The sequence below is a fragment of the Heterodontus francisci genome, chromosome 26 (genome assembly GCF_036365525.1).
Source record: "Heterodontus francisci isolate sHetFra1 chromosome 26, sHetFra1.hap1, whole genome shotgun sequence".
Lineage (NCBI taxonomy): Eukaryota > Metazoa > Chordata > Chondrichthyes > Heterodontiformes > Heterodontidae > Heterodontus > Heterodontus francisci.
Genome location: NC_090396.1, coordinates 59,377,784 through 59,503,098, shown reverse-complemented (window position 1 = coordinate 59,503,098; position 125,315 = coordinate 59,377,784). Strand labels below are relative to the sequence as shown.

At 42.2% G+C, this 125,315-nt stretch overlaps 1 protein-coding gene across 1 annotated transcript; it reads right to left on the bottom strand.

The window, feature by feature from the left end:
• Positions 1–10,084: 10,084 nt before the first annotated feature.
• On the bottom strand, positions 10,085–77,154 carry timp2a (TIMP metallopeptidase inhibitor 2a). Its single transcript, XM_068058346.1, has 5 exons — positions 76,800–77,154; positions 30,990–31,090; positions 25,916–26,024; positions 19,001–19,125; positions 10,085–13,635 (listed from the first exon to the last, which is right to left on the bottom strand). Exons 1-5 carry the CDS (start codon positions 76,927–76,929, stop codon positions 13,438–13,440), a joined length of 663 nt encoding a protein of 220 aa, XP_067914447.1. The 5' UTR covers positions 76,930–77,154; the 3' UTR covers positions 10,085–13,437.
• Positions 77,155–125,315: the final 48,161 nt, after the last annotated feature.

The following is a 125,315-nucleotide window of genomic DNA, read 5'->3' as shown; positions in this document are numbered from 1 at the left end:
CCTGGCACCAGGGAAGCAAAACACCATCCTGGAGTCACGTTTACTGCCACAGAAATGCCTGTCTGATCCCCTGACTATTGAATCCCCTATCACTATTGCTCTTCCACTCTTCTTCCTCCTCTCCTGTGCAGCTGAGCCACATGTGGTGCCATGGACTTTGCTCTGGCTGCACTCCCCTGACGAACCATCACTCTCACCAGTATCCAAAATGGAAAACTGATTAGCAAGCAAGATAGACTCGGGGGACTCCTGCATTGCCTGCCTCTCTGGTTCTCTTAGACTGCCTGGCAGTCACCCAATCCCTCTCTGCCTGCATGCTCCTAACCTGCGGTGTGACCACCTCCCTAAACATGCTATCCATGTAGTCCTCCACCTCGTGGATGCACAATAGTGACTCCAGCCGCCGCTCAAGTTCCGAAACCCGGAGCTCAAGCTTCTGCAGCCAGCAACAACACTTCCTGCAGGTGTGCTCATCTCGGACACTATGAGTTCTATGACTTCCCACATACCACGGGAGGAACATTCCACTTGACCGAGCTGCCCTGCCATACTATCACTTTAAAAACAATGTATTACAATTCAAATAAGTAGAATAACTTACCAGTTGCTCACCAATCATCTACATCTCCTGTACCAAACAAACAGCCAGCTCCTGGAGGCAGAAAAAAGGTAGAAAAATAAAGAAAGGAGCCCCTCCCTCACCAACCTCCCTCAACTCACCAAATTCCCACTTTACACTCTCTCCCTTTTTATCTGTCTCAGTGTCTGTCTGTCTCCTGTTTTGTGTTCTTTGAATCTCTGTGTTTGTATAGACTGTACACAAAGACTGATCACTCAAGATGGCAGCAGTGATGCAATATTGTGGGTTCTTTATTGATTACTGGGAGAGCAGCAATTACATTGAGATGGTAACTACACAGGTGTATCTTCAAGACTGAGTAATACTTAGAATCACATTGTGTGTTGCATCATAGCTCTTACATGACTAACATGATCTTGCAGCCACACCTTTTAAAGGTGTATACACACACATCTCCCTCGCTCAGGCACTCCCCCTTCTCCCTCTGTCTCAGTATTTAGAAGCTTGAAATAGTTTTTAAAAGCTTATCAGTTTTACAAAGTGTTTAAAGTGTTCAAAATCATAATAAAATACTCACCTACCATTGAGCTGACCTCTTCAGCTTGTGGTATCATTCGGGGGCGAGGCTTCACCGACAATGTGCCTCGCTGCTCGGTTTTGCAGATCATTTCTGTAGTGGACCATGCTGCAGCAAGAAGTGGAAGTTCTCACTGCAGCCAACAAACCACGTAAGTTCCTATTTCTCTGTGTAGTCAGCAGAGAACACTGCCACTTTGCCGCTGACTGCAGAATCCAGGCCAATGTGACAACGTATGTTAAAATTCTCAAATTGTTTTCAAATCCCTCAATGGCCTTGCTCCTCCCTAGTTCTGTAACCTCCTCCAGCCCTACAACTCATCGAGATCTCTGCGCTCCTCCAATTCAGGCATCTTGCGCTCCCCCAATTTCCATCGCCCAACTGTTGGCTTGGTGTCAAATGCTGTTTGGCAACATTTCTGTGAAGCACCATGGGACATTTAACTATATTATAGTCACTATATAAATGCAAGTTGTTGTTGTTATGTTGCATTTTCAGTCATTACTGCCTCTGTCTGCAATAGGCTTCCAGAATTGCTAGGCCAACATGTTTTAATTTTTGGAAACTATCTGGCCCATTAAGCTGTTGCTGATATCTAATTCCTGCAGCTGCAGCCATTTCCTGCCCTACCCCCAACATGGCCTGCCAAAAATATCCAGTGCCAGGTTGGATGGCATTAGTCCCATCCCATATTGCCCCACCAGCAATTATGCCAGAGAGGAAAATCTCTCTGCATAGTGTATTGGTGTGAGAAACTGAGACTGTTGGTCAGATGATGTTCAACATTCCAGGTTAGGTTGCTTAAGTTTCCTCACTGAACTGAGTTCAACAAACATCACCTGAGATAAACCCATGTCAAGATGATCTGATCATCTCATTCCCAATACTCAAAGATTTCAATGGGTTACACAATTTAAGATTAAGAATTGGCACTATAATTTTAATTTTCTAAATCCACTGAAACAAGAACAGTAGGACACATTTAAGACAACATATAAAAGCCTCATAAAGTAATATTTGTATTGACAACTAAAAAGTTTTTGACCTGGAGGTGGCGCAAGGTATTCTTGGTCTTGTTTGCCATCATTGATCCAGGACAAGAACAGTTTTCAGAAATGCTTTGAAACTATCCTTCACTACCTCCACATGTAAACCTGCATTTCAGGGGCCTGGTTACATTGATTTGTTCTCTTTGCAGGTACAAGCTTACAGTAGAAGAGCATCACAACATTTCAGATAACTTTGTGCCCAGGACAAGGGATGTAAGCATCTAGATGCAGTGATATACCAAAACAGAAATGATAAATTGCTAACTGTTCTAGATATACATGGTATGAGTAGATTTGGCTTTGGTGGAAGCTTTACTTTTCTCTCTTTCTTGTCAATTTTCTCACCTCCCATCCTCTTCCAAAGAGATTGACTCTTTACAGGGACTCTGTTCTACTGTGCCACGTCCTCTCAGTACTGTACCCATGTCACCAATAACAACTTATATTTAGACAGCGTTAAAAGTAGATATACTTGGATATAAGTGGTTTGACAGGATCAGGCTTGGATGCAATGGCTTTGTAGTCAATTATCCCTCTTATACAATGTCAAGGCTTGAACATTCAGAATGACCACTTAGACAAGGTATTGAAATGCTACTACCACGTGTCGAACTGTGCCACAGGACAAGTCCTGTGGCCGGCACTGTGGCGCAGTGGTTAGCACCGCAGCCTCATAGCTCCAGGGACCCGGGTTCAATTCTGGGTACTGCCAGTGTGGAGTTTGCAAGTTCTCCCTGTGACCACGTGGGTTTTCGCCGGGTGCTCCAGTTTCCTCCCACTGCCAAAGTCTTGCAGGTGATAGGTAAATTGGCCATTGTAAATTGCCCCTAGTGTAGGTAGGTGGTAGGGAATATGGGATTACTGTCATCTCATCTTTGGCCTCCTTATCTCGAGAGACAATGGGTAAGCGCCTGGAGGTGGTCAGTGGTGTGTGGAGCAGCGCCTGGAGTGGCTATAAAGGCCAATTCTAGAGTGACAGGCTCTTCCACAGGTGCTGCAGAAAAATTTGATTGTCGGGGCTGTTACACAGTTGGCTCTTCCCTTGCGACTCTGTCTTTTTTCCTGCCAACTGCTAAGTCTCTTCGACTCGCCACACTTTAGCCTCGCCTTTATGGCTGTCCGCCAGCTCTGGCGAACGCTGGCAACTGACTCCCACAACTTGTGATCAATGTCACAGGATTTCATGTCGCGTTTGCAGACGTCTTTAAAGCGGAGACGTGGACGGCCGATGGGTCTGATACCAGTGGCGAGCTCGCTGTACAATGTGTCTTTGGGGATCCTGCCATCTTCCATGCGGCTCACATGGCCAAGCCATCTCAAGCGCCGCTGACTCAGTAGTGTGTATAAGCTGGGGATGTTGGCCGCCTCGAAGACTTCTGTGTTGGAGATACGGTCCTGCCACCTGATGCCAAGTATTCTCCGGAGGCAGCAAAGATGGAATGAATTGAGACGTCGCTCTTGGCTGACATACGTTGTCCAGGCCTCGCTGCCATAGAGCAAGGTACTGAGGACACAGGCCTGATACACTCGGACTTTTGTGTTCCGTGTCAGTGCGCCATTTTCCCACACTCTCTTGGCCAGTCTGGACATAGCAGTGGAAGCCTTACCCATGCGCTTGTTGATTTCTGCATCTAGAGACAGGTTACTGGTGATAGTTGAGCCTAGGTAGGTGAACTCTTGAACCACTTCCAGAGCGTGGTCGCCAATATTGATGGATGGAGCATTTCTGACGTCCTGCCCCATGATGTTCATTTTCTTGAGACTGATGGTTAGGCCAAATTCATTGAAGGCAGCCGCAAACCTGTCGATGAGACTCTGCAGGCACTCTTCAGTGTGAGATGTTAAAGCAGCATCGTCAGCAAAGAGGAGTTCCCTGATGAGGACTTCCCGTACTTTGGACTTCGCTCTTAGACGGGCAAGATTGAACAACCTGCCCCCTGATCTTGTGTGGAGGAAAATTCCTTCTTCCGAGGACTTGAACGCATGTGAAAGCAGTAGCGAGAAGAAAATCCCAAAAAGTGTGGGTGCGAGAACACAGCCCTGTTTCACGCCACTCAGGATAGGAAAGGGGTCTGATGAGGAGCCACCATGTTGAATTGTGCCATTCATATTGTCATGGAATGAGGTGATGATACTTAGTAGCTTTGGTGGACATCCAATCTTTTCTAGTAGTCTGAAGAGACCACGTCTGCTGACGAGGTCAAAGGCTTTGGTGAGATCAATGAAAGCAATGTAGAGGGGTTAGTATAAATGGGTGGTTCTTGGTTGGCACAGACTCGGTGGGCCGAAGGGCCTGTTTCAGTGCTGTATCTCTAAATAAAATAAATAAAATAAAAAAGTCACCAACGGCAAGGGAAGAAAACTGGAGAAATACATTTTTTAAAATGGGAAAATAAATGTGATAATTTTCTAAGTTTATTTTAATGCGTATAGTTCAAATAGCTGCAGGAACATTACTTTTCTGCTGGTGGCACTGCTGAGCTATTCTATGTAAGATTTACCATATCATTAACATGAAATTTGTACTGCAGGGGTCAGCTGATGCTGCTTCAGGAAATATTTGGGTTTTTTTCACAAAGATTTGTACTAACTCAAAATTTTCCTTTTCAGGAATTCATATTTCCTGTGCAGTATATTGGACCAAAACTTGTTAGAAAGGATTAATGCAACAGAAGAAGAACCTTTGAAAACTAAGAAAACTTACTGCTTTGTATTAAAAAGACATTTATTCTCTTGATATTGTTTATAGATTATATTTTATAATTAGACATTATATTGTATTTATGAAGTGGTGTTTACTTTTTAGCGTGAGCACATTAAAATGGGTTATATTCTGACAACAAAATGAGTGAGGCATGACAGATCGCCATTAGATGAGTCAGCTTTTTTTTTAAAGGTTCCTTTAAATTATATTGAAGCTAATATTGTTTTGTCGCTTACTTTACTTCCAACCAAAGGCACAGTGGATTATCAACAGCATGAGCCAGTCTGATGAATTCCTTTTCATCTATTATTCAATTCTATTTACATTAGCTTTAAGTATACAAGTATTTTACAACTGAAAAAGGTTGAGCTTTCTTTGTTTTTGTGCAGATTAGTGACATACACATGCTTCTTTCTGAAAACTGGTCATTATCAGTCAACTGAGCATTTTTGCTGTTTTAGTCACCTAATTTGAAATCTCAACAAGGTTAAATACTGTCGTAAAATACTAAAATGGGATTTGGTGTTTAGTACAGTTGGAAGTTCCATTTTTAAGCAAAAAGTGAGAGTACAGAAGTGAGGTTTATTGTGAATGTTGCAGTTCAACTTTCTATTTGATGGCTGCAGTTGTGCTCTGATTCTTTCCGAAGAAGGATGATAAATTGGGTAGTTCAATCAAGAGGTTGAATGCATTGTTGAAAATCAGGTCATAAAGAATTACACTAGATAGCCATCAAAGGAATATTTGTAGTGTATACCTCACAATCAACCATAACAGACTGAGATAATTATTAAAATAGTAGACGTCTGTGCAGTTGGCCAGGGGAATGTAATGGTACAACATTGTGGATGCTTGAAACCACTGGATAGGCACATAATCTAATGCAACTTGAAGTGAATTATTTTGAACTACATGAAGGGGTCAAAACGGAAGTCCTTGATTTCTCATTTGTTGAACATGAAGCTCCAGCATGCATGATAGACAATATCATGAAGGTTGTGACAAATACAATGGATAAGGTGGAGCCAAGAACACAAATCATATGATTGAAGGGGTAGACCACTTAACAAAAAACACCCATTCCACAACTTAGGAAACAAACTGTAGGAGCAGGACAGACGATTGGTGTTGGCTTGCTTCACAGATTGTTGATATGCAGTGCAGGCTGCCAATAAATGTGTAAGTAATCCAATAAAAAATATAGTCACCTTATGTACATACACTGCAAGGTAAAGGACTTTTGCAATTTTCTGAAAGATGAGACTATAACACTGATAACACTAGCTGGCTGCTATGGACGCTTGCCTTGTAATTAATATTGTATCTTTTCAAAGCCTTGCAATAATTCTGGCCAAAAAAACAAAATATCCCATAACCCTTGAGAATTCACTGCAACAATTTTGGGTGTGGAAAAACAAATGACAGAATGGTCAGGAAGGGCGAAATTACTGAAGTAGCAACAATTTTGTACATCATAAAAACTGTAACTTTGATTTTTACATTATAACGTCTTCTCAGACTAATCGCAAATGAAGATGAAATAGCGCGGTAGAGCTTTCGCTGGTTTATGTTAGTAATATCAGCACAATCTGGGCAGAATCAGCCAAAGCAGTGCAAAAGAGCAGGGAATTTCAAACATCGGTGAGTTATACTTAAAACCATGAGCGTTCGTGTATTTTGTGATCTTTTATGCTGCTTCAAAATTCATTTCACTGGGACCCACATAACTGGTCAAAATTGTGGGATTCAGCCAATTGCGCTCGTTAGGCATTCATTTTCTTAGGTGCACAGGCACTGGCAGGCATGTTTTAAAAAGATTTTCAACAAAAAATATTTAACTTACTAAGAACCTGACTTGTCTACACTAACGAACCTATTAAAAAAACTGCACAGAACCATTTAAGACATTCTCAATGATTTTAAATGATATTTCTCATAGGTAGAGGACTGGACACCCTCATTAAAATGCTTACTTTTGCTGATAAACCAATTTATAATAGTACTACATCAGGTTAACAATCTTTAAGGAATGCTTTTTAATGGAAATAAAAAGAATCAATTTTGCTCTATTGTGCTGATTCTTGGAAGAGTTTGTGATTAAGCAAATGAATTTTAACAAAAACTTGAGCTGTAACCTAACAGCGCAATTTCCTGATATTGCCCAAAGCAGAAATTATACCTCAGTGGCTTTTACATTTAGGAAAACAAACCAACTCCTTTCTTGATAAAAACAAAAAATGCTGGAAATACTCAGCAGGTCTGGCAGCATCTGTGGAGAGAGAAGCAGATTTAACCTTTCAGGTCAGTGACCTTTCATCAGAAGCTTTCTGCTTCTCTCTCCACAGGTACTGCCAGACCTGCTGAGTATTTCCAGCATTTTTTGTTTTTATTTCAGATTTCCAGCATCTGCTGTATTTTGCTTTTATTTTCCTTTCTTGATATAGTTACTAAGTATTTTGGCATGTGGATGGAATTTCATGACATTCTCTCTAAAGAGTTTTGGTTTTTACGAGAAACATAGGCTGGAATTTTATTGATGCAGTGGGGTCCCTGATGATGGGCGCAAAAGCTGGGGGCAACACTGCCTTAGCCATTTATGGGACCCGTAGCTGCATTTTTCCAGCCGCCTGGCAACTAATTAGTTGTTGTCGGGGCTCCTGTCCATTTAAAAGATGGGCACCCACCCCCAGGAGCTGTCAGCCAATCGGAAGGCTGGCTGCTCAGCAGTTTCAGCAGCACCACCAGGAGTGGTGACTACTGCTGGGACTGTGCCTAGCAGAGGGAACGCCATGGGAGCAGGTCATCCTCCCAACCAGGTAAATGAAGTCTGGGGGCACTGGACCAGTCAGGCACCGCCCATTGATGGGGTGGGGGGGGGGTGGGGTTGGGGTTGAGAGTTGGTGAGGGCAGGAGGTGTTGCCCTGGTGGCAGCCATTGCCGCCAGGGGACTCCGCACTGGGCCACAGTGCCCAAATAGGAGACCCCCCCCCCCACCCACTGAGCCTGCAGGGAGGTTGCCAGGGTTTACCAGGCAGTCTCCCCATACAGCGGTGGGCCCACCTGGTAAAATGCCAGTGGTGGTGGGAAGAGGCCCTTAAATGGCGACTTAAGTGGTTCAATTGACCACTAATAAAATGGCATGGCAGCAGGAAGACAACCAGCAAGTCACCCCCTCCCCACAACCCCCAGCCTTCCCTCGCCATTTTAAGACCCCACCCCACTGCCCCGTCTCCCAGGCCATCCCCAGAGGGCTGGTAAAATACAGTCTCTAATTTTCATAAACTGACAATTGTAGGAAAACCATATGCGTAAAGCCAGCTACCTCTCATTGCAAAAATATCATATGTGACCAGCTAAATAACAAGAGAAGGTAAAAGGATTTCAGAACATTTTCATTGATTCAAGAATGTTGAAGCTAAATTTAGTTCTGCTAAATAATTGGGCACTGATACAAAGCTCCAGGAATTGAGTAGGTGCCAGCACAAAAAGCCAATAGAAATTTTCCCCAGTTCTAGAATATTCTAAGGCAATGAGCTGAAATATAGTACTTCTTTCAGAGGTTGGCATTTGCTTTCCTAGTTACAATGGAGTACTTCAAAGACTGTTTCAAATGTCAAGTGGTATCTAACAAAGGACAAATGCAAAATGTCAACAGTTACTCAAAAGAGGTTAACGGTGGCGGAGGAAAATATGGAGAACTGTTCTGAATTTTCAGACTTGCTGATAAACAAGGAAATGCTGTCACAAGTTTCACAATTAGAAAGGCACAGGTTTAATAATTGTAAAGACTGATTATAAATTATTTTTGGAATAGGACTGTGCATTTGTTTTGAACGTTACTGTTGAATAATGTTCAAGTGCTTTCACATTGAGTGCGATTGCATATTCATATTTTTATTGTCAATCATAGAATCCTGTTAACTTGGCTTGACCTTTGGAATGACATTGTGCATTGATATTGCCTAGGTCATCTGATAAACTAAATGAATTGTAGAATGTGTGTTAGGTTTAAGGTCTAACAAATTCTGATACATTTGTTTGTTACCAGGCTATAGTATAAAACACATACCTCTCATTGCAAAAATATCATCACAGCATCACACCAAGAGTTCTACTCCAGACTGGACCTTTGATAAAGTGGACAGGCACCAACAAGTAAATCTAATGGCCTTGAAATTCACGAGTGTCTGCTGGTGGAGTAGAGTGAAACCTCCACCCACCCTGGTTCCAAACTAGAGACTCTGTTCAAGATCCCAGGGACAGGGCCATTCGCATTGCAGGGGCAGGCACATCTGTTCATCAGCACTTTTTTTAGAATCTATGACCAATAGCAATTGAGATCCATCTAGGTGACTATGTTAAACTGTAATTTAAAATATATATCTATGACATTGTTGGCTTTTGGAGTCTGGTCTTACATGTCTATTGGTAGCTCAACACCCAGAGATATTTACTAATTGATTTAAATATACTTAGCATATGGGCTCCTATTGAATTTTATCCAACTGGTTTGGTCCGGTAATGCACATAGGGCCAATATTGCACTACTGATGTGGACCTTCTTCCATTGGAAGCACAGATCAGGAAGCAGTGAGTGCATAACCCATGATTTTCTGTCCACATTCAACAAAAACCAAACAGTAAGAATGGTTACCTCAAACTCCCCAGCAACAGAGCTTCTGATGTTAGAAAATGGTAACTGCAGGGAGACCTCTCCTGTTTGGCACCATTTGGGCAATTTTGATATCCATGGAGCGCTCTGAAGCCCAGACTGCCAATTCTTCTCGTTAGAACAGTTTAGAGGCCAGATGTCCACATTATTCAATTAATTCTGCTCTTTATCTTAAACAGCAAAGGCACCATAACCTGCTGCAGGAACACTAAACTCCCCATTTGAAGATCATCAAGCTAAAATGTTCACTTTAATCCTTTCTTGTCAAGGACACTTTACAGAATGTAAACAAAGAATCATAGTGGAATGTGCTGTGAGAATTTTACTAGGAATTCTAACTTATTTTATATCCTGTTTAACTAACATTTATTTTCATCATGAGATTCGCAACAGCAATTACAATTCTTGTACACATGTATATTCTAGGAATCCTTTAAGATTTGACTGATATTTGGTAGGAAAGAAAACCTGTATTTATAAAGAGGAAAGCATTTCACTAACATATAGGAATAAATTTTTATTTGATAATACTGTATTTTTCCATGAATTCAGTGCACATGGAATTTACTACATGAATTATACAGAGTAACAAACACATGCGCCAAATGTTTCTCATCATCCTTTTATATGCGTACAGATCAAACAAATTGCAAGTCTCCGACTTTTTTTCTAACAACCATTGCAAAACATCAAAGCCTTAAATTATGGAAGCATTTTCTGAACACTTATTCCTTAAAAAGCATAGCTTTAAAAGAATTATAAGTTAAACATTCTATTAATAAACCTTTTAAAAAAGAATTACAGAAGAAATAGATCAAATCCTAGCGTCTGGGCATTAAGTACAAAGATACTTCAAGAATGTAGAAAAATAACTTTTGGTATGTGACATTCTATCCATAGTGTTAATAAAGCTCACTTTTTTATACTGGTAATCCTAAAAGAATGTTAATTATGAAAGAAATATTCACGAGGTATTTACAAGGCAGCTGTACTAGCAGTGAACTATGAATATTTCAATGTTTTTAAATTGGATTTTTTTTAAACTCAGAACTATCTGAAAACTGTAATACATCAAATTTGTGATTCATTACCCCTCTGTATTGAACTTTCACCATCTTATTTCCAACACATAGAGTGAGATAACCAAATAATGCTGTGGACTGACTAAATTCTATGGTTAAAAAGGAAATAGTTAACTTGCAAAACAAAATGCATTCTTTCAATTTCCAATCTTTTAAATAATGCTATCTCACTTTTTATAGAAACAGAAAATGCTGGAAACACTCAGGAGGCCAGGCAGCATCTGTGGAACAGATTCCACGTTTTAGGTCAGGGGATGTGATGAAAGGTCATCGAACTGAAACAAGAAGCCTACCTTCCTCTACTCACAGATGCCACTGCCTGGCCTGCCTGTTGAGCATTTCTAACATTTTCTATTTTTATTTCAGATTTCCAGCATCTGCAATATTTTGCTATTTGCTATCTAACTTTAAAAAAAAAATTATACTGTGAAGGCCTAACAACACTCCATAATGTTGATGTTACCTTGCCTCTGACATTTAAAAATTATATATAGAGGAAATTCGACAAGTAACTTCAAATTTTTATTATGATGGTCAAAAATTCACACCAATAAAAATCTATTTACTTTTGATTATTGGTAATTCCACCAAATACATTAATGGTCTATTTCTAACATTTGCTGTAATGCCATTAACACTGTAATCATTTTGTGTAAAGCACTGGGCTATGCATAAAATAAACTTGGATTTTATAAAGTCAAAGTATATATTTAGAGAACTATTATAAACCATGATTATCACTCAAAAATTAACCTACTGCACCAAGCAATTCATTGCATTATGATGGATCATTTAGAAGGAGAGGAAGTTAAAGGATTAGGAAGAGTGGTAGGTAATTCAGCCCCTTGAGCCTATTCTGGCATTCAATACCTTGGCTGAACTGTGCATCTCCACAACCCCACTAATCCACTGTTATTCCCTGCCTAACAAAAAATAATCAATCTCTGTCTTCAAAGCTTCAATTGACCCAGCATCTACAGCCTGTTGGGAGAGAGTTCCAGTTTTCTACCACCTTCTCTGAAGAAATGCTTTCCGATTTTAATCCTGAATAGCTGAATAATAACTTTAAGATTATGCCTTATTCTTCTGGATCACCTCACCAGAAGAAATTGTTTCTCTTTGTTTAACCTATTGGATCCTTTTATCATTTTAAATGACTCGTTGAGTAATTTCTGAACTTTGATGAATATGCATTCTTTCTTTGCAGATTACATATTTGATTTTAACTGAATTACAACATTCAAAGAGTAAAATATTAAATTATAATTTGTCTGTCAGTTAACAATTCCAAGCGCAGAATTTCTTTGCAGTCACTATTAATCAATGATACACCAGACAAAGCAAATTTGCAGAATGATAATTTTTGACAACTCAGTCTTGTGGGAAACAAATTATGTAATAATTAGAAAGAAGAGGGCAAGTGGCCAATGTCGTGGATTAGACACTGGCTTTTTGCCTCTGGGACCTGAGGTCAAGGCTAACCTGGATTGATGGGATGAATATCTTCCTTCTCTATTCACCATCAGGAACCTAGTTTTTCCAGTTCCTAGAATCACAGCATGGTTACAGGCCAACTGGCCTGTCATGTCTGTGCCAGCTGTCTGCGAATGCTGTTCTTAGCAGTCATAGGCCTATGGAACAAAACTGTTTTAATAGAGTGCAAATTGGAAATCATGCTTGAAGAGGGAAATAAAACAAAAATGTCACACTGGTGCAGCCAGCACTGCTCTGGAATTCCCTCCCTAAACATCTCTGCCTCTCTCTCCTTTCTTTAAGATGCTCCTTAAAACCTCGTTTTTGGTCACCTGTCCTAATATCTCCTGTGGGGCTGTGTCAAATTTTGTCTGATAACACTCCTGTGAAGCCCCTTGTGACATTTTACTGTGTTAAATGTGCTATATAAATGCAAATTGTTTTTGTTATGGGCTGGGGAATGGCGCTGAGACAAATTAGAGAAAGCTTTACTCTGCATCTGGCAGCATTATACCTGCACTGAAAATGCTGGAAACAAATGCTAGGGGCCTAGAAATGATAAGAGCTCCATTCCCAGTACTAACATCTCTTGATGAGAACACAAAAATTTAAGAACAGATAAAAAGCTAAAGGTTATCACAATACATATTACAAATATGGCCTCAATGATAATCAATATCATGGCTCATAGCAGGCTAATATCTTACTATTGTATATTATTGTGACAACCATAATTGAAGAAAGAAGAGTTATTACATTGCAAAAGGAATAAATATTCAAAATCTTTCAGCTTGCAACATATATTTCTATCATGCAAAGTCTAAAACTGCAATATTATGGTAAGTGTTCATGGCAGACTTATTAAATTAGATCAAGAACAGAGTCCAAAATCCACAAAAACAATAGCACTTCCTAAAGAAAATGGGGGAAAAGTGTCATTTTTGGACGTAAATGCAAATGCACTACTCTAGGCCTTCAAGGGTTAAAAATACTTACAAATAAATCGAGGAGTCAATCCTCACTTTTAACACAGACTATACCAAATACTTTCAATGCTGCAGCTTTCTAAAACAAACAAAAGTGCATTTCCAATTTCTAGCCAGAGAAATGCACAGTCACTGTACAGCTGATGCCAAAATGCAAAATATAAGTATATGCATGTTACATACAGTTATCACCAGACAGTAAGCAAACAGACCTGCTATATTGGACAGAAGAAATTTGGGTTACATTTTTCAGATTATAGACAACACGGTTTTGCGTGAATTTTCTGTTGAATGGTGAGTTTGATGTAATAAAGTTATGGATCCTCTACATCCAGAAACTCTTTCTTGGGTTGAGTTACACCACGGTACCATGCACAGGAGTCATCGCTCCTCTTAACACAAGCATAGTGCTTGGCCTGTCGTCCGTAAATGCTTTTCTCGGTCACCCAGTCTGTCCACAGGCACTCACTTCGAGAGGTAATGTAGCAAGGAATGGATGGACATCTGACAATCTATTGAGGAAAAGAGCAAACAGATCAGTGTCGAAATTAAACAATTACCTTGGTAAAAGATTGGAAAGTTGCCAACAATAACCCATTCACCTATTTCTTTTATTGATGCATCTATAGATGTGTTATATTGTTAGCCAATGGCAATATTAAATTTAAGAAATTGGAGCAGAACATTTGGCCCGTTGAGTCAGTTCTGCCATTCAATAAGATCGTGGCTAATCTTCTACTTCAACTCCACTTTCCCCTCCTCCCGCCATCCCCATAGCCCTTAAACTTCTCCTGCACTGTTCACCCACTTTCTTCTTGTCCCTCCTGATGAAAGATCATCAACCCGAAATGTTAATTCTATTTCTCTCTCCACAGATGCAGCCTGACTTGCGGGAGTATTTCCAGCATTTTCTGTTTTTATGTTTTCTTTTCTCTGTTACCTTGGCATGGTCAATTATTCCACACCTTGACCTGTTGGGAATCTCACGTGTACAGCTAAATCAAGAATATTTTGGCCACCAAGAATATGTTGGATCCTCCGCACAACCCTCCCCCCAATTAGTTAAAACCCATTCCAATGGAAAAGGCTGAGCTGCTACTCTCCAGTGCGGAGACTCCAGTGTTGACAGGCAGCTTCTTGTTCTAATTGGATTGCAGGGGGTGGGGAGTGGGGGGGAGGGGGGGGGTGTCGGTGGTGAGAAGGCTGAGCTCCTTGGGTTATAATAGGTTGCCTATTGGACATGCTTGGCCTCCCCTTTCCCAAACACCACCTTCCTGGTAAGGGTCTCATATTCAGCTGAGGCCCCTATGCACAGGCCCCATAGACCCATGCATTAATGCCCCGTGTTGAATTTATGGCCACATTACTGTGTGTGGTCCTTCATAGATAACTTTTTGGTGCTGGTGCTGAGGCTGCAGGATTGCTAATTTTCAAGCTCTTAAGATTTGCACAAGTTAGAAGTAGCCAACCCCACAGGATCTTCAGGGATAAATATTAATAACTTACATTTATATATCATCTTTCATGTCCTCAGGATATCCAAAAGTACTTCATAGTCAATGAAATACTTCTGAACTTAGTAACTTATTATCTAGACAAACACAGCATAGTAAGGGGATAAATGGCCACATGATCCCTTTCTGATGGTGTTGGTGTTAAATGGTGGCTTGGAGACTAGGAAAACACCCCTGCTCTTTGAATAGATAGGGCCTCAGTTTAATATCTCATCAGGACCTTTGACAGTACAACACTGCTCTAAGTACTGAACCCAACTGTCAGCCTAGAATAGGTACATACTATTTGGCATGGGGTTTGAACCCACAACCTTCTGACTCTGAAAAGTGTGATACCACTGTGCCACTTAGAATGTTAGCAGTCCTAAAAGGCTATAACTGACATTTAAAGAGATGTGGGCATTTTAACTGCAGATGGTGAATAAAAGTGTTAAGAGCCTTTCCAAAGATTAGAATGGGGACTAATGGGCACGGAAAATGTTTAGTCAGCCTTCCCAAAGATTATACAGGACAAATAAAAAGCAGTTGGCAACAAAAAAAAACAACAGTAAATAACAAAATAAGTGAGGGGGAAATGAAATATTTGGGCAAGCTTACAATTGAAACCCTTGGCACACTTGACATCTTAACCAGGACCATACACAATAACACAGCCATAAATTCAACAACAGGGCTCATTAATGCACGGGTCTACGGAGCTTGTGCCTCAGGGAACCGGCCAAATATAGGCCCCCTGCTAGTATGGGGGAGGTGACGTTGGAGGGCAAGCCATGTCTAACTGGGATCCACACAATAATTCATTCTATCACAGCTTAGCTGCAGAGCGCATCGTCCATTCCTAACACACTGGATGGGAGCACGAACTGCAAGTTGAGCATATGTCTGTCTCTGCATTTGCTCCAAATTACATGGCAAGATGGCACATAATACAAGGTGTGACAGAAATGGAGTTTCAGTCTTTTTTTTAAGTAAGTCTGTGTATTTTAGTATCATTACAGTCTGGCAATTATGAAAGTTAGGTACTGCTAATTGCTCATCAACATATGTATCACATACATTGGAGTCTGCTATATGCTATACCCTGGGCCATTTCAGAAGCACTGCGATGTGGATGTTTGCTCGCTTGCTGTGTCCATTGCGTTAGAAACATTTCAAAATTGCTTCCATAGTTAAAATGATAGTTTCATATATTAGTGGCTGTTAAGTGTAGAGTCATTAGTGTTATTGTGTCCAGTGACACCTCTAATAGCAGGCTGGATAGTGAGAATGTCCTGCAATTACAACTCTTAGGTTTTAAATGGTGCTAGAGATTTTCTTGCAAAGATCCCATATATTTAATGTAATAGAAAATCCTGGAAATACTCAGCAGGGTAGGCAGCATCTGTGGAGAGAGAAACCAAAATTAACATTTCAGTACAGTGACAGCTGAACCTTTAAGAAGCTCTGATTAGGCCCCAACTAGAGTATTACGTTCAGTTCTGGTCACTACATTTTAGGATGTGAGGGTCCTTGAGAGGGTGCAGAGGAGATTTACCAGAATGGTTCCAGGGATGAGGAATTTTAGCTACAAGGTTATGTTGGAGAAGCTGGGGTTGTTCTCCTTGGCAAAGAAGATTGAGGAGAGATCTGATAGAGGTGTACAAGATTATGACAAGCCGAGCTAAGTTAGACAAGGAAAAACTGTTCACATTAACTGATGGAACAAGGACTAGGAGACACAGATTGAAGACTTTGGGCAAGAGATGCAGGGGGAATGTGTGAAGAAGAATGTTTTTACGCAGTGAGTGGTAATCACCTGGAACTTGCTGTCTACGAGGGTGGTGGAAGAGGAGACGATGAATGATTTCAAAAGAAATTGGAGGGGCACTTGAGGGAAATAAACTTACGGGGTGTGGGGAGGGGGGGTGTCGGGCTACAGGGATAGAGCCGGGGAATGGGACTGATTGGACTGCTCTAGAGAGAAGATATGGACTCGATGGGCCGAATGGCCTCTTTCTATGCCATGATGGACTCTACGTCCTTTTATCAGGACTGGAAGATGTTGGAGATTGACAATTTTTAAGCAAATACAGACTGCCCTTTCCCACCTCTGTCCTCAGTCTCCTCCACTATTCTAATGACTGTCACCTCAAAGCTCGAGGAACAGCGCCGCATCTTTCTATTAGGCATTTCTAGCGTTAACATAGAGTTTAATAATTTTAGTTCTAAACCACCACTACCATTTCCTTGGACAGCAGGTGGTGGTAATGGAGGATGGCTGTAGTAAAGCCATTGGGAGTATCCCCTATTGATACACAGCCAGTCGTGTGGCCTGTACCTCTGAGGTCTATCCGCCTTCTTTTGCCTCATTCCCTGGCCATGGAAGCCTTCACTTTGCCAACTATTCCATGTGTCCCTCCACCTGTCATTTACACATACTCTGGACCCATCTTTTGTTTCTTTACTTTTCTCATTACCATCTTCTTTTGCCTTGCACCATTATCCTCTTTGACATTTAATCACTCCTGCCCTTCACCTGATCACAAACCTTTCTCTTTGTTTTTCCCTCCCACCTGCCTTTTCTCTGCCACTGTACTTGCTTATAAATTAATCACCAACATTTTGCAGTTCTGATAAAAGATCAATCTGAAACATTTACTGTTTCTCACTCCACAGATGCTACCTGACCTGCTGAATGTTTTTGCAGCATTTTATGTTTTTATTACTTGCATTAATTATTTATTTTATTTAGAGATACAGCACTGAAACAGGCCCTTCAGCCCACCGAGTCTGTGCCGACCAACAGCCACCCATTTATACTAACCCTACAGTAATCCCATATGCCCTACCACCTACCTACACTAGGGGCAATTTTGTAACAGCCAATTTACCTATCACCTGCAAGTCTTTTGGCGGTGGGAGGAAACCGGAGCACCCAGAGGAAACCCACGCAGACACAGGGAGAACTTGCAAACTCCACACAGACAGAACCCAGAATTGAACCCGGGTCCCTGGAGCTGTGAGGCTGCGGTGCTAACCACTGCGCCACTGTGCCGCCCAATTCTGCTTGTTCCAGGATCATTTCAAAAGAGAGTTTGGAGTTACAAAAGCAAAATACTGCAGATGCTGGAAATCTGAAATAAAAATAGAAAATGATGGAAATACTCAGCAGGTCTCATCTGCTGGGAGAGAAACGGAGTTAACATTTCAGGTTGATGATCTTTCAGAACAGAAACATTAACTCTGTTTCTCTTTCCACAGATGCTGCAAAACTGGTTGCGTATTTCCAGCATTTTCTGTTTTTATTTCAGAATTTGGAGTTATACCTGCTCTTCACAAAGTCAGCACTTATTCCAAAACCAACTATGATATGGCAGATAAAGTTCCCCGTAGTAGTGAATAATACATAAAACACAACCAACCGGGTTTCAAGGGTCAGTGTTAGCATGAAACAACCATTTCTGCTGTTTTTGATATTCTATACTTACCATAAATGTACTAAATATAAAAGACCTAAACCGAGGATTGTTTGGACAGCAGTTGGCATTTACACTGAGTACATATGATTTTCCTGAAAAATTTCTCTTCTTTGTCCTACACTTCTGAAGGTGGCAACCCCTTCTGGGATATGCTGGTGGCAGCACTCGGGACACCTCATCTGACTGGCCATTCTAAATGGCCTCCACACAGGAAATTTCCTCAGGGGTTACTGAAAAATAATCATCAGTGGTAGCCCTCCATATTTTACCTTCCCTAAACGAGGGACACCAAGACCAATTGTAGCATTGCCACTTGTCCCAGTGCTGAGGTCAATTAATTCAATGCGGCCATGGGTCAAAGTTAAAAGCCACCAGATCTATTTGCTATTTTTGGAACAAAAATATTTCACTTAAAAAAAAAACTGTTGTGAAGAAAATGTTTGTGGTTGCCAAAGTTTTTGTTTCAATAAAAGCATATAGATCAGGAAGATCTTAGCTTTGATCCATGGTCTGTGTTCAATTAGTTGATCTCAGTATTGGAACTAATAGCAGTACTATAATCCACACCGCATTGTTCTGTTTATCCATGAAGTAACCAGGCATCTACAGAACGCTGTTTTCATTTTATTAAGTAGTCTTAAGTTGTGAACATGGTATATAATTATCTTTAGATTTTAAATTTTTAATAAAAATTGTACCGGGAGGACTCACTGCCCCAGCGAACCATTCCGGCCACTTACGTATTTTCCACTTTATAGCAGGGCAACTGAAGGCAATGAGGCACCAATCTAACTGCAGATGCACCAATTTTTTTCAGCTTGTGCATTCATGATTCAATTGCAACCCAAATAATATTCTCATCACAGACCATTTTCTTGGTTATTCTATCATTTCTTTTCTCTTACCTTACAATCACACCCCATTTGGTATCTCTGGTTCAAGCTTTTTTTCTGTGTGGGAGTTAGCATGTCCCATTGCACAATAAAATCACAAAGTGTGATTAACATCTTTCGATCTTTGCCCAGTTTGCCTGTGGATATATAAAAATTAACTCAAATTATTGTCAAAGATTTTGTCTATCGTTTCTTCATTGTTTACAATTTGTACAAATCATAATCAAGAAAAGATCAAGGGAGTTCAATGTGCCAAATTGACAAAAACATCTTGTTTTGTGCACATTTATTCATTTGAGGCCTTGATTGTTGATCTGTTTTAAATATTGGAGGCTGTGATTTCCTTCATTAGATTTTTTTTTTGCTCAACAAGGTCAGGGTCTCAACGCTGGAGATGAAACACTTTTTGTATCCGATGTCAACATCAAGCTTTCACAGGTACCACAATGATCAATTCTAGATTTAACGTCTCTCTACTCTGCTCCACCAATCTGTCTCAAACCCAACCTCAGAACTGTAACCCACACCCCCACTGTATACTTACAGCTACTCTGGATGTAAATGCTAAAATGGTAATTTATAGACCAGCACGGAACTGTAACTGAACTGAGACTGGGCTAAATCATTTCATTTTATTCCTTCTGCAAGAAATGGGACGCTTTCTTCTTGTTAGTCCAGGATGGATTCAAGTTAGAGTTTGAGAGGCGAAAGAATCCACTGGGCAGTCCACCTAGCAAAAAGTTAAAAACAAAAATCACCCTGCATAATTAGGCAGAGATTTGGAACTATGGAGTCAATCTTCATCGCCCAGTGGGCCCTATCCTGCTGCTTCCAGATGTCCATGGGAAACTGATGAATGTTGGCATCAAATATGGACGGCAGAATAACTGATGTTGAAGATACCCCTTGTTGAAGGAGCCAGAAGGAAATAAATTCAGGGCTGCAGTGACCTAGCCTGTAACAGGCAATTATATGCAAAGCTATTGCAATTGGTTGTTCATCTCCTTGAACTATGTAACACAACTCTTACCTCCTCGGAGAACTGAAGCCTCCGTCAGCAATGTTCTTTTGGGAGCCTCAAGTACATTGTTCTGGGCCTATAAACTCTGTCGGTAGGGTAATGATTCTTCTGTGCAAGTTTCTATCCATTTGTTTTCTCTCCAGCTGCAGCTGTTTACTCTTTTTTGTACTCCTACAAGGGTTCCCTTTAAGAAACAGTTGTAATGCCAGAAGCACTCTGACACTTCAGAACCTCATTTATAGCCTTGGTGCAAATATAGACACAAGAATTGTATTTCAGGTGAGGAGAGAGTGACTGCTCTTGACCAAGAATTCGACTGTGTGGCACCAAGAAACCCTAATAAAACTGAAGTCAATGGAGATCTGGGGGAAAACACTCCAATGGGTGAAGATATACATGGCACAGAGGAAGATGGTTGTTGGAGGTCGATCATCTCAGCCCCAGGACATCGCTGGAGGAGTTCCAAAGGGCAATGTCCGAGGTCCAACTATATTCAACTGTTTCAATGACCTTCCTTCCATCATAAGGACAAAAGTGGAGCTTTCTGCTGATGATTGCACAATATTAAACTTCATTCACAACTCCTTAGATAATGAAGCAGTCCATGCCCACATGCATCAATACCTGGACAACATCCAGACTTGGGCTGATAAGTGAAAGGTAACATTTGCGCCAAAAAGTATCAATAAAATACCATCTCCAGTAAGAGTGCATAAACACCTACCCATGACATTCAATGGCATTACCACTGCTGAATCCTCCACCATTAACATCCTGGGGGGCACCATTGAGCAGAAACTGAACAGGACCAGCTACCTAAATGCTACTAGAAGTCAGAGGCTGGGTATTCTGTGGCAAGTGGTTCATGTTTTGACTCCTTAAAGTCACTTCACTACCTACAAGGCACAAGTCAGAAGCATGATTCTCTACTTGCCTGGATATATGAGCTTCTTAAGTGCTGTCATAACTGCAAACACCATCCAGGACAAAGCAGTCCACTTGATCGACAGCCCATTCATTGGCTTAAACATTCACTCCCTTCCCCACTGACATAATGTGGCTGCAGTATGTACTTATCTACAGGATGCACTGCAGCAATTCACCAAGGCTTCCTTGGCAGCATCTCCCAAACCCACAATCTCTACCATCAAGGAGGACAAGGGCAGCAGGTGCATGGGAACATCACCACCTCCAAGTGATACACCATCCTGACTTGGTCATATATCACCATTGTGTCATGGTCACTGGGTCCCAATCCTGGAACTACCTATCTAACAGCATTGTGGGAACAGCTTTACCAAATGTACTGCAATGGTTCAAGAAGGTGGCCCACCACCATCTTCTAAAGGGCAATTAGGGATGTGAAGAAAATGTTGACCTTTCCAGCAATGCTCAGATCCCAATAACTAAAAGCCTACAATAGCAAATACAAGCACTTTCAAATACCTACAAATAAAATGAAGCTCTGCAAGAGAAATGTCTCCTAAAGCTTTACAGCTTTAGTTAAGTGTTTAAATGGCAAACTCGGGACTTGTTCTGGTGGTGGGTGGGAACAGGAAGGGATGTTGGATGGTATTTTCGGAAAATGGTATTGGCATTATAATGACATCAGGCTGAATTTTACCGGTCCCTCGACACCGCAGGTCGCGGCGCGGGGGCCAGTAAAATGCTACGGGGAGAGGGCCTCCTACGTCGAGAAGGGCCCACCGCATATTACCGGCGGCAGCGGGACCTCTGTGCACACCCCCGCCCCCTGGCGGCGGGTCCTTCATCAGCATATGTAAATGACGATGTAAAATATTTGAATAAACTTACCTGCAGGCGGTGGCTGTCCCACTCCGATATTATGGCTGCCGTTGGTGCTCCGCGCTAGAGGCCTGCTTAGGTTGGGTAAAAAGAACCGACCCAGACCCGACCGAACCACCGCAGACCCGAGCCTGACCCGGCCTGAGTCCCTCCGATTTTGCCCCGAGCCCGACCCGACCCGAACCCGCCCTGACTCGATCTGACCCGAGCCCGACCCAACCATCCTTTTACTTACCTTCAGACTTGGAATCTCCACGAAGCTGCAGTGCATACGTGATGATGTCATAGTGACGTTACTCGCCCACTGCACAGATTCCGTTTCATCCCAGACTCCTAGCTCAGGTAAGTTTTTTAAAATTTCAACACTTACCAGCAGAGCACTTACCGTGTGTGTCCGGTCCGACCTGACCCGACCCGAGCCCGAACGCCGTAGCCTGAAGATGGGTCTGACCCAACCCGAACCCGACACATGTTGTTGACTCCCGTCGGGTTCGGATCGGGTAGCAGGCCTCTACTCAGCGTGCCTTCGGAACTCCGTATGGAGCAGGGAAATCAACTTTTATTGGATGTGGGGATGGTGGGAAGGGGTTGAAGGGCAAAAGATTGGAACAAACAACTGATGGTCATTTCATTGCTTGAAATGACCATGGGGGGGGGGGGGGGGGGGGGGTTGGGGAAGGGCCTCCATCACTTATCTTTCAATGTATCTTTCTACCCTTTAAAAATGTAACTTATTTGTGTGGGCTTAAAAGGTCTTTAAAAATGGCGTTGGAGCTTGCGCAGTGGCGCCGGACGCTGTTGCCGGGGACGCCTCTATGTCATCGGGGCAGCCGCTCCGCCCCCTCTATTTAAATTAGCCGCCGCAAGTAATATTGTAGGGGCTCAGGGATGGCGCATCCGCACGGGATGCACACCGTTCTTAGAGTCCATCGCCGTGAACTAGATCGCACTCATAAAATTCTGCCCATCATGTGAATATATTCATGAGGTTCTTGCCTGTTTTAGACAGTAGCTCTGGTTACCAGGCATTATGACCGTAGGAAAATCAGACACATTGTAAAAAGCAACAGTAAGTGGGCAGGAGGAAAAAACATTTCATTTCCACCTGCCACTGCCTTATTTTTGAGCACAATAGGGGCAATAAAGAGACAAAAATATTTGTGAGCATTTAATTTGGTGGCATAATTTGTGGTGCAAAAATGTCATACATTGAATGAAAAAGTAACCAAATCATTTGGATTTATTGTCTTCAAGAAATACACACTCTTCCAAAAAGAGCTGAACTCAAGAGGGGAGGTGAGAATAATTGCCTTTTATATCAAGGCAGCATTTGACAGAGTGTGGCATCAAGGAGCCCTAGCCAAATTGAAGTCAATGGGAATCGGGGGGAAACTCTCTGCTATTTGGAGTCATACCTAGCACAAAGGAAGATGGTTGTTGGAGGTCAATCATCTCAGTCCCAGGACATTGTTGCAGGACTTCCTCAGGGTAGTGTCCGAGGCCCAACTATCTTCAGCTGCGTCATCAATAACCTTTCCTCCATCATAAGGTCAGAAGTAGGGATGTTCGCTGATGGTTGTATGATGTTCAGTCCAATTCGCAAGTCCTCAAATACTGAAGCAGTCCACGTCCATAAGCAACAACAGCTGGACAATATTCAAGCTTGGGCTGAGAAGTGGCAAGTTACATTCATTCCAGAGAAGTGCCAGGCAATGACCATCTCCAACAAGAGAGAATCTAACCATCTCCCCTTGACATTCAACGTCATTACCATTGCTGAATCCCCCACTATCAACATCCTGAGGATTACCATTGACCAGAAACTGAACTGGAGCAGCCACATAAATACTGTAGCTACAAGAGCAGGTCAGAGGCTAGGAATTCTGTGGTGAGTAACTCACCTCCCGACTCACCAATGCCTGTCCACCATCTACAAGGCACAAGTCAGGAGTGTGATGGAATACTCTCCACTTGACTGGATGAGTGTGGCTCCGACAACACTCAGGTAGCTCGACGCCATCCAGGACAAAGCGGCCCCCTTGATCAGCACCCCATCCACGATCTTAAACATTCACTCCCTCCACCAACGACACATCCACAACATGCACTGCAGCAACTCACCACATATCTTTTGACAGCACCTTCCAAACTCACAACCTCTTCCACCTAGAAGGGCAAGGGCAGCAGACATCATCTGCAAGTTCTTCTCCAAATCGCACGCCATCCTGACTTGGAAATACATTGCTGTCGCTGGATCAAAGTCCTGGAACTTCCTCCCCAACAGCACTGTGGGTGTACCCATACCAGATGGGTTGCAGCAGTTCAAGAAGGCAGCTCACCACCACCTTCTCAAGGGCAATTAGGGATGGGCTACAAATGCTGGCCTAACCAGTGACACCCACATCCCATGAAAGAATAAAAGAAAACAGACTAGGTTGAACTCTCTTCAAAATGCTGACGATTCTCTTGGAAAAGTCAGTTTCCTTTGCTTCTAGATTGATGCTGGGAAACTTAGACTAATCTATAAATAAATACCTTCAATGAAATGCAGAACTAGGGGTGCATAGAATGGTGGATCAAATAAGTGTAGTAATTTGTGTCTTGGAGTTGAAGCTGAATCTTAATTCCCAAAAACGGGTGAGTGGGTTCGTGTCAGAGGTTAAAATGCAAAAATAAAAAATCTAGAACGGGAAACAAATCCACTTACTTCCAGTTTTCTTGGAGATGGGACGAGAGGCAGGCAACCAACCCATTTGCGGGAAGTGGGTTAGTCATTTAAATGTTATAACGAGGATGTGTGCCTTCATTTTAAAAGTTGTTCTTTTTTAAACCACAAGCAGCCACGTTTCCCAGACCTTGAGAAACTCAGTTTAAAGAAGGCAAGAAAGGCAGAGTCCATGAGGTAAGTGCCTTTACAGTACTGCTTGTGGGCCGGGAGTAGCAGGAGTGCTTCCACTAGGCCCAACATTACCCAGTAACCCCTTGGTGATCTGTTTGCTCCCATTGAACCACCATCGGACATCCCCAAGTGATCTGGATGCCCCCACGATCTCTCACGCCCCCAATACATCTACCTGCTCATGTAGGCTTTTAGCCCTCTGAAGCAGGCATCCTGCCCAAAAAGCCTCCAGCTTGTCAATCAAGCTGCCTGTGAGCAGGAATTTCACCCCCCACCCTCCCAACCCCTTACAGGAGTGCTGCAGTTAAATTCTGCAGGACATTTAGGAAACCCTTTCTTCTAGGTTTCCTGACCTCACAGCAACTCTCCATGCCCCCACCCTGTACAGAACTTGCCTCCAGGCCAACAACTCTATAATTTAAAAAAAATGCAGTGTTTTACATTGCTTTAATTTGAATTAGGAAAAATTGCATTCATTACTGTTTCTGCTAAATATGGTAGAATCAATTTCCTAGCACAAATTAACTACTCTATAATTGTTGTGCCTCTTTCGCTTTCTCTACATCCCACACTTTTGAAAAGATTACATACACAATTAGTTCCTTTCACTACCATGTATGAAATGCTAATGGTATAAAAATGTCATTCTCCAGAAAATTTTAATTCTCTATATCGTTGTTTGATATGAAAGTTGTAGATTACAGTGATTTATGAAATATATATAATCAGCTAACTTGTAATGGGAACAAATGTAATCAATATTTCATTCCAAATAGTTCTGCTGTCCTGAAATATTATAATATAAGATGCTCTCATGCCGTCTTTTTGATGCCCTACTATTACTTTTACATTTTCAATTGGCTCCTCAACCACCATTGCTCAGCTAAGAGTCTGAGAAGGCAAGATCTCCCCCAGGCTTCTGTTAATGCATTTCTAAAAATGCTGATTAGGGAGAGCAGGGTGGAGTATGGCAATTTGCTAATTTGTTTTCCCTCCCTCCCAATGGGTGACTACTTGGTGTTTGCATCCACACCCCCTTCCTTGCACCATCATCAAGACCAGAAAATTGCCATTGGGAAAACTGCGAACTTGAACTCACATCCTACTTGCATGGAGTCGTTCTATAAATCTCTGATAAGAGCGGGTCATTTATTTGACACATCTTTACAGAATTTTCAAGATTAGGAGGCATGCATATTACCTGTAATTAGGTATTCTTTTTTCCCACTTGTTTCAAGCATGACTCCACACACTGCTGATGAAGTGGCAGTAAAAATATATTCAATATTGTGCTCTGGTCCTTTGAACATCTGCGAACAATGAAATTTGCCTGTTAAAATCAGTACAACTCGAGAAATTAGGAGGGTAAAATTTGTTAGAATGTAGGCAATAGCTTGTAAGTAGTGAGATCCAATGATCAGCTGATTTCCATTTAAAAGTCACCAATTTTGATACTCAACAGACCATGATTTCTAAATGGTTTCTTCTTTTACGGTCATAAAGCACAAAATGTTTTTGCTTATGATTTTTCTAGTCTTCTAAATATGCACACTTCAAAATGTTTACTGAAGATTAATTTATAATTCGCTATCCATTCCAGACAGACATCATAAAAGAAGTCTACTTGGTTAATTCATTTTGATGGGAAATGAACTACAGTGGAGATTTTCACTGTTAATGAATTGCTAATGGAATGTAGTTAATTCAGTGACATATCAAACGTCTGTGGAGCCATCAGCTGTGCTTATATGCACGAACACACATATGGCAGACCGGCAGAATTTAAACAATGGCCAAAAACTATTCAGGCAATTGCCAAGGATAACTTTCCCACTGTTATAGAACAATAGGAGAATTATCCATTTTTCCAGATAATCCATCACCTGTGAATAAAATTAGAGCTTCAAAATATGTAATTCTTTAAAATCCATTTTCTAATGTTAGTGAATATTGTGTAGCACCTTAAGTACTATTGTCCATCTTAATATTTTTGTCACAGCCCTGCATTTCCAGCATTATCAAGGCAGTTTCTGCTAATATATGAAGCTTCTATGTCATAGGCGCCAGAATACTCGAACTCTCAGTTATGCCATATGTAAATGATAGGTCTCTTGCTCATTCTCCAATGGAAATTGAAGTTTTCAGATGCAGTGATATTCCATATGCTTTCCATACATTGCATTGGAAGAATTTAAACTGAATTTTGTAGCTGGGCAAGTATTCTCCTTCCATTACTAGTCGATGTTATGACCTCCAAATTCTTTTGTTAAACTGTTTGCCTCCTTATTAATGAATTGCAACTGTGGCAAGTCAAATATTTATTAACTTTGGACGGTGTCCGACTGCAAGTTTTGTTCTTTTTTGCAACCTCTGTACAAGTTAAAATGATCACAAAAATTGCAGGTATTTTAAATGATTCAGTTCCAGGGAAGCAACACATATCCTACAGGAATATCCCAGCCCCATTAGGTCAAAAATATTTTAAACATGGTTTATACCTGCCTTCTCATGACTTGAGATGCACTGGTTCTATATCAATTGTTGCTTTTTCTACAACAATCCAGGATGAGTCAAATAAATTGCATATACTTCTTGTAATGTTTGAAACACTTTCCACAACACTGGTAGGACAAATATTTTCGCCATAAAGCATTTTGCACTGTCCTGGGTATGTGAAATGAGCTTCATTATTTATTTATTTATTCATTCATCAATTTATTTTTTAACTACAGGAATTGCTCCTGCACAGACATCGAGCCTAAGATGGTAGGGATTCCTAATTGTGATACAAGCATTCTTGTTTTTCTCAAGTTAGGGTCACTTTATGGATGTATTAAGGGGGCCATTTAATACTGAGACAGTTTAGTGGTGAATGGACGTTCCTTGCCTGTACAAAGTGGATGTACCAAAACTAAGCCATGCTTTCTTTTACCCCAATAAAGAGATATTAGAATCACGCTTGGGTGGCTCCTCTGTGCAGACTTAAATAAGTAAAATTGCTTGAGATACGGGAACCGCAAACTCATGGATTGCACAAACAATGTCATTCACATTAATGGAAACCATGATTTAAACTGGGGAATCCAATGTATATCAGGACACCACAACATCGACTGGCAATGAGCTCTGATGAAATAATGGTTCTGGACGAAGTTTCAGCTGGGGGTCGGCAAAACCTGTGTATTGTATGAATCCGTAGTATATTGCATCACACATTGACACACTGGCATTTTCTTAATCACTACTGTGCCCATGTTTGTGAAGTGGTACTCCAAGTTTCAGAGAATGCAGGGTGCCAATATGTATACAGCTAAAATAACGTATTTGGTGTGGCTGAGATCTCATGATTTAGTGCACCTCAATTATAACAGACGGGTTAACATAACAAGAGCAGTACATTCCACTGAACTGATCTTTGGGTATCTTACATTGGTAAAAAGATTGATCATGCCCAAATGTGATTAACTTTGGGAAAGAATGGAGACTGGGGAAATGTCACCATTCTCATTAAGGCATTCAGAAGTGTCCACATATTGTTTTTAAAAGTACAATAATAGTGGACAGTGCAGTTTATGGAATGGGAGGCTTGGCGGGCCCTTCCCGACCTGCTCCTGCCGCCATTTTACGTGGTGCCATGGCAGCAAAAAATAGCCCACCCACCCCAGGCCCTAAAGTGGCCAGTTATCGGCAACACTCCTCACACTGAGGACTACACAGCAAAGCCAGAAGACATTCAACAGCTTGACCACAGCAGGCAAGGGAAGGTCCAAAATAATGATGTCCCTTTCTTCCCTCATCCACCCTGAGCATCAGCACACTCTTGGACCCTCTTAAAACAATACTCACACTAACAACTCTTCACACCCCAAACTACTTAAGGGCATCAGCAACTCCTTATTCCATACATATGCCTTAGCACAATTGACTTGCACCATCTCAAAACACCTTCTCCCACTCATACTCAAACCCTTCTTCTCTAATCTCACCTCCTACAATACTCTTGCCAGACACTCCTTAACTGCAACCTTATTTACTTATTTTGCTGTAGAAATTGCCATATAATTCCTAGAAGCAGCTCAGCACCAGTAGGGGCAACCCCAACTAGAGACTCCTGACATCCCAAAAGCAGAAGGCCTTGGACATCCTGGACATCATGGCCTGATTGCTATAGATGCTGAGCCCAGCTGAGGATTGATGGTACCTAATGAGTACCTGAATACCCACAAACTTGCCCTTCTAGCTCATAGCAATACCATGCAATCTTCTGCCCCCTTTTCCTTTATCCTGATGGGGCAACATGTTCATTCCTTCTCATCTGGCATCAGCCATGGGGGCCTTCAATAGCAGATCAGAACTTGGAGGAAGTGAACCATTTTCCACCCTCAACAATATAGCAGGAAGTGGTAGGAGGAGGAGAGCAAATGGCAAGCCATGACACAGAGCCAGAAGACTGATTCAACGCCATCTACCTCATCTTCCAAACCTGCCCTGTTTATCACCCTTGGAAGTTGCTTCCTTTTTCCCAGGCACCAGCCCAGGGAACCTCAACCAAGGGAACGTACATCATTGGTTAAACATGTCCTGTGCAATCTGAATTGGAACTTGGCCAGGGATGATCCCTCCGAATGTTCATCCTTCTTAATTTCTGGGGTATGTACATCCCTTTCCTCAGGCATCACTGGCTTCTCATTATCAAAGCTGAATTGATGGCCTTAATTGCAAAGTTGTGCCACGTGCAATATGTGATGATGATCCTTGCGACCCTTGGGGGCAGGTACTGCAGCTCTCCACCGGATCTGTCCAGTTGCCAAAATATACTTTCCAAATGTCAGATGGTCTTCTCCACATCAAGTCTTGTTGCTGTGTGTGCCTGGTTGTGTGCCCTCCGCCTGAGCTCTCAGTTACCTCAGTCGAGCCTTGAGCATGGCTGTTTGCCTCATCCAGAGGAGCCATCCACAGATATAGTTGTTCTCAAAGATGCCAGTGAGTGTAGAACGGTTCAGAATTAAAGCATTGTGGCTGCTGTTGGTAGATCTTCTGGTTGGCATTGCAGACAGGCAATCTAAACATTCAGTGAATTGAATCCCTCTCTGTTCATGAATGTTAGGGGATCTTCTTTAGGCACCTTCAGTGCAATATGGATGCCATCAATGACACCCTGGGTAATCCAGTAATGTGGTAGAACTCCCTGGCTCTCTCTCTTTGCTGTGACGGCAAAGTGAATAATCTCTGTAGGCCTGCTGAAGAGCCTGGTCGTGACCTGCTGAATGGCTTTCATGGCTGTTCCCTGGCTGATGTTGCACAGGTTCGCTGTGAGACCTTGAAAAGATGCAGTGCCAAAAGATTCAGGTGATGGTCGCTTTCATTTGGACAGACAGATCCATTCTGCATGTGGAGTAAGGCTGAGGATCTTCGCAAAGAGAGCGTCACAGAAATGTGCAATGGCAGCCTTGGGATCTTCAGAGTTCTTCAAGAGGTCTTCGAAGGACCTCTGCTGCTTTTAGACACGTGATCAACGATAGTATCTGGTGTCTTCTGCCATATTGTCTTATTTCTTCTTAGCGCCACATCCTGCTGTTGTTAGTGATCCTCCATAATGATAGCATAGAGAAGTATGCCCAAGGGAAATCTCATATCTGCTTTAAAGTCATGTTGCCCATGTGGAAGGCTGAAGGCCAGAAAAATGTAAGGGCAGGTGAGAATGTAGTACTATGAGGATGTACTGGCAATGAGACTGAAGAAACTGTGTTGCAAATAAAACTGTTTGTGCTGCCAGAAATCAGCGAAGAAAGTCTGTGAACTCTAAAGCTAAGTCTAATTTACCCAGAGCGCAGTAATATGCACATTCACAGCACCACAAGGCAAAGTACCCCATAGAGTTTAGGAGAGTGGATTCGCTGTGCTGCCAGAAAGACAGAGGAAACTGATGTTTAGCACTATAACATTTGTCATTGTAAGAGCTAAAATGGCATAAATAGTGTTAGTCAAAGACTGTGAGGAATTTTCCCCCCATCCCCCCCCATTTTGTTCATTGGAAAAGTTTATTAATTTTGACTGCATGAACACTAGACTCATCTGGATCAAGAATAGCTCAATTGATTGGGGTTGAGTCGTCAGATACACATCACTACACAGCATCACTCACCAACAGAGTAGTCTTGAAAGAACAAATCCTAGTCTGAATTCTGTTCAGAGAATGATTGTTTCAGTTCTAATTTGCATCATCAACTACCATGCAAAGTTCCTGTTTTTGTTTTATTCTTTGCTGTCAGTACCTTTATCTGTTTGATCTCATACTGGATCTTCTGGATGGGATTTCCATAGATGTCATTCCCAGAATTCACTTCTTTACTTGCAACCACTTTCGCCCTTATCACTGGTAAAAAAAAAGAAATACATGAATTAATTTCCTTTAAAACCAAAAGTAGGATATAGTCTAAGCAATTGTGGAGTCAGAAGGGGCAATTTCTCTTTCAGATGATCAAGTAGGATTCTTGGAAGAGTTTGGGAAAGAAACTTCCAACTCAATGAATGAGTATTTGCATAAATAGGTAACAGCAGTTTTATAAAATATGAGTGGATCTCCTGTGGCAGTGCTCATAGTAGGTCTGTTTTTAAGGATATTTTTCTGTTAACAAAAAGCAATTGTGTGTAATTGTGTGTTGCTCTAGGACCACAGTTGTAATTGCAGTGCCAACCTCAGGTCAAACAGAGACAATTAAATTTAGCAGATTCTCATGTCAATTAGAGATCAGACGAGCTTCAATTTTTATATGTTCTCTTTACATAAATGTGACCCCTGTAATTGATCAGAAGGTATTTCTGTGCCTACATGAAATCAAATAAAGGTTGATTTCTCTCAGCAGATTTTCATGTGAAATAGAGGGAAGTTACTCTATTTTTTTAAATTTTATTTTATTTTTAAATCTCCCTTATATAATTTTTTTAAATTATGACTCTGAAGTCAATTAGAATTCCTGTTGGTGGACATGTCTCTGTTGCCTTTGTGACAGAAGTATCTCAAATAATATATAAATAGATGTCTGTAAACACTTTCTATATTTCTGTGTCTTTTGTTTATGTGTCTGAATGTGAAAGTACTTGTTCATGAATAATCCACACGGGTTTATGTCAAAGTAAGAGGGAACTTTTGAGGGCCTGCAAAATCTTCCAGGCTCTGAGGATAACACATTTTGTTGTATTGTTCCCTTCATGTTGGATTCAATCCCTCAGTTTTCCTAACGACATAGAGTAGCATTAGATAGCAATCCTAAACAGAATATTGGCACACGAATTCATGGGCTATTGGGAAAGAGCAGGACTTATTGGAAAGCTCTTGCAAAGAGATGACAAGCACACCAAGGGCTGCGTTTTACCAGCCCTCTGATGTCGGGGGTCGTGGCAGCGGGCCTGGAAAATTCTTCCGGGAGAGGCCCGCCATTACCCCCGACACCGGGAAGGCCCCGCCACATTTTACCGGTGCAAGGTCCTCGGTGCAGCCCTCCCGCCGCTCGGTGGTGGGGCCTTCATTTTAATATCCAAATGATATTAAAATTAAAGAATAATTACCTACCTGGTAGCGATGGCCGTCCCATGCTGATATTCCGGCCGCTGGCCGGAACTCCATTTGGAGTTCCGAGGCGTGACGCTGGTGAGAGAGAGGAGTGAAAATTTCAGGGCGGTAAGGGGAGCGGGGGAGCAGGGAAAAGTGCTCCGATTGGGTGTAGGGATGGTGTGGGGATTGAGGGTCAAAGGTGCTGAAGTTGGGGGTGGGGGGTGAAAGTTCGACATTTAAAAAACTGGTTTTCAGGGGGTATAGGTTACTTCATATATTGATAACTCAGTGGGGCGGTGAGGTGGTGGGAAAGGGGATTGAAAGTTTCAGCAGCATTATATTTTTCATTTCTGTGCGGCAGCACCACCTTTATAAATTTAAATCTTCCTGAAGGACTTGAAGCCCTTTAAAAATGGCACCGGTGCCTGCGCAGTGGCACCAGGGATGGAGCGGCCGAAATATCGTGGGGGCTCTGCTACGGCAGATCTGCGTGGGAAGACCGCCAAGATCAGAGTGCGCCACTGCGATTGGCGGTGCACTCATAAAATTGAGCCCCAAGAGTTCTAATGTAGTCCTTCTATGCTGTAAGATTCTATAAATTACACACTTTCACCTCCGAGATCTGAGAACAGGCAGTTTGCTGAATAATTCCTTGCATCATTGTAAATTCTTTGATTACTTTGACTATGTTAATTTAAAAAAATCATAACTCCAGACAGACCACCCAAAGAGAATGAAATTTTCTATTTCAATGTATACACAAATTGGATTGGTCATGAGTACCAACCAACAGGCAGGATTTCTCTCCCACAAGCAAATATCCTCTTGAACAAATTACAGCGAATGCTTTGGCTCAGAGTAGAAAAAGTAAAACAAAAAAATTATATCTGTGCAAGGGCTGCTTTTGTAAATATCTCATATTCCCACTATGTTGTCTGTTGGAGAACGATCTTGGAAGTGTTTATAAAATACCTTCAGTATCAGCGTAGACGAATAGTGTTTTTGAGAGTTACGTGGACAGAGTACAGGATCTCACTGTTCCACATGGTGGAGGATTTTGCTGATCCATGACCTTCAAAGTTGTAAGATGTACCCATGCATACAGCATTATGAATTGATGTGTACGCTGTTGTGTATTCTACGATGACAGTTGTGGCACTCGTGTGCACGTAGCACTACTTACGTGAAACCACTGCTTAGAGGTTCTCACTGTTACTGTTGCTTTCAAAATGGTGGAAGCACTGCAACCCTTACAGTATGTCTTCAGCATGGACACAATATAAACATAGCATAGTGCCAGTGGCAAAGATGCAATATCAAGGCAGTACAAATGTCTTGTTGCCGGCCACCTATTTTCAAATGAGTTTCAGTTTTATTTATGTAGCCAATGTCTGATAGAGATCTAAGGTGCCAGGAATTGTGCTCCTTTTTTTAAATAGTTATTTCAGAAAACAGGCATTTAGAAATATTGAAAATTAGGCTGCGTTTGCTGACAACGCAGCCACTAGGTGGCGCTGCACTGCCACATGCACAAATGCAGCCTGTTCAACTAAAGCATCAGTCAGCAATATTGAAAATATTTCTCCTAGCGAAACACACCCAAGTCTGAAAGAAAACAGTAGTCTAAATGCAGGAATTGCTATCTGTCTCACTTAAAATGATTTTCACAATTTATTTTATTTCACTGGGCACCTTTTTGATGATGCACCAAAACATTCTAATGCCATAAAATCCATTGCCGATTGAGACTCCGGGCTGAATTTTATGAGGCCTCCGGCGTCGGGGGTCAGGGCAGGGGTCCTGGAAAACTCTTCTGGGAGAGGCCCGCCACGACCCCAGACACCGAGGAGGCCCCGCCGCACTTTTCTGGTGGCGGCGAGTTGGCGGCGGGGCCTTCATTTGTCTACTAAAACTTAGGCTGCGTTTGCTGACAACACAGCCACTAGGTGGCGCTGCACTGCCACATGCACAAATGCAGCCTGTTCAACTAAAGCATCAGTCAGTGATGTTCAGGCAGCTGCCAGGACTAAAGATGGCGCTACTTAAATAATCACACAAAGGCAATGCAAACACATGGCCGGAGAGATCGGCTGGCTGGGGAATGGCCGGAGAGAGCGGGCAGGGGGGAGAGGGAGGGAATGGCCGGAGAGAGCGGGCGGGGGTGGAGGGGGAGGAAATGGCCGGAGAGATTGAGGGGAGGGGGGGGAATGGCCGGAGAGAGCAGGTGGGGGGGGTGCAGGAGGAGAGCGCACCCATCGTCACCAAGGTCTTCGGCCGCTCCCTCCCCCGCTCTCCCCACACACCACACCCTCTCCCCCCATACCCCGCTCTCTCCCCACTTCTCCGCTTGCTCTCTCCAGCGTTATGTGATGACGTCCTCTGGGCATGCGTGTACCAGTCCTGGCAATTTACGTGATGTCATCCGCGCATGCGCCGTCTGGTCCTGGCAATGTGGAACGCAGTGCACGCGCAGAGAGCAGGAGCCCATTTGCGCATGTGCGCAGGTTGGCGCAGTCGGATGACGTCCCTGCCAGTTGCGTTGTCAAGAATCACTTTGTAAAACTTATGCAAAAAAATGTTAATTAACTTACCTGGACGGGATGGCCATCCCACACCGATATTCCAGCTGGCGGCTGGAAGTCCCGTGCCTTCTGATCCCCGTTTGGGGATTCAAGGCAAGACACTGGTGGGGAAGGGGGAAGGAGTGAAATTATCAGGGCGGGGTGGCAGGGGAGCGGGAAAAACACTTTGAATTGGCTGTGGGGATGGTGGGAAGGGGTTGAAGGGCAAATGTGATGAGGCTGGGGGGAAAGTTCGGGTTGGGAATGAAAGTAAATAGGTAAGTAATAGTAAAGTAGTAGGCCAATAAAAAAAAAACAGTGAGGGGTTGGAAAAGGGCCTCCAGCTTTCAATTTTTTTTGATGAGAATGCACAGAAATCTAACTTTAAAAATTACATTTTTTCCTAAGGGCTTGAAGCTCTTTAAAAATGGCGCTGGCGCCTGCTGCCGGGGACAGAGTGACCCCGCCCCCCCCCCCCCCCACGTCATCAGGGGCAGCCATTCTGCCCCCTCCATTTAGATGAGCTCCCGCTTGAAATATCACGGGGGCTCAGTGGCACGCAAATTGCACGTGCACCGCGCCTTCTTGGCAGCGAATTATAAAATTCAGCCCTCAAAATTAATCTAGAAAATGCTCAACTGATTGACAATGAGGGCTGTCTCAATGAAACATGGCCAATTGCTTGTGGCTGTTAATATTCCTACCAGTGATAAAAGCTCATTTTCAGTTCTCCATATATTACCGACGTTAATATAATCACAATTCTGAAAGCATCAAAAGCATTCCCGACTGGCCGCACTCAAAAAGGTGAATGCAGCTAACTTCAGTTTCTAATTGAATCTGATGTATTATTTTGTTGAGAATATGTTTTTTTGATGCTCTCCGGATTGTAATTTAACTATTGCCTATGTTATTTGCTTACCGATTTTCAGTACATGTGAGATTGTAGATTGTAAAGACCTACATTTATTTAGCTCCTTATGGAGTCTCTCAAACATCTCAGAATTTTCAATTTGATTTATGAGTGGGTCTGGGGTTTCACTTTGGATTGACATTGTGTGCAATAAATGTGGATAATGATGCATCAGAAGCAGACAGGAACCAACTTGAATAAAGACAAAATCACATCACTGCCAGGTCTCAAGACCTCAGTCTAAGTGGCAGCAGTATGAAAGCTTGCTTAATGCAGCAAATTCACAACAACCACTGAATTTAATGGGGATGGGGCTAGAATAATTATTTGTTCAACTTTTTCAGTGAAGGTCTATGGAACAGCACCAAAGTCCCAGCAAATGATAGTGTGGCATAGATGACATGGCATACATGACAGTCACTTACACCATAATCTGCTGTAATTTCTGCACCATAATAATGGCATATGCCATAGATGTGCTGTTACTATGGCGCAGGTTTTCAACAAATGCAAGCCCAATCCATTGTTTTTAAATTAAACCAATATTGAGTAGGACCACAGAACATAAGAACATAAGACTAGCAGCCGGAGTAGACCATATGGCCCCTCGATACTGCTCCACTACTCAATACAATCATGGCTGATCTTCTGCCTCAATTCCACTTTCCCACCCCCTCCCCATATCCCTCAATTCCCTGAGACACCAAAAGTCTGTATCTCAGCCTTGAATATACTCAACGATGGAGCATCCACAACCCTCTGGGGTAGAGAATTCCAAAGATTCTCAACCCTTTGAATGAAGAAATTGCTCCTCATCTCAGTCCTAAATGTTCATCTCCTTATCCTGAGACTTCCCCCTGTGTTCTAGATTCCCCAGCCAGGGGGAAACAATCTCTCAGCGTCTTCCATGTCAAGCCCCTTCAGAATCTCAAATGTTTCAATGAGATCACCTCTCATTCTTCTAAACTCCAGAGAGTCTCTCATCATAGGACAACCTTCTCATCCCAGGAACCAGCCTAGTGAGCCTTCACTGTACTGCCTCCAAGGTGAGTATATCCTTCCTTAGATATGGAGACCAAGACAGAGTATAGTACTCCAGGTGTGGTCTCATCAAAGCCCTATAAAATTGTAGCAAGACTTCTTTGTTCTTGTATTCAAATCCCCTTGCAATAAAGGCCCAAATACCATTTGCCTTTTTAATTGCTTGCTGTACCTGCATGCTATCTTTCTGTGCTCCTTGTATAAGTAAACCCAAGTCTCTCTGAATATCAACATTTAGAAGTTTCACACCTTTTAAAAATACTCTGCTTTTTTATTCTTACTACCAAAGTGAATAACCTCACACTTACCCACATCATACTCCCTCTGCCACCTTGTTTCCCACTCACTTAACCAGTCTATACCTCTTTGCAGCCTCTTTGTGTCCTCCTCACAGCTTACATTCCCACCAGCTTTGTATTGTCAGCAAAATTGGACGTATTACTCTTGGTATATTTGTCTGTTATTAATATAGATAATAAATAGTTGAGGCCCCAGCACTGATCCTTGTGACGCTCCACTAGTTATACCCTGCCAACTTGAAAATGCCCCATTTATCCCTACTCTCTGCTTCCTGTCCATTAACCAAACCTCTATCCATGCTAATATATTACCCCCAAATCCATGTGCACTTATCTTGCTTACTAACCTTGGGTGTGGCACATTATCGAATGCCTTTTGAAAATCCAAGTATACTACATCTACTGGTTCCCCCTTATCTACCCTACCAGTTACATCCTCAAAAAAGTCAAACAGTCTAAAAGTCCCCTTATAAAACCATATTGAATGTCTGATCATATGATGATTTTCTAAGTGCATTGCTAAGACTTCTTTAATAGTAGATTCCAGCCTTTTCCTGATGACTGATGTCAGGCTAACTGGCCTGCAATTTCTGGTTCTCTCTCTCGCTCTTTTCTTGAATAGCGGTGTTACATTTGCTAACTTCCAATCACTGGGACCGTTCTAGTATCTAGGGAATTTTTAAAATCATAATCAGTGCATCCACTATCTCTGCAGCTACCTTTTTGGAACCTTTGGATGTAGGCCATCAGGTCCTGCAAATTTGTCAGCTTTTAGTCCCTTGAGTTTCTCCAATACTTTTCTCTGCTGATATTAAGTACTCTAAGTTCCTCTCTTTTATTAGCCACTTGGTTGTCTTCGATTCCTGGTATGTAATTTGTGTCTTCTACTGTGAAGACAGACACAAAGGGGTGAATTTTACAAGCCCGCTGCCGTGATTCCAAGCGTGGTGGCTCATTTAAATAGCCCGAGGCGGGCTGTCCCCCCGATCACGTGGAGGGGGCGAGCTGTCCGTCCCCGGCAATGGCGTCAGCTGCCTGTATGCAGACACTGATGTCATTTTTAAAGGGTTATTTAAATATTTAAAGTTAAATGGAATTTTTAAAAAAATCTCTTTTGACCCTCTCCCACCCCTCCAATATCAATTAAATTATTTGCCCTTTACCCCCCAAAACACTTAGTTTTACCTTCTGACCTTCCCCCCACCCCAACATTTCACCTAGAACCCTTCCCACCATCCCCTCCACCCTAATTTGACTCTAATCCCCCCTCCCGCACTGGTAAATCTACCCCACCCCCCAACCAAATGTTCCACCTCGTTTCCTCAGGCAGGGATCTGAAGGCACGGCAGGCCAGCCGCCGTGGTGAAGATTGCGCAGGACATCAGGAGGTGACATGAAATGAATTAATTCAGGTATTTTAATTGATTTAAATATTTAAATTGTGGTCCCGTCGCCAAGCAGCTGGGGGGGCGGGGCCACCACGAGGCCTTGCCGCCGGCAATAATATCGGGCCAAGCCCTGCCACCATGGAAATCCGGGGCCATCTTCAGGCCCCGCCCCCCCCCTCCCCGCAATGGATCCTGACATCGAGGGCTCCTTAAAATCCAGCCCAAAATATTTGTTCAATGTCTCTGCCATTTCTTCATTCCCCATGATAATTTCTCTTGTCTCTGCCTCTAAGGGACCAATATTTACTCTAGCTACTCTCCTTTTTATACACCTGTAAAAGCTCTTACAATCTGTTTTAATACTCCTGGCTAGTTTAGTCTCATCTTCTAATTTTTCCCTTTTTATCAACCTTTTGGTCGCCCTTGGCTCGTTTCTAAAACTCTCCTAATCCTCAGGCCTACAATTATTATTGCAATATTATAAGCTTCTTTTTTTAATGTAACACTATCCTTAACTTCTCTCATAAACCACGGATGGATCTTTCTTACTGAGTTTTTGTTTTTAATGCCATGTATTTTTGTTGAACATTTTGAATTGTTCTTTAAGTATTTTCCACTGTTTATTTACCGCCATGCCTTTCAGTCTAGTCACCCAATCAACGTATTGTTCCAGGAAACTGTTACGAAAGCATTCTACAAACTTATTAGTTGGAAAACTAAAAGGTCAAGGAAAATAATATAGTGAATGAAGCACTTTAAACGTTGAATATACCTTTCTGAAACGTTGGGCTGAATGAGCTTCCAGAACGGCGTGGCACATGCGCAAGATTGCGCGTCGGCTCATTAACATGAAGGGGCGGACTGCCCGTCCCCGATGATGTAGAGGGGGCGGGCACTCCATCCCAGACAACGGCGTGCAGCACCACTGCGCAGGCACTGGCGCCATTTTTAAAGGGCTCAAGCCCTTACTGGCAATTTGAATATTTAAACAGAAATAGAGGGAACATTTAAAATTATAACTAATAAAAGATCAAAGCCCCTCTCCCCCCACCTCCCCCCCCCCGTGACCATTTGTTGTCTTTTCCACACAAAATGTTTTTTTCCAATCCTCAACTTTCCCCCGACCTTTGTTACCTTTGACTTTCAACCCCTTCCCATTAACCCCTGAGCCAACAGAAGGAGGTTTCCCTGCTCTCCACCCCTCCTGCCCTGAAAATTTCACTCCTCCCTCCTCCCCACCAGTGTTATCCCTTGGATCTCCGAACAGAGATTCAAAGGCGAGGGATGTTCGGCAACTAGCTGGAATATCGGCGTGGGGCACACGTCATGAGAAAGGTAAGTAATTATGCAGTGATTGTAATTTATTTGAATATGTTAATGATTTTTTTTGCTGAGCGGCAGGGAGTCTGCCCCAAGGCCTCGCTGCCGCTGCTAAAATGGGGCAGGGCCTTGCTGGCAGTAAGGCCCATGGCAGGCCTGTCCCAGAAGGATTTTCTGGGCTCCCCCGCCATGATCCCAGATATCGGGGGTGGGGTGGGGGTGGGGAGGGGGTGGTGTCAGTAAAATTCAGCCCATTGAGTTTGTCAAGCCTCTCTCCTACCTCAATCAATTACTTTATTTTTTAAAGTTTTTTTATTCATTTATGGGATGTGGGCGTTACTGGCTAGGCCAGCATTTATTGCCCATCCCTAATTGCCCTTGAACTGAGTGGCTTGCTAGACCATTTCAGAAGGCAGTTAAGAGTCAATCACATTGCTATGGGTCTGGAATCACATGTAGGCCAGACCCAGGAAGAACAGCGGATTTCCTTCCCTAGTTACCATGGTGGACTTTGAACTTGTGTCCCTAGGGCATTAGCCTGGGCCTCTGTATTACGAGTTAGTGACATTGCCACTACACCACTGTCTCCCCACATAACACATGTTAAATAAATTAGCTATTGTTTCTTCAAAATACCTTTCTTAATTTGCATTAATTCTGAATATGTTTTGAATCTTGCCACTAGTCCCTTGTATTTCTTTGGGAAAAATTTGAAGAAGTTTAACTGAGCAATACGTAAGTGTCAATAATGACCTTCCTGTGGGCTATAATTGTATAGTTACTTTTTGTAGGATATCCTTATTTTTAAACAAAACATTATATGTGACTCCATACCCACAGCAATGTGGTTGACTCTTAACCGCTCTCTACTCAGTTCAAGGGCAATTAAGGATGGGCAACAAATACTGGCCTTGCCAGCGACGCCCACAACCCAGGAAAGAATTAAAAAATGCCTTATACCTCAAAAGATGACAGGTGCTTATATAAGTTATAATGATGAAACAGGGTAGGAGGAGGCTCATCTGGACCATAATTAGATCAGTTGGGTTGAATAGCCAGCTTCTGTGCTGTAAACTCTATGTCATACTTTTTAACAATAGCTTTGAAATTTTACCAGTGGTTTAAATGGAAGGAGCATTGAAGGCATTTGCCTGACATTGCCATCCAATGAGGCAATAATCCATTTATTTCAACTGGATACTGCCACCACTAAAGTAGCAGACTGAGGAATTTCAGACGTTAAGAGTTGCTCCCTATTATTCTAGTCTGGAATTTTCATGGCTACTGAAGTATTGCATTCTGGAGAAGGAATAAACAAACAGTAGTATAAACTATGTATTCACTATTGTTGAAAAATACACATTTTATTCAATGCTATTCTGGCAGTCAGTGGCACTCGGGATTTTTCAATCTTTTATCCCCTGACCTCTAAGGGACAAACTCTATGATTCATTTCTTCAGAATAACAGATTTGGTGAGTACGTGTTTCTGGGCAGCTCTCCATGTAGCAGGAGGGAGGGAACAAAGTCTTGCTGCTTATATAGTGTACACATACCCATGGGGTTTCCTTCAACCTTTCTCTAGGGCAGGACCTGAATTTTCCATTACAGTTTTTGGGAAAGATCCAGAAAACTGCTGATTTTGATAACTCTCTTTGTCCAACAACTAAAAGCCTGAAACAATCTAGTTTTTAATTCTGCCCAATATGAAAGAAAGCAGTGTGATGTTCTGGAAGTCCAAACAAGAGGAGTTGAATGTAATTCAGGAGGAATTTCAATGCCTCCTCACCATATGTTTTTCATCCCAACTAGTGTTGGTCTTCACTTAAATATCATAAGTCACAATTTGAAGAAGTTACAATCAGTTTTTAGGAACCAGAGTTTGAAGGCTTAACACATAAAAAAAAAATCTGGCTACATCAGGGACACATCAAACGAGTCAATGGAGTGTATGCTGTAGAAGAAATGATTCAGAGGCTGATGGATTGAATTAATGTATCACTTCATTCAAATTTTTCTGAGAAAGGTATCTCTTGAAACATTTTTAAATGAACTTAATTTAAATGATGTGATGCCTTCCATTTTCACATAACAATGCAAGGTAACTCACTGCGGATGGAAATTAATAATTCAAATACCTGGAGAGAAAATATAATTGTTGCACCCTGTAATACGGTAGAAGTAGAAGCTGCACTAAACAATGGGTTGGATTTTAACTTGAACCACCTGACATAAGGGGCTGGATTTTATGTCGGGCAGATGGGAGCTGGCCACCGACGTAAAAGTTGGTGGTGGACCCGCTTCCGCCCAACCCAGGGATCCATCCCGCATTTTATGGATCCCTGGGTTTAATTGTTCAGAGGCGGAACTTCCACTTGCTTGAGGGAGGAAGTCCCACCTCATTGAGCTGCCGGCCAATCATTGGGCCAGCAGCTCTTAGTCCCAGCAGCGCCGCCGGGAGTGGTGGCCACTGCTGGGTCTGCAGCCCAGCCGAGGACATGGAGCCGGGACTGAAGGTAAGTTGGGGTTTGCCTCGCTGGGCTAATCAGTCACAGGCCGGCAAGGCAAGGATAGTCATTTGGGGGGGGGGAAGGGGTTGTCAGGCACCCACCCACCTCCCCCCCGGTGCGCTGAGAGGCCGCCAGGTATCACTGGGCGGCCTTTCATGTTTACCGGACGCCTGCTTGCCACGGGTAAAATACCCGTGGAGGCGGGTGTAGGCCCTTAAGTGGCCACTAAAGGCCTTGATTGGGCTGGGGCGGGTGGCCTGTTTCTTGCCCCCACCCCCCACCCCCCCCGTGACCCACGTAAAGTGGGTCAGAGGTGGGAGCCGGCCGGGAAAGCCTCCGGAGTCTCCCGCTCAATTTTACGCCACCCACCCCAATCCCCACCGCCACCATCCGCTCACTGGGGTGGCGTAAAATTCCGGCTAAGGAGTGCGGTAGTGGCCCAAGAGAGGCTAAGAGGGTCCTTTATGCCAGCATCCTCTGTTGTTGCTACCTTCAAAGGGGCTACTACTGAATGGCCAAAATGTCCGCCTGATTCAAGTATTAGGTCCTTTATGTATGCAAAAATCAGGTTCCTTTGATGTATTTGGATCCTGGTGGGATTTTAGGACAGAACTGAGCCAAGCACATTCTGTCCAGTTTCAGCTGGCAGTTGGCCAAAGAGAAGGAGTGCTTGTCTGGGCTGCGCAAAAATAACCTGGGCCACTGTCACACTGGGTCTGCCCTCAAACTATCCTTTAGTAGGCAGGGCATGCTTCAGGGCCACCTGATACTGCACAGCCTTAGAGCTAGCGGGCTGGCCCCAGGAACCAGTCTTCTGCCCGCAGCCCACCTGGAGTATGGTAATGAGGCCTAGCCTCATAACTCAACATGAACGTAATTTCTGATTAATGTTTCATAATCTAAGAAGTCAAAACAATTTATTAGACTTGAGCCAATCAATATTTAATGATGCAGATATGGTATGGTAGTTTAGCAGTTACGTTATTTAACTAGTAAACCAAAGGATTGGACTAATAATCCAGAGAATGCAAATTCAAATCCCACCACGGCACTTTGGGAATTGGAATTCAGTTTTAAAAAAATACCTGCTAGCAGGAAAAATGACCATGAAGGTGTTGTGTTGTTGTAAAAACCCAACTGGTTTGCTAATGTCCTTTAGGGAAAGAAACCTACCATCCTGACCTACATGTGACTCGAGTCACACACCAATGTGGCTGACTTTTAACTGGCCTTGTATCAAACTTTTCAGAGCAATTAAGGATGGGCAATAAATGATGGCCTTGACAGTGACACCACATGCTGAGTGTGAATTTAAAATCCATGCTCACATCAGGTGAAATCTCCTCAGCTGTTCAGAGGTGGCATTGGATGCGAGAGGGAGAGTGGGTAAATTCTGAAAGTTGTGAGTCGGGTTGCCTACCCTATGTGTTCCCACCTCGGAGCGATCTTGTCGGAGGCAGTGTCTGACTGGCACTAGTTACTTGCCGGGCAGTGGCGGGTAGCTAATTAAGATTAATTAATTATCCTGGGATTGCTGCAGTGCTCCAGTGAACATCAACGCAAGCTTGAGGAACAACATCTCATTTACCGATTAGGCACACTACAGCCTGCCGGACTGAACATTGAGTTCAATAATTTCAGAGCATGACGGGCCCCCCATTTTACTTTTATTTTTAGTTATTTTTTATTTTTTTATCATTTTAAATTTTTTTTTGTGTTTATTTTATTTGATCTTAGATTGTTCAGTTTACCTACCCACTGTTTTTTTTCATGTTTGTGCTTGTGGCTGTTCAGTTTTTCAGTCCATTAACACCCTATCTGTACTAATGTTTTGTCTTTCAACACACCATTAACATATTGTTTGCCTTTGCTCCATGACCTTCTGGTCTGTTATTCTCTGTGACCTTGTCCTATCTACACCTTCTCCTTTGTTATCTCTTGCCCCACCCCCGCTTTACTTGCTTAAAACCTTTCACATTTCTCATATCTGCCAGTTCTGAAGAAGGGTCACTGACATGAAACGTTAACTCTGCTTCTCTCTCCACAGATGCTGCCAGACCTGCTGAGTATTTCCAGCATTTCTTGTTTTTATTTTATATTAATAAAGTACCCACTTGGGGGCAAGCCTGTGACGCCACCGGGATCTTTCCAGTGGCAGATGGGCCTCCCACGGAGACCGAAGCCAGGCAGATCTCTGGAGGCAGCCTCTCACTGACAAGCTGGGAGACCAGCAAGGCCTCCTTTAATTCCCCACCACCACAGGAGACGTGGGTAGCAGAGGGCCACAGGCCTTCCTGTGGAGGGGCTCCCCCTCCACAACGATGGCCCAGCAGTTATGGCCACACTTACTGTTGCCATTTTTGAAATCTTCAGAGGGAGCCTCCATCTTGAGGCATCCTCACAGTCTCCCACCTACTTCATCAGCACCCACTTCTCCCAGTAGGACTGCCAGCCACCCGCAGCTTCAGGCGTTCCAACTGGCCCTCCCACCTGCAGAGCCTGCCCGCTGTCCCTAATTGGACGGGGCCCCCGGAGGAGGCCAGTTAATTGGGCACCTCTGGGAAAAGAACACAGGCAGGTGGACTCGGGCACCATCGGGATCAGGACCTGCAAATGGTCCTGATGCTAGAGAGTCTTCTAAGTTGAGAAGATTCTTCCCAAGGTTTCCCATATATCTATTTCGAAATGGAATAGGGTCGAAGCAAAGTAATTCAGTTTGATGAAAATGAAATAATGAGTTAATTACTGAAGTGCAATTTAAAAGTTCAACGAAGCATTTTACGATCTTTTGATTATAACAAATAATAAAAATGTGCCTATAATTCAAAAGGAATCCTGCGACTTGTACAGGGAAGTCAGTTTTTGGAATCCAACATATTGAGCTGACACAGTCCCAGCATTCCTTTTTAGAATATTTACCAAGGGAACATTTTATAAATTCTAATTAAAATGTAACATGATTTTTTTGTGAAGATAAGTACCCACCACTTTTGAAAATGATTTTTCTTCCTTTATTGGGGTTTTCCTGGTAATTCTCCCTATGATTTCCCTGTCCCAATGGGAGAGGGAAGTGCCTGGATTGACTTGCTCCCTCCTCTGACCATAGTTCAGCAGGTCACTGATGCAGAACCATATCACTCTAGCCTTGATATGCTTCTCTACATTCTGCCCTAGATGAGTTCTTAAAAAGGTGACAATTTAGTGTTCATAGCACAAGGTTTTTTTTCAAACTCCTTCATGGGATCTGGGCAGCACTGGCAAGGTCAGCATTTTTTTAAATTTTAGTTAGAGATACAGCACTGAAACAGGCCCTTTGGCCCACCGAGTCTGTGCCGACCATCAACCACCCATTTATACTAATCCTACATTAATCCCATTACCCTCTCACATCCCCACCTTCCCTCAATTCCCCTACCACCTACCTATACTAGGGGCAATTTATAATGGCCAATTTACCTATCAACCTGTAAGTCTTTGGCTGTGGGAGGAAACCGGAGCACCCGGCGGAAACCCACACAGTCACAGGGAGAACTTGCAAACTCCGCACAGACAGCACCTAGAATTGAACCTAGGTCGCTGGAGCTGTGAGGCTGCGGTGCTAACCACTGCGCCACTGTGCTGCCCATTTGTCGCCCATCCCTAATTTCCCTTGACAACTGAGAGGCTTGCCAAGCTATTTCCGAGGGCAGTTAAGAGTCAACTGCATTGCTGTGGGTCTGGAGTCACATTTAGACCAGACCAGGTAAGGACAGCAGATCTCCTTCCCTAAAGGACATTTGTGAACCAGATGGGTTTTTATGACAATCGATGATAGTTTCATGGCACCATTACTGAGACTAGCTTTCACTTTCAGATTTTCATTAATTAACTGAATTTCAATTCCATCAGCTGCTGTGGTGGGATTTGAACCCATGTCCCTAGGGAATTAGCCTGGGCCTCTGGATTACTGGTTCAGTGACATTATCACTGTGCCACCATCTCCCCAATGGAGAAGGAAGCAAAATGGATACAAAGCTCCTTAAAAAAATCAATCCTACACAAAATTTACTTTCCAAAAGACAACAACAATTAGTTGTCTGTTTGTTGTTTTGTGTGACAGAAGTCTTACTTATGGAACTTGCTACTGGGTAAAGTTGCCATGGAGAGGCAGCCTGTCATTGTGCTCCATGCTCAGACATGGTGCCAGCTATTCTGTGTGGTCTGATCTTTGTAGTCTACAAAATAACTGCAGGTTACAGTGAACACTGAAATTGAGTCTATCCCTGTGCACCAATTTAAGTGTAATTTAATAGCAAGATGGAATCTCAAGAGTACCTCTTGTTGAGATGAGATTTTGAGTTAATGTTATCCTTGCTCTGAAGGATTAATTATGTAAACTTGGAACTTTAATATATAAAACCAGTCCTAGTCAATGATTCCTACTAAAATTTCACAGGAGATTACTCCTTAAAAGTATCTTACAGGATGTTATAGTGTCCATATATTTTCTGGAAGAAAATCCAATTGGGTCCTAGTAGATGAGTTGTAAACCCTGTAGAATACGAGATACATAGGATCTGCTGTAACATATCGGAAAATTAAATTGTAGCCTTTTTTGGTAACTATAAGAAAAAACAAACATGCAAATGGTATTTCATTTCTATTAACAAGATTTTAAAAATATTTTTAATTTTATATCCTTGAAGTCAACATAAACTTAAATCTATTCTTGCATGGGGAACAATCTAAAGCAGGGCATGATACTAATGGAATTATCAACCAGTGTTCCTGATTCATATCAAGTGCTATGAATATCATACCCGAACCAGCAACAGATCTGACCATTATCTGACCTAAGCACTATGGCAAAGTAGAATAGTAACTCAAATATTAACTTGTGGGTCCCATTAAAGGACAAGTACTGCAGTTTTAATCCAAATTAAACCAGTCGGATTTATTTTAGAAAAATTCTACTCTGCCATAATTTGTCCAGTTTTGATATAGATCTGATAACCTGTACATTACAATGTGGTAGCATGGATTGAGGGTTAATTGTGATTCAGCACTGGTTTTCTTTTCTAACAAGTGTTTCAATGGTTTTCCTTATGGTCTAAATGAAGATGGTGGTGCAGGGTGGGGGAGTCAAATTCCTCCTGGGCTATTAGTGAGGGGGCATCTGAATCTCTAGCAGCCGAATGGTCAGCATCTCATGTTCTAATGATGAGACACCCGAGTCCCCACTGATATCGTGATGATGAAGCATCTTAGTCACGAGTAGTCTGGCATTGATTACTTATCAGAGTTCCTGTTGGCCTAACTACAAATATGCCTCTATATCCCTGGGGCCCTCGTGGTGAGATAAGATCCAAGTCCCTAGTGGTAAATAAGCATTTGAAGCCCTGATGATGTAGAGGAAATTAGAGATCTGAATCTATCAGTATAGAGAAAAAGGGAATATTTGCGTTTCTGACATATCAATGAGTAAGCATCTTTACCCCTGACAGATGAATAATCAGCTGCATTGCTAATGATCTCATGGTGAGTGGTCATCCAAGTCCTTGGAAAGAAAAGCACTTCCAACTTTTAAACAGTCTAACAAACTTCAAACTTTAAAGCCTAAATAATGGAGCATGTCCATAGTAATAGTAGGTAGACATAACCCTGTACAGAATAAATTCCTTTAGAAGAAGAGTTGCTTGTTCTCCTTTGCAAGGCCTTTTCACCCAGTATTAAATGTAACATTAGGGTGTTGTTATTCATTAGATCCTTCACTGGCAGATAAGCCTTTGAAAGTAATTTCTTGAGTAGCATCTTCTGTTTAATTATGCGGTGAGAATACACAGAATGACTATAATTCCATCCAGATTACAACAATTTCACTAGTTGTGCCCTTAATTAGCTTTAGGCTTCAAGTAAGCAAAAAATCTTATGAAGTCTAAAGGCACAATTATATTAATTTTGTGACTGTGCAATGGAAGGTGCAATCATTTTTGTTCCAAATCCATTTGTATAATTCACAGCTGTCATTATATTGGCCACAAATCCGAAATGAATTGTTCTGTTCAGACTCAATTTAATTTGCTACATAGCAACTGGGTGGTATCTTGACTGGCATTTGAAAACTGGCACACATGCAAAATTAGAGCAATATGGCTTGCAATTGTCAGGATACCAGAGGCATAATTGGATGTTAATAAAACTATCTATCTAGCTGCACAGTAAGCGCGCGCACACACACACACACACACACACAGACACATGGTCATAGATCCAAGAAACAGATTATAACTGATGTTGTATTAAAATCCAAATGTGTTTACTGTAGTAGTTGCATCATAGTGTTTAAATCTGTGCCAGGCTCAAAGTTTCACAATCCTTTAATGGATAGGATTAATTCCAGAAATAGCTGTTAATTTATCAAATATAATCATAAATTCAAATATTTCAACCATTTTGAACAACTGACTAAATTACTGGACTTGCTGTATATCTACTGTGATCTTAAGCTGCTCATTGCCAGTGTTAAAATGAATCCTGTAGGAAATATCTCTCAGTAACTTGGAACCATCTGCACTCGAGGGAAAGGTAGGGTGACTTAGTCCCAGCCTTCATTAATGGTGCTTTAAGCATAGTCTAGAAGGTGCCCAAGTGCGGTTTTTGGTTATATTCTGTCCGATTTTCCTTCTGTCCCTGTGGAGATATGCCATGTCTCCATGCAACATATCCTAACAATTGACCTGAAGTTTGGAGCTCAAGGTATGAGGAATTGTGAATGAGAATCTGGCTACAGCCACTTTATGGTGCAGCAGGTTTGTGCTCTGACATGTAACACCACTGTGCCACCCAGAGACTGAAGTGAAATAAAAGCAAAATACTGCAGCTGCTAGAAATCTGAAATAAAAACAGAAAGTGCTGGAAATACTCAGCAATTCGGGCAGCATCTGTGGAGAGAGAAGCAGAGTCAATGTTTCAGGTCTGTGATCTTTCGTCAGAACTGGCAAAGGTTAGAAATGTAATAGGTTTTAAGCAAGTGAAGCGGAGGTGGGGGGGGGAGGGGAAAGAGAACGAAAGGGAAGGTGTATGATAGGACAGAGGGCAGGAAAGATTAACTGACAAGGAGGTTATGGGGCAAAGGCAAAGGGAGTGCTAATGGTGTGGTGAAAGACAAAGCATTAGTGCAGAGTGAGTGTTAACGACAGAATAATGAACAGCCCTGTCCAAAAGCACAAACATGAAAAATCAAGTTTAAGGCAGGCACATGGTAAAAAAAATGATAAAACAAAAGAAAAGAAAATAATAAAAAAGGGCCAGTCATGCTCTGAAATTAAAAGCAAAATACTGCGGATGCTGGAAATCTGAAATTATTGAACTCAAGGTTCAGTCTGGAGTGCCTAAATCGGAAAATGAGGTACTGTTCCTCGAGCTTGCATTATGTTCACTAGTACACTACAGCAGGCCAAGAACAGAAATGTGAGCATGGCAGCAGGGTTGTGAATTGAAATGGCAAGCAACCAGAAGCTCAGGGTCATGCTTTCAGACTGAGTGGAGGTATTCCACAAAGCAGTCACCCAATCTATGTTTGGTCTCCCGAATGTAGAGGCGACCGCATTGTGAGCAGTGAATACAGTATCCTAAATTGAAAGAAGTACAAGTAAATCACTGCTTCACCAGGAAGGAGTGTCTGAGACCTTGGATGGTGAGGAGAGAGGAGGTAAAAGTGCAGGTATTACACTTCTTGTGATTGCATGGGAAGGTACCGTGGGAAAGGGATGAGGTGTCAGGGGTAATGGAGGAATGGACCAGTGTGACACGGAGGGAATGATTCCTTCGGAATGCTGACAGGGGTGTGGAGGGGAAGATGCATTTGCTGGTGGCATCACGCAAGAGGTGGTGGAAATGGCAGAGGATGATCCTTTGGATGTGTAGGCTGGTGGGGTGGAAAGTGAGGACAAGGGGAACCCTGTCGTAGTTCTGGAGGGAGGGGAAAGGGTGAGGGTAGAAGTGCGGGAAATGGGTTAGACAAGATTGAGGGCCCTGGCAACCACAGTGGTGGGGGGGGGGGGGGGGGAGCGGAGTCCTTGGTTGAGGAAAAAGGAAGACGTTTCCCAAAAACTCCTTTCAGGTGAAGCAGCGATTTATTTGCACTTCTTTAAATTTAGTATACTGCATGCGCTGCTCACAATGCAGTCGCCTCTACACCTCCTTTTGTTCGCTTTCCTCCCACCTCCGCTCCACTTGCTTAAAACCTATTACATTTCTAACCTTTTCCATTTCTGATAAAAAGGTCACAGACCTGAAACGTTAACTCTGCTTCTCTCTCCACAGGTGCTGTCTAACCTGCTGAGTTGTTCCAGCACTATCTGTTTTTATTTCAGAGATTGAAGTGGCTTTTAACATTACACATAACATGTTCATCTTCATTCTCATTTCCAATTCCCTCCTCAGGTAGCATCTTATCTAAATTCATTCCACCATTTGTTGTCATAAAACAAAAAGGTATGCCACAGGCATTCTAGTGGGAAAAGGGAAGTTTCATCAGAAGAAGCAATTAAAAATGCTATGTTTAAAATCCTAAATCGTCCAAATATAGATTTTTACCAGATTTTTCCAGTTTTCGCATGATTATTTCAATTTACTACATATTCCACCGTACAGTCCAAGTCTGGAGACTGTAGAATAAAAAAAGGTTGACGCACAGTCTTTTAATGTTGGATTCAATCTTTGGTTTTGCAGGTGCTTCAATTTTAGGGCTTATCCCCTCTATCATCTACATGAATTTAGGACCGTTAGCTATCCATTTGGAAAATAATTCAGTAGCTATATTTATGAGGACAGGAGTCTCATGGCTGTATTACAGGATTACACTGGATTTGAGATAAATTGTCCAGGCAGGACAAATCAATCTCAACACTGCAGCTGATCCATAATGTGCTGATGCCAGTGAGTTCTTTGTAATCACCTTGGCTACAAATTCTCTTTTGTTCTCCACCAATACCATCTATTATTCTTGATAACCGTAGAATAGACACATTGCCTGTGATAATAATGATGTGGAACAAACAAGCTTAATTTTGCAATGTAAGGTTTATTTACCAGAATACATTTTCACTTAAGGGACAATTCTTATGTGGATCAATTCTTCTCTGTTTACAGTATTAGTGAAGGCCATCATGTGTAATTATCCTCCCCCCTCCAGGTTCAGAGCTCCATTACAAGTACCTATGCGATTTGTATTGGGCAATAAGACTATTAACCCACATATTTCAGTTAATGCTTATTAACAGTATAGTTAAGGTTGCTTTATAGGTATTTAGAAATGAAGCTCATTACTTTTATAAGACAAGGTTTAGCACAAGGCTCCAGTTGATGGACATTTATTCAACACACTGTTCTTGTGTCTATGGATTCTGCTTGAAAGTTTCACTTCAAAACACCACAATTACATGGAAAGGATGGTATTTTCACAGACCTGAAAGGTTAACTCTGCTTCTCTCTCCACAGATGCTGCCTGACATGCTGAGTATTTCCAGCACTTTCTGTTTTTATTTCAGATTTCCTGCATCTGCAGTATTTCGCTTTTATGTTAGTATTTGTTTTGTGCATGTTTACTGAGTAAAATGACTGAAAGTGAAAAGTTTGAATATATACTACTAAATATCTGTTCTGTAATCTGAAAAAAATTAACTGAATGAAGATTTAATTGAAATGAACTATACAAATATGAGTGCCCGTGGGGGATTTAAAAAAAACGTTTTCCTTCATTTAAAAAATCTAAAACAATTCTATGCTGGAATCAAAATATGGGCTTTGAGCAATTTCCAAAACAATGAACAAAGGATCATTGTTATTTTGGCAAAGGAAAGGATGTGGAGAAGTTGTACGTCATCATTATGTTACATGCAAGCAACAAAATAATCTTTTTTGCAATGCAAATAACATTCTACAATTCCTACAAATCAACATTAGCTGAAAATTTGTGAGCCAACTTTACACAAAAATACAATGCAAATAACTACAAGAACAGTGGGTTAGGAGTTCTCTTTTATTCATCAATATTCTTCCTAACAGTTAGCCTGTGAAAAAAATATAAAATTAATTTAACTACACAGTTAAGATTTTTGAGTGGCAGGCTCAGGGTTAATTACCCAGGGATCAAATTGGCTGTTACACCCCACTAGGAGCCAGGATCCAAGTTCGAATCCATTCTTTACTACTTCCCTTGGCAACAGCTTTACAAGAATGAAGTCATGACAAATAACACATGTTACTATGTCACTTTAGGTGCACCTATGCTATGCATGGAAATATCCTTTTTCTTCCCACTCCATAACTGACATCAGCTGTATGGTATTTTATGAGAATTAACATTTAATCTCAGTTGGTAGCTTAGAATTGTATACATTTATTATGATGATCTATTACTTTCTTAAATGTTTTTAGAAAGCTTTGCAAAGTGCAATATGATTAAATTACTCCTTCTGAACCTATACAAGAAATATAGAGCTTAGAGTTAATAAGATTTAGACAACAGAGTGAAGATGCTAATCTTTTCACATTTGCCATCTGGTTGCAGAACAGTCATTCCCACTCATACAGACTGCATAGTCTTTAGGCTTATATCCAAACACTACAAAATGTAAGTTAAAACAAACTATGAATCATTTGCTAAATAATGCAGGGGTGCAGCTAATGATATACTCCGTTGACTCCTAGGTTCTAACAAATTAGAAAGCATTCTTGTGCAAATTAGCAAATGTTTAGCCTTTGAGGAAGAATGCATTGGCAGAACACGAGTCCTAAAAGATATTTCCAAAATATTTTATACTACACCCATGCCTAAGACATTTGTATCTTTTCAAAAAAAAACCTGATTAGATAGTAGATTTCAGTTTCCTCTAGAGTTCAGAGCATACATTGGAAATATACCAGAATCCCAGTTCACAGAAAATTCCAAGCCAGTCCCTGTAAAACTACCAAGTATGGATTGATCATCAGACAATAGAATTGAAAAGGCTTTCTTTTTCTCTTTATCGGCCTGTCTCCCAGCTACACTGTCCTGCAGCTGACAGAGCAAGACAGATCATGCCACAGGTTTCTCCATGACTGCTGTCATTGCCGCTCCATCATTACACAATAAGAGGTGTAATTTAAAATAACGTGAGCCAGATTATGTCTGTCTTTCCTAACTTCAAGATGGGCTGCCTAGCTACCATGCAGTGTTAGTCTGGCAGTCCTGCTGAAAATTGAAAATTCATGTAACCATTTTGTTCTTAATCTAAACAACTAATTTGTCACTTCTTGATGCCCTAGCACTAGCTGGACCGTTTGCTAATTTTCAATAAAATTCTGGGCAAAATAAAACCAAAGCTCACTTAGAAGTTACAAAGAAGTGACACTTATAAACAAGATGTTCATTTCGATGAAATCTCACAATTCCCTTTGTCAAATTATTCAGTTTTCTGAATTGTCTGACATCTTCCAAACAAATGAAAAAAAGTTTTGGTTTATATAATTTGGATAAGCATCATCCACTTTTTCTTTAATAATTTAATCCCAGGATCAAAGTGAAATGTAAACCTTACTATTTTCCTAATATGGCAGCTACATGATTTTAAAGGGGTTGTACTATTAATGACTATTAAATTCAAGCTTCGCAATCTGTGAACCACAGTGGGGAATTTTCCTATCAATAACTATTGATAATGTTCCTGGCGTAATGCACTTTAATTGTGATATGAGATTTAAGAAGTTCAGTGCCTCAGAGTTCAGAAATATATATTTGTATTAATCAAATAATTAATGTAGACGAAGTAGTTTACCAGAGATTACCTTTACAGACATTGTATATTAATTTAATCTACCAGTTAACTGAAATATAATTAACTCAACAGAACTTCAACAGCTTGTGTCAATTCAGCTGTTTTCTGCATAAATCAGAAACAGTGGTTCTCACAACTGAAAGTAGCAGAACACTTCATGCTTGGAAGATCAAAATTGCTTGCTGAGCACATATTTCAAGAAGCTGTATGCCTCAGGGTGGCAGTGTTAGTGTTGGAACATTACGATTAATTAATGTGGAAAAATATATGCAGGCAAGAACTCAAGGAATTTTTTTTTAAGGAAGTAAACATATTAGTATACATGTTGATATTCTAGACAGTTCTTAACTGTAACTATACACATGCTGCCTTCCCTGCAAAATAGCAAAAATGGAATTTTCTGCTTCATGATTAATGATCTATTTGACCTAAAGCCTTTAAACCTGCTGATATTCCTTCTGCAACGTGGGTGTGATAAAAGCATCAAATAGATTGCTTCTGTAGTTTTCAATCAGCAATCCTCTGAAAACCACAGGTAAAAACCGGCTGTAGTTCAGCTGCTGCTGAGTCCCCTGCTGACATTGGATGCTTTTATGCTATGATAAAGCAAAAAGAAAGAGCGCTCTGCACAAAATAAGAAATGTTATGTGCTATGAATTAACTCATATGCTCAACTATACCTAGACCATGGGCCCCAAATCCTCTCAAGCACAGAGCCATTGCCAAACGGGTTCTACACCACACCATTCCAATAAATATTAACAGATTGATTAGATCAACATTTTCCAGATTGACCACAGGAAGTAGGGATAATGCTATATTCAGACATGTAACTTGCTTCAAACAGATTATACACACAATTCAAGAGGCAATGTGCATTGACCAGTGAAAAGCGAATGTAAAAGGACTTCACGCAAGCACTTGCTCCATCCATCTATCCCAATTTCTGCCATCTCATCCTGGGAATAGCTCCAGTTTTCTAGTGCACATATTAAAATAAAAAAACAAACAGGGTATACAGGCACAAGCCAATTGCCTGTGGCAATCAATAATCACCGCACACAAGATGAAAATTCAGGGTTCAGGTTTAATGAGAGCCTTTTCAAAAGGAATGTATTCTCCCATTTCTTCCCTTGCAATGGTTCACCATTCTGTATCCATCTCGACACAGAAAGAATCAGTCTGGCTACACACCTCTACATGTGGTGCATCAATGAAACTATTGAAACGAAGATGCGAGAGACAGCTTAGTTCCCTGGTAACTGTTCCGATACCTAATTTTCTTGGACTTAGTGCCCAAAATGCCCAGGTATGTGATGTGGTAGCATAAATTAGGTTTGCTAACATGTTTATGCTGCCTGAAAATGCACTGCTAGTTGACCCTCATAAGAATTGTCGGGATTGGAACGAACATACATTCAGCAAACATCAGTGTGAAGTAATGTTTTTGCCTTTATATTCAACAGATCATGACTGCATTTTTGGTTGGGGTTCCAAAATTCTTCAAGTCCGAAGTGGTTTAACACATTAATATTCAAAACCTTTGTTACCTTGTTAAGTACTAATTGAAGACAAACGTGAATATTTCTATGGGTTCGTCTTCTAACTGCATTGTGTTGCTGTGACAAGCAAAGTACATCCTGGTTCAAATTACAAAATTATGGTACTAGATTTCTTCCTTTTTTCTTTAATCACACTTTTATATAAGTGAATGATTTTCCTCAACTGACTTGCGGTAAAATGGAAATCTGGAAACTTGCAGTTAAAAATAAATCCTTGATCTCTGTGTACAAGCAGACCAGTTAGTAAATTGATAATTTGATCCACTAATGAGATATTTGAATGATAAAGGCAGGCACACATGAACATTTCCTAGCCAGGACAAGTGCTGGTTATTAAGATGGTATATTGTTGTGCCTTTGTTCTGATTTTGATTGACAGTTCTGAAGCCTGAAGTTGTGTGAACCTGGGAATAAATATCTGACACTTGCTGGCAATTACTTTATTTCATATAGTTCAAAAGTTTAGCTCTACATTCCAGTGGTGAACCAGAAGTCTATGGTACCTGGAAGCCATGTATAAATAATAGGGGATGATTTTACAACCAAAGTGCCTGACAAACTCTCAGTTAGGCAGGCACGAAGGAAAGACAGAACGGGATGGAAGGCCATGACCAAGGGCAGCCATGGAAATGAGGCTGGATGAGGTAATTCCAACCCACCTGTCTAATTTTCTTCCACGTTTGCAGAAGGGCACCCATTCTGTTGGGTGCCAGATGTTAGCAATAGGCCTTACATCTGGCCACTCCAATATTGGAGATCAGAAAGGGACATTTGGCAAGGGAAGCCCAAAACAGCAACTAAACCCTTTTTTAAAAAAAGTTACCGTTTCCTTATCTTGCATAATGGTTCTAGGAGTTTTCCAATAAGTGACATTAGATTAACAGGCCTATAGTTACCAAGTGCTTGAACAAAAGCATTACATCGGCTATTCACCACTTCATTGTCCCAGATACTTGCTATAATGGTGGCATTTGGCCACTAATAGACATCCAGCAAGGAGCAAAGAGGGAGAGGTTGTAAAGAGCAACTGAACAGAGCATGGATACAGCAACAAGTCTTATTTTGCTGGATGTATTGAAGGAGGATGAACAGCAGAAGAGAACATGTGTGTCTGAGCTTGTTGGAGGGTAACCACGATCCATTACTATCCCAAGTAACAACAGTGAAATTTACCGTCACCTCACTAAGAAGCAATGTGTGTAAAGGCTATACCTCAAAGAAGCCATAGTTTCCCATTCAATTTTGAATTAATAAGGTCACAAATGCATTTGATTGCATAAAAATGAGTCAGGCAGCAGGAACAATGCTTTTCAAAACATGTGTCATTTCCAAGGTACAAGGTACAACTGTGCCCATGTTGCTATGCAAACAATTGTCTAACAACCCATAGCACTTTTCAATAGAAAAGGTTACGATTCAAAGAAGGTCCATATGATTTACTTTTACTGACAAATGGCTCTACATATGAATGCATAGATTTCAGGGAGTGCCAGTGATACTTATCTCCACTTACTCCAAGGCCAATTGGAAGTAACAATTACATTTCAAAATTTGTCTCTTGACATGGCTATGCTACCCCATACGTCTGCAGCAAAAGGTATATAACCATGCACATTTGAGAGACAGAAATACCATGTTTGACATGGTTCTGCTGTTTAGATTACATCAGGAGTTCTTTATAATCTACCAGGTATAAGATTAGCAGAATGGTACAAGTATGTTGCATGCCATACAGCATTGCCATCATACGGAAGATAAGCAACAATAACATTAGGCGAAGAGGAAACAAAAACACAGATGAAGAGCTGCTAGAAGCAGGTGTTGCAAGGATCTGATTGAGCCCTCCTTTTCTTGACTCCTTTCTTTATATGATCCATTGGATTTTGCTTCATAAATAACCTTTCTTCAGTAGCGCTGTTAATGTGTACATTTTGAAAGTAAACAATGATTGTGAAGTTTAAGGTGATGTCCTTACTGAAGAACAATGAGAGTGTAATGTGTGTTTAATTTGCTGCTGAACTGGCTGTCTTGGTATTTTGTACTCCGGTCTTCCAATATTACGTACAACTGGAAGGAGCTTCCCGAGAGGCCAGCAGTGGACTTGCTGTAATTCAGCTGGCCATTTCGGATGTGTGGCTGACCAAAAGAATGACAGGATTATTCCCAACAAAATATGCATTCTTTAATAGTTGGAGTTATCCAAAATATGATGTAACTGGATCACTTAAACAAGTAGATAATTAATTACAAGCACACATTTATTATCCAACAATTTGCCTCAGAGTAATCTCGTCATGTTTTCACTGCAGTTCCTAGTTGTGCAGTTCCATTCAGGATAGGGATTTATTCTCATCCCTTTAAAAAGTTCACCTTTTATCGCTCCATTTACTTACCTTATCTAACCTCTCCTTTCTGCCTATGGTGCTTAGATGTGTTATTGTCAGCCAACTACATGTTCATCTCTCAACATCTCCTGTCCTAATCCAATTTACATCTATAGCACTCTGGTCAAAATTATCTATATGACTACTCCATGAATCCTCATTGAACATTCCATCAACTTTGATACCATTGACTACACCATTATCCTCCATCACTCTTTCTTAGTCCAAATCTCTAATACTACCCTCTGTGGTTCTACATCTCTATCTAAAAGTAGTCACTATGAGATGGATTTTCCCCTAGAGTGGAATCTGGGCAGCTGATACAAGGTCAGCCTCCACATGCGTGCCTATCACATCAACTCCCTGTTCACCACCAATATGGATTCCAATGTCATTACTATTTTATTACTCATTCGGCATCCAACTCAACATCAGCAAAATCTGAGCCATATTTTATGACTCTTGCTAGCACCTGTGTGTCTCTGGCTCAGATCCCCACCACTGCTCCTTCATCTAAGTTAACTTAAAATGCAGTCTCAATGCTCCGTTCAACCCAGAATTAAAAACTCTGGCCCAGATGTATGGTCTAACACGAGATCATATTCTTCATCCCTGGAACATTGTTCTGTAATATTCATACCTTGCTTACAATGCTGAAACCTTAATCCATCTTTGCTACCTCAAGGAAAGATTTATCAAATGTTTTCTTCACCAGCTTCCCTATCACTATACTTCACAAGAGCTTGCAGTCAAATCCTCTTCTTAAAGTCTGGCACATGTGACACTCCCAGACCCCTGCTTCAGCAAATTAATGTAAAGATTCATGTACTTGATTTCAAATTTCTCAATAGCCTTGTTTTACCCAATCTGACTGATCATCTCCAGTCTGTAGCCTGCACTCCTCTAAGCATTTCAAACAACAGAAAGCCCAACAATATCCCCAACCTTCAATACCAACACCATTGCAGAGTTGTCCACTATCAATATCAACTGGACCCACCTTAACGACATCAGGACGAAAAGAGCAGGGCAGAAGCTGGGCACTCTGCTATGAATGGCTGGCCTCCTTATCACTCAACGCCTCTCCATATCCACAAGGCTCAATTAGGAGTGTAATGGACTAATCTCACTTGCCTGGTTAAATGCCATCGTAACAATAATCAAGGAGCTAACACCATTCAGGACACAGCCTCACCACTGGGCTCAGGAATCCACCCCCTCCATCATCAGCACACTGTGGTTGCAGTATGTATGGTCTACAGAATGTACAGCAGCATTTTTGGGTGAAAAAGTAGGCACTGAAAGATCCAATATGGATTGTGGTACACATATACTGTCAATATTATATAATACATTGTGTATTGTCTGGTATAATGCTCCTATTGGAAGATAGCATGTCCTCCAGCTTACCTAAACAGTTACAGGTAGGAGAATAGTAACAGCATTAAGGCAATTCTGAGGTCCAAATAAGGTGACCTAAAACTTATACTATTCAATTGCATAACTACATACTCATTCACAGTTAAGTATCTTAATTAATACGTTCAGCTTTGAAATCCATCATGATGCTACAGCACACAAGAAAATGTATAATTTATGGCTTTGCCACAAATGCTTTCTGCAATATATCAGTTTATATTATACTAAAATAAAAGCAAAATACTGCAGATGCTGGAAATCTGAAATAAAAACAAGAAATGCTGGAACTACTCAGCAGGTCTGGCAGCACCTGTGGAGAGAAAAATAGAGTTAATGTTTCAGGTCAGTGACAATTCATCAGGATGAAATGTCACTGACCTGAAATGTTAACTCTGCTTCTCTCTGCACAGATGCTGCCAGACCTGCTGAATAGTTTAAGCATTTCTTGTTTTTATTTTATATTATACTAAACACGTACGACTTAAGTTTAATTTTGTTAACACATGCACTAGAAGGTGCTTCCAAGATTTCCTATGTTAAAACTGGGTATGGAAGATGTAACAACCATGGATAGTTTTTGTTTATTTCTAACATGACAACAACTGGAGACTCTGTAGAAAAGATTTTCTCCAATATATTGGCAGAAACTCTGTTTATGTCCCTGTTTAAATGGCTTTTAATGCTGATTTTAGACAATGCAGCTACCAGAACAAATACTGGAGTTTTGGGCTACATCTATTTTCAATGGTTTGTGAAATTCACTTCCATCAAAAATGCACCATATTCAAAAGGAGTTATGTGGTCAGAATACCATATAACTGATCATATGTATTTGCTTCATGATTTTAAAATCTACCCCCCCACCCCCCAAAAGGTTTGCAACAAAAAGGTAAAGGTATATTTTTACTTTCAGGATGAGGAGAGTTGTATAAATCAAAGTAATAAAAATACTGAAAATTCTCGAAGGACAAATATTGAAAAAAATCAGTCATCCTCCAACTGTTACGAAAGGATAAACACATTAGCTGATATTCCAAATAAATAAGTTTAAGAGGTGAAGCTAGAATTAAAAGATGGAGTGGTATCAAAAAAGCACTAGATAAAAAAGAATGACCATTATAAAACCGCATTTCCACCAACTGAGAATTTTTATTTATTTATTTAGAGATACAGCACTGAAACAGGCCCTTTGGCCCACCGAGTCTGTGCCGACCATCAACCACCCATTTATACTAATCCTACACTAATCCCATATTCCCCTACCACCTACCTATACTAGGGGCAATTTATAATGGCCAATTTACCTATCAACCTGCAAGTCTTTGGCTGTGGGAGGAAACCGGAGCAGCCGGCAAAAACCCACGCGGTCACAGGGAGAACTTGCAAACTCCACACAGGCAGTACCCAGAATTATAATGGCCCAAAATGAAAGGAAGAATTACAGATGAGCATTGCTGAAAATAGAGACATGTTGCTGAAGCTTAGCGAACAGGAGGACAGATCTCAGACCTGAAAGCTACACATGCTGAGGGTTTGTCAAAGACAATGTTTATGATGCCTTTGTACAGCAATCGGAACTTTTCACAATATAGTGCATGTCTTAACTACAATACACACAGTGTATTTCTGGCCCTGGATGTCTGTTGTATGTCCTACTGTTAATTTGTACATGTTTTCTCTAACTGAACTATTTATATGGCTACCATAGTTAAAAAAGTCAATATTTTAAATGAAAATGAGCTGTGTTAGACTAATAAATCCAATAGGGCAACAAAGACAAATTTCTTTACTCAGAGAATGGTTAGATATGGAACAGTCTACCACAGGAAGTGGATGAGGCAAATAGCGCAGCTGGTTTCAAAAAGAAACTAAATGAGTACTTGAGAGAAAAAGGAATAGAAAGATATACCAAAAGGTTGAGATGAGGCAGATGGACTGGAAGGAGACTCGTGGAGTATAAACACCAGCATGGACCAGCTGGGTTGAATGACCTGTTTCCTGTGCTGCATAATTTATTCAATCTAGCATGTCAAACAGGAACAGCAGCCACCAATGTTATCAAGGTTGGAAAACGTAGCTCAGTGGACGCACTGAATTAAATGATCATAGGTTCAAGCCCCACTCCAGAAACAAACACATAATCTAGGCTAACACTTCAGTCTAGTTCTGAGGGTGAGCATCACTACTAAGAGTATCTTTTCTTTTGAAGATGTGATGTTAAATCAAGGCCCTATCATTCCTCTAAGTTGGATGTAAAACATTCCGTGGCATTACTTGAAGAGTGGGTGTGGGGGTGGGGGGGTTGAGGGGAGGAAGTTCTCCTGATATCCTAGCCAATATATATCCCTCCACCAACCAAACATCACTATAACAATGATTTATCTCATTGCTATTTGTGGGATCTTGCTGTGCACAGACTATCTGTGCACTTTCCTACACTCCAACAGTTACTATACTTCAGAAGTACCTCATTGGCTGTGTAATGCTCTGGAACGTCCGGAGGTCATGAAAGGCAGGTTCTTTCTTTTCTTCCTTGGCCTCCTTGTCTCGGGAGACAATGGGTAAGCGCCTGGAGGTGGTCAGTGGTTTGTGAAGCAGCGCCTGGAGTGGCTATAAAGGCCAATTCTAGAGTGACAGACTCTTCCACAGGTGCTGCAGAAAAAATTGGTTGTCAGGGCTGTTACACAGTTGGCTCTCCCCTTGCGCTTTTGTCTTTTTTCCTGCCAACTGCTAAGTCTCTTTGACTTCTCTTCCTTTTAGAACACACAATAAGGCAATCTTTTTGTTCCTAAAGAATATTTTGGGCCATAATTTACAGTCAAAGTAATGGTAAAGTTAATGGCACTTGCTGTTATTTATGTGCAAATAGTACACTAACTTTAGACAAGATGCAGATTCGCGGTTAAATGCAAAAAATCCAAAAGTTGCTGCCCAGGTTGCACTGCACCAGCACTAGCTTTGCTAAAATGGCATCTTGCTGCTTGCCTCATCAATCAAAAGCAATGAATTCACTGGAGAAAGTTTAGTCTTGTCCACAGTATCCTATTAATGTGATCAGCGTTAATTAGTGCCAGTCAAACTTTTGCCACTGAAACATAGCTATTACAAGTGTGAAGTCTCATTCCTTCAGGTTTAAACTGTTTTTACACATTTTACAAATGCTAATTTTAACTTTTTTTATACCTTTCTTTTGTCTTTCTTCCCTCTCTGTTTTAATCCACTCTTTCTTTCTTTCTTTATCTTTCTGTACTTGATTTGATGTTGAATTCACCCACTCTAATTTACACTTCCTTCAGTCCTTGCGCTGTTAATTTTACCGTCTTTTAATATAATTGGTTAAGGAGATTCACAGTTGCTTGCCCTGTTCACTCAGGCCCCAGATGCCCAATTTCCCTCACTGACATTATCAGCTCGCACTTTCGGCAACTTGCCACACAAAACATTGAAAAACCGAAATGTGTAACGGCAAGTCTAACCAACAGCCGACATCATTAGATGCCCGACCACAGCAAATTATGGCCCATTGTTTTTGGCAAGGTAAACAATGTCAATACTTTTGCCTTTGCAAAGCAGGTGTGGAAAGAGATGCAGTAGTTTTTGTCAAGGTTCATCCCAAGCAGCTCTGTAACACAGGAGTCTGTGCTCTACGGGCTGTTCCCAGGGACGCACACCGAGACAAACATCAACTGCTGCTGGAGGACTATCAATTCGGTGAAAGACGCCCTTTGGTCTGCCCGAAACTTGCTGGTCTTCCAGCGCAAAGAGTTGTCCACCACCGAATGTTGCAGACTGGCACATTCCAAGGTCCAGGACTACGTGCTGAGGGACGCACTAAAGCTTGGGGCAGCCGCAGCAAAGGCTCAATGGGGAAAGACCACAGTGTAAGGTTCCCCCACCAAGCTAGACTGAGGGGCTGGATCCATGGGAAACCCCTCGAACTGTATCGTTAATATTCTGAATTGCTGTAAATGTAAAACTGTAATTGACATGACAATTGAGAAACGGAAGGGTTGGGAAGAAACTCATGACAGTATTGAAGGAAACTGATCTCCCTTGCAATGTTTGTATTTTTTGGTGCTGTTTGGAAACTGTTTGGCAATGTAATTTTTACAGATTTTTATGAATAAAGTATATTTTGGAAATAAAAAAAAACAAAAAAACAATGTCAATACTTTTCCAGTTTGGATGTCTAAACCAAGAATTTCTAATCGGAGTCCTTTTAACATCAGTAATAATCTGGTTACCACAAATTGTAAAATCTAGGCCCGAGTGTAATTTTTAATTTCCAAGTCAAATATAAAACAAAGCAGATGCAGAATAACGTTCCCTCTCCTTTAGCAAATGATGTGCTTTATCCCCAATGTCAGAGAGCATTTGTATCCTAGTAATGTTTCCATTTCTTGCACCTGCTATCCTCATGCTCGATTTGAGAGAGATTAATGAACCTAGTATAAATTTGTACCTAATTGTGGGTGTGTTTTTTTGCTCTGGAGCTGAATGCTGTAGGAAGAGGCTTGACACCAATCATAAATTATTTCACCTACTACTCTTAATGTTAGAAGGGAAAATAAAATTTGTCCCATTCGTGTGGGTTGGATTCAAACCCAAGTTCCAGAAGTGAAGGAACCATTTTCTGGCTCATCCTTCTACAATGTCACTATCATATTGCAACTGAGTCATAGAGTCATAGCGTTATACAGCACAGAAACATGCCCTTCAGCCCATCTTGTCTGTGCCGACCATCAACACCTATTTAATCTAATCCCATTTTCCAGCACTTGGCCCATAGCCTTTTATGCTATGGCGTTTCAAGTGCTCATCTAAATACTTTTTAAATGTTCTGATGGTTCCTGCCTCTACCACCCCCTCAAGTAATGCGTTCCAGATTCCAACCACCTTCTGGGTGAAAAACTTTTTTCTTAAATCCCCTCTAAACCTCCTGCCCCTTACCTTAAATCTATTCCCCCTGGTTATTGATCCCTCCGCTAAGGGAAAAAAATTCTTCCTATCTATCCTATCAATGCCCCTCATAATTTTGTATACCTCAATCAGGCCCCGCCCCCCCCCCCTCAGCCTTCTCTGCTCTAAGGAAAACAATGCTAGCCTATTCAGTCTCTCTTCATAGCTGAAATGCTCCAGCCCAGGCAACATCCTGGTGAATATCCTCTGCACCCTCTCCAGTGCAATCACATCCTTCCTATAATGTGGTGACCAGAACTGTACACAGTACTCCAGCTGTGGCCTAACTAGCGTTTTATACAGCTCCATCATAACCTCCCTGCTCTTATATTCTATGCCGTGGCTAATAAAGGCAAGTATCCCATATGCTTTCCTAACCACCTTATCTACCTGTGCTGCTGCCTTCAGTGATCTATGGACAAGTACACCAAGGTCCCTCTGACCCTCTGTACTTCCTAGAGTCCTACCATCAATGTATATTTCCTTGCCTTGTTAGACCTCCCAAAATGCATCACCTCACACTTCTCAGGATTAAATTCCATTTGCCACTGCTCCGCCCATCTACCAGCCCAACTAAAAGCAAAATACTGCGGATGCTGGAAATCTGAAACAAAAACAAGAAATGCTGGATTCACTCAGCAGGTCTGGCAGCATCTGTGGAAAGAGAAGCAGAGTTAACGTTTCAGGTCAGTGACCCTTCTTCGGAACTGACAAATATTAGAAAAGTCACAGATTATAAACAAGTGAGGTGGGGGTTGGGCAAGAGATAACAAAGGAGAAGGTGCAGATTGGACCAGGCCACATAGCTTTTGGTCAGCTATGTGGCCTGGTCCAATCTGCACCTTCTCCTTTGTTATCTCTTGCCCAACCCACACCTCACTTGTTTATAATCTGTGACTTTTCTAATATTTGTCAGTTCCGAAGAAGGGTCACTGACCCGAAACGTTAACTCTGCTTCTCTTTCCACAGATGCTGCCAGACCTGCTGAGTGAATCCAGCATTTCTTGTTTTTGTACCAGCCCAACTATATTGTCTTGTAATCTAAGGATTTCCTCCTCACTATTTATGACACCACCAATTTTCGTGTCATCTGCGAACTTACTGATCATACCACCTATATTCACGTCTAAATCATTAATGTACGCTACAAACAGTAAGGGTCCCAGCACCGATCCCTGCGGTACATCACTCGTCACAGGCTTCCACTCGCAAAAACAACCCTTGACCATCACCCTCTGCCTCCTTCCACTAAGCCAATTTTGGATCCAATTTGCCAAAGTGCCCTGGATCCCACAGGCTCTTACCTTCTTAACCAATCTCCCATGTGGGACCTTATCAAAAGCCTTACTAAAGTCCATGTAGACTACATCAACTGCCTTACCCTCATCTATACATCTAGTCACCTCCTCGAAAAATTCAATTAAATTTGTTAGACATGATCTCCTCCTGACAAAGCCATGCTGACTATCCCTGATTAATCTCTGTCTCTCCAAGTGGAGATTAATCTGGTCTCTCAGAATTTTTCTCAATAGTTTCCCTACCACTGATGTTAGACTTACTGACCTGTAATTACCTGGTTTATCCCTGCTATCCTTCTTGAATAATGGTACCACATTCGCTGTCCTCCAGTCCTCTGGTACCTCTCCTGTGGTGGAGGTTTTGTTTTGTCTTTTTTGTCTACAATCTACAGTATTACAGAAAAATATTTTTACATATATTAGGGCGGCACAGTGGCGCAGTGGTTAGCACCGCAGCCTCACAGCTCCAGGGACCCGGGTTCGATTCCGGGTACTGCCTGTGTGGAGTTTGCAAGTTCTCCCTGTGTCTGCGTGGGTTTTCTCCGGGTGCTCCGGTTTCCTCCCACAAGCCAAAAGACTTGCAGGTTGATAGGTAAATTGGCCATTATAAAATTGTCACTAGTATAGGTAGGTGGTAGGGAAATATAGGGACAGGTGGGGATGTTTGGGAATATGGGATTAGTGTAGGATTAGTATAAAAATGGGTGGTTGATGTTCGGCACAGACTCGGTGGGCCGAAGGGCCTGTTTCAGTGCTGTATCTCTAATCTAATCTAATATTGGGCTGAGTTTATTTCTGCAAGTGCGATAAATTGTTTTTGTTGTTTACTATCACCAGTGTCCATCGTGCCATCCCCCAGCAATAGGTCAACACCTTCAAAAGAGTCAAGGAGGAAAATGGCAAAGGAACCGGGGAAAACAAAACAAAAAAGGAAGAATTGGGGGTAAATACTCTATTATCAAAAATATATATAATTGTTATGCAGATTATATACAACTCCTGTGTTTCATAATGCATTTTTGTTACAGAATATGCAAACTTTTCTTAAACTGATGAGAGACACCCTCATCTTCTCATCTTCATGCTATTGCACTGTCAACATTATGCCAAATATTTGGCACTAACTTCCTAACCATTTCCATGTGGTTAGGCCACCAAAAGCTTGATATACGAACAAGAGAAAGTGCAGTTAAAAAAAGTGGCATTCAGAAGCTTTCCAAAGATTTTTTAAAAAAGCATACAGGGCAACATTTTACTACTACTGGAAAAGTAGAATTAGCAAAAGCACCAGCTCAGAAGTCTCTCCTCCCCCTTCAATTCAGGGTAGCACAGGAATGTCTTGAAGGGAATTAAAAATCTCATCCACAATTTTTTATGTAATCATAGTAATTCAAAATTGCCATTCGGTAAGATGGTAATTCAATTATCTATCAGGCATATTTCAATAGAAAATCCTATAATGGGGTTATTTAAGTTATCTTGTCTCAGGACATGCTATGTAATTCATTTTAGATAATTGACGGTGCCCAATACCACCTCATACACATTTCCCTATCAGTAATTCTCAACCCTGACTATTCCGAACATTTCTTCACACCATTTCTCATGTTTACCTTAGTGGCCTGTCTGGGCAAGATGATAAATTAATACTGTACTAAAATAAATTTAAGTCCACCTGCCAATGAATCTACACTGGTCCTACTCTGATACACTCGCGATGAGATTACAGATGAAAAGGTACTGTTCTATCACAGTTGGCTATTGTATCTCTTATAACACTTAAACAAAATACTGGTTCCAAAATGTGCATAGAGATACTCCTTGTTTTATTTTGGAAAAGGATGATTCAGCTAACTCTAAAAGTTTATTTACACTGGATTTCTCCCCAAGGCTATTAAGCAGAAATGATAGTACAACAGACATAACAGATGCAACACATATCACAATGGTCCAGTATGACATTTTTGATGCTTAGCTTTATGCTGCTGGCATTTCATAATATCACATCTTTGGTTTTACATTTCTGAAATTGGGTACAAACAACACGGTGCCAAAGACACATTATTGTCCTTTACTCAAAGGGCATTTTGTTAAGATTGGCTTTTATTTCATGACCTGCAGATATAGCAGCATAAATTAATTTTTGTGACTGAAACAATAATGGTGGGTATGGATGGGGAACATGTGCATCTTATGTCACCTCTACTTAGAAGCTACTTGAACTTATAAAAATAATTTATCCTTGGAGGGTCTGAAATTGCAGTCTAGCATCATCCTGCTCAATTGAGTTTGCAACATTTAGAAATTCTTTAAGTGATAAATTGTCAAATAGGGCACCTCATGATGATAGTTCTTGTGACAAGACAGTAAGAGACAACGCTATCCATTCACATCGCCAATCAGCTGCTAATGAAATGCTATTAGTTGAAAACACTGTTATTACATAACCAATATAGTAGAACTGCTAAGGTTGACTAACTTCAATTTTTTACCTTATTAATATATGATTTGTTATCTAATCTTAACATGGGCACATTTTGGTAATCTCTGAATAACACAGCATCAAATGTGCTGTAGAAGACAGAAATTCAAATGCCCAAACCAAGTAACAATAGTCTGATCCATTCCTGAAGCAATAGATGATGCTACCAGGTAATTCTGGACATACCCAGATTTTATATGCAATTATTCTACAGTTCTTTGTTCTTTATCCATGGATGTTAAGAGCTTCAAAATCGCGCAAAGTGTGAAAATTTGGATCAAATATATGGCAGCCAAATGTAATATTTTATTCAGGTGGTAGGTTGCATCATCACTGATGATTCAATGAAATTAATTAGTTATTCTGCAATAACTAATCTTAACGGTTCTCTTAAATGATGCCTTATTTATAGAGAACACTGTAATAACAAAATAATCTTCATTTCATTGCAGTTTTGAGGCTCATGAACAATTTAGATAAATGAGGCATCCTATAAGTCAGCAGCAGGTCATTCGTTCTGTTGGGGGCAGGAATATCATTATAGGTGCACTGGTGCCATTAGCATATTTTCCTGAGCAGACTGTGCTGCTGGCACTCAGAAAAAAAAACTTACTCAGGTCTTCTGCTGTCTCCTTTAAATGCAGCCTGTGTATTCCTGGCAGGATTTGCATCATATACTTGGGATCACATTGTCTAGAATTTCCAGGGTGGGAGCGGAATCAAGTAAATCAGCACCTATACTTCCTGTTGGAATCAAAGTTTGAAAATCTGTTCAGCTTTGTGCTGAGATGAAGCAGGAGAGGGCTAATGCCCAGGGGCTGGGAAGACAGCTTCTTAACTAAATGCTTTAGTGGGCTCTGGCAGTAAAGCTGAAATGAAATGGGAAGGAACAAATAACTTTCCAATCCAAAGAAATGAGCAACGTTGCAATGCCAAGAAACCATGAGGAAAAAGAAATGAGTTTGAATCTCAGCAAAAAGTCAGTCTGAATATTTCTCAACCATGGAATTTATTTTCAACTTGTTGAATTGGGTGTAAAGCTAACATTGTGGATTGGCCATTACAGAAACCCCCCCCATTTTCATTTCAATGAGGATCAGGCGGTTTCTAGAATAGCTGACCAAACACAAAAGTTTAATGCTCAAGTATCAACTTGATAATATCCCCCCATTTACGTTTGATGGACACCAACTTGAAAAGAAGGCTCTGGCCTTCTGACAATGAGGCTGTTATATAGTTATATTAACCAAAATGATTTAGGAACTATATTGTTCAAGCTGATATCACTGCCAAAGACTTGCAGGTTGATAGATAAATTGGCCATTGTAAATTGCCCCTAGTGTTGGTCGGTGATAGGAGAATGGTGGGGATGTGGTAGGGAATATGGGGTTAATGTAGGATTAGTATAAATGGGTGGTTGATGGTCGGCACAGACTCGGTGGGCCGAAGGGCCTGTTTCAGAGCTGTATCTCCAAGTAAATAAATAAATAATAAATAAATCTTTAGAATGCCACATCACTCACTACTGCACTACAATCTGTGTAACAAACACACATTATAGCATTCCACCTCAGATGGAGAGATGTGAAAAAATATGATGCAAGCTCCAGTATCTGTGTCTAAAGTGTGATTATTTAACAACCTCTGGGAACCACAAGACATAATATGGTGGCAGCAAGATGTTTTGAGAGTAAAATTCAAACCCAATGAGTGATGTAAATGCTGAATTTGGCTGTGAAAAACAACCCACATTGGAGCCAGAAAAAGAAACACTCTAAATTGCGCAAAAGAAAAGTGAGATGGCCGCCGCCGCAGAAATGATCGCACAGATCCAGCCCATGATGAATTGGAAGGCCGATGACATCATGAAGGCATTCAAAAAGTTTAAGCAAAAGTGCAAATTGACATTCAGTCGTTTTCTGAAAGGCACTAGTGAAGAGAAAATGGTCAGCTACATCCTTTCGGGAACAGGAGAGTAAGGATTAGATCTTTTCTATAGCTAGGAAATGCTGAAGGACAACCCAGACAAAACCTGTAGAAGATTTTTGAGAAATTCAGCAGACATCTTCAGTCAAACCATCAGATCCACTGTTATGAATTTCAGAGCCTGAGACAGGAACCAGGTGAGCCTATTGACAGCTTCTTAATGAGATTGAGAAATGTAGCCAGCAAGTGTAAATTCAAGGACATGTGAAAGCCTGGTGGATCAGCTCATTTCGGGCTCTGCACACCCTGAGGTATAAAAAGCTCTAATTGGAAGGGACAAGCTTACAATATCACAGGCTGTAGACATTGCCAGATCACATGAAGCCACGAGTAGACAGATGAAGATGATGATTACCTTCAGTGAAGTCAAGGGAAAGGAAACAGGGTTGATGCAGTGAAACAGCAACAAAGGAATATACAGAGAGAGGGAAAGATGTGCAAGAGATGTGGACGACTACATGAGTTCAGACAGAAATAAATGTCCCACATACAGATCAAACTGCAGAACATGTGGAAAGTCAAATCACTGGGAAAAGATGTGCAGGAAGGCACATGAGAATTAAAAGAAACCAAAACATCCATACCAGGGAGTTTGAGGATGCAATAGACACAGGAACTATAGAATCATAGAATGGTTACAGCACAGAAGGAGGTCATGTGGCATGTTGTGTCTGTGCCAGCTGTCCACAAGAGCAACTCACTTAGTTCCGCTCCCCAACCTTTTCCCCATAGCCCTGAAATATTTTTCTCTTCAGATATTTGTCCACTTCTCTTTTGAATGCCTTGATTGAATCTGCCTGCACCACACTCTCAGACAGTGCATTCCAGATCCTAACCACTCACTGCATAAAAATGTTTTTCCTCATGTCACCTCTGGTTCTTTTACCAATCACTTTAAATCGTGCCCTCTGGTTCCGGATCCTTTGGCAAATGGGAACAGTTTCTCCTTATCTACTCTGTCCAGGCCCCGTTATGATTATGAACACCTCTATTAAATCCTCTCTTAATCTTCTCTTCTCCAAGGAGAACAGGCCCAGCTTCTCCAACCTAAGCACATAACCAAGTTCTTCATCCCTGGAATCATTCTTGTAAATCTTTTCTGCACCCTCTCTGATGCCTTACATAAGAAGATCATAAGAAATAGGAGCCGGAGTAGGCCATTCAACCCTTCAAGCCAGCTCCACCATTCAATGAGATCACGGCTGATCTTCTAACACCATTTTCCTGCACTATCCCCGTTTCCTTTGAGGTTTTTAATATATAGAAATCTATCGATCTCAGTCTTGAATATACTCAATGACTGAGCCTCCACAGCCCTCTAGGGCAGAGAATTCCAAAGATTCACCACCCTCAGTGAAGCAATTCCTCCTCATCTCAGTCCTAAATGGCCTGCCCCTTCTTGTGAGACTGTGTCCCCCCTGGTTTTAGACTCCCTAGCCAGGGGCGCCTTAACATCTAGACCTACATGAAATGTCTGGATGCGAAAGTCCCAGAGAAAATAAATTTACACAACCATACAGAGAAGAAGGTGAGAGGTAAGCCAACAACTCTGCAGCTGAAGCTTGACACTGGAGCACAGAGTAACATCATCCCACTCAGACTATACCAGAAGATCTTTTCTGAAAATTTGAAAGAGAATGGTTACCCAAAGAAAAATGCTCTAAATGCTAACATGGACTGAGATTCAACAGCTGGGAATGACCCAAATCAGAGGGACGCACAAAGGAAAAGACATATCCTGACAGCAAGGATGTGTCTCCAACATGCCCCAAATTAACATATTTATGAGGCTGGAACTATAGAGTAGCACAAGCTTTGTGTCTCCAGTGTAGCCACATCAGAAAACTCAAACTAGCACAAAACCAGTGCAGAAGAAGTGGAAGGCTAAAGATTTTGGTTTTCTGCAACACCCATCACCACCACCCCCAACCCCCTGGGGCACATCTGCACTGTCGGTGCACACGAGCAGAATTTCATCTCCTAAATGCCTTTTCAGCAGTTAATGAGAGATCAGGATGCCTGCAAAAACTCCTTTGGATTGGTGTACCTCTCTGCTCTGCCACTCTATTTGTGATTTGCTGGCTCCTGGCATCGATAGTTTTGTAACCTGTCATGTGCAATTTTCCTTTTAATTCATTAATTTTATTAAATGATTTTATCTATAGCTAGTTACCAAAAAGAATTACACAACTGGCACATATCCATTTATCAAATCAACTAAAAACATAGCCAAACTAAATGAAATCTGTGAACATAGTTGGTGACATGGTAACCAATGAAAATATTTAGAATAGGTATCATTTTGATGGGGCAGACATGTAATTCATCTTCACCTTTTGTACAAATACTGCAACAGCAGATGGAATGCAGGTTCTCATTGTTAAGAGTCCTAGATGGAGGCACTGAGCAGCCACAATGGGTTAGAATATTCCAATTCTGCCTTGTGGACCTGGATTAATTATAGCTAAGACTAATTAGAGCAGTTTTATCCCTGTCAGGGGTGAGGATGTGCTCAAAAACAGAAAGCTGCCCATAATTGGAATCAAAATGGTCTGTACGTCAAAAGGCCGCAATGCTGGAGGATGTAGCAAATAGAACATCACATTGATGTTCTGAGCTGAAGTTAAAGTGACTTGAGAAGAATCATCTAAGCCATTCCATATATGGCACAGGATGGAAAAGGTAGCCAGCTCCATTCCAAAACAGAGGTATCTCTTGCCTTCAACAAAGGTTCAATGTCTTCCACAAACAATTACATAAAGGAAATAAAAAAATAAAGAATTTGAAACTGCAATTAAAATGAGAGACAGCTAGGATTTAATACTGTCCTCACAACTGGTACCCCTAGATAAAAAGTATTAAAATGATGCACATATTAGCCTGTGTGTAAATCTGCTCTTCAATGCTCACTGTCTAGCATGACCACCAATGTTTACTTGTGAGATTATGAAACCAATGTTTTAACTTTTCTCTTTGGAGCTCAGCACATAGTATACACTAGGAAAGAATTGTCTAATTACAGCCTCGGAGAGTACAACCATATGCTCTGGTTTTTCAGCTTTATTGCCCGTTTTGTGATATTTATCCCAAGTTTATAAATATTAATATAATTTGATTACAGTTCCTATTAACCTCTTATTGCCAGTCCTGATATTCTGTGTTGTCAGTACATCAGAATCAGTTTTTCTTTCTGGGAAAAAATGATGAAAAATCAATTGATATAATTACTTGCATAAAGGATTTTAAATTATTATCTGACAAAGTGCCATTTGCAGTTATTATATGGCAGACATTGTGCCGACTTGCAAAAAGTTATATATAAAATCTCGATTGCATAGTTCACCGCAAAAATAAACATATAGGACTACTCTGCTCATATGTTAAACAAACGTCATGTAATTTCCTTAAACCACCTCTAACCAGCTTTTCACTCAGATAAACAGGATGTTGGTTCTTACGTCTATCCCCATCAGTAAACTCTTGAAGGGATCAGTGTGTTTTTGTATTATTTTGCTCCGCATAAGCTTTATGATAGTTTGCTTAATATTTATTGACTTGAGTGTGTCTAGTGAGAGAGACAAAGAAAGATTTTATTGTTTGCCATTCAACTGGAAGTCTGCAATTTAAAAAATATATATTTTAGTGCTGTTCCTTTTTGGGCTGGTTGTCATTATTGCATGTTGGTCACTTTGAAAAGCTATTTTGCGAGTCTGTTTTTAGAAAGTTATATATAAAACGCCCTGAGCACACACAGAGACTACTGCTTGGGCTGATGGTAAATGTATAAAATAGATGATAATTTCAAATTGTTCTTGAATATTCACCTCTGTAAATCTAGATCTTGGGGAAAGGCTGAGTACTGATTACTTTAAAGATATTGTAGATTCAGCCATGTGCAATAGTTCAGGAAGGAAACGTTGCTTATAATCAGACATGCTCATTATAGTAATGCCCATACAAACACTAATTAAAATCAAGAACAATCTAACATTTGGGAGCTATTTAGTTATACAGTGAAACTCATAACACTTCACTGCTGAAACCTTCCAGTACTCCCAATCCACTTACTACAATATAAACCAAAATAAAATAACAGTCCTCTTATGAAATTACTGTCCATTTATGGAGGAAATCTGGAGGCTGATTTTTCACTATGTAATGCACAAGCAGCAATGAAAAGCATCCAACACATCCATAGAAACTGCTGCCTCCAGTCATAAAGCACTTTAACTTGGTCTGTACTCTTGACTGAATCTCTTAATGATCTGTTTTAAACCACTGATTCCAGTTCAGCTACAGGAAACAAGCTTTAGATTGTAATCGTTTGATGAAGTACAGGCTCAGCTTCTGGTCGTCATCTGGATCCGAAACTGACTGCACATTTCATCAAAAGCTTATGGTGCTGAGACTGAATTCTCTGTAGCTGACATTGAAGTTGCTGTACCCCCCAGCCACCCCATTTTTATCAGTGTTGCTCAGTTAATGAGCTGCTGATGTATTAAAACTCTTGACACAGATTTGTGGTAATCAAAACTGCTATAGGAAAGCTTCCACTGGAGCACCACAGTGATGCATTTGCAATTTCCATACAATGTTTCTAACCTTGTATACTCTATCAGGTGAAGGCATGGAATGAAGGCCAGGTGATTTTCCATGGGGAGAGATGGAAAAAAAAAGTCAGCAAGTCACCCACGGCTGCTGCTGTGAACCCTGTAGTGATCAAAAAGAATCACAGCATTGACAGAGGTTTGGGGCAGCTTTTCTGCCCACATGCTTGGCTCTGGGATAATGCATGTTCCGGGAAGAACCAGACATGTAGGAGAGAAAAATAACACATTTGAGTGCCAGACCCTAGCGAGTCCTCAAGGATTTTTCCTGTCTGTTATCAGATTGCTGTTCTTGCTGATTTACTAGCACAGTACTTTTGTTGTTGCATATTAACAACAAACATTTCCTGTAATGATAGTAATTTTCCATTAGGCAGTTGATACTGTCTTTCAGTGGGTAGGACACAGGGTCCCGACAATGTATCAATATTTACAAGGTGCTATTCCCCACCCCCCTCCCCAAACATACAGAAAAGTCTGAAAACTCAAGAGTACACAGTACAATATGAAAAACTGTACAGTCCCACTGTTCATGGTATAATGGCCACTTGCCAGACTGAGCCTTCCACTCCCAGTGTTTCTCTTCCCTAGGCACACATGTCTCTTACTGAACCAAAAGGAGAAAGATTTTTAATATATAATTTTTCAGTTCCAATTACGAATAACAAATATAATACACATTTAGGGTATATTCACAAAAGGGAAATGCACTCTAGCTTTAAATTTTAATAGAATAGGTAAAAAAACAAATGTGTTGAGTACTGTAATTTTTCATAGTTTATCTATATGCTGTAGTTTGCTTGTACTACACCATTGAGTTTGAATCTTTCACAAACAGCTTTCAGGCACACATGTAAAATATGTAAAATAAGCATTCAATTAGTTCAACAACATTGTGCCCCAATTACTGTGTTCATATGTACTTCACATCACGTTATAAGCTGAGAGCAAGAACAGGCACATGTATTAAGAGTAGATATATATCACATAGATACATAATAATGACCAGTTGACATGGAAACCTATTAATTCAGGCAAGGAAACTAAATTGGACAGTCCGAGTTAAACTAATTCAGAAACATTAGGCCCCCGAGAATATATGCCAAATATCCTCATCCTCATTTGCAAACATCAGTATAATTTACAACCTTCATGTTACAGACACCCTGAAGAAACATTACAGGATTAATCGCTGTGAATAAATTTTTAGATATCACCAATGCTGCTTTTTACAGTCCAGCCTATATATCAGCAAAAAAAGATGTCGAATTTAAGAAATTCTTGCTGGGATGCGGTTTATCTATCTATGATCTGAAGTATAAACTCGGTCATTCTGATCAACAGTTCAAGCAGTCTGTGTGTATAATCATTTGGTAATGCGTTAGTTTAAAAATATTTGTAGTACCTTTGGGAAATAGGATTCCTAAATCAAGAAAATAGCTTAATTATTGCCAAATATAGATGTAGACAGTAAATATGATCCAAACATACGAAGCTCTGGTCACGACATGTTTCTAATGTGATACAATACTTAATCCTGTAACTATCACTGAGTCAAGAATTACCAGTCATTAAAAAAAACACTGCCCGATAAACAATGCAACTGGGCTGAAAACACATAACTCATGCTTTTTTTGGAAGCTAGAAGTTCAGACTGGCTGGTCAACAGTACAATAGACAAGCACCATAAAGGTTAAAGCCATTTTTCAAGTAAGCTTTTCTATCAGTCTTAAAAATAAGATTAAAATTAAAAGGCAGTGTTCACCGCTGCTTAAAAAAAAATCCTAAAACATCTGGAGAGGTCAGCACTCAGATGAGTCCGAATTTGTAGCATGACAGGAGAGGCTGTTTTTGGCGATACTGCACCTTAAACTTTCCTTTCCGACTTTGATTACATTCACTTTAGGCAATATTTTATGGGCAATGATCATAATATAGTGTTTCCAATACTCTCGCGTTAAATTGCCTTGGAACACTGTTGAGGGTATAAGTGCCTTTACTTACCTACATCTGCATTACAGAAAGCTTGCTGCGGATGGATCGGGGCACAGCTACACGCCTCGGCAATCTGTTCCACCCTCAAAGCCAGAAGCAGAAACAGTGTTGCCACCAAACTGCTGACTGTAGCACTCATCTTAAATCTCACACAATGTATATATATTTAAAAGAAAGCTCTTCCAGCAAGGATCGCCGTGAACGTCTACAAGCGCTTGTACTGACTCGGGCAAACACACGGCAAGTTTAGTTGTGTATGATCACGGAACAGGGAAAGAAATTCACAAAATGACATCTAGTTGGTGCCGTGTCTAACCCTCTGCTGCCTCTCCCGGGTGTGTTTTGCTCTGCCCTCTCTGAGCTGAGCCCCATTTAATGGCTGGACCGTTTTCTGCTATCCCCGCCTCTCCCAGTCAACGAGCCAGTCACAGTCAGAGCCTGTGTGGATGGCCCAGTATCAAAGACGCCTGTTGTTTTTTTCATTGCTTGGGCAATTCCACACATTTTTCTGTTTAATGAGCCTCAAACCTCTCTGGAGTGCACTGTTGTGGCTCAGTTCATTAAAAAAAAAGTATTTCATGAACTGGTAATAACATCAGGAAAATGCAGAGATCTAACCTGATTTTCTAACAGACACCGCCAGTCCTCAGATTAAACTGTTATTAATCATACACACATTTCAGCTGAATGGAATCCTGTTAATAATAGATTCTAGAAGCTTCTTTTTACGAACTTGATTTAGCCACTTTGGTGTCTGTGAAACACTTTTTTAAAATTAAAATGTTTCCAATTTTGCATCTAGATTATTTTACACTTGTTCTACAAAGATTACTGTAAATGGGAATATAAATAGTTTAGGAATCAAATCCTTTGCACATGCAAAAATATACAAACAAAACCCTCCGCCCTCACAAAACTGAACTGTCCTGGCAAATACATTAATGATTTCACGGTCTGTGTGCAGTGCAGTGCCTCAGTTCGAGTGCTTAGTTGATTAAAAAGCACCATGTGATGTTGTTCCCAGGAGACAAGTTGACTGACTATGGAGATGTCGAGGACTATCCTAGTGTAAAACCAACACTCAGATCAAATTCATTGCTTTCTCTTTTGAATAAAACGGGGAAAAATTAATGTTTATTTACAAATCATACGGACACTTTGGCAAGATTAAACTCCCTGAGCTAACACACATAAACCATTGGAATGAGGTTGACGTTCATGGCATAAAGCTGCCTGTGCCAAAAGTGCTTAAAATAAATAATCCTGAACAAATCAGAATCTAGAATATTCTTTTGGCGACAGCCCCGAGTGAGATTCCTACCCGATGGGTGTTCACCATTTGCCCACTGGCAGCCAGTTTCATGTTTTTACCTTTCTCTCTAATGCAGATGAAAGGCAGTGAACCTCAAGGGGAAGGTAGCTTGAAGATTTTACAGGGAGCTATCTTTGAGGAAGTTGGAAGGAAGCCAGATAGTGTAATGAGGATACTTAGACTCGATGAAGCGAGCTGGGTATAGTAAAAGGGAGATACCACTCAGACCTGTAAGGGTGCTGGATAAACAAGCACACTTAAGGTCAGTTTTTGCCAACTTGAAATCTTTTCATTTAAACATAAAAGGGAGAAAACTCCGTGGAAAATTGGACCCCCAAAAAGAGGTAAATTTGAAGAAAATCAGTCAAAACACAAAAGAGCAAGCAAGGGACTTAAAAAAGGTGTAAGCAATATAACTGACAGCCTGCAATTATTTACACATTTGACGGAAACCACTTTTATAGGGCATCTCACTTAATCCCAAGGTAAGAACCTTGGCCTGAAAATACTCTCAGGGCATAAATTGGGTGTCAAAAGCCTGGTGGGGACAGAAATTTGAATGGGTCCAGAAACAGTCTCCAACCAAAAGAGGAGGCATTGAAAATTCCCAGTGGAGCCTGGGATGGGCAGAAATTCTGTTCTCCCCAAACATGAAGTAATAATCAAACATACAGTGCTTTCATCAGACTGCACCTTCAATGCTGTAACCAGTTCTGGTCATCAAGAAATAAGAGAGACAGGACATAGAAAAACCACAAGGCTGATACCAAGTCTCAGGTCTGATCTTTGAGCAAAGACTGGAGAAACTTGGGCTTTTTGGCCTAGAAAGGAGGCAGTTGAGATACCGTCTTCTAGAAGTATACAAGCTTGCTAGGGGTATAAAGAACATTAACCTGGAATATTGCTTTATTTAAACTGCAGTAGTAGAGCTAGGGAACACAAGTTCAATCTAGTAAGAGATCACTTTAGACAGTATTAGGAACTCCGGAAAGAATAAAGACAAAAAAGGGAATCCTTCAGAAAACAATTGGATGCTACGATCTGGTTTGGGAGTTGTGTTCTCGCTGGATGGATGAACTAAGATGGCCTTCCTTTGAGATTTTGGGATGGCATTGGAGGAGGTGGTGCTGGGGGAGGGCTTTCCTACATTGGAATTCACTTGTTAAATGCCTCCAATCTGCTGACTGATATTGAGAGGTGCCCGCGTACAGGTTGCTGTAGGGGTTGCAAGTGTGGCCCACCCAGTGTCATGGCCCGGAAGACCCCAGAAATTCTGTCAAGAAATATTTTAGCAATTCCTCCTATAAAGAACCCAATTAGCTGGGGAGCCTGCACTATTGTGCTGTAGGTACACCAACAGTGCTGTTAGGAAGGGAGTTTCAGGATTTTGACCCGGCAACAGTGAAGGAACAGCAATATAGTCCCAAGTCAGGCTGGTGTTTGGCTTGAAGGGAAACTTACAGGTGGTGGTGTTCCCATGCATCTGCTGCCCTTGTCCTTCTAGGTGGTAGAGGTCAGGGTTTGGAAGGTGCTGTCGAAGGAGCCTTGGTGAGTTGCTGCAGTGCAGTTTTGAACAAGCACATGTCCTGCTACGGAGCCCTGATGAAGACATGGAAATGAGGAGATCCTGCCCTGACCCTGGGTACTTCAACAGGATTAGGAGCAGAGATCACAGCATTTAAGGCTACTGCAGTCAGATGAGACATTAAACGGAGGCCCTGTCTGCTCTCTCAGATGTGCGTAAAAGGTCCCACGGTACTATTTCAAAGAAGAGCACAGTGTTTTGCCTCCCTGGTGCCAGAGTAAAGGACATCATGGAGAGGGTGCAGGATATTCTGCAGGGGGAAGGGAGTGAGCCAGAACCTGTGGCACACATTGGTACCAATGACATAGAGAGGGCAGGTAATGAGGTCAGATTTTCGGGAGTTAGGAAGCAAGTGAAAGAGCGGGACCTCAAAGGTAGTAATCGCTGGATCACTGGCAATGCCAAGTGCTAGCAAGAGTAGAAATAGGAAGATAGGGAGGATCAATGTGTGGCTTGAAGAATGGTGCAGTTCTGATGAAAGGTCACAGACCTGAAATGTTAACTCTACTTCTCTCTCCACGGATGCTGCCTGACCTGCTGTGTATTTCCAGTACTTTCCATTTTCATTTCAGATTTCCAGCACCTACAGTATTTTGCTTTTATTTGAGTTGTGGTAAATGGTTGTTTTTCAGACTGGAGGTTGGTAGACAGTGGTGTTCTCAAGGGTCAGTGCTAGGACCACAGCTTTTTTTGCTATATATAAATGATTTGGATCTTGGAATAAAGAGTAGACTTTCAATACTTGGAGTCATGGCAAACAGTGAGGATGATACTATCTGCTTATCTACTATAGGCTAGTAGAATGAGCAGAAAGTGGCAGATGGAATTTAATATAAACAAGTGTGAGGTGATGCATTTTGGCAGAAGGAATAGGGAGAGGCAATACTGACTTAATGGCACAGTTCTAAAGAGTGTGCGGGACCAGGGAGACTTGGGGGTGCATGTGCATCGATCTATGAAGGTGGCAGACATATTGAGAGAGTGGTTAGCAAAGCATACAGGATCTTGGGCTTCATAAATAACGGCATTGAGCACAAAAGCAGGGAAGTTATGCTGAATCTTTATAAAGCTCTGGTTAGGCCACAGCTAGAGTATTGCATCCAGCTCTGGTCACCACACTTTAGGAAGGATGTGAGGGTCCTTGAGAGGGCGCAGAGCGATTTACCGGAATGGTTCCAGGGATGGAGGATTTTAGTTGCGAGGTTAGGTTGGAAAAGTTGGGGTTGATCTCCCTGGAGCAAAGGAGATTGAGGAGAGATTTTATAGAGGTGTACGAAATTATGACAGGCTTAGATAAGTTAGACAAGGAAAAACTGTTCCCATTAACTGATGGTACAAGGACCAGGGTACCCAGATTGAAGGTTTTGGAGAAGAGGTGCAAGAGGAATGTGAGGAAGAAGTTTTTTACGCAGCGAGTGGTAATGACCTGGAACTTGCTGCTCCCAAGGGTGGTGGAAGCAGAGACAATCGATGATTTCAATGGACTGCATTTTAAGAGTCCGCGCCAAAGTAGGCGGCGGAGGTAAGAAGATTTGGCCTGCCTGCACAAGCACTGCGTCATGGAGATGCCTCGATTTCAAACGCGGCAGCTCATTAGCATGGCAGCAGTGCCTGCCGCCTGCGATGACATGAAAGGGGCGGGCGAGCCACTGCAGGCAACGGCCTCCGGTGCCTTTACGCAGGCACTGGCGCCGTTTTTAAAAGGCTTACAGCCCTTAACAGACATTTAAACATTAAAGGGACAGGTAAGCAGAATTTCCACAAAACAGATTTCAATGACCTTTAAATTAATCCCCCTCCACCCCCCCCCCCCCCCACCCCCCACCCCACCCCAATGGCATTTCCAGACATTCGTGCCCTTTTACTCCCTGGAATTTGAATATTGACAATTTGACATTCCCCCCCTCCAAAGTTCGGCAACTTTGCCATTTATCTCTTCCCATCACTGCCCCCAACCAATCCGCATTGTTGTTACCCCGCTCCCCCCCTCCCATACAGAGGAAAAGTCCTCCTCCCCCCGCCCCACAGATGTTGTGCCATGTTTCCCTGAATGGGGATTTGTAGGCATGGCATTGGTGGTCGCCCAATTGAAGAACGGTGCGGCGATTAAGGAGGCGATGGGACCCTCATTAAATCAGGTATGTAAATTAATTTACATATTGAAATGGGGGTCCTGTTGCCGAGTGGCGGGGTGGCTGCCACGAGGCCTTGCCGTTGCTGTCGAAGTCGGCATAGGTCTGCCGCCGTCAGGGCCAGTGGCGGGCCTCCACCGCACCAATCTTCATTGCCAACATTCCCAACAGTGGATGGGCTTTAAAATCCAGCCCATTGTTTCTTTTCTTGCCAAAAGTTAGGGCCAGAGTGCACACATCACAACGTGCATGTTGACTCTATGGTCATGTGGCATAGACATCTGTGGTCCTGATTCATGGTAAGAAAACAGTGAGAGATTTTGTTTCATGAAATTCAGGAAGAAATTGGTTTTGACCACTTTATACCCCAAAAGAATCTGGCAGTCTATCAGTGAAAAATGGCCAAAACTGATTTTAATGATCCCTCTGGATGGAATGATATCTCATCTTTGGGCCTCCTTATCTCGAGAGACAATGGATACGCGCCTGGAGGTGGTCAGTGGTTTGTGAAGCAGCACCTGGAGTGGCTATAAAGGCCAATTCTGGAGTGACAGGCTCTTTCACAGGTGCTGCAGAGAAATTTGTTTGTTGGGGCTGTTGCACAGTTGGCTCTCCCCTTGTGCCTCTGTCTTTTTTCCTGCCAACTACTAAGTCTCTTCGATTCGCCACAATTTAGCCCTGTCTTGATGGCTGCCCGCCAGCTCTGGCGAATGCTGGCAACTGACTCCCACGACTTGTGATCAATGTCACACGATTTCATGTCGCGTTTGCAGACGTCTTTATAGCGGAGACATGGACGGCCGGTGGGTCTGATACCAGTGGCGAGCTCGCTGTACAATGTGTCTTTGGGGATCTTGCCATCTTCCATGCGGCTCACATGGCCAAGCCATCTCAAGCGCCGCTGACTCAGTAGTGTGTATAAGCTGGGGGTGTTGGCCGCTTCAAGGACTTCTGTGTTGGCGATATAGTCCTGCCACCTGATGCCAAGTATTCTCCGAAGGCAGCGAAGATGGAATGAATTGAGACGTCGCTCTTGGCTGGCATACGTTGTCCAGGCCTCGCTGCCGTAGAGCAAGGTACTGATGGAATGATATGGAACTGCAGTATTGTTAAAAACATAGATAATTGAGTTTGATTGAGTAGTCAAGGGAGGGTTGTTGGCATTTACTGAACAATAACTCTTTTATCTGACGAAATTTATCCAACAAAAAATGATCTTATCTCCGTCATATATATTTCCACTCAGTAACTCTTCCATTAGACATTTGCCATTGTCTTGTTTTCATTGAGGGTGGCCTCCAGTCATTCACTCTGGTACCAATTAGTGAGTCATTTGAAAGATATTTTTAAACTTAAAAGCCGGCCCCAATTATAGTGCAAAGGACGATTCTTTCTCTTCTCTCCTGATGTGCACGTGGAAAAAATGGCTGGCATAATGACAAAGTTCAACTGGGCTTACATTTAAATGCTAAATATTGTAATTAGTGTCAGTACTTGAGAAAACCTGCTGGGGGTGGAGTTGTCTGCTGTCCAACCCAAGAAAACCTGCACCTGAACATAAAAGGCAAACTCCAGGTCCTGAGATCAAAATTGCACGTTAGAATTTATGATAAAGCAAAACGTTAAGAGGACCAGAGAAAATTAAGCTACAGCTGTTAATACCATCATCAACATCACCAGGCAAGCAATAGCAACTCCTGACTCGTGGAGACGGGCGCCAAATTGCACACACATTGTTATAAGAATGTGGTTTATGAAGCCAACATGTCTGCAGCTGATCCTTGAGAGAGTCTCACTTTCCTGGCTCATGCTGGGAAAAGGAATAAACTATAATTGACAAGCGATGCCTAAGGTCTGAACAACAAAAAGAGATTTTGTTAAGTTTGATGTGAAAAATTAAGTGAGTTCTAGAAAATCAATACCCTTTTTAATAATATTCATTGATTTTCACAAGTGTCTGTGGTTCACAATAAACGATATACCATTTTTCTTTTGGGCAAGCCCAAGCACTTTTAGATCAAGCACTTTGCCAACAAGATGTAAGGATAGAAAATAGTTTTCATTTTTTAAATATTTTAAGGAAGACGCATAAGAAGTAAAAAGAAAATACTAACAGAATTACTAAGGATCACTACTTTATGTTCTCCCCACAAGAAAAAGCGACCCGGGTCAGTTCTGGGTACTGCCTGTGCGGAGTTTGCACATTCTCCCTGTGACCGTGTGGGTTTTCGCCAGGTGCTCCGGTTTCCTCCCACAGCCAAAGACTTGCAGGTTGATCGGTAAATTGGCCATTGTAAATTGCCCCTAGTGTAGGTAGGTGGTAGGAGAATGGTGGGGATGTGGTAGGGAATATGGGATTAATATAGGATTAGTATAAATGGGTGGTTGTTGGTCGGCACAGACTTGGTGGGCCGAATGGCCTGTTTCAGTGCTGTATCTCTAAATAAAATAAATAAATAAAAAATAAATACATTTCTTTATTTTTGCTATACAGGTAAAATTTAGGACTAACTGCTAATGGAACAAGACCCCATTCGACAATATGTGGTTTATTGAGGTATTGAGGGTGCAGAGGAGGGCCACAAGATTAATTGCAAATTTAAAGCATCTTAGTTATCACAATAGGCTAAAAGAGTTGGGACAATACACTTTAGAGAGCACAGATTTAGGGGTGATCTGATTGATGTTTATAAGATGATAAAGGGAATAGATTGCATTCCAGGTGACAGAAGTTCCAATTACAAAAGTTCGGGAGAACCAGGGGTTACAATTTTATGTTGTATAAGGCCAGACCTAGGTTCGATGTCAGGATGTGGTTCTTTTCCCAGAGAATAGTGGACATGTGGAACAGGCTATCATCTCGTGTGGTGGATGCTGACTCGCTAACTTCCTTCAAGCGACAGCTGGAGCTGTTTCTGGTTGGGGTGGGCATCACCTCATACAAAGGTAGGTACTTCAGGGAATTCAGGGCCAGAGTGACCTCCTGGACTAGTCTCAATTACCTAGATGGGTTGGAGAGGAATTTCCCAGGATTTCTTTTCCAAAATTGACTTGTATTTTTGTCTTTTTTCCCCTCTTCCAGGAGATTACATGATTTTGGGTGGAGTGGAGAGTGTATACATTGTGATACACAAAGTATTAACATTTTGCGTGACGGGCTGGATGGACTAGGGGGTCTTTACTTGTCCCTCATTGTTTGTATGCTCACATTGTAACTATTCTCGCCAATGATATGTTAGCAACATTGTAATCATAGCAAAAAAGATTTCCTCCAATTGTTATTTCTATAAAAATCATCAACCCTTTCTTTTCTAAAGCTTACATGATGTTTCTAGATACAGAGATTAGAAATCTTCCCACTGTGTTTAGAAATCTCATTAACACATGACAACCAGAGGAAATATTCTCCTAATGTTTTTGATGCTGAATCCGTCTTTGCCGGTCAAAAGATAAACTGCACTCACAATTAACGCATTGCTAGAATTTTATGAAGATGACAAAATTAAGTACGGCTAATGTAGACCATTTGACCCATCAAGCTCAGCCTTCTGTAGAAACCCCTGGATCCCCCGTCACAACGCTCCAGTTTTGGGCCACATCCTTAAGCTTGTAAACTCAGTGCACAGATATGCCTGGTTCCACCTTTCTTTGGCAGTTTCTGTGGAGCCTTATTAGGCAAAACATTCAACCAACCCAAACAAGAGCAGAGGATCTGATGAAGGATCACTGACCTGAAACATTAACGCTGTTTCTCGCTCCACAGATGCTGCCAGACCTGCTGAGTATTTCCAGCATTTCTTGTTTTTATTTCAGATTTCCAGCATCTGTAGTATTTTGCTTTTATATAAGAACAGTGGAAAGACTGTGTTCAGCAGCTGGAACTCTTAGGTTGGGAGTTCCCACATCCTCAAGATGAGATGAACATGGGCAGGCGAGTACGCTGAGAGACAACTGATGTATTGAGGACAGACATCATAAACTAAATGGTACAATTTTATACAGAGTGCAGGAACAGAGAGACCTGAAGTATGTACATAACAATTCTTTGAAAGTGGCAGGAACAAAGATGAGAAGGCTGTTAAAAAAGCATACAGGATCCTTGGTTTTATTAATAGAGATATAGGCTGGAATTTAACCCATGGCGGATGGGAGCCGTCCACTGACTGAAAAGTCAGTGGCGAACCCGACTCTGCCTGATCTGGGGATCTGATCCGCCGGGAGTGGTGGCCACTGCTGGGACTGGAACCTAGCTTCCACAAGAAGATGTCGGGGAGCCCCGGAACCAAGGTAGGCTTGTGGTGCCTCGCCGGGGGTGATCAGTTGGGACCCGCAAGGCAAGGGTGGACAATTGAGGGGACGAGGGACATGTTGGGTGCTCGGGGTGGTCGGGGGTGGCCCTTCATCGGGCATAGGGTTCCTGATCATGAGGGTCCCCATCCCCAGGCCGTCAGAGAGCCGTCTGCCTTTGTCAGGCAGCTTCTCTTGGACCTGGGCCGCCCGACCGGCCACGGGTAAAATCCCTGTGGCAGCGGGGCAGAGGCTCTTAAGTGGCTGTTAAGTGGCCACTTAAGGGCCTTGATTGGCCTGGAGTGGGTGTGCCACTTTTTGATGCCGCCACCCTGCGTAAAGTGGCGGTGGAGGAGGTAGCAGGTCGGGAAGGGCCCCCTGAACCTCCCGCTCAATTTTATGCCCACCCCGCCACCTTCCTGCTCTTTGATGGGGTGTAAAATTCCAGCCATAGAGTACAAAAGCAAGGAAGTTATCTGAAATTTTTCTAAAACACTGTTTTGGCCTCAGCTGGAGTGTTGTGCTCAATTCTGGGCACTGCACTTTTACGAAGGATGTCAGGGCCTTAGCGAGGGTGCGGAAGCAATTCACGAGAAAGATACCAGGGATGAGGAACTTCAGCTATGTGGAGTGAATGGAGAAGCTGGAGTTGTTCTCCTTAGAGCAGAGAAGATTAAAAGAAGATTTGATAGAGGTGTTCAAAATCCTGAATGGTTTTGGTGAAGTAACTAAGGAGAAACTGTTTCCAGTGGCAAAAGTAAGCAGAGAACACACAGATTTAACGTGACAGGCAAAAGAATCAAAGGCAACATGAAGAAAATTTTGTTTACACATCAAGTTGTTATGATCTGGAATGCACTGCCTGAGAGGGTGGAAGAGCTTCAACAGTAACATTCAAAGAGAATTGGATAAAAAAAGAGAAAAATTAATAGGGCTGTGGAGAACAAGCACAATGTGGAACTAACCACATAGCTCTTTCAAAGAGCTGCACAGGTATGACGGGCTGAATGGCCTCATTCTGTGCAATATTATTCTATGATTGGTCTGTCAATGGCTGAAGTTGAGCCCACCTTTGGTGAGGTTGGGAGTCAGAGCTTCCCAACACTATGAAGATGTTTTGGGGGTTGGGGGATGGGTAGTTCATCCCACCACATATTAACATTTGAATCAGTTGATACCCCTTTTGAGGCTGCATTTAGATCAACATCAATGGTCAACAGGTTTTTAGGAAAACCCACAAATCTTTAGGAAGTGACGGATTGACTGTGGAAATGGCCTGAAACAGTGAAGCTGAGAAAATACCTGGAATACAGTCCAGGAAAATAACAACTGGACGGGCAGATCGTGTCATTTTGTTTTTCCAGAATATACAGCACAAATGTAGTGATATATATAAAATTGTGCAGTTTAACAATTAATATCATGTAATATTGTAGCTGTCTTGGTTGTTCATTAATCTTGTGGAAGCTAATCCATTCATTTCCTTCTTCATAAGTGCATAGATTTGCTTGCGTGTATTAAACACACTTCCCAAACCAAAACTGACTGAGTTGAATTTGACAATTTGTCAAAATTAGAAATGAAATAGATACTTGAGGGTTATTCATTTTGCAAATACTGTGGCTTTGAATTAAATTTATGTAATTGCTGTACATATCCAATATAATCTTGCAACTGCTTTTGTTGCTAATGGTGTTTTTTTCTTCCAACGCCTTAGCGTTTTGTCTTATTCAGACTTCTAATAATTTGTTCCTCGCTAAATACCCAGTCTACAGAAATGAACTCTGGAGCTTTGTATTAAAACACAACATTTGAAAAAGTACATGACATTTACCATTAAACTGTCAGCACTAAACTAACCATTAAAAATAAATTAACCATCAACATTGTAGACTGCACATAGACTGAATATTTGTACATTAAAAATTAAAAATCGTATCTCTTAACCACAGGATGTTTTTGGCAGGATATGAGCAAATAGAACGTGGTTATTATACTAATTACATTTGGAAAGGCAGCTCAGACTAGAAAAAAAGCAAAATACTGCGGATGCTGGAAATCTGAAACAAAAACCAGAAATGCTGGATTCACTCAGCAGGTCTGGCAGCATCTGTGGAAAGAGAAGCAGAGTTAACGTTTCGGGTCAGTGACCCTTCTTCGGAACTGACAAATATTAGAAAAGTCACAGATTATAAACAAGTGAGGTGGGGGTTGGGCAAGAGATAACAAAGGAGAAGGTGCAGATTGGACCAGGCCACATAGCTGACCAAAAGGTCACGGAGCAAAGGCAAACAATATGTTAATGGTGTGTTGAAAGACAAAGCATTAGTACAGAATAGGTGTGAATATACTGAATATTGAACATCAGCAAGTGCAAACCTGAAGAAAAACAACCTGAAAAAAACAGTGGGTAAGCAAACTGAACAAACTAAGATGAAATGAAATAAATGCAAAAAAAGATTGTAAAAAATGTAAAAAGGAATGCAAAAAAAAGGGAAGAAAAAATAACTAAAAATGACTAAAAATGAAAGTAAAGTGGGGGGCTGTCATGCTCTGAAATTATTGAACTCAATGTTCAGTCCGGCAGGCTGTAGTGTGCCTAATCGGTAGATGAGATGCTGTTCCTCGAGCTTGCGTTGATGTTCACTGGAACACTGCAGCAATCCCAGGACAGAGATGTGAGCATGAGAGCAGGGGGGAGTGTTGAAATGGCAAGCAACCGGAAGCTCAGGGTCCTGCTTGCGGACTGAGCGGAGATGTTCCGCAAAGCGGTCACCCAGTCTGTGCTTGGTCTCCCCAATGTAGAGGAGACCACACTGTGAGCAGCGAATACAGTATACTACATTGAAAGAAGTACAAGTAAATCGCTGCTTCACCTGAAAGGAGTGTTTGGGGCCTGGGATAGTGAGGAGAGAGGAGGTAAATGGGCAGGTATTACACCTCCTGCGATTGCAAGGGAAGGTGCCCTGGGACGGGGACGAGGTGGTGGGGGTAATGGAGGAGTGGACCAGGGTGTCGCGGAGGGAACGATCCCTTCGGAATGCTGACAGGGGAAGGGAGGGGAAGATGCGACTGGTAATGGCATCACGCTGGAGGTGGCGAAAATGGCGGAGGATGATCCTTTGGATATGGAGGCTGGTGGGATGAAAAGTGAGGACAAGGGGAACCCTGTCACGGTTCTGGGAGGGAGGGGAAGGGGTGAGGGCAGAGGTGCAGGGAATGGGTCGGACACGGTTGAGGGCCCTGTCAACCACAGTGGGGGGAAATCCTCGGTTGAGGAAAAAGGAGGTCATATCAGAAGCACCGTCATGGAAGGTAGCATCATCAGAGCAGATGCGTCGGAGACGGAGAAACTGGGAGAATGGAATGGAGTCCTTACAGGAGGTAGGGTGTGAAGAAGTGTAGTCGAGGTAGCTGTGGGAGTCAGTGGGCTTATAATGGATATTGGTAGACAACCTATCCCCAGAGATGGAGACAGAGAAGTCGAGGAAGGGAAGGGAAGTGTCAGAGATGGACCATGTAAAGGTGAGAGAAGGGTGGAAATTGGAAGCAAAGTTGATAAAGTTTTCTAGTTCGGGGCGGGAGCAGGAAACGGCACCGATACAGTCATCAATGTACCGGAAAAAGAGTTGGGGGAGGGGGCCTGAGTAGGACTGGAACAAAGAATGCTCGACATATCCCACAAAAAGACAGGCATAACTAGGACCCATGCGGGTACCCATAGCGACACCTTTTACTTGAAGGAAATGCATGGAGTTGAAGGAGAAGTTGTTCAATGTGAGAACAAGTTCAGCCAGGCGGAGGAGGGTGTTGGTGGATGGGGACTGGTTGGGCCTCTGTTCCAGGAAGAAGCGGAGAGCCCTCAAACCATCCTGGTGGGGGATGGAGGTGTAGAGCGATTGGACGTCCATAGTGAAGAGGAGGCGGTTGGGACCAGGAAACTGGAAATTGTCAAAATGACGTAGGGCGTCAGAAGAGTCACGGATGTAGGTGGGAAGAGACTGGACCAGCGGAGAAAAGATAGAGTCTAGATAGGAAGAAATAAGTTCAGTTGGGCAGGAGCAGGCTGACACAATGGGTCTGCCAGGACAGTCCCGTTTGTGGATTTTGGGAAGGAGGTAGAAGCTGGCTGTCCGGGGTTGTGGGACTATGAGGTTGGAAGCTGTAGAGGGAAGATCTCCAGAGGAGATGAGGTCAGTGACAGTCCTTTGGACGGTGGCTTGATGTTCGGTGGTGGGGTCAAGGTCCAGAGGGAGGTAGGAAGAGGTGTCTGTGAGTTGGCGTTGAGCTTCTGCAAGGTAGAGGTCGGTACGCCATACAACAACAGCACCACCCTTGTCTGCAGGTTTGATGACCATGTCGGGGTTAGACCTGAGAGAACGGAGTGCCTCAAGTTCAGAGGGGGACAGGTTAGAGTGAGTGAGGGGGGCAGAGAAATTGAGACGACCAATGTCTCGCCGACAGTTTTCAATGAAGAGATCAAGAGCGGGTAAGAGGCCAGGGTGAGGGGTCCAGATAGAGGGAGAATGCTGGAGGCGGGTGAATGGGTCTGCTGGTCGGGGGGAGGACTCCTGGTCGAAGAAGTGAGCCCGGAGGCGGAGGCGACGGAAGAAGAGCTCAGCGTCATGCCGAGCGCGAAATTCATTGAGGTGGGGGCGTAAGGGGATAAAACTGAGACCTTTGCTGAGTACAGAACGCTCAGCATCAGAGAGGGGGAGGTCAGAGGGTATAGTGAATACACGGCAAGGGGTCAGATCAGAAGGGGTGGGGTCAGAGGGAAGTGGAGCGGGAGGAGGATCTGGAGCGGCATTAGTCCCCATCAGCTGCTGGAGCTTGCGTTCCTTAACACCTGAAAGGAAGAAAAAAAGTTTTTTGTTAATGCGTCGGATGAGACGTAAGATGAGATGAAACTGCGGAGTAGAACAGATTTGAGATAAGGTGAGACGGTGCTGTTGGAGAGAGAGGTCCAGTGTGTGCATATGGCGGCGCATAGCACTGAGTGTGGATCTCAGGATGCGGCGAGAGTAGCAGTCCGAGGAACGTTGTATTTCTCGGAGATACCTGTGATCCTGGGTGGTTTCAAAGCATGATGGGTGAAACTGCAGTTGGAATCCACGTGGAATCAGTCGGAGCCGGAGACAGTCACTGAGGAAGGAGATGTGGCTGTGAAAACGAGTTTTGGTAGATACCTTATCAAACACCAGGAGGGAAATAGAAAGCAATGAAGGTGAACAAGGGAAAAGAGACAAACGAAAATCCCGTCGGAGAGAAGAGCAGAACTTCTTCAAGGTAGGCATTCCTGGAAGAGAAGTGGCAGTGAATTAAACACTAAAATAAAAGCAAAATACTGCGGATGCTGGAAATCTGAAACAAAAACAAGAAATGCTGGATTCACTCAGCAGGTCTGGCAGCATCTGTGGAAAGAGAAGCAGAGTTAACGTTTCGGGTCAGTGACCCTTCTTCGGAACTGACAAATATTAGAAAAGTCACAGATTATAAACAAGTGAGGTGGGGGTTGGGCAAGAGATAACAAAGGAGAAGGTGCAGATTGGACCAGGCCACATAGCTGACCAAAAGGTCACGGAGCAAAGGCAAACAATATGTTAATGGTGTGTTGAAAGACAAAGCATTAGTACAGAATAGGTGTGAATATACTGAATACTGAACATCAGCAAGTGCAAACCTGAAGAAAAACAACCTGAAAAAAACAGTGGGTAAGCAAACTGAACAAACTAAGATGAAATGAAATAAATGCAAAAAAAGATTGTAAAAAATGTAAAAAGGAATGCAAAAAAAAGGGAAGAAAAAATAACTAAAAATGACTAAAAATGAAAGTAAAGTGGGGGGCTGTCATGCTCTGAAATTATTGAACTCAATGTTCAGTCCGGCAGGCTGTAGTGTGCCTAATCGGTAGATGAGATGCTGTTCCTCGAGCTTGCGTTGATGTTCACTGGAACACTGCAGCAATCCCAGGACAGAGATGTGAGCATGAGAGCAGGGGGGAGTGTTGAAATGGCAAGCAACCGGAAGCTCAGGGTCCTGCTTGCGGACTGAGCGGAGATGTTCCGCAAAGCGGTCACCCAGTCTGCGCTTGGTCTCCCCAATGTAGAGGAGACCACACTGTGAGCAGCGAATACAGTATACTACATTGAAAGAAGTACAAGTAAATCGCTGCTTCACCTGAAAGGAGTGTTTGGGGCCTGGGATAGTGAGGAGAGAGGAGGTAAATGGGCAGGTATTACACCTCCTGCGATTGCAAGGGAAGGTGCCCTGGGACGGGGACGAGGTGGTGGGGGTAATGGAGGAGTGGACCAGGGTGTCGCGGAGGGAACGATCCCTTCGGAATGCTGACAGGGGAAGGGAGGGGAAGATGCGACTGGTAGTGGCATCACGCTGGAGGTGGCGAAAATGGCGGAGGATGATCCTTTGGATATGGAGGCTAGTGGGATGAAAAGTGAGGACAAGGGGAACCCTGTCACGGTTCTGGGAGGGAGGGGAAGGGGTGAGGGTAGAGGTGCGGGGAATGGGTCGGACACGGTTGAGGGCCCTGTCAACCACAGTGGGGGGAAATCCTCGGTTGAGGAAAAAGGAGGTCATATCAGAAGCACCGTCATGGAAGGTAGCATCATCAGAGCAGATGCGTCGGAGACGGAGAAACTGGGAGAATGGAATGGAGTCCTTACAGGAGGTAGGGTGTGAAGAAGTGTAGTCGAGGTAGCTGTGGGAGTCAGTGGGCTTATAATGGATATTGGTAGACAACCTATCCCCAGAGATGGAGACAGAGAAGTCGAGGAAGGGAAGGGAAGTGTCAGAGATGGACCATGTAAAGGTGAGAGAAGGGTGGAAATTGGAAGCAAAGTTGATAAAGTTTTCTAGTTCGGGGCGGGAGCAGGAAACGGCACCGATACAGTCATCAATGTACCGGAAAAAGAGTTGGGGGAGGGGGCCTGAGTAGGACTGGAACAAAGAATGCTCGATATATCCCACAAAAAGACAGGCATAACTAGGACCCATGCGGGTACTCAGACTAGATCAGACTAGAAAGCCCAGATACATACAATCAGGCAAGATGCCCAGCATCATCTAAAACAGAACAAGACATCATCATAATTTAAATGTGACTGAAGGCTAGGCATACTAAAACCTGTAACCCTAACAATGTAGGTTCTCCAAAGAAAATGCAGTGTAACGTCTGATCTCATGGCATTGCTCGTGGGTAGTTTGGAGTATGGTTGTGATGTTTCGTGTAGTTCCAGTCCGAACTGGGCAGCAGCAGCAGCACAGTGGGGTGCTGGTGGAGGGGTGTAGAACTTAAAAACTAAAATCACCAAGAAAACTATGATATTTGGTTACCAATAAATTTAAAATAAACTCAAATTGGTCAATTGTGCAGAATATTCCCAACTTATTCACTGCATTTAAACTGCCAATCTCTGATTTTAACAGGGTGGAAATCGAGGATGCAGGGGCTGAAACAGGTGGTGTACCATTTGGACCTCTGGAATCTGAGGTCTGGTAGATTTTAACTCATGGGCCTCATTGGCACATACCGAATCTGACACTTGCCTGAAGCTAGTGGGAATGACGTCACTGCAGGCAGGCAGGAGTAAAAGTTCATAATTTTGGCATAAGTGAGAAGCAGTACTTGAGGATCTTTAGGCTCATCAGGAAAGCTGTCACTGAGATTTGGTCAAAGACCTGCAGGAACAGACAGCAATATGCCCTAATAAACCAATGTCATTGATGGTTACCGATCTCTCAATTTTCACGTCTCAGAGCCCTTCAACACACCCACGAGTGATTTCCCTGGGAATTAGTCATGATATTTATTTGCCTTTTGGACAACTGATACTTTTTTTGTGCACCATAAACACATGCGACTACTGGATACATTAAAAGTGCATAATCCAAATTGTGTTCCAGTGCATGTGAAATCACAAAAAAAATGGGCAGAAATAAGGTCCCTGTTTCATGAATACCCGTTACCATTTTCCAAACTTTGGAGTTTGGATCCTAAAACCTTTACAGTAGTTATGTGTCTATGGCCTGCATTACTGACGGCTACTACAGATGCCACTGCTGTTGCCGGTTGCTCAATGGGCAAATTGCTATACAGAGAACTGTTCATTGGCAAATTGCTATACAGAGAACTGTTCATCCAACACAACCATACCATTTCAAGCGCAATATTATGAATAGATACGTATACTTGCCCATCTGGATAAGGGTTATTATGCTATCATTAAACCCACTATTATGTGTTTATAATTAGTGTATTTGGACAGGTCAAATTGGCACATTGTGCAAATCATGAACGGTATCATTAATATGGTAAAATACACTGAAAAACTGGAAATCTGAAATAAGGACAGAAAATACAGGAAATTCACATACAGGAAAAGAAATTCTAGAAAAAAAAATTCTTAACTAAGAGGTTGTGTAATATGACTAAAAAAATTGAAAAAATAAGATTCAACATCACGTGCAGCCTGCTGCGTCTGAGAAACTGTTTCGAAACTTCCTCACCTGCCTCCCTTGGTCATCATAAAAACTCTGAAGAGAACTCAACGGCCACAGCTGTGCTTTGATGTGGACTTTAGTAAGCTGCTTTCAATTTGCTGATATTTCAATTCCCTAAATTAGTCTGTAACATCGAATTCTTGTCATCACTGATTTATGTCTTAAACTGCCAGAGTAAAGAGAAAAAATCAGTGTTTTGAAGCAGGCTCACTGCGACAAAAATGTCATTATAAAAATGTACTGTTGCAAGCATACACTCTGGGCAGGAAATTATGGTTACACGCATTTCCTGAAGCTTGGGGTTGCTTCTGGGAGAAGTCTTTGCAGGGAATGATGAGGCCTTATGTAAAAGACAACATTAAAAGTGTGGTCTGAATTCAATTTCGGGCACCAGACGTTGACAAAAGCACATCAGAGGATTATGCAACTTCTTAGTTTGCTAATATGGGTTCAAAGAGTTTTACTAACAGAACTGATCAGCTTCTGTCTGCATTCAGTCACTAGTGGAGTTTCCAGAGAGAGGCTGCTGAACCTACTATGAAATAAGAAGCATGAACAGAAATGATATATGTTTTTCAAAAAATTTCAGTGTGCTTAAAGTAAACTGGCAATTATTATTTCTAATTTTGCATTGATCTACAGAATCGGCATGGACCCAATAGGTAAAAAGGCCTTCGTCTGTGTAGTAAACTTACGTGATTCTCGCCACACTTCATTTAAGCCTGATATTTCATCAATAATGTTAAACAACCAGATTAATGTGAAGCAAAGGACAGATCTATGTGGAAGCATCTGCAAACTGTTATCATCTTGGATTTATCTGTCCTTTGAAGGTATGGATATAAAGCAGAAAGAAAATTTCCTCTTCGTACAGATGTTAACACACTTTGCATTGTACCATTGGGAGTAATTCCATGAGGAGATACAATCTCAATTTCCCCCTTCAAACATAAATGTAATTATGTAAATCACAAACAAATGATATTTCTATGAATTTGTCCATCGCAGCAGCTATTTGACATAAATCTGTGCACATAGAACTCATATTGTAAGTAACTTTCCTTTAGTTTATTTAAAATTTCCCTTATAATACTGCAAAAAAAAAAGCTTTTCAGATTTTTAATCCTTAGTTGCCAATAATTCTTTTTCATTTTTTAATGGCATATTACCGTGTAACTTCAGGAAAATGTTATAAAAACAACTTGCATTTCTATAGTGCTTTTTTTGCAGGAAAACGTCCCAAGCACTTCACAGGAGCATAATCAGACAAAAACTGACACCCAGCCAAAGGAGAACAGGCGATCCAAATGGTTGGACAAAGAGATAGGTTTTAAGCAGCATCTTAAAGGAGAAAACCTAGACAAAGGAATTGGCATATGCACAAGATCCCAGAGTTGGAAGGTTGGAGTAGAGGAGGTTACAGATTTAGGGAGTGGCAAATCCATGGAGGGATTTGAACACAGGATGAGAATTTTAAAATTGAAGTATTGGTGGACTCTTACAAAATTCAGCTGCTAAGATCTCACCTTGAACAAGATGATAGACAACCTATTCCAGAGCCCACCAAGGCTTGGAGCTGCACCCCAGAAACCTAAAAACGACACTTCCTGTGCCATTGTGCTGCCAATTCAGTCTAAGTGTTGTTATTTTAAAATTTCCTTTTCCATTCCCTGAAAAGTAAGGTCACATGCTTCCCACAGGGTGAACTGATGACTGAAAGGACTGGGCTGTTTCTCATGCACCTCCCACTTGCTGGTTTCAAAGCCGTATTTGCAGAGGTCTGGAAGCAGGTCATCTGATTTCCTACCTGTGGAGTGTTGACTGGGATAATAGGAACAGATAACTTTAAAAGGTGTGACCCTCACAAAAGCAAAGAAAAATGATCAATGAAAATGCTGATAGAGAATCTAAATGATGCATGGAGCTGCTTTGACTGACTTGCCTTTTCATGAGTTCTTTTACTCTCCATTGAATTATTAATCAACATGTAAGTTTAGCATTCACAAGCAGTGGAACTAAAATCTCAGTGACAATGATTTACAATTGTTACAATCCCGTTAGGGACCGATAACCTTTAAAAAGAGAAAGTCGAATTCCCAGTTATTCCTCAAAGAATTACGTCACAGGTTTTCACGTTTTAAACAAAAAACTTTACTGTTCAAGAGTTAAAGCAAAACAGTACTAACTTAACACTACAATTTGGAAACACATATTTTAAACTTAAATTCTTAACAGAACAGTCCTGTTTGACTGTTAATTCCACCCCAAAAATTTTCCTAGACATTACAGGATCTTGGTGGTTTGTTCACTTCCCCTGGGACCAATCCAAAGGGTACCACAGCTCTTAGAAGTTCACTTTGATTCCTTAGTTTCTCAGGTATCTTCTGAGATATGAAATCACCTCCCAAATCTAGATTTCTCAGTTTGAGCACAGGACTGCCTCAAAACAGAAACACCTCTGGTTTCCGATGGCCACTTTGCTCCTGAGTCCCATTATCTTCCAAAAGCCAACTGTTTTTTCTGTGACCAACAGCCTGTCTGAAGCCAACAGCTTTCCAAAAGCCAACTGTTTTTTCTGTGACCAACAGCCTGTCTGAAGCCAACAGCTTTCCAAAAGCCAACTGTTTTTTCTGTGACCAACAGCCTGTCTGAAGCCAACAGCTTTCCAAAAGCCAACTGTTTTTTCTGTGACCAACAGCCTGTCTGAAGCCAACAGCTTTCCAAAAGCCAACTGCTTGTCTGTCAGCAAGCACACAGATCAAAACGCCAACTGGCACCCCTGCACTATCTATCTCCATAGCAATATGGTACATATGGGATGTCCCAGATAGCAATTTTAAACAAATTATTTCCAACTCCAAATCTTCTCTTTGTTCTGGGAAATCATATGAATCATTTAAACCTCTGATCGAGGCAGCTGCAGATACACTGTCTCCATCAAGAAGTTCAGAGAGGTTCCCATTGTTTAGGGTCTTCACACTTCCCATTATGATCTCGCTAAATAAACATGGACCACCCTTTGATTTGTAACCATCCTAGGCTTATTTGCCAGCTTCCCAAACCAAGTGTTTTCATTGCATTGCATAAAAAAAATACAATTCTCAAATTAAAGGTTACCTCTGGAAAATTTATACAAACCATGAATTAGATGATCATAACACAATATTGACTGAGAGGCATACAGATGTTGTCTAACTTCTCTGCATATGTATGGCAAAATGTCCATAGGATAAATGCCCAGAGGACATCAAGAGTCAGAAGGAAACAGAGGAGGCAGCAAGCGAGACACATAATAGATGTTACAAGCCAATGGTCATAGAATCATAGAGTTATTTACAGCATAGAAAGAGGCCATTTGGTGGTCAATGGAGAACAATGAGATTCAGAAGATACAACGGTATGGGCCAACTGTGAATAGTTGCGTTCTTCGGCTGATCTGCAGAGACTGTAGCAATGTCTTTCAAACTTTTCTATGTGGAAATATTGACAGACTTCTAGGGATTGCCTGCACACATTCCTTGGGATGTCTTGTCCTAACATCATGCCAGCTACATACTCATTTATGTGTCAGAAGGTTGTGGGTTTAAACCCCACTCCAGAAACTTGAGCATGTAATCTAGGCTGACATCTCAGTGCAGTATTGAGGGAGTGTAGCACTGTCGGAGGTGCCTTGACTGCCCTCTCCAGTGAACAGAAAAGATCACATGATACTATTCAAAGTAGAACAGGGGTGGTCTCCCTGGTGTCTTGGCCAATATTTACTCCACAACCAACATCATTAAAACAGATTAGCTGATAGTTATCTCATTGCTGTTTGTGGGACCTTGCTATGCACAAATTGACTGATGCGTTTCTCTACAATGCAACAGTTCAAAAGTACTTCATTGATGGCAAAGTATTTTGGAATGTCATGAGGTTGTGAAAGTTGCTTCATAAAGGGAAGTTCTTTCTTTCTTAACCAGTAGCAATAGAATCAATGTCCTCTGTTTGAACTTGGTCAGGATCGTTACATACGGATGTGGAGGGCAGGACAAGAGGCAACCTCGCATGCTGAGGCCCAGAGAGATTTTAGCTCCCGGGCTTCAGTTATAAATGCAAGATCAGACTCCTACCCAAATCCAGTAGGAACCACTGCCTGACCAGTAGACTTGACCAGGAGTTTGGGTTTCGGCAAAAGTCAAGTCCATCAGAGGGCTTCGGGAGGGGAGTCACTGTTGGGGGTAGGGTGGGGAAGTCTGAGGCGGGTTGGCCCCGGGTTTCCTTTTGGGGCCTGGAGCAACAATCCTAATCCTCCTGGACCACAAGGAAACTAAACAATAAAATGCAAAATTACCCCTTGCTGGACTTTAGCTCCAGTTGCAGTTCCTGGTAAATTTGGCCTGGAAGGGAAGCCAGCACCACTCTCCTGCTCAGGCCTGAGGTTTAAAATAGCAGATCGGACCTGATGATGTCACCAGAGCTCAATCTGCCCATTTAAAGAGGTTCTGGGGAGGTTGGGTGTCCTTGCTGTCTGGAATTTAAAATTGCAGTCAGCCAAATTGGGGCAGGAGAGGAGTGGGTAAGTCTACCGCCACATTTTAACTACCTGGTCTATACTAGGTATATGGAGGTGTTGGGGGTGGGGCAGGTGGAGGGGGAAGTTAAATTGAGATCAGTGTGTCAAAAGCTCAACAAATACAGAGGAATATAGAGTACAGAATTTTCAGGTCACTGAGCATGCTCTGCACCCCCCAATGGGTTTCTAAATCTGCTGACTTTGCAAAACCATCAATGCACCCTCATGAAGTAACTCCGATCCCCAAACACCAGTCTGAAAAATTATGGCCTATCGTTTGGCAACATACCATCTGTTTTGGATGAACATGGAAGTCAATTCCCTGAAATTACATAGATTTATAACAGAAGTAGGGCTGCATTTTACAAGTCGACTGCTGAAATCAATGGCGGTCCATCTGCACGGACTGTACATCGTGGAGCTGTCGCAATATTAAATGTGGTGGCTCATTTAATTGGCTGGGGCGGACGCACCCCCCTCCCCCCCCCCCGATGATGTGGAGGGGGCAGGCGGTCCGTCCCCGGCAATGGCGCCAGCAGCCTTTACGCAGGCGTTGATGCCATTTTTAAAGGGTTTCGAGCCCTTCCATTTCATTTTTAAATTTTGAAGATATAGTTATGTAAAATTGTTTTGAAAAAATTAAATAAATGTTTCTCGCCCCTCTCTCCCACTCCCCCCAATAACCACAAAATGCATTCCTTGCCCTCTCCCCCCCAAAACATTTCCACATCCCACCTGACCTTTCCCCCGCAAAGTTCATAAACTCTAAACTTTACCCCTTCCCACCATCCCCGACACCAATCAGAGAAGTTTGACCCTGCTTCCCTCCCTCTCCTGCACTGAAAAGCCTATCTGCTCCCCCCTCCTCACCAGTGTTCCGCCTCGGATGCCCGGTCAGGGATCCAAAGGCGCGGGAGTGCCAGCCATCAGCACCAATATCGCACCGGGATGGATGGGGGAGTGGGTAAGTAATTAATTCATTTATTTCAACAAATTTAAATATTGAAATGGGGCTCCCGTCGCTGAGCGGCAGGGGCCCACCATGAGGCTGGCATCGAGTCCCATGGCAGGCCTCTCCCGGAGGCATTTCCTGGCTCTCCCCAGCCCCGCGCCATAACTCGCAATGTCGGGGGGGGGGTCTGTAAAATTCGCCCCGTAGGCTATTCAGCCGAACCAGTCCTTGTTGATATTTATCATCCGTACAAGCTATAATCCCATTTCCAAATGTTCAGTTGCTTCCCATTTCTTTTTATTCCTCCTTTCCTTCAACCCCTGATCATAAATGCTGAGACAGTCTCTGCTTTAATCAATAATTCCAGTAGTGCATTCCACAATCTCACAACTCTCCATGTGGAACAGTTTCTCCTGCTCTCTGTCATAAATCTCTTACATTTAATCTTATATCTACATTCTCAACCCCTCTGACATCAGAAACAGTACTGCTACTTGCTCCCATCCCTTCATAACTTTAAACACCTCTAATAAATCATTCTGTAATCTCCTCAGTTCTAATGAAAACAGCATAAGTCTTTTTCACGTCTTTATTCCTATTTGTATTTCATCATAACAAACATTATCCTAGTGAATCTTCACTATACCTCTCTACTGCCTCAACATCCTCTCTCTAGTCTGAAACCCAAAACCACACACTGAAGTATTCCAAATGTGGTCTTCCTAGGTTGTTATATAGATTCACCATTGAATTTAGACTTCTATATTCTATATCTCTGGCTAAAAACCCAATATTCCATTAGCTTTCTTTATAGCCTTATCCAATGGAGGTACTGCTTTTAGTGTCTTGTGAAATTGAACTCCCAAATCTATCTGCTCTTCCACATTACCCAGCCTTCTCCCGTTCAAAGTATCATTATTACCTTTTTGAAACCAAAATGTACATCTCACATTTACTGACACTGAATCCCATCTGCCACTCTTTTGCTCATTCTACCATCTCACCAAAGTCTCTATGTAGCCTCCTGCGGCCTTCAGAATGATACACTATACCTCTTACATTTGTATCAACTATAGGTTTGGGCACCAGTCTCCCTAGCAGGCTCTCTTTTTGTTACTTTAGACAAGATCATTTTGCTTTAACAAAACACTTCAGAAAACATTTTCCAAAAAATACTTCAACTATTTTTTTAATGTTTCAAGGAATTAGAGCTAGCAAGTAATTACCCGACTTCAAATAATCCTCTGATGCCTTCTTTTTTCCTGTGTGGACCCAAAGAATGCTTTACGTCAACCAGAGTGGAATCCACATAAATACATGCCTCATCCATGCATGGAATTCCAATAGACCAAATCACTTCTGAATCAGTCCCATGAAATACAATTCCTAATTCATGCAAAACAATAAAACGTAGAATTGTGATCCAGTCATCACCTATCACTCTATTATCTGTTTTTAAGGCTGTGCAAATATAGTTCACTCAGAACACCTGATAGCTTCTTAGGTAGACAAATGAAGTTTAAAAGGCTACTAACTTATAGTTTAACTCTTAATTCACAAACAGATGTCTTTTCCCTGGAATATTTCTGTAATGCATGTGACTGACTCACCATGCTAAATGCTCCATACAGTTGGAATAATATTCAAAGTAGATCTGATAGTTTAAAAAATAATTTTCTGTCAAGCACACATGGATAGCACCATATGTTTTATAACCATTTTCCTTGACTGATGGGCTGGGGTACAAAAATCCGTGGATTTGTTATTTTTGCTGTAGAAATCCTCATCTAAGTAGAGTTTGTCTTGGCGTGCTCATCGCGCAATTATCATGTTTCAACTTTTTGAAGCAGAGAATAGAGACAGAGGTTATAATTTGTGATTGCAGCTCCTGTAGATTTCAAATTCAGCTTTTACATTGAGTTGCACACCATTTCAAAATTCTACATTCTTTCTTAAAATTAATCCTCTATTTTCTATTGTTATAGAACCATATACTGATGCAGCACAGAAGGAGACCATTCAGCCCATTGTGACTGTGCCAGCTCTTTGAAACAGCTTTCCAATTGGTCTCGCCCTGCTCTTTCCCCACAGCCCTGCAATTTCTTTATTTTTCAAGCATTTATGCAATTACCTTTTCAAAGTTTTATTTTTAAATTCTGCCTTCACCACACTTTCAGGCAGTGCATTCCAGATCATAGCAACACACTAAATCCTGGCTACCTGACTCGAACCCGACTAGACCCGACTACATGTGTCGGGTTTGGGTCGGGTCGAGTTGAAATTCCGAGTCCAGCATTCGGGCTCGGGTCGGGTCAGGCTGGACACTGCCTCCGGAAAGTCACGGGATCAGGCTTACCCATGATTCCCCACAACTCCAGCTGCAGGAATAGTATGCTGCTGGAACAGATGAAGGAGATTCGGGTTGGGTTGGGCGCGAAAAAAAATTGAAGGGCTCGGGCTCGGGTTGGGTTCGGGTCGGCTGTGGTTGAGTCGAGCCCAGGTCGGGTTTTAATTTTATACCCAAGCCAGGCTTTACAACACATTGCATAATTTTTTTCCCTCACATTTCCAATTACCTTAGATCTGTGTCCTCTGATTACTGACCCTTATGTCATAGAAACAAATTCTCTTTATTTACCATATAAAATTCCTTCAAGATTTTGAACATCTCTATCAAATCTCTGTTAATTTTCTCCACTTTAAGGAGACCAACCCCAGTTTCTCTACTTTCTCCAGACAACTGATGGCTTTCAATATAGTACCATTCTGGTAAATCTCCTCTGCACCCTCTCTAAGGCCTTGACAGCATTCCTAAAGTGTTTTGGCTGGAATTAGTCACAATACTTCCACTGGGGTCCAACCTGTATTGTTGAAAGTTTCACATAGTTTCCTTACTTTTATCCTCTAGCCAAGGATCCCATATGCTTTTTTAAACGCCTTCTCAACTTGTCCTGTCACCTTCCAAGGCTTGTGTATGTACACCCCAAGGCCTTCCCGTACCCCCTTTAAAATTGTACCATTTAGTTTATATTGCCTCTCCTCATTATTTATACCAAAATTAATTCATTCATACTTCTCTGCATTAAATTTCATTTACCATGTGTCTGCCCAGTTCACCAGTTTATCTCTTCCTGAAGTTTGTTATTATCCTCCTCACTGCTACATTTCTGAGTTTTGTGTCATCTGTAAACTTTGAAATTATGGTCTTTATATCAAGTCCAGGTCATGAGTTCATATCAAAATGAGCAGTGGTCTTCATACCAAAACTTGAGGAACCACACTGTATGCTTCCCTCCGGTCTGAAAAACAACAATTCATTACTATTCTCAGCTTTCTGTCCCTTAACCAATTTCATATCCATACTGCCACTGCCCCTTTAATCCCATTGGCTTCAATTTTGCTGACAAATCTATTGTGTGGTACTTTATCAAATGCCTTTTGAAAATCCATATACACAACATCAATTGCACTACCTTCATCAACCATCTCCGTTGCTTCATCAAAGAACTCAATCAAGGTAGTCAAACATGATTTGCCTTTATCAATTCCATGCTGGCTTTCATTTATTAAGCCATAATTTGCCAAGTGCCAATTCATTTTCTCCCAGATTAATTTCTTGCAAAGTTTCCCTACCACCAACACTAGGCTGACTGGCCAGTAAATACAGGGTTTATTCCTTTCCCCTTTTTTGAACAGGGGTGTAACATTTGCAATCCTCCAGTCTTCTGGCACCATTTTCATATTTAAAGTGATTTGGAAGATTGTGGCTAGAGCCTTCACAATTTCCACCCTTATTTCCCTCAGCGACCTAGCATATATCACATCCAGTTGCCTTTCACATTACCCGTTAATTTATCATAAGCCTCCGTTTTCTGTTTCATTGTAATCTCTACATCTTTAGTTATCCAGGGAGCTTTGAATGTCCTTCTTTTCTCCTCATGGAAATATGTCGAGCTTGTACTCAAATTATCCCTTCTTTGAAGGCCTCCCATTGCTCATTTACTGTTTCACCTGCCAACCTTTTATTCCAATCTATCTATGCCAGACCCCATTTCAACACACTGAAATTAGCCCTCCTCCAGTTGAATATTTGGTGTCTTTTCTATACTAAACAACAAATGATTTTTTTCTCTGGAATTATATTTCTTGTAATTTTGTACCATTTTAAAGTGATTAAGCTTTTTGTTGTGGACTGTAGGCCACATGTTATAATATAAGTGTATTATTCAATAGAAATAGAGTCATAGCGTCATACAGCACAGAAACAGGCCCTTCAGCCCATCATGTCTGTGCCAGCCATCAAGCACCTAACTATTCTAATCCAATTTTCCAGCACCTGGCCCGTAGCCTTGTATGCTATGGCGTTTCAAGTGCTCATCAAAATACTTCTTAAATGTTGTGAGGGTTCCTGCCTGTACCACCTCTTTAGGCAGTGCGTCCCAGATTCCAACCACCCTCTGGGTGAAAATTTTTTTCCTCAAATCCCCTCTAAACCTCCTGCCCCTTACCTTAAATCTATGCCCCCTGGTTATTGATCCCTCCGCTAAGGGAAAAAGTTTCTTCCTGTCTAACCTATCAATGCCCCTCATAATTTTGTAGACCTATATATGACAGCCTGGGAGCTGGACAACTTCAGAACAACCTGTGGATTGTAAAATTTACTTTCTGTATCTTTTTTTGCTGTTAAATATGACAACTGTACAACAATGCGGGAGGAGGGGTGTTGATCAAGATAATGACAATCCAAGATCTATGCCCTTGATGGATTTTAAAAAGTTACCTTGATTCTATAAATATTGCTTTCTTCCAGTAACTACCCAGCTCCCTAATCAGACCTTGCAATTTTAAAGGTGGCGTTCCAACTTCCATCTTGGAGTCTTCTGTGAGTCTGTTGCCATGTCAAAGCTGCTTTTTGACAGGCTTGTAAGTACTGCCAAGGCCAGTCTATTTAAACAGTAGATTTTGTTTGTGATAACAGATTGTAAACTTACTGAAGTACAGTTTAATATTTCAATTCTGTGGTATTAGCGAATCTTCCATTGTTCTACAGACTGGAATAGAAAATTTTGGAAGACAGCCTGGGCAGAGAAATTTATACCCTCATTGTCTTCCTGAGGTTAAATTTTTGCATGCATGGCATCTTTTCTACTATGCTGCGGTTAGGGGGAAACAATGTCGTAGTGGTAATGTCACTGGGTTAGTAATCCAGAGGCCCAGGCTAATGTCCTGGGGACATGGGTTCAAATTCCACCGTGGTAGCTGGGGGAATTTAAAATCAATTAATAAATAATTTAAATTAATTAATAAAAATATGGAATTGGAAGTTAATCCCAGTAATGGTGCTGTGAAACTATCATCAATTGTTGTAAGCCCCCATCTGATTCATGAATGCCCTTTAGGGAAGGAAATCTGCTGTCCTTACCTGGCCTGGCCTACATATCACTGCAGACCCACAGCAATGTGGTTGACTCGTAACTACCCTCTGAAATGGCCTAGCAAGTCACTCAGTTGTCAAGGGCAATTAGGGTTGGGCAACAAATGCTGGCCTTACCAGCGACACCCATAGCCCATGAAAGAATAAAAAAAAACAAAGTTACCAGACTGCATTCTCTGCATTTAACCTATGAGCATTGGAGAATGTATTTACCCTCTCAACCATGTCCTGTGTTCTATTGAACAAGTGAGTAGGGGAGGAAGAAGAAGAAGAAAAGGTTGATATTAGCCATGAGTCACCTCATTGCTTTCCATCCCCTATTCCTTCATTGGCTTCTCGACCAATAATTGGCAAGCTGATCTGAAGAGGGCCCACATCAGAGACGCCATCCATGACTCAGCAATGAGCACCTTTGGCAAACGTGTGAAGCAGAATGCAGACTGGTTTCAATCTCACTTTGAACAGCTGGAACCTGTCATAGCCACTAAGCGCATTGTAATGTTGAAATGCAAGAAAGCCCCCAGTGAGCTAACATTCGTAGCACTTAAAGTAGCCAGAAGCACTGCACTAAAAACAGCCAGGCGCTGTGCAAATGACTACTGGCAAACCTATGCAGTTGTATTCAGCTGGCCTGCAGCACCAGAAACATCAGAGGAATGCCTAATGGCATTAAGAGAGCTTTTGGGCCAAGAAAATTGCCCCCCCCACCAAGTCTAAATCAGGGGAAACGATCACTGACCAATGCAAGCAAATGGACCGCTGGGTGGAGCATTACCTAGAACTGTACTCCAGGGAAAATTTTGTCACTGAGACCGCCCTCAATGCAGCCCAGTCTGCCAGTCATGGATGAGCTGGATGAACAGCCAACAAAATCGGAACTCAGTGAAGGCATTGACTCTCTAGCTAGCGGAAAAGCCCCTGGGATTACCCCTGAAATAATCAAGAGTGCCAAGTCTGCTATACTCTCAGCACTCCATGAACTGCTTTGCCTGTGCTGGGATGAGGGAGCAGTACCACAGGATATGCGCGATGCCAATATCATCACCCTCCATAAAAACAAGGGTGACTGCGGTGACTGCAACAACTACCTTGGAATCTCCCTGCTCAGCATAGTGGGGAAAGTCTTCGCTCGATCATTTTCAACAGACACCAGAAGCAGGCTGAGCATGTCTACCCTGAGGCACAGTGCAGCTTTCGAGCAGAGAGATTCACCATTGACATGCTGTTCTCCCTTCACCAGCTACAGGAGAAATGCCACGAACAACAGATGCCCCTCTACATTGCTTTCATAGATCTCACCAAAGCCTTTGACCTCGTCAGTAGACGTGGTCTCTTCAGACTACTAGCAAAGATCGGATGTCCACCAAAGCTACTAAGTATCATCACCTCATTCCATGACCATATGAAAGGCACAATTCAGCATAGCGGCACCCTTTCCTATCCTGAGTGGCGTGAATCAGTGCTGTGTTCTCGCACCTACACTATTTGTGATCTTCTCCCTGCTGCTCTCACGTGCGTTCAAGTCTTCAGAAGAAGGAATTTTCCTCCACACACGATCAGATGGCAGGTTGTTCAACCTTGCCCGTCTAAGAGCGAAGACCAAAGTACGGAAGGTCCTCATCAGGGAACTCCTCTTCGCTGACGCTGCTGCATTAACATCCCACACAGAAGAGCGTCTGCAGAGACTCATCGACAGGATTGTGGCTGCCTGCAACGAATTTGGCCTAACCATCAGCCTCAAGAAAACGAACATCATGGGACACGACGTCAGAAATGCTCCATCCATCAATATCGGCGACCACGCTCTGGAAGTGGTTCAAGAGTTCACCTACCTAGGCTCAACTATCACCAGCAACCTGTCTCTCGATGCAGAAATCAACAAGCGCATGGGAAAGACATCCGCTGTTATGTCCAGACTGGCCAAGAGGGTGTGGGAAAATGGCGCACTGACACGGAACACAAAAGTCTGAGTGTATCAAGCCTATGTCCTCAGTACCTTGCTCTATGGCAGTGAGGCCTCGGCAACGCATGTCAGCCAAGAGCAACGTCTCAACTCATTCCATCTTCGCTGCCTCCGGGGAATCCTTGGCATCAGGTGGCAGGACCATATCTCCAACACAGAAGTCCTCGAGGCGGCCAACATCCCCAGCATCCCCTACTGAGCCAGCGGTGCTTCAGATGGCTTGGCCATGTGAGCTGCATGGAAGATGGCAGGATCCCCAAGGAGGCATTGTACAGCGAGCTCGTCACTGGTATCAGACCCACCGGCCGTCCATGTCTCCGCTTTAAAGACATCTGCAAACGTGACATGAAGTCCTGTGACACTGATCACAAGTCGTGGGAGTCAGTTGCCAGTGATCGCCAGAGCTGGCGGACAGCCATAAAGGTGGGGCTAAAGAGTGGCGAGTCGAAGAGACTTAGCAGTTGGCAGGAAAAAAGACAGAAGTGCAAGAGGAGAGCCAACTGTGTAACAGTCCCGAGAACCAATTTTATCTGCAGCACCTGTGGAAGAGTCTTTCACTCTAGAATTGGCCTTTATAGCCACTCCAGGCACTGCTTCACAAACCACTGACCACCTCTAGGCACTTACCCATTGTCTCTTGAGACAAGGAGGCTGAAGAAGAAGAAGAAGAAGATCTCATGTTGAGTCAAATAGTCTGGTTTGGTCCATATGCTAAGTGTGGACTCTACTAGGTACAAAGTGTACAGATGATATAATTTGTAAAATCTTTTTATTTGATTTAGAAAAGTGTTCAAAGAAAATGAAAAAGAAATAGACAATTTTTAATGCTCCTAGGATTTTGCTCCTTGGTTAGTGTCCAGGAGACTAAACTTTAGCTCTTAGAGATTCCAGGGTATCTTTGAGAATTGGCAACCCAAGCAGATGCATGAAAATATTAAAATGAGGGAATACAGTTTTTGGTCATAACTCCAGGAACAGCAGCATCAATGTTTTAAATATATCGAAAAAAATTCGCACAGTTTGGAGGCTGCTTTCATCCTCCTGCTCCATGGTCTCCTACAGTATGTTTTTGGTCCTGTTCCATGAAAATCCCTGGTTAAAGCCAGGGAGTTCATGTCTGGCATGCAAATGACCTCGGGACCAAAGAGTCATTGAAGGTTTGGAAACCATCTCCTGTCCTACTGCAGATGCAATAAGTTTGCCTTTCCATTTTGACCCAGTATATTAAGGAGAGTCCAATCAAGTGGAGATAGAGCATTTCTAAAAGGGTGTATCAGTATATCTTAGTGAGAAAATTAAGAAATATTATAAATGGTCATAAGGCACAGCTCTGTCTAAGCCAGGAAAGGCCATTGCTCAGTTAATAAACATTTACTGTTCAGATAAACTAAAATGTGTGCTTCTTGGATGGCTTATGTGTGGTTACTGGAGTCTAGATTGGGACTGCCAAAATGTATGTTTTCATGGAAACATTTACAAACATCATATTCTGTGCTGTCAGCTGTCCTAGAACTAGACCTGAAGTGTTAACATTAAAGTTATACTAAGGTACTCAAAGCTTCTGTTGTAAGAATGTTAATATGACGTGATATGTAAAAGAAAACTGTGCTAGGTTCCAGTAGGCTATTTCCCAGCTGGCATATGGAAGCCCCCTGGAATGATTGGCTTTTTTGTACAATTTTAAGTCTTTCCAGAATACTCTACAAAGTCCACTGTTGATGCGATACACTCAGGTGGGAGGTGCCATGGTTTTTGCACTAATACACAGGAATGGTATGAACCATCTGAATTGTGCTGGCTATGGACAATCTACTTCCTCAGTGTTGACTGCAAACTACATTCAGAAATACATCTTAACTGAATATTCAAAGTCATCTTAAAACTTGTTCATATAAGTCAGCTAACTTCTATTTTCAGGTTTTATGCAGATAGTTCATCAAACTCATTCATTAGGTTCATGATCTGGGTGTTCTTGCTACATTCATATCCCTGGATGTGGGGAAGGCTTTCACCAGTGGGTTAGGTGGAAATATATTTTTTATTTTACTCAAGAACTGCTTCTTGAGTAAAATGATGACTATCCATCTCATGTGGTTGTATTGAGCAGTGGAAAGTGTCAGCTTGACTGAGTTTGTGGCATTGTTATAAAAGTGCTTCCATTTTTTGTTAAATATTTTTGAGTACTCATTTAGAGTGTGGAAATGGATTCATGCTGGAAGACTGAAAATTTCATAGATGCTGGACTTTGTTTTTTTTGTTGAAAGTTCACTGAAAGGACACTGCGAGGTCTTGTTCGAAAACAACCTTTACTGGGAACCACATGCCGGAAGCTCAATGAAGAACAGAAATCTTGGTGACTTGGGGGAGATGTTTACAAAGAAGTGACATGCCAAGATTTATGAGGGTCAGGAGGTAGTTTCGCTTCTGAGATATTGTTTTGATTGAGTTGGGGTGTGGACAGTGTTGAAAAGCAATTGGTTTTGTAGCCTGCTAAAAAGAAACCCCCAGCTCACCATTCCTATACCTCTCTAAGAGACCCTGAGAAATCCAGAGTGTCAGTTCCTCTTTCTCTACCTCTTTGAAAAAACCCTGTGAATCCAGAATGTGATATCTGAAACCCCTGATGCCACATTTTTCCTGGAAAGCCTACCAGACTAATTTTCAACATCTCCAGAATGAACTCTTCTGAAAAGATCCCAGTGACCCATCTCTGTGTACTCGGACACCAGACCAAAAGGGACAAATGACATCCTTACAAAGCTTCTCTTTTTTTCTTCAAGAATTAGCAAGTATTTGGCCAAAGTATTCTGTTTTTGTCTTTTTTTGTAAAAGGCCTTTGCAGAGAGAATTTCTTTATTTTTTTCAGTGTGTGTGTGTGTTTGTGTGTGGGGTATTTAAAAATGGAACTTTCATATTTCAATTTGTGTGTTAATGCTTTGCTCATTACTGGATAAGTCTTGCTTTTATAATAAACTGAAAATTTTGTTCTTTCGTAAAGAAACCTAGTTCTGAGATAAAGAGTAGAATATATGATTGACCGTATCAGTAACTGGGTAAACATTTAAAATATATGTTGTGACCTGTGGAGAAGTGGAACTAGAAAAGACAGTGCACTCTTCCTATCTCAATCATATCAGTACTCTCACTTCAGAGATAGAAAGTTGGGAATGAAGTCACATTATGGAACAGAGTCCAGGCTGATACTTCAGTGTACTATTAAGGGAGTGCAGTATTGTCAGAGCTGCTGTGTTTCAGATGAGGCGTTAAAACATCTCAGCCAGCTCAGGTGAAGGTAAAAGATCCCATGCCACTATTTGAAATACTGCAGAGCCTTCCAGCTAATATTATGCCCAAAACCACACCACCAAATGCAGACTATCTGGTCATTCATTCATTTGCTGTTTGTGGGCAAATTGAATGCTGAATTTGTCTGCTAAACAAAACAACTGCTCTTCAGAAGCAACCTATTGACTGAGGATGTGATAAGGTTGTATATGAATGTAACTTCTTTCTTTGTCCCAGCCTTTTCAGTTTGTGTCTTGGGACAGGACAGTACTGTCCTCTGCTGTTCTGTCTTTCACCCTGACCTTGGAAGTGTTGGCTGAGGCAATTCATAGTCATCATACCTATCAAAATTAGAACAGTCACTTTCTGTGAAGAGAAGATTACTCTGTGTGTGTGTGTGTGTTATATTTGTTTTAAAATTAGGAATCTAAGAATGCATGGAACAGGAAAAAGTAATTAAAGTATTTCAAGCCTGCTACCCGACAGAATATTTATAACATATTTCATTGTGGGGATGTCCCTGTGACATACTGCAACAACCTTCACTTTTGTGCCATCAGCAAATTTCCAATTTGTATTCTCTACACTCATAACCAAATCATCTATACATATAGAGAAAAAAAGTGGGTGCATCATTGGCCCTGGGGTACACAACTTCCATTGTTCTCTAATTTCCTGGTTTGTCAGTCTTTTCATTGCTGATTTATTTGCATTGTTGCCATGTCTAGTCTAACTCTCATGAACACTCAGTCCTAAGACTGTGCAAACAATCACAATAATCAACATTCTTACCCAGTGACTCAATTAATCACCATCAATTCTGATTCCACGATAATAAACATGTTGATTAAAAAAACACAATATTGTGTCTACCATACATGACGCATAATGGCACTCTGGGAAAAAAATGAACTCTCATTGAGTCACATTTAAATAACTCATTCCCACTTCTGGGCTGTGGATTAGGCTGCTGACATTACTCATGGTTTACTTTTGGTAAACCACTAAATTCCACTAGGTGTCTTATATTTCTGCCTGATTCAGTTTATGCCTTATTTATGTATTTTATGTATTGTTCGCAATTTAGCTTTTCTTTACAATTTTCAATTCTGTTCTTTGCTTTCACAAGTTACTTCTTTGTTTTAGAGGGATACGGTCCCCAGAGGTGCAGAAGGTTTTAGTTTAGGCAGGCATCAAGATCGGCGCAGGCTTGGAGGGCCGAATGGCCTCTTCCTGTGCTGTACTGTTCTTTGTTCTTTGTTTTTTGTTCCTTTTTCATGCCAGTTACATTTAATGTTACTTTTCTTCCCTTTTTGTGATTTATGTTTAACATTTTCCTTTAAATTCTTTTTTTACACGTTGTTCTGGTTGTAGCAAGAGGACAGAGAAGAAGCAGGAAAAGGCATGAGAGAGATTCAGTTATCAAGATATGCCAACTGAAGAAGGGCAGGGCAACAGAGAGAGTAAGACGTAATGAAGTCAAACTGTAAGAATCAAGAAAATATAAGAAGTGAAATAAAGAACTGCAATGTAGGCTCAAGGTAATTGATGAAAAAAGACAGTAAAGGGCTAAAAGGGAGAAATGCTGAGGCAAAGAATGCAAACACAAATTTTTTTTGTAGTTAAAAAAAAATTGTCACTTAGATTCATTAATTCAGATCTTTTAATTGATTAATTTGAACTGCCCTGTCTTTCACTTTGGTAAACTAAAATTAATCTAGAATATATTAAAGATCTGAAGTCTGCACATACTTCCTGTCAATTTTTTCCATTATAAATTTCTATGTCTTGTCATGCAGGCCCCCACCTGCCAAGAATAAGGCACATTAATTTCGCCACATGGACATTAAATTTCAAATTGTTGTTGGGAAGAGGAGAAGGCCTGTTACAAGGAATTGCCAGGCCCCTGGCCGGAAAGACATTTTTGCATATTAGCAGACAGTGTTGGAACAAAGGAGCTATCCCCTGCTCCCATACAATACACAGAACCGACTCGGTCAAACCTGTCAGTCATGTGACTTCCCTGCTGGCCAACTTGGGGAGTTTTAAGTTGCAGAGACAGTCTTTGAACTTGGAGAAGGCTCTTTGCTCCTGGACTGAAGAAGACTTCCTGTCTGCTTGTCTGCTTGCATTTCTTTCTCACGGAAGTGAAACCCCCTGAAGACACATGAACCCCAAGAGAGAAAGGTCTCCAACGGTGAACAAGGTTTAAGAAGGATACTGGGCACCAACGAAAAGCAAGATTTACCTACAATCAAGGACTACAGCTAGCTCGAAGCACAGTAACAAAAAAACCCTCTTCAGAGATTTCCTCAAACCTTTCCACTTTATTTTTCCTCTGCTCTTTTCTGCCTTTATTTGCATGTGTGTATCGCGTATGCATGCTAGTGTAGGCGCATCGTGTATCCGTAGGCATCAACTGAATTAGAGTTTAAGTTTTAATAAATTTCAATCTTTCTTCTTTAAACCTATGAAAGCCTGTTTGGTGCTCATTTCTTTACCTTATAATTGGAAAGCGGTGAACAAGGATTCACCTTGGGGGAGTTAAAAACATAAATAAAAACAAGAAATGCTGGAAATACTCAGCAGGTCTGGCAGCATCTGTGGAGAGAGAAGCAGAGTTAACGTTCCAGGTCAGTGACCCTTCTTCAGAACTGTTCTGAAGAAGGATCACTGACCTGAAAAGTTAACTCTGCTTCTCTCTCCACAGATGCTGCCAGACCTGCTAAGTATTTCCAGCATTTCTTGCTTTTAATTCAGATTTCCAGCATCTGCAGTATTTTGCTTTTATTTTAGGAGTTAAAAACATGGTGTGTTTCAAAATTAAACCCTGTTACAGTAAGACCAGGTGAAGGCTGAAAGGGAACCATAGACCTCTTTCTCACCTGGTGTAACACTCTACATTGCTAATGGCTCTGCCTATGTGAGCTTGCCACAGTGTAACTATACTCTCCTACCAGTGGAGGTGTTGGAGTGCCATCACATCACCTGCAGACTGTACTTGATCTTGATTCTCCTTGTGCAGTGCATCACATTTACCTTCCTAAATTGCAACAGTGACTACACTTCAAAAATTCTTCATTGACTGTAAAGCTTTTTGGGGCATCCTGAGACTGCGAAAGGTCTACAAAAATGCAAACTTTTTCTTCTTTCTTCTTTCTAAAAGTACCAAATTACATTTAAATCATTCATGCCACATATCTACATTGCCTATTGTATTGCGATGAACAGGTTTAGCAGGGAGCTGGGAAATGCAGTGGGTTAGAATAGTATTCTTTCATCTCTGAGACTTGGGGCTGAATTTTACCAGCCACTCAACGCCTGGGTTGCAGCCTGGACCACTGACGTTGAGATGGGCCCGCCGCATATTACCGGCGGCGGGGGAACCTCGGTGCGCCCCCCCCACCCCTGCCGCATGGCAACAGGCTCTTCATCTAAATATGTAAATGCACAGAATGATATGTTAATTGACCTACCTGCAGGCGGCGGCCATCCCACGCCGATTTTATGGCCGCCGTTCGTGCTTCGCGTGCCTTCAGAACTCCATATGGAGTTCCGAGGCGAGAACCTGGTGGGGAGGGGGAAAGAATAAAATTTTCAGGGTGGGGGCAGTGGGGAAAACAATTTTAATAGGCTGTGGGGATGGTGCGAAGCGCTCTATTTAAATCAGTCCCCGCGCATAATATCGCGGGCCTTATCTTTTAGAGTTCTGTGACTTTAGTAATTTCATTAAATATTCTATGAAAATGAGCTCTGACTGTATCTGTTCATCATAAGAGTAGGTATTCTGCAATAGGGAACCATCTGGAGTTAGTATTCATATTATTCTGCCTGACTCATCCAGGAAACTGTCCAGTTTACTAAACACACTGGGTTAAAATGCAATCATCAAAATGTTATGAAAATATAGTTGCACGATATCTGATGTTCTGAAATACAAGGGATGATTTTAGCCCTGCTTGCTTGGCAGAAACCGATTAATGTCTCACACCAATCCTGCAGACGAGAGAGACACCTTCCAGAAACCAGCGTGTTCCTGCTTTAAATGTGCAGATCAAGCTCCAATTGTGCAGATCAAGGCCTGACTGCTATTTTAGCTCTGAGCCTGTGCAGGGAAGGTGTCTTGAATTTCCCGTCAGGTTCACCTGGCGGGAAGAGGAGTTGGGAGCAGAAGAGATCCAAAAAAATGTAATTGTACTTTTTTTGGCTTTCTTTGTGGGGCCAGAGGAGCTAATGAATTGCATATTGAAGTGTAGTCATTGTTATGATGTAGGATAACAATTTGTGCCCAGCAAGGTCCCACAATTAGAAAATGAGATGTGACCAGTAAGTCAGCATTGGTAGCATTGTTTGAGAGACAAATGTTGGCGGGACTAAAGGAGAACTCCTCTGCTTTTCTTCAAAAAGTGCTATCGAGCTTTTGACATGTATCTGAAGAGGCAGTCAAGACCCTGATTTAACATCTCATCCAAAAGACAATGCAGAATATTTCAGTACTGTACACAAGCATTAACCTGTATTATGTGCTCAACAACAATCTGCATTTATATAGCACCTTTAACATAGTAAAATGCCCCAAGGCGCATCGCAGGAGCACAATCAGACAATAATAAACACCAAGATAGAGACAGAAGGATGGGTGACCAAAAGCTTGGCCATAAAGGTTATGTTTTAAGAAGCATCTTAAAGGAGGAGAGAGAGGTGGAGAGGCACAGAGGTTCAGGAGAAATTTCACAGATCAGGGCTTAGGGGAAAGCAGCTGCAGCAACAGCCCAATTCATTGCACCATGGTTGGCTCTGCTGCACAGGGGAGGAGTAAAATGTGTGGGAATGCAATAGTTATAGGGGATTCAGTTGTAGGGGGAATAGATAGGCATTTCTGTGACCGCAACCGAGACTCCAGGATGGTATGTTGCCAAACTGGTGCTAGGGTCAAGGATGTCTCAGAGCGGTTACAGAACGTTCTGAAGGGGGAGGGTGAACAGCCAGTGGTTATGGGACACATTGGTACAAACGACATAGGTAAAAAAAAAGGGTGAGGTCCTAAAAGCAGAATATAGGGAGCTTGGAAGTAAGTTGAAAAGGTAGTGATATCAGGATTACTACCAGTGCCACGTGCTCATCAGAGTAGAAGTAGCAAGATATATCGGATGAATACATGGCTGAAGAGATGGTGTGAGGGGGGAGGGTTTTAGATTCCTGGGACATTGGGACCGGTACAAACTGGACGGGTTACACCTGGGCAAGACAGGGGCTGATGTCCTAGGGGGAGTATTTGCTAGAGTGGTTGGGGAGGGTTTAAACTAAAATGGCAAGTGGATGGGAACCTTTGCAAGGAGTCAGAGGAGGGGGGAATCAAAGACAAGAACAAAAGACAGTAAGGGGAATAAGAAAAGTGATAGGCATAGAAATCAAGGGCCAGAATCAAACAGGGCCACAGTGAAAAATAGTGGGAAGGGGACAAGTAATGTTAAAAAGACAAGCCTTAAAGCCTTTGTGCGTTAATGCGCAGAGCATTCGCAATAAAGAGGATGAATTAATCACACAAATAGATGTGAATGGGTATGATATAGTCAGGATTACGGAGCCATGGCTGCAGGGTAACCAGGGATGGGAAATGAACATCCAGGGATATTCAGTATTTAGGAAGGACAGACAAAAAGCAAAAGGCGGTGGAGTTGCATTGCTGGTTAAAGAGGAAATTAACGCAATAGTGGGGAAGGATATTAGCTCTGACGATGTGGAATCTGTATGGGTAGAGCTGAGAAACACTAAGGGGCAAAAAACGTTAGTGGGGGTTGTATATAGACCCCCAAACAGTAGTATTGATGTTGGGAATGGCATTAAACAGGAAATTAGAGATGCAAGTGATAAAGGAACATCAGTAATTATGGGTGACTTTCATCTGCACATAGCTTGGGCAAATCAAGTTAGTCACAATACTGTAGAGGAGGAATTCATGGAGTGTATACGGGATGGTTTTCTGGATCAATACGTTGAGGAACCAACTAGAGAACAGGCCATCCTAAACTGGGTATTGTGAAATGAGAGAGGAATAATTGACAATCTAGTTGTGCGAGACCCCTTGGGGATTAGCGACCATAATATGATAGAATTCTTCATTAAGATGGAGAGTGATGCAGTTGATTCTGAGACTAGGGTCCTGAATCTTAACAAAGGAAACTACGAAGGTATGAGGCGTGAGCTGGCTATGATGGATTGGGAAACATTACTTAAAGGGATGACGGTGGATAGGAAATGGCAAACATTCAAAGAGCGCATGGATGAACTGCAACAATTGTTTATTCCTGTCTGGCGCAAAAGTAAAATGGGAAATGTAGCCAAACCATGGCTTACAAAGGAAATTAATGATAGCATTAGATCCAAGGAAGAGGCATATAAATTTGCCAGAAAAAACAACAGACCTGAGGATTGGGAGCAGTTTAGAATTCAGCAAAGGAGGACCAAGGGATTGATTAAGAAGGGGTAAAACCTGACTGTAAAAGTTCCTATAGGTATGTGAAGAGAAATATAAGTTCCTTACAGTCAGAAACAGGGGAATTTATTATGGGGAACAAAGAAATGGCTGACCAACTAAATGCATACTTTGGTTTTGTCTTCACAAAGGAGGACACAAATATCATACCAGAAATGTTGGAGAACATAGGGTTTAGTGAGAGGGAGGAACTGAAGGAAATCAGCATTAGTAGAGAAATGGTGTTGGGGAAATTGATGGGATTGAAGGCCGACAAATCCCCAGGGCCTGATGGTATGCATCCCAGAGTACTTAAGGATGTGGCCCTAGAAATAGTGGATGCATTGGTGGTCATCTTCCAAGATTCTATAAACTCTGGAACAGTTCCTACTGATTGGAGGGTAGCTAATGTAACCCCACTATTTAAAAAGGGAGGTAGAGAGAAAGCAGGGAATTATAGACCAGTCAGCCTGACGTCAGTAGTGAGGAAAATTCTAGAGTCCATTATCAAAGATTTTATAGCAGAGCACTTGGAAAACAGTGGTAGAATCGGACAGAGTCAGCATGGAGTTACGAAAGGGAAATCATGCTTGACAAATCTACTAGAATTCTTTGAGGATGTAACTAATAGAGTTGATGAAATGGAGCCAGTGGATGTGGTTTATTTGGACTTTCAGAAGGCTTTCAACAAAGTCCCACTTAAGAGATTAGCGTGTAAAATTAAAGCGCATGGGATTGGGGGTAGTGTGTTGCGATGGATAGAAAATTGGTTGGCAGACAGGAAACAAAGAGCAGGGATAAACGGGTCTTTTACCGAATGGCAGGCAGTGACTGTGCTAGGGATCGGTGCTAGGACCCCAGCTATTCACAATATATATTAATGATTTAGATGAGGGAACTAAATGTAATATCTCCAAATTTGCAGATGACACAAAACTGGGTGGGAGGGTGAGTTGTGAGGAGGATGCAGAGAGGCTTCAGGGTGATTTGGACAAGTTGAGTGAGTGGGCAAATGCATGGCAGATGCAGTATAATGTGAGGTTATCCACTTTGGTAGCAAAAACAGGAAGGCAGATTATTATCTGAATGGCTATAAACTGAGAGAGGGGAATATGCAATGAGACCTGGGTGTTCTCGTACACCAGTCACTGAAGGTAAGCATACCGCCAACAGGCGGTAAAAATGTCAAATGGTATGTTGGCCTTCATAGCGAACAGGAGCAGGGATGTCTTGCTGCAATTATACAAGGCCCTGGTGAGGCCACACCTGGACTATTATGTGCAGTTTTGGTCTCCTGATCTGAGGAAGGATGTTCTTGCTATAGAGGGAGTGCAGCGAAGGTTTACCAGACTGATTCCTGGGATGGTGGGACTGACGGAAGAAGAGATTGAGTTGGTTAGGATTATATTCGCTGAGTTCAGAAGAGTGAGGGGGGAATCTCATAGAAATCTATAAAATTCTAACAGGACTTGACAGGGTTGATGCAGAAAGGATGTTCCTGATGGTGGGGGAGTCCAGAACCAGGGGTCATAGTCTAAGGATACGGGGTAAACCTTTCTGGACTGAGATGAGGAGAAATTTCTTCACCCAGAGAGTGGTGAGCCTGTGGAATTTGCTACCACAGAAAGCAGTTGAGGCCAAAACATTGTATGTTTTCAAGAAGGAGTTAGATATAGCTCTTGGGGCAAAAGGAATCAAAGGATATGGGGAGAAAGCGGGACCAGGTTACTGAGTTGGATGATCAGCCATGATCCTAATGAATGGCAGAGCAGGCTCGAAGGGCCGACTGGCCTACTCCTGCTCCTATTTTCTATGTTTCTATGTTAGATAGCTGAAGCCACAACCATCAATGGTTAAGCGAACAAAGTTGGGGACACAAGAGGCCAGAACTGGAGGAACACAAAATTCTCAAAGGGCTGAGGGTTGTAGGGCTGGGGGAAGTTACAGAGATAGTGAGGCCATCGGAAGGTCAGTACAAGACTGAGAATTTTAAATTCGAGGCATTGGTGGACTGGGAAACAATGTGGGTCAACGAGTCCCTGAATTGCAGCTTGAAAAATTGACCCTCTAATTTCAAATGTAAGAGACAAATTGACACTTAATGTAGTGAGTACCACAAAATGCACAATTTTCATCTATCCCAGTGACGAACAAAGAAAAGCTTTTATATGTTGTCAACGGAATATACCGGCTGTCTGACAGCCATGAAACAACCTTCATTAAGTATTCAAATCATCCATTATACACCCATTTCTGAAATCAAAAGGTCACTGCAATTAAAATAGCATCATATTTGCTCATCTTTAATGTCAACTTCAGATCAAATTATTTTCTTAACTCTATTTTAAAAGAGTAATCTGCAAAGTAAATATTTAGTCTCCAGCATTCAGAACCCTCTTTTCAGCCCCTTAAAGTTGGGTACTATATATAGGATACATGAGTATTGATGTGGTTTGGATAATTTCCAGCAGCTATCTAATCTGTTACTGTGCACTTTAGGTAATTGTATAATACTCATTAAAGGAACGTTTGCCTCCCCGAGGGCAATGTCTCATAGCCTCACACCCACTTTAATGGCACTGGTGCAGATGTAGGAAGTCATCCAGATCATCAGATGGATAATATTCAGGCTAAATAATTTTAAACTCTTATATTATCAACCAGCTAACTTATAACATCCTTCACTTACTTATTCCTGATTACATTCAAAGGCTGCCTGTCCATCTCCTATAAGGAGACAGAAACAAAGCACAGGCTCCTTTAAATTCATTCAGTTCTACTAAGTTTTTTTAAGTTAATGATTTTTGTTTAATAAAGCTTGACTTTGTAAAACATTTTGTCAAATGTTTTAATTCATGCTTTTGTTAAGTATATCAGAAGTGAGGTCTGTCATAACATAAAACGGAAGTGATCAGTATGAACATATAGAGAAGATATAAGCTGTATAACAAATATGCTCACACTAAGGAATAGAAATTGGTTATGGCCTGTTTTTGGGCATAAAACCAATGACGTGCAGACAGCATACCCTAACTGGGAGATGGCTGAAAATTCCTGAGCAGATCAGGATTAGTCTGCTTTGACCAGCTTAGCAGACAAGACCTAAAACAGGCATTGGCCCCTTTATTATAGAAGTATGGGCTTAACGTCTGTTTTGGGCAACCATCAGGGATGCCTGAAAAAATCTTCTGACCCAATATGGGATCAGCTATCTTTCAGGTGCCCTTGGTGTGCAAGGTATTGACCCTGGAAATTGGTGCTTTCTGTACTTTGTGCCTGTTTCCCAGCAGAAACTATGAGGACCAATTTCTCCCCTGAGTTCTCACAATGCTTCATTTGTTTTTATCCTTAAGGATTCTTTTAATCTTTTTGTTTTCTGCAAACCAGACTATATCCCCAATGTTGATGAGCTCATTGGCTTCCAGCTCCAGTCCCTCAAATTGCAATTCGAAACTTGCAATTCTCGTGGGGAAAGTTTCACAAGTTCTTGGTTGGGCTGGGAAGTCGAGATATTTGTGGCAGTCAATTCCCACTGAATCATCTTTTCATCTGAGTTTCGAAACACCTGAAAGATTTGCTGACTATGGGACAAATCAAAGATGAAATAGACTAACTTTTATGACTTGAAATGAATCAGGATTTAATTATTACTTTTCCTCAGAAAAATGAAAAATAAAATTATTTGCTTTGTTCTGGTTTGAATAATTTGTAGTAGTCCGTAGTTTTGTAATATTTAAATATATGAAACTTCAAATAAAAGTTATGTGCCCTTCCTTCTATGCTAATCTAAAACTCTTGATTATTATGATTTTCATGACAGGTCAATAGAAAGACTGCAACAAGCTTCTCTTTAGCTGGCCAAGTTGTTTTGAATGCCAGTTTAGTGCTCAGCCAAAAGTACTGCCAGTTTCCAGGCATTTCACGCCTTATCCTTGAAGTGGAGATCAGCAATGGTAATCAGCCAATTCTTGTTACAGGCTAACGGAACTCCACGCCATCCGCTTCCTCATCATCCATAACCAACATGGGCAGGGCAGGGCAGGGCAGGGCAGGGCAGGGCAGGGCAGGGAAGGGCAGGAGGAGAGGAGAGGAGAGGAGAGGGGAGGTCTCTGCAATATATGGTGTGTAACAATATAACAAATCTATTGTTTAAAGGACATGTTTATGATTTCAATCCACAAAATCATCACCTCTGCAACACTTTTTACTGCATAGTCATTTTACTGTTTCTCTCCATTACAACAAATCTCCTGCACATGTTATGGAATTTTATACACTATGGGCTTGATTTTCAATCTGGGGTTGGGAACCCGATGCCTGGCTCATTTCTGGATCCCAACCCCACGCTGCATCCGTGTTACTGATGCAATGCTGTTTTGAAATGGAAAGTCACTAATGGGCCGACAGTGAGCTCAGCGTCCAGTTAGTGGCACCAGGCGCTGCATGGAGACAGGAGCCAGGTTTACATTGCCATGCTGCCAGGCAGATGGCAACCATGACAGGACTTGCCGTAGCCTTACAGAATGGAGCAGGCAGGTGATCAGAGGGCCAGCAGCGTCACTGTGCCTACACGTGGCCAAATGGAAGATACTTGACCTGTTCTTTTTGAATTACCCTTCCTTTCACCCACTTTTACTCATCAGCAACAGCACTGCATGACTCCCCACAGTGCTTCTGACAAGTGTGCACTAATATGCCCCAGACACTGCGTTCTCCCCATCCCTGGCAATCAAGAATTTCAAACAACTCCTCGGAAACCTTTTAATGAGCTCAGGAAGGAGCTCAACTACCACTTATTTAGAGGCGTGTGGGTTAGGGTTAGGGTTCCGCCCCACTGCCCTCCCTTTGAAAATTGCTTCGCATTCCGGAGGGATCCATGCCTTCCGGGAACGCGATTTTTGATGCATGCCCATCCCCATGCTCGCCCCCAAGGCCAATTGAAAATTCAGCCCTATATTTCTGCTAATCACAACCATGCCATCTCACTAGCTCAACAGAGCTGCTGTCCTTTACCTGATCCACCCCGCTCTGTTACACTCTTAACAATGGTTTCATTTTCATTAACCAGGGTTCCTTTATTCAGTGTCAGGATTGAGAGTCAGTGCCTTGGCGAGGACAAGTCCTTGACATGTACACTTTATCTTCCAGTTCACAGCTTTCACAGCGATTCCCTCATGACACAGCTGTGATCTTTGACTGGTTGCTTCCCATTAGCCACAAAGTTTATACATATGAGTGTGATTTGTTTTGCTGTATGTTAAGCCAATCTTTTCTGATCCAAAATATCTTGTGAGGAATTGTTTAAGTAGGTAGAAGGCTCTCCCTCATGCCTTGTTTGAAAGTTGTGGAGGTTGCTGTCCTTCCTCTTGTTATTAAAAAACAACTAGTGTGTTGCATGTAGACTGGGAGAGCAATCACACTGCAAGTTAGAGTAAATTGTTCATTACATTTAAGATAAACTGCTCAAGTATGAGCATAAAAGCAATTTGATTCAACAAAACACTGAAAGAAAAACTTTGCAGAAAGCAAAATAAAATTGAGCCCTCAGCCCTGGCTTTCTTTGGTTTGTCTAATGATTGCTCAGAAAACATACAGCAATCTCATATCGTTTCAAACTGACAATCACACTGTCATGACTACACCACTTAATGCTGGTAAATAGATTCTTTCAGATTGGCATACCATTCCCTCAGAAAAATGATTAGTAGTATTCTATTTTAGCAAATTGCCAAGATAATTTTCAAAATGATCAAAGTCAAAAAGGATATATTGGGCTGGATTTTGTTGTTCCGCGGCCGGGAGCAGTGGCAGGTGCAGAAAATCGAGGCTGCCCCTTGCAGGCCCCGCACAGCCATGCCTCTGTGATCTTTCGTCCAGCGGCCAATTTGCATATGCAAGGTGGCCGCCCAAGCCCGCCTCCCACCCCCCCTCCCGCCATCATGGCATCACCTATTGAAGGAACAGGTGCTGGTGCCATTTCCAAAAGGCTGCCAGCCCTGCTAACAGCAAATGGCATAACGCAGAGTTCACCCCTGCTCCCCCATACCCATCAGAGTGCAGAGTTCACCCCTTCTCCCCCATACCCATCAGAGTGCAGAGTTCACCCCTTCCCCCCTATAGCCATCAGAGTGCAGAGTTCACCCCTTCTCCCCCATACCCATCAGAGTGCAGAGTTCACCCCTTCTCCCCCATACCCATCAGAGTGCAGAGTTCACCCCTTCTCCCCCGTAATATTCAGAGTGCAGAATTCACCCCTTCCCCCCTATAGCCATCGGAGTGCAGAGTTCACCCCTTCCCCCCTATAGCCATCAGAGTGCAGAATTCACCCCTTCCCCCCTATAGCCATCAGAGTGCAGAGTTCACCCCTTCCCCCCGATAGCCATCAGAGTGCAGAGTTCACCCCTTCCCCCCTATAGCCATCAGAGTGCAGAGTTCACCCCTTCCCCCCGATAGCCATCAGAGTGCAGAGTTCACCCCTTCCCCCTATAGCCATCAGAGTGCAGAGTTCACCCCTTCCCCCCTATAGCCATCAGAGTGCAGAGTTCACCCCTTCTCCCCCATACCCATCAGAGTGCAGAGTTCACCCCTTCTCCCCCATACCCATCAGAGTGCAGAGTTCACCCCTTCTCCCCCATACCCATCAGAGTGCAGAGTTCACCCCTTCTCCCCTATACCCATCAGTGCAGAGTTCACCCCTTCATCCCTATAGCCATCAGAGTGCAGAGTTCACCCCTTCTCCCCCATACCCATCAGAGTGCAGAGTTCACCCCTTCACCCCCGTGCCCATCAGAGTGCAGAGTTCAACCCTTCTCCCCCATACCCATCAGAGTGCAGAGTTCACCCCTTCACCCCCGTACCCATCAGAGTGCAGAGTTCAACCCTTCTCCCCCATACCCATCAGAGTGCAGAGTTCACCCCTTCATCCCTATAGCCATCAGAGTGCAGAGTTCACCCCTTCTCCCCCATACCCATCAGAGTGCAGAGTTCACCCCTTCACCCCCGTACCCATCAGTGTGCAGAGTTCAACCCTTCTCCCCCATACCTATCAGAGTGCAGAGTTCACCCCTTCACCCCTATAGCCATCAGAGTGCAGAGTTCACCCCTTCACCCCCGTACCCATCAGAGTGCAGAGTTCAACCCTTCTCCCCCATACCCATCAGAGTGCAGAGTTCACCCCTTCACCCCTATAGCCATCAGAATGCAGAGTTCAACCCTTCTCCCCATACCCATCAGAGTGCAGAGTTCACCCCTTCACCCCTATAGCCATCAGAGTGCAGAGTTCAACCCTCTCCCCCATACCCATCAGAGTGCAGAGTTCACCCCTTCACCCCCATATCCATCAGAGTACAGAGTTCACCCCTTACCACCACCCCCCAATGCTCATCATAATGCAGAGATCACCCCTTACCCAGCTCAGTGGCACCAGCTTTCCCTGGACGGGTAAGTGAAGGTGCGTGAGTGCCATCATCGCACTGAAGGTCAGGAAGTGAAGGTAAGATCGCTGCGGTTTACATTTTAATTCATGCAAAGATGTAATTTAAATATGTAAACTTGGGTCCCATTGCAGAGGGGTGGAGGTGCCGCCATGGAGCTTCCCCGTTGCCAGGAAGATCAGGCCTGGCAATCCCAGCGTCGGGTCCCATGGCGGCTGCTGCCGATCCAATTGTCTGGCACTCCCGCTGTGGGTGTCAGGCTGGGAACAATATCCAGCCCATTGTATGTGTAATGGAGTTGATTTTGCTTGATGTAATGAAATGGAATTCTCCCCCATTGTGGCTTTCCTGATTTATATAGTAAGGAACAGTCCACATAAGTATTGGACTAAGATCTAAATAGGAGGAAACAACAATTTCTTGGGGGCAAGGGTATTTGATTCTGCCACAGAAGATTCACTCTTGGGGATCACTTTATCCAGTCTCAAAATAAATCTCACTGCACTCTATAATGCATTCTGCCATTTTGTTAAATTCATTTATGGGATGTGAGTGCCATTGGCAAGGTCAGCATTTATTGCCCATCTGTAAT

Coding starts and splice junctions, on each gene's coding strand:
- timp2a (XM_068058346.1), bottom strand. CDS start 76,929: ATGAGTGCTACAGTCAGCAGTTTGGTGGCAACACTGTTTCTGCTTCTG. Junction 19,126..25,915: donor AAAAGAATACCTAATTACAG/GTAATATGCATG, acceptor ATATATCCACAG/GCAAACTGGGCAAAGATCGA. Junction 13,636..19,000: donor AAATGGGGTGTGATTGTAAG/GTAAGAGAAAAG, acceptor TTTCCTCAATAG/ATTGTCAGATGTCCATCCAT.